A 118,172-nucleotide genomic window follows, 5' to 3' on the forward strand; every position below is an offset into this window, starting at 1 on the left:
AGAAGGGCCCCACCTGAGGATCTAAGGCTGCAACCTGGCTCATAAGGGGTCAAAAATCCTATTTTGGGGCCAGACCCATACGTGCTTTATAAGTGATCAGTAAAATCTTGAAATCACTTCTAAAACTAACAGGGATCCAATGGAGAGAAGCCAGGATTAGGATGATGTGATGTCGTCTGTTAAAACCAGTGAGAAGCCTAGCTGCTGCATTCTGAACTAGTTGGAGGCAAGAGAGGTACTTGTGGATGATGCCAAGGAGGAGGTAGTTACAGTAGTCAAGTCTTGAAAAGATAAATGCATGAATGCCTTTTTCCAGGTTAGGGTTGGAGAGGATTGGTTTGATTTTGGAGATGGTTTTAGTTTAAAGGAAAAAGAACTGGACAACTTTTGTTTAAAAAAAAAAGCTCAAATCTAAATCAAATAAAAATCCTAAATTTCTGGCAGTGGACTTTATGTTAACAGACAGGGGACCAAGGGTACTTTCAATGGAACTGAATTTGGGTTACTAAATAGTCTGATTTCTGATTTTGAGTTATTGAGTTGAAGAAAATGTTGTGCCATCCAACAGTTGATATCATTAAGACAGTCTAATATAGCAGCTAGGCTTATTTGGTCATCAGGTCTCAAGTGAAGGTATATCTGTGTGTCATCTGCGTATCAATGAAAAGAGACACTGTGACGCTGGATGATTAAAATGAATGGGAGCATGTATATGGAAAATGAAATTGGACCTAAAATAGAACCTTGTGGTACACCACAGGTAATGTGAAATGTAGAGGATGAGTAATTACCTATGGTGTTGGAGTAGGTTCTATCTGAAAGGTACAAATAAACCAAATAAGTGCAGCGTCCTTGATGCCAAACCAGCTTTTAAGACGGTTGATTCAAATGGCATGGTCTACTGTGTCAAAAGCTGCACTTAGTTTTAAAAAAATTAAAACGAGCTCTCCCCCTCTCCGCTGCTAAAAGAAAAACATTGGCTACCTTGAGTAGGGCGGTTTCTGTGCTAAAGCTCTAAAACACTGTTAGGCCTGGGCGGTCTGCAGATTTTTAAAATTTTTACCGGATCTTCAGAGTTTACCATAAAACCAAGATGTTCAAATTAAGTAAAACAGCTATGTAAAATGGGAGTGCATTTAAAAACTTTTTGGTGGATAAAAGAAACTCCCTTGCCCGACAGCCGGGGTTGATGGAGATGTGTAAAATCCTCATTATTTAGGGATCTGATATTTAAAAGGCGTGCTCTCGTGGGAATCATTGGAGTAGGGGACTAAGAAAGTAAGAACAAGAACAAGAGAAATGAATTATTTGAAAGTTGGGATTGTAGTGGGTAGTGCTTTTAATAGTTATTTGGAGGTGGGATTGAGTTGATAACCTTTTTTATGTTTTTTATGGTAAAATATATTGTGTGTAGTATAGTTTTTGTACAGTAGTACACAAACAACAGCATGTGATTTTTCTGGATACTTGTGCTGTGATGACGCCAGATTGAACACTGAAGTTTCGGCAGGATTTGGAGTACAAGAACAACTGTAGTCATTCACTTGAATAGAGAGGCTTTACATAGCATAGAATCCAGGCAGCTCCTATCACTTGATAACTTTACCAGAGGATAATGTCAGCAGAAAAATACAAGCATGCACAGCAACAATGGAAACTACAGCCAATCAGAGTCTGCCAGGAAACAGGCAACCCAGCTGTCTCCAAATGCAGTAGCGGAAACCAAAAATCAAGTCCAGCATATCTTACCTTTCATCCTTTTAATTAAAATTGAGTGGAAATACGTAATTAGAAAGTCTACACACCCATAAATCACGTAGGTGATGTCTCTCTCTGAAGCTACGATGCCTGTGTGTTTTGTACCAGGATTTCCTCACACAGACAACAGGTCCTGCTTGTTCATTCTCTTTCAGCCTAATTAAAAAAAAGTTGCTGGATGAAACACATCAAGTAAGATTACCTAAGATTTATGGGTGGAGCCTAGGTTTAAGTTAGCTAGCTAGCTAGTGTTGGTGGCGTACATTGTGTGGGACGGAAGATGTAGTTCACTGAGCGGTTTCACACATAACAAAATGTACTACGACACACTGCGACTGTATTTTGAAGTGGTCTATTGTTTAAACTGACAAACATCATATATGTTATTCATAGCCCAATTCAAAAGGATCAACAAAAACATATTATTTTTCCAAAATAAGATCCCATAGGGGACATTGGAACAGGAGGGACTTTGCCTCTCTTATGAAGTTTAGAAATATGAAATATGAATAAATATGAAATATTGTCTTTGTTTGACCCATCGATCCACTTGAAAAAAAAACAACAAAGAAAAAGCCCATATTCAATGTGGGTTGCAAAAACCTGCAATGGAAAAAAAATTCCTGCCGACTGAGCTGGGATGTGAATGGGGCGGAGGAGAGTCGCATTGATTTTTCCACTGAAATGACAACTGACACCAGCAGAGAGTGGAACAGTTTTATTGTTTGACAGCAATAATATGATTGGCTCAGATAAATAGTGGTCAAATCTGATTAGTTTAACTGAAATGGTGAACAACCGTTGTTAGCCGATTGTTAGCCAGAGAGAGATAGAATATAAATGAATGAATGATCAAGAGAATTAAGAGTCTTTCTGACTGAACTTCAGCTCTACATGTTAATTTCCCAAGAAGTCAACATTAAAGGGAAATAATCATGTGGATGTTCTGTAAGACAACAGTCATGTTGGCATTTCTTAAACGCACCCTCTAATATTGTAACAAGTTTTCTAAATATGCTTCAAAACTAATTCACCCCAAGACACTCACAACACTTGAACAAGTATATTCAACTGACAGCATGGTAAGCAACAACCACAAGAAATATGAGCTCAGCCAGGGCAATAAATGGGCTTACGATAAATACCTAAAATACTGCACATACAGTAGGCTGAATAGAGCAGCTGCTCAATAAAATAAATATAAATTTCTCTTTCTGAAATCAAAATAATTAACATTTAAAGCTTGGGGAACTGAGGGAATATTTCTGGGGTCTAAAGCAAAGGGAAAACAAATTGGTCATCTCTCTTAGACCAATAAAAACATATTAACCTGTAAAGATTAAAGAAATGCTCATGATCACTCTCAATCATTTTTTTGTATATTTCATCTAAATTTCACCTGATGATTTTGTCAATTCATCACATTGTCAGATTGCAATATCTCTTTGTGTGAGACAATTTATGCCGCTCTTATTGAAAAAAATGCAAAACAACAAATGTTTTCTTTAGTTTGTTGATGGAAGAATTACCCTTTAGCACCCTGTGGTGCAATGTCTAAAATGCTTTCTAACGTGTGACTCATCTCTCAATGAGAATTCAGAATTCATCAGCAGGTGAATGTGAGGATAAACCACTGACAGCATATTCAGGAAGCATGCTGTTAGCATTTGCTCTGCCAGTTCATTTTTTTTTTTTTTTTGTCTGTAACCAAGCTCAGTCACTAGTCTATTAATTGTTCAAAATGGCCCCTGGAGCAGTGTTGCTATTATTAAGGAAAGATAAATGACTGGTTTGTTTGTTTTTCCTTGCTTTGGATTAGTGCTCTAAGTTTTAAATACTACAATATAGAGTTTAGTTCTTTTTTGTAAAGTAGCTCATAAATGTCTACAATCCCAATGTACAGAGGTACAGTCCAATCAAAGCACATAAAGACAAAGCAAAAAGCACCACACACACCAGTTTATTCTGTGTCATTGCATCAAGTCAAGTCAATTTATTATGTGGGCTGTAGGGACAATAAATAACACATGAAAACATACAGTCGTTGACATAAACAAGCGCCAAAGGTGGTTTACACCGATGACGATAATGTCGTTTAAGCTCCTCTGGATCAGGTTTTAAGTGCTGAGCGTAAACCCTCAGGGGCTATAAACAATTTAATGAACACTGTATATAGTCGACATCACCTACCATTACCAACTTAATATACATGTCCATCAACAGAACATGACTCATCTCTATGAGATCTGGACATCTGCATCAACACAACTGATGGAGTACGAATAAACTTACTGTGCCTCAATATTAGAAAAGCATGATTGTCACTATCATGGGCTGCACTGTGGTGTGGTGGCTAGCACTGATCAGGATAAGCAGTTAAAGATAATGGATGGATGGATGGATGGATGGATGGATGGATGGATGGATGGATGGATGGATGGATGGATGGATGGATGGATGGATGTCACTATCATCATCAGCTTCATCATCCCTAAGATAATGGCACTCAACAACAACAGCAACAATGACCTCTCCTGCCATCAGGATTAAAAGAATGAAGGACTTGTATCTTATTTTGAGGTGGAGAAAATCTTGGAGACGCTGCTCTCAGACTGACAACGTTTTGGCCTCTTGGGGCAGCTGCCGGGGGTTTCCTCTGTAGCCAGGGGGTAATTTATGTCTGATTAGCTATTTGAGAAGCCAGTTTGAGATTGACAGGTGTATATACGAACTGATTGTTTCACAAGTAGCCAGCGTATGAATGCAAATCTAAGAAAATCAAACTTAAAACAAATAAAAAGAAAAATCCAAGATTGCATTTCGTACATTGCATTTCATCTCTTTTGCTCTCCACATGGACTGCTCACCTGCACACAGCCGAAGCCCACTCAAACGGGATTGATACTACTCAGACTGGATAACATGAAACCACATTGCTTGTGTCTCCCTCAGTAAGGTCAAGGTAAAGTTTATTTGTATAGCACAAACTCATGCAAAGGCATAAACACAACACAGTCGAGATTATAGGGATTATAACCCAGACGGCATGCAAATTAAATTAATTGAACAAAAAAGTATTTTGTTTGTTCATAGAAGAAGATAATGAAGGTCCTCGTCTGCAGCATTAACCCCCAACTGCTCCAGTGAAGCTGCTCAGTGGGCAACCAATCACACTGCGGTTGAAATGGACTGCTGTTAACTGTGTATTTATGTAACTGAGGGAAAGTAAGGAAGGTTAAAAAATCATATATACATAAAAAATTCGTCATGACCTCAGGTTTGTGCACCAAGCATCATGAATCTAAGCGGAGAGTCCACCTCTGTTTACATTGCAGCTTGATCTGGGATGCAACGATGGAGCCATCAATGATTATGTCATATACGATTAGTGCTCCAGTAATAAACATAAAAGAACAACAGATCAGCCAAGAAAATTAAGCAAAATGTATGAGAGCTACCAGCAGCAGGTAGTACAACTGCTTTGTTCACATTTTAGAAGTAGTAAATGATCAATGAATCCTTGAATCCTTAACCAGGAAAAGACTGCATTCACGGAAATGGATTTAGCAAAATGAACATGATTTTTTATTGTGTTAGAGCCCAAGAATACCTTCTTTTTGCATGTTTCCTAAAATACACAAGGACTTAAAAAACACACAAAGACCAATAATCAGTTAAAATGAGTCAGTTACAGAACCAGCAAACTAATTAGTGGATCTTTGCATGAAGTAAATGGTAATGGTAAATGAACTGTACTTGTAGAGCGCTTTTCTAGTCTTCCTACCACTCAAAGCGCTTTTACATTACATATCATTCACTCATTCACACACATTCATACAGTGATGACAGGGGCTAACATGAAAGGTGCCACCAGCTGATCAGGACTCTAAGTCTAACTAACATTCATACAACATCCAGTCCACACCGATGGCACAGCCTTCGGGAGCAACTTGGGGTTAAGTGTCTTGCCCAAGGACACATCTACTGTACATGGACTGCCGAAGTCATTTGTGTCAGACTTGCCCCCTCTTGTTAAAGATAGCACACATGTATTGTATATGACATAAAGAACATTGGATCATCATTTTAGTGACCATGGAATCACATCATCCTAACATTGACCATAAGCAGACGCTAGAGGCTTTAGCTCATTGCTTGGAAACAATCATGTTCCGTATAAATCAGGGAAACATAGGATTGACCCCCATGACCATCGCTCTGCATTGCGCTCATAAGACAGTGACAGCTGATGTGTTTGCCCTCCAGGTCTCCATGTCACCTGAATGAGAACTATTAATTGTCCCTATATTGGACTTTATGCCGCAAAGACACAGCCAACACAGATGCAGAAACCCAGAAAACTTGACCAATCACAGCAGACTGGGCTTTCGGAATGGGGGGGCTTAAAGAGACAGGCGCTTATACAGAGCAGTTGAACACAGGTTTATCGGGGCAAAATTATGTGTTTTTTTAACATTCCACCATGTAAACATGTTCCAGTAGAAACCAAAAATATAAGTATAAACCTGAAAATAACCATTATATATCTCCTTTAATATTTGTGTTTTGCACTGATGGCAAAACTTCTTTGTTTTCAAACATGAACTGAGACAAAGTTTACATATAATAAGTATTCATTTATTTATTACATTTAGAAATTGCAGCAGTAAAAGACATGAATAAGTACAGATAAGTAAAAAACATTAAACAATTGTATTGATGTGGACTTGTGTTAGTCTCTCCGTTTCCTGTTCTCATGGTACTCCACCATCAGATGCTTTCTGGTCCAGAAAGCAGGATTCTCAGGAGCCGCAGATTCAGCCTCTCGTGTCGTCATTGAAAACACTGCGGCATCTTTTCTTTAGCCCTGTGATGATAAAAGGTTGGAAATCATTGAAAATGAATCCAAGACAGGTTCATTTGTATAATGAAATAGTATATAACCAAATGAACAGGTGGTGTGGATTATAAAAGCCAGGGATGGAGCTGGAGCTGCTCTAAGGTGGCACGCCTCTCAGGGTCTCGGACCAGACACAACTGTAAGACGTTTTGGCAGTCTGGAAAGCAAGAGAGAGAGAGAGAGAGAGAGAGAGAGAGAGAGAGAGAGAGAGAGAGAGAGAGAGAGAGAGAGAGAGCAGGAAATAAAGGGTTTCACTGGCAGCTCAAAAAGTAGCTAAAAGTAACACAAAATACATCAATCAATTAAACACCAAATTGGTGGTGTTCACAAAAGTGTCTTGCCTTATTTTCTGTGTCTTAAATAAGATCTATCTCTAGTGGTATTAAGCTATTCAGTGAGATTTAAGAAACAATGCATAATCCACAGATTACTATTATTATTATTATTATTATTATTATTATTATTATTATTATTATTATTATTATTATCACTGATATTAGTTTACATTGGGACTATCTCTTTGGCAGAAAGTAGTTCCAAAGTCATGTGTTTGTTGGACCCACAGATTGAATTTAGTGACTATTTCACAATGCTCTGGGTTATTCACATTTTCAGAAACAGGTTTCAGTTTTGGAAAGAGATGTTGCTGTTGAGTTTTTATACAAATTTAAAAGCGCATTTTATCTGTATGGCTAGATACCACTTAAAGTACAAAAATATTGTAGTCTGCCGTAACTATTTGTCATTTTAATTAACTCACCCTTTCAAACTGTGTTCGTGTGTGTAGCTGTGTGTTCGTGTGTGTCTTACTTGTCAGATTTGAGTTGATTTCAATCCCCTGTTCAAGCAACATTTCAGTGTTAAAGGCACGCTTATGATCCAACAGGTCATACAACACTGCCCCCAGCTGCCACACTGTAGTGGGACTGGCCCTGTACTCTCGGACCAAGAACCATTCTGGAGGGGCTTTTGCGAAGGTACCTGAAATACACAACATTAGAGACTAAGAAGGAGGGAGACAGTCAGAAGTAATCAGAAATATAGCAAGAAAGACATAGAGAGAGGACGGGCAGAAGAAGACTTGTTCCAGTACTATGAGCAGAAACCAGATATCATACCAAAGTAGATATGGTAGGATCCCTTCCTCACAAGGCAACCACAGCCGAAATCGATCATTCGGGCCCGCGGGACATTAGATCGGGTTTCAATAAGGATGTTTTGGAGCTTAATGTCCCTGTGAAATACTCCATCGGTGTATATCTCGATGGCAGCATCCACCATCTGCCTCAGGATGATCTGTGATAAAGAGAGGGAGAGTGAAAATTCATCCATGTGTCATTTTGAAATAGGTGGTGCCAGAAGCATGGTGACGTAGAGATCACTGTCATGTCTGTAAGCTGAATATGCAACTACAGCCAACAATCAGTTAGCTTAGCCGGCTAAGAAATAGTGCTGTAAAGAATATATAACCAGTTTGTTATTTTTACACTGCAGTTGTTATATGGATTAAACAATCAAGATATGACGTTTTAAACTGTGACCTTTAGAGGTCCTGGTTGGTGGAACACTTTTTCCAAGCTTTACGCTAACGTAACCTAAACATTACTAATGGGGAGAGAAATATGAATAGCTGTATCAAGTCTTTGCAGGAAGCAAAGGTACTTTTTTTTTTTTAAATTGTCATATTGTTATTAAAAATAACTGCTTAAACTTTGGGTCAGATCTTTTAGATTAGATTAGATTAGATTCAACTTTATTGTCATTGCACAGAGTACAAGTACTAATACAACGAAATGCAGTTTTAGCATCTAACAACATGAGTACAATGGGATTAAATGCTGGATGCGCTAAAGAAATTCAAAACAGCTCAGAACATAAGGATTTATGGGTACAAGAGGATCAGTTAATTTTTCATTCTTGGTGAGTCTCACATAACCAAACGCAGTGTGCAGTGCTCCATCTATCTCTTCATGTGTTTAAGATGCTATGATGGCCAGACAATGTAAATTATGGCACTTCAATTTTAACAGATTAACTCTTTCAGCTGTGGGTTGAACCACATGAAACAAGCTTGAGGAGGTGTTGCAGCATAACTCTTCAGTGCCTTAGCCTCATCTTCCTGCAGGTGGCCTCCTTTGTCCTGCGGTAATTGTAGAGATCCATGGAGGGGGATGGTCTCTCCATAACCAGGATGAGGTCTTCCACCAGATCATAGCAGTCCAGTAGGGAGATGGCTGCAGATCTGCAAGCACTTACTGCTTGATAAAGGGGACAGCAGGATTATGTGACAGTGAACAGAACAATAGAAAATCATCTACAATCTGATCCAACCTTGCAATAAATAAATTATTTTAATGAAGCTCGCTATTCAGTTTCTGTTGACACATAGAGGCCTATGATACAACCGGCGCAAACTGAAGCACTGCGCAGCTAACTTTCAAAGCGATGCAGTTGTCATTTTCACCCGAGCACCCAAGTTGTTTAGGTAGCGAATGCACTTTTGCTTATCTATGTTGTCTACGTGTTGGTCTTTAAATAAGGTGCTAATTTGAACAAAAACACTAAAGTTTAGGCAACTTGGTGCTTTGCATGTGCATGTTTATTTCCAAACCCCTGTTTACTCCTAATTTAGTTCACCAAAGTAAAATAAAGAGGAAACAGGAAGAAGAAAAATAGCTTGGACAAAAAGAAGAGGACAAACTAAATCAAATATGACCTAAATACAACATAAATTAAGAAGCATAATTTCATTTTTTTAAAACTTTGTTAGACTTGATGAAACTTCCGTTTGGAATTATGAATCAATAAAAAACTGCCCAATTCAAGCATCATTTCGCTTCTATGTTCAGCAGGATACAACATGAACACCATTTTAACACAAATTTTTCATCCAAATATACACGCCCGCGTAAGTCATTCAGCTGCCACCCACCCAAACCATTTTTTTTTCAGTTTTAGCAACCCGCACCTGCATAGACATTTCACTCCCCTTCTAATAGTCCCTCTAGGCTATGTAGCTTTTTAAATTATTGATGTATGAATGTTTTGATTTACGATTAATTGATTCGAGAGGCTGCTTTCAGTAATTGTAAACGTTCCCATGGGATCAATAATGTCACTGCAGCAAATATGGAGGGACGTGTAAGTATCAGGAATAAAATATGTACTCATAAACTTGACACAGGAAACAGAACTACCGGAAGCACCGACCAATCAGAGCAGACTGGGCTTTTTCAACGGGGGGGGGCTTTAAGAGACAGTTGCAAAAACGGAGCGTTTCAACAGAAGATGAATACAAGTTTATTCAGACATCATGAGAAATTTAGCTTTAAAGCATGTAAATATGTTCGAGTAGAAACCCATAATACAATTATAAAATGATGATAATATAATATATAATAGTACTGAAAGTACCTGAAAGTAAGCATAATATGTCTCCTTTAAGGGATTCATTATCTATTCAGTGCTCATTTTTTTGATGTGTTTGGCTCACACATTTCAATGGCTTGTTTATTCCAGTAAATTACAGAAACGGTAACATCAAGAAAAAAGGTTGCATTTGTCAGACAGCGCTGTGCTGCAGTATCTACATTGATTTCAGAGCTGTGAAATCCGGCAGTCAGAAAAACAGGGGGGAAATCCCTTCTCACACAGCTCTTGTTTTCTGTGTCAACACCCGGCGATTACTTTAACTTGTGTGTGCATTCACCTCTGGTCCACCCCCTACAGATCTACGCTTCATGGAGCAAAAGAAAGAAAAGAACTACCAGGAGTGTTACATCCCGGCTGGGGCGGCTGTGGCGTAGTGGAGAGCAAGGTAGTTCTCCAATCAGAGGGTCGGTGGTTCGATACCCGGCTTTGGCAGTCGATGTGTCCTCGGGCAAGACACTTAACCCCAAGTTGCTCCCAAAGGCTTGCATCGGTGTGGACTGGATGTTGCATGAATGTTAGTCAGAGTCTGATCGTGGCACCTTGCATGGTAGCCATCAGTGTGTGAATGGGTGAATGATATGTAATATACTACTGATTGTAAGTCCATCCATCCATCCATCTCCTTCCGCTTATCCGGGGCCGGGTCGCGGGGGCAGCAAGCTAAGGAGGGTCCTCCAGACGTCCTTCTCCCCAGCAACACTTTCCAGCTCCTCCTGGGGAACCCCGAGGCGTTCCCAGGCCAGACGAGATATATAATCTCTCCAGCGTGTTCTGGGTCTACCCCGGGGCCTCTTACCAGTTGGCTTTCGGTCACTACCCAAAGCTCATGACCATAGGTGAGGGTTGGAACGTAGATGGACTGGTAAATCGAGAGCTTTGCCTTTCGGCTCAGCTCCTTCTTCACCAAAACGGTCCGGTACAACGCCCGCATCACTGCTGACGCTGCACCGAACCGCCTGTCCATCTCCCGCTCCATTTTACCCTCACTCGTGAATAAGATCCCGAGATACTTGAACTCCCTCGCTTGGGGCAGTGACTCACTCCCAACCCAGAGGGTGCAATCCACCGTTTTCCGGAAGAGAACCACGGCCTCAGACTTGGAGGTACTGACTCTCATCCCGACCGCTTCACACTCGGCTGTGAACCGCCCCAGTGCGTGCTGAAGGTCACGTTCTGAAGAAGCCAACAGAACCACATCATCTGCAAAAAGCAGGGATGCGATTCTGAGGTCCCCAAACCGGACACTCTCCTCCCCCCGGCTGCGCCTTGAAATCCTGTCCATGAAAATCACAAACAGGATTGGTGACAATGGGCAGCCCTGGCGGAGGCCAACACGCACTGGGAACAAGCTCGACTTTATGCCGAGTATCCGGACACAGCTCTCACTTTGGTCATACAAGGACCGAATGGCTCGTAGTAACGAACCAGGTACCCCATATTCCCGCAGTACCCCCCACAGGACTACCCGAGGGACACGGTCGAAGGCCTTCTCCAAGTGCACAAAACACATGTAGACGGGATGAGCAAACTCCCATGCACCCTCCAACAGACCTGCAAGGGTAAAGATTTGGTCCGCTGTTCCACGTCCAGGACGGAATCCGCATTGCTCCTCCTGAATCCGAGGTTCGACAATCGGACGGAGCCTCCTTTCCAGCACCCTGGAGTAAACTTTCCCGGGGAGGCTGAGCAGTGTGATACCCCCAGTGTGATACACACTCTCCGGTCCCCCTTTTTGAAAATGGGAACCACCACCCCGGTCTGCCACTCCACAGGCACTGTACCCGACTTCCATGCGACAGTGAAGAGACGTGTCAACCAAGACAGCCCAACAATGTCCAGAGCCTTTAGCATCTCTGGTCGAATCTCATCCACTCCTGGCGCTTTGCCGCTGAAGAGATTTTTAACTACCTCAACGACCTCCGCCAGGCATATGGACGAGTCTTCCCCTGAGTCTTCAGACTCTGCCTCTTCCACAGATGACGTGTTGGTCGGGTTCAGGAGTTCCTCAAAGTGTTCTTTCCACCGCTCGACAATATCCCCAGTCCGGGTCTGCAGTTCTCCCCCCCTGCTGAGCACAGCCTGAGAAAAGCCCTGTTTCCCCTTTCTGAGTCGTCTCACGGTTTGCCAGAACTTCCTTGAGGCCATTCGAAAGTCCTTCTCCATGGCCTCGCCGAACTCCTCCCACACCCGGGTTTTGCCTCAGCAACCGCCGCAGCTGCAGCCCTTCTGGCCAACCGGTACCTGCCTGCTGATTCAGGAGACCCTCGGCCAACCAAGCCCGAAAGGCCTCCTTCTTCAGCTTGACGGCCTCCTTCACCGCTGGTGTCCACCAGCGGGTTCTTGGATTGCCGCCACGACAGGCACCGATCGCCTTCCGACCATAACTCCTAGCAGCAGCTTCCACAATGGAGAATTTGAACATGGCCCACTCAGATTCCATGTCCCCAGCCTCCCCCGGGATGCACGAGAAATTATTCCGGAGGTGGGAGTTGAAGACCTTGCGGACAGGATCCTCAGCCAGACGTTCCCAGTTCACCCTCACTACACGTTTGGGTTTACCGGGTCTGTCCGGCAGCCTCCCCGCCACCTGATCCAACTCACCACCAGGTGGTGATCAGTTGACAGCTCTGCTCCTCTCTTCACCCGAGTGTCCAAGACATACGGCCGCAGGTCTGATGACACAACTACAAAGTCGATCATAGACCTTTGGCCTAGGGTGTTCTGGTACCAAGTACACTTATGAACCTCCCTATGCTCAAACATGGTGTTTGTTATGGACAGTCCATGACTAGCACAGAAGTCCAACAACAAAGCACCACTCGGGTTCAGATCGGGCAGGCCGTTCCTCCCAATCACACCCTCCAGGTTACCCACGCGAGCGTTGAAGTCTCCCAGAAGAACTATGGAGTCCCCAGTCGGCGCCCTTTCCAGAACACCACCCAAGGACTCCAAGAAGGCCGCGTACTCCGAACTGCCGTTTGGTGCATAGGCACAAACAACAGTCTTTCCTCCTGCGATTCCCAGTCGCAGAGAGGCGACCCTCTCGTTCTCCGGGGAGAACTCCAGAACAGCGGCGCTCAGCCGAGGGCTTGTGAGTATCCCCACACCCGCCCAGCGCCTCTCACCTTGGGCAACTCCGGAAAAGGAAAAAGTCCAGCCCCTCTCCAGGAGTTTGGTTCCAGAACCGGTGCTATGCGTGGAGGTGAGCCCAACTATATCTAGTTGGTAGCGTTCCACCTCCTGCACCAGCTCCGGTTCCTTCCCCGCCAGAGAGGTGACATTCCACGTCCCTAGAGCTAGTCTGTGATGCCGGGGGTCAGCACGCCCAGGTTTCCGCCCCAGCCTGCCGCCCAGCTCACATTGCACCCGACCCCAATGCCTATCCCTGCGGGTGGTGGGCCCACAGGGTGGCGGCACGATGTAGCTTTTTCGGGCTGGGCCCGGCCGGGCCCCATGTGCCAAGGCCCGGCCACCAGACGTCGGCGGCTCCCCTACCAGGTCTGGCTCCAGGAGGGTGCCCCGGTTTCCCTATTCCGGGCGAGGTGCCACAACCTTGTATCGTCCGATTCATTGAGGTTTTGTGAATCGCTCTTAGTCTGACCCCTCCCCCGAGACCACTTTGCCTTGGGAGACCCTACCAGGAGCTATTGCCCCCGACAACACAGCTCTCAGGATCACTGGGGCGCTTTGGATAAAAGCGTCTGCTAAATGACTGTAATGTAATGTAATGTAATCCCTCTTTCAGGCTGGCCAAAGAGGCCTTGACATAGGGATCAAACAGTCAGTTCTTATACTTTGTTCGAAAAATGATGTATCAAACTCACCTCTCAGACATTTCATGGTGTTAAATCATATAACACAAAAATGGCTTTTTAGCCCATTGTCATCCCTATGATCACACACACACATACACTCTCCCGCTCAAAGCATCGTTCCTTTTGTTGTTGCAAAAAGCACAAAAGTATTCAACAAACTACTTTTTGGCATCAGCTCTTCACATCAAAGGAATCTATTCGCAAATGCCCTCATTCATTGCATGTTTCAAATTCAGTAAAAGGAAAATAATATTGCACGTCTCAATGTGCCCATTGAGCGGTACCATTTGCCAATGTAGCAGGCTTAGCCTTCATTCCTACCCAATCCCCTCCTGTTTGTGTCTCACCTAAAGGTTTTCACTTTGACACTAACAGCTGGTGAAAGACCTGAAGCTGCCATTGAAGCCTATATCCCCAAGGTCTCCCAACACCATAGAATGCTTATGAATGCTTACATTTCGAGTCAAACTTGTTTGATGAGCTGCTGTAGCTGGCGAGCTAAAAGTTAACTTGCTAGTTGACCATGAGGCCCAATAGAGCTCCCCCCTATTTCCTCTCTAATTCCTTCTCCCTGGCCTTTTGTCCACCATTGTAATCCACTTTGTTCAATAAAAAGTTATTGAAGAGGTTCACACATCAGATATAAAATAGGAGTAGATCAGACATTCCCATTCAAATCAGCACAGCAGGAAGGTCATTGCTCCACCGAGACACTCTTGTCAATAGCGAACTAACTAGCTAACCTAGCTAGTTTGCAAGCTTGCTAATACCCCCATGATATAATGCTACACTGTTTACAGAAGATGTACAGAATAGCTGCCTGGTCACCAGTACCAGTGCTGGTCTAACGGTCCCTCCGCCTCACTCCCCGTCGCTCAAATAACAATGCAAAACTGTTCGATGTCCCTTATGTTTCCATATTTAATGGTTTACACAATTATTTAAAAGGAGGGTTATTAAAAAGTGAATGATGCAACACGGCTAATAGGCTATGCAGCGTTCTCTATTTTGGACTCATGTCTCTCTTTCCTCTTATATGGTCAGCACTGTTAAGTCAGCTTAAAAACTTTTTCAAAGGCGCAAATTTGCGTGTCAATGTTCACCAAAGTTAAGGTCAACGCAGAATATTTGCGCAGATTTATTTCATTTCCTCAAGTGGATGCACTAATTCCATTGGAATTCACTGAAATGTCGTCATTTGAAATCCTGTCGTTACCAGGCCTAAAACCAGAGGAACAGTACACATATGTAACTGTGCTTGGATTTAGCTTGTAGTCTGTTGCCTGTTTTATTGTGTTCCTTAGCTCTTTTTTCAGATCACTTCACTTTCAGCCTTGTGTGTTTTCCCTGATTACTTTCACCTGTCCCTCGTTAGTCCTGCAGGCACCAGACCTCGTGCTCACCTGTTCCCACTTCACAATTAGTCAGTCACTATTTATTCTAGCCCAGCTCCTTTGTTCATATGTCATTGCTGAATGAAGCCTTGTTTTCCTGTTGTCCGCCTTCTTTCCTGGTATTAAGCGTACCTGCCATTGCGCCTAGCCTTAAGCTTTGTTTTCAGTGATCAGTATGCCTAGTTTGTCTTGGATAAACTTCTGTCATCTGTTTTCAATAAATCATTGAAACTCTCCCTGCTGCCTCCTCACCTCTTCATCTGTGTTTGGGTCTAAAAACCTGCCATTACTGCCACATCTCCCAGGCCACACTCAATAAGTTAACTGATTAAGATCCCATCAAACAAAGTAACAACATTTCCTTGCTCTGCACTTGGACAAGAAAGCTGTGTGTGTTTTTATTACTGACTATTATAAGGAAGACAAACAAGGGTGCTCTGTTAGTTGAACCTACTATTAAACCCGCTCTTTGCATCCCATCTCTACCTCGGTAAACTAAAGCCAGTTAAAACCAATGTTCAGTGATCACGCTGCAGTGACTGCTGGATCATCACTGTCTGACACATGCTGGCTTTAGTAGACACTATCCATGATATATTGCCTCATTTTAAAAAGTCTGGACTCTGAATGTATTATCACTTTTTGATGAGCGTAAAGAAGACTGCACAGCGTCCTTGATACATTTTTTGGGCTTCAGGGTTGCTGCCTCTGCAAAGTAGCTCAAGGTGCCCGAGTGAGTGGAATAGACTGTTTTCCTCTGAGGCTGTTTTCTGTCTTCATTTTAAATTAAACATTCCCTATCCGTCTCATATATTCGCCTATGTATCCTCGCACACAGGTGCTCAGACTGTAGACTTGTGAGGAATTTGCTCAATCTTTGATTTATTCATGCCCCACTGCTCAATATGTGGAAAGTGGAATAAAAGTAACAACATGCCATTTTTGGTCTCAGCCTTTCATTCCAGTATCAGATTCATGAACTCACGTTCACTGCATGGTCTTGGATAGTTCAGTTTGTAAAAATGTCAGATTCCTTAGAGACAGACACAACCAGAACTAAAAACATGTGTTTTATGAGTTTGCCGCATACATAATACCGTCGGCCTTTTCCACAGAATACATTTTTACCTGTTACAGTAAGCAAAGCACACACAACTTTTTGAAGGATTTAATTTAGCTGTTTTAGTTTCATGGTCCTGGTGTTGTTCATGCTGACTCACTTCACACTTATATAGAATAGAACTGAGCCTTTGTTGTTGTGTTAGTAATATTAATAATGACTAAAAAAGCCCTTGGAGAGCACAGACCTCCGCAAATTTCCATAAATGAAAATTTAATGTGTGTGTCCACCCCGTGATTCAGATCTGCTCCAAAACTTTATCAGGATTTCTTAGGCACACACTTCAAATTTTTACCAAGTTTCATTAAAATTGGGTGTGTTATTTTTCTGTAATCCTGCTGACCAACAAACCAATCAACAAAGCCAACCGAAAACATTACAGATCATTGTCAGGTGTGTCTCCTTCCACCCTCCCAAACATAAGAAGAGTTGAATCTCCCTCAGTTGTCCCCCCCGGGCTCCATACAGTCAAGATGGCGGCAAAGAAAACCTGAATTTTTTCATCCTGTGTCAAGTCTTATTTTAGTGGATCATAACATATTAGGTATAGATTTATGTTAAAAATGGGACCAAACTTTTCTATTGATTGATTCTATTTTTGAGCCACCACAAAGTCCAATATGTTTTTAGCCTTTTGCTAGTTAAGCAGTTGTTGATCCCTTGCGTCCCCTACCGGCTGGTTAAGAGGAGTCAGGAATCAGTCAATGATGGTATAAAATGAAATAATAAAATAAAATAAAAATTTGAATCATTGCATCCAGGATCCTTGAGCATAAAATCATAAATGAGCACAATATCAGGTTGGTGGGCCCTTTAGTATATGCAAAATTAGCTGTGGACAGACACACACACACACACACACACACACACACACACACACACACACACACACACAAGCGAACGTATGATCCAAGAGCCTTGCAAAGATAATAAAAGTTCAAATGGATATAAAGGACCCAAAAGTATTATAAGAAATAGAAAGCAATAACCTTAAGAAAATGAATATGGGTTTTGTTCTTCTGTTCAAATGTTATCTGTTTCCAGTGCTCTTTTGTTCTTTTTCCCAGCCAGTTAGCTTAGCTTAGCATAAAGACTGGAAACAGGGGAAACAGCTAGCCTGGGGTTAGGGTTAAAGGAAACAAAATCATCTCCAAAGCTCAGACATTTTAATATTTGTGTAAAAACGTAAATTTGCTGTTTCCTGGCTTGTAGTAGCTGCCAGGCAACCCAAAATGCCAAACTATTGCTTTAAATGACCAATCAATATCAAAGAGTAACATGTTGGTATCAGAAGTGAAGTGCCAGAAAAAATATTCAATAACCTTAATTATCAAATAACCCCTTCAGGTTTTCACTTAATTTCCTCCGTTATTGAAATCCGATGAGCCTCAAGCTTCTGATTCGCTATCATGGCTGCCCAATGTCTTCTGATACTGCATCCGACCAGGCCTTTTTTTCCCCCTGTTCCTTCTGGACACAAACAATATGTTGTGAACCTGTCAGGCAAGCCACTCAGAGGAATGCAGCTGCGAAAGAAGCAGATGGGAGTAGGGTAAGGAAGCGGAGAGGCGCCATTTATCTTCATAAGACCCTCATTCCGTCGGGGTTGGAGCAGGCAGAGGAAGAGGAAACATATAGGATAGGGAAATGAAGGGTGGAGGGAACGAGGAGGGGCAGAGAGAGATGTGGGTTATCTGTAAATGTTGCAAACTGAGATCTGTGTCAGTCCGCCGCTGCCGATGGAAGGTCGCAATCGTTGTCAGCTTGCCGTGCATCTGCATCTCCATGGGTATGGGGAGAAAATAATGCTGCATAGGTGGGAAGGAAGTGATGGATGAGGGAGGGAAGTATAGGGAGGGAGGGTGTGATGCATGGGGACCAATGGAGGGGGGGGGGCTCAGGAGAAAGGGCTAGGCATGCAATGTAATTCAAAGTTATCTTCATATTTTAAATATATATGATGATGCATCTTGCAAAATATAATTAAAAGTGTACAATAAATGACCTTAAAGTAAAATTATTATAATTTAATTATTTTACAACGCAGAATAATCAAGTGTATGCTGTGAACCTACTGCATATACAGACTAGTGCAGTAAGTGTCCACAGCCATGGTGGCTTCTCTGTGAAGCTGTATCTAAGCTGAACGATAGCTCAAAGGCACGTGGTGTACATTCACATGAGGACATACACCACCATAGGATCTGCTGCTCCTGATACACCATACTCCAAACACCCAGCCTGTATGCATCACATGCTGAACATCTGAAGCAGGTACATGAATGGCTAATCATAGGTAGCTGAGGGGCTACAAGGCATTCCGGTAACAGCTCGAGCAGCATGGCTGGCAGCAGGCCGGTATGTCTCCAACCATCATGAAATCATTTGTTTTTTCGCTATGGATTTTTATGTAACTTTGTATTAAGTACCAAGGGCTACAAATCCTGACACGCACTATACATCTGCCCTTACAGCAGCTTATGTGGAACAAGCTTCAATATTTGTGCCTTTCAAACCCCAGTGCTCCCATGTGGGAGACGAAGGATCTAGCAGCCGGCCAAAGGGTAATCCCCACCTCCCAGACGAGCGGGATATGTGGCTTATGAGTCTTCAGGCAGGGCTGCTACTCTGGCTGGGGAAAGCTTTTTCCTTCCCTGTCAGCCTGCTGCTGTGAGCCCACGGTGACTGCTAAGGGGTGGGGGAGGAGGGAGGAGGAGGGGGTGGTCTAATCAGGAGACCATGGGTGATGTGAGACAAGAAGAGCGTGCTCCGAATAAAACCAGGTCCAAGGCGGCTGCGCTCTGCTGTCACAGTCTGGAGGAGGGAGGGAGAGAGAGGGAGAAAGGAGAGGTAAATAGGCAGGGAGAGGCACAAGGGACAGAGTCAGAGAGGTTTAGTGAAAAGAGATGAATTAAAAACAATAGGGAATGGGTGAGAAAGACAAGAATGGTAGCAATAGTGAAGACGAGGTGAGAGAGAGGACGAGAGTCTCCCTCAGCTCCAGCTCCACCACCTAGAGAAGAGTGTATTTGAATATCAGGGAGAGTGCACAAACCAAGGAGGAAAAGATGAAAGCAGGGATTTTTTTCATAAAACCATCTGATATGACCATGCTCATGTACACCTGCAACCCAACAATGGCTTTAGGAATAATATTCTGCCGTTTTGGCAATATATGCTAGGCTTAAAGAGGACATATATTATTTTTGGGACATGTTTACGTGCTTTAATGTTCAAAAACCACATTTTTTTTCTCATACAGTCAGTCTGAGTATACCTGTATTCACCTTCTGTCTTAAACAAGTAGTTTTAAGGCCTGTCTCTTAAAGCCCCCCCTCCTTGATAAGCCCAGTCTCCTCTGATTGGCTTGCGAGAAAAGCATGGCACACCTTTGCAAAGGTAGTGCTCGCTAGTTTTCCTATTGGGGCAGCCCCCAGAAAACTGACTGTGTGGTGCGGTAGTACTGCATAAACCCAAATGTATGTGCACAAGCTCTGAAGAATAAGCTGGTGGTGCTGAAATGTGAACATTTGCTGACTCTCAGTGGCGCATTGGTTGCCTACGGCTGGCCTAAACACCCGTCTCTGACACTAAAGCCGTGGAACAAGGCGAGCAAAGCAGTGGTGAGTTATCAACATGGAGGTTTCATGGTGCTGCTTTGGCCTTTTGTGTGTTTTTGCACTGCCAGTGTTGACTTCACAGCTCAGTACCTTTTTGTGCTAAGTGTGTTGGATCAAATCCTACCCTGGAGGCACTCGTTTCTATATTGTAGGGTTTGGCTCCATCTTGTGGAGGTTTGAGGGAAAATAAGAGTCCTCACTGTGCGGCAAGTTAATAATGAAAAAGAGCAAAGTGAAAAGAAAAAGGGTGATAACCATTGATTTTGTGACAGGGGTAAAGGAAGCAGTACCGCTTTGGGTCTTAAAAAGCAACATGGTTCAATTTCAGAATTAAAGAGCTGATCTCAAACAGGTTTTTATCTCCATCTTAAGACATGTAATCAAAGAAACCTTCTTCATAGGATACATGTATGTTGTTTCTTTTATCTTCAGAGACTTCCACCAGGGGGAGAAATTGCTCCATAGCAGTTGTGTTAGATTCAAGTTCGTCTCTTCTCTCCGGAAAGCTGAGTCTTGCTCTCTTACGTAACTTTACGATGCTCTGTGGGTTCGAGCTGCACAGTTCATTAACACAGGAACCATGTGCCAGTGCCAGATTTAGCACATATCCCATTACACATTATGATATTATATGAGGAGTGTGGCTTCTCACACTCTTCTGTCTCCGTCATGTATGCTCAAAACTCTTTTGTTCTGCTATTTTTAAGAGAATAACACAGACACACACCCGATTCCCCTTTCTGTCACCTCAAACACACTCATAAACAAGCTTCACACACGCTAGACTTTTTCCACTGTGGCACCAGAGAGACCAGTTTAATCACCCTGTCACCACCACTTGTTCTCTTTCTTCCTCCCTTTTTCTCTCAGGACACAACTTTTCTCCGCACGTCTCAATTTCATGCTCCCATTTGGATAATTGCATTAGAATTACGTTACGTAACGTGTATTTCTCCACGTCTCCCAGTGTGTATTTGTGTATTTTAAAGTATATGACCTTAGTATCATGTAATTTGGTTCGTGTGTCCTTAAAAGAAATACCAGCAGTCTGTTTTTATGTGAAATGCCATACTGCCAGACTGCCAGAGCCCCATCGGGGTGGACCAGACCAGGCAGCGGGGCACTTGCTCACTCCTCCCCTTGAAAAAACAAACTCTCTTACCATAAAACACCTGTCGCCTCCCCCTCCTATATAGACTTCTCCCCCCTCCCTCTGCCTTTGCGTCTTCCTCTATGGTCTTTCTTCTCTCTCTCATTTTCTCTCACCACCCCCTTACCTACTTTTATTCACTGTTACTTCCTCTGGACGTTTCCTACATCAGCCCTTTCTCGTAAAGCAGTGACTCCCTTGATGTTTTTGCGTATCGTGTTGCACTTCTCAGGTGACGGGCCATGTGAGAGAAAATGGCACAATATCATGCAATTCGTGCTTCTGACATCACTTAGTCTCCCAGGCTGTGTATTTTTTGCTGTCTTCATATTGTCTGTCAGTTTACTTCACTGCTGTTCCTTCAGGGACAGTCTGGGGCCAACTCACACTCCGCTCACCTAATTCAATCAGTGTTTTGAGTGTTTCCATTTTCTTCCATACAATATTTTTACTCAACAAAACATCAGAGGGAAATACTGTTCTTTTTGCTGATGTACATTTATTTGTCTGAAGAAGTTACAAGTTATTTAAATTACGATTTTACCAGCACAGTCTCATTCCAAACTGGTCAAATACCAACACTTGGTCTGTTGCCCTAAGCTTCAAAGTGTGGCACGATCCCAATCTCCACACTTACGGACTCACAGACTTTGAGGCGCGTTCCCTGCAAAGTCTGTGAGTATTTAGTTCTATACTTCTGTCAAATCATGGAGTGTTTGAGGGCTCTCTCGCAGACATTTCGAGCCCTTTATGAACACTTTCCGTAAGTCCACATTTCTGCAGACTTTGCCCAAGGGAATTACCCAGAGTTCATAGAAATGTGCCGAATAAACACGGCGTTACACGTGGAAGCGTGGAATCCGGAGACATTAAAAAAAAAAGGTAAAAAAAGAGGACGGCACATGGGTGTTCTACACTCTTTGGTTCAGCCTGGCATTATAAATTTACACAGAAACATTAAGGATTAAAGATGGTACCTAAAAACACATGAAAGCAGAGGAATGCAAGCAGAGACTATATAACACTTTATTCATTTAATTTTGTTATTGAAGCTGTTTGGACAAAAACAAGTAGATTGTTTGACAATTACCACTTATCTGGATAAATCAGGGAATGAAAAGCAGAGAAAAACGTACCAACAATTGTACATAACGTGATATGTCGTAACAAAATGCTGTCACATTTCTTATTTACACCATTTCAATCCCGTACAGCCTCTCATAGGTCAACCCTCAACCCTTTAACAGGTGACATCAGTAAAGTCCCTTAGGGTTAAGGGTTTAAGGCTTTAGGGGACACTGGGATTGGGCCTATAATGCTCCCGTACCCCTCTCACATCGGTTTTAGACGTGTCAGTGAAGGTGTATCAATGTAAGCTTGATGCATAGTGTTTTCTTTTGTAAAATTAGCTAAAATGTGTCCATTAGTGAGCTTTCGAGGTGCTTGTAGCCCAATTTTTGTTACATTTGGACAGAGCCAGGAAAGCTGTCTTTGTGCTAAGCTAAGCTAACCGAGCGCTGCGGCTGTAGCTTCATGTTAAACAGACATACTGTATGAGAGCGGTATCCCTCTTACCATCTATGATTGCTTTAAGTAAAGGTACTGAATCTATAAATCTATAAACACTGAAAACTATGATTACATGTAAGAACTTTATTGGGGCAAAACTTTGATACACTTCCTGATTGAATTAAGAGTACATTTGCCCCGACTGTGACTCAGACTCTGCTTTGAATCCCAGGATAGACTGGCCCATGTAAAATAATGTATCATTTAATACAGTGTTAAAACAATACAGACGGAATAAACATAACCAGCTTCTAACAGACCAGTGCTTACATACAGTGAATTATTTCCCCATCTGATAAACGACAGGCTTTCTTCACACAGGATTGGTTTTACATCTCTGATTTCCTCTCGTTCGGCATCAGGGAAGAAGTTGAAAGCAGAAGAAGCGGTCACAGGACTTTCAGAACTCCCCCTGTACCATGACCACCGGAGGATTAAAATAGATGGGCCATGACTTTGTCTCCTCGGTCACACCATTAGAGCGATGACTGACAGCTTCCTGAGGGGCTTTCCTTTTTTAAATTGAGTCATGACTCCTCTAATGTGTTGTTCAGTGAAACAGTAGTCGGACAGGTAGCTGCAGAACAAAGATGAATGTTGGTTGTGAAAGAGGACTACCCAGCCAGTTTGATTTGTTTAAAGCTAAAGTAGATTCAACAAAGGGAAATAATGGCTGAACCCAAGTCAGTTAGAGAGAACAATAATGTAAGTCTGACATTTTTCTGACTCTGTTATGTACATATGATTAATAGATAAGTATTTTTTTTTTTACATTATTCGCTTTCTTGATGAGAGTGAGATGAGAAGTTCAATACAACTCTTGATCTTTTCTCAACAAGAAATCAAGAAATCAGCATTCCAAAAATGTTAAAGTCTTCCTTTAAGAATGGTTGCTACCTCGGCAACGGTTTTGTATCATTTTTTTGCCTGTATGTTGGCAGGTTGAAGACGGAATCCCACTTTAAGGAATGGCATTGATCTTGGAATAATCTTTACTGATTGAAAGGCTCTTTGTTTTTGTGAGGACTGAAATCAAATCAGTGAATCATATATTTTGTGAACCTGCCATAAGGCTGGAGAGAGATTTAGTCCAGGGGAGGAACAGGAAAGATGAACAGCTGGGAATGTTTACTGTGTCTGTACCTGATATTCATCTCTATCTCTCCTGAGAGTTCATGTTGTGGCGACTGAATTAAGACTTTTGTCACATGGAAGAAGAAGCCTGTCCAAGTCATGAAAAAAAGTCTAACTTTCTTTCTTTATGCATTAAATTCAACAACAACAACAAAATTCAGATACACAATCGTACATTGTGCAGTGAAAGGCTAAACTACAATTTCTTTAATTAAACAGAGAAAACTACAAAGACATTATTGGAATAAGAAAAGTTATGAAAAGCACATGTAGGCAAAATAAAAAATACAGAACAAAACATGCATTATATTATATTCAACAGGTACGAAAACATAAATTAATAGCACCAGTCACCGCCAGTGATGTACAGGTTGACCCAAATGTAAAACTGAATCTCAATCACCTATTTTAAGCCTGAAACTGAATATACATAGAACATCACCTCCAGTATGAGGGTGAGGTTCAACTAATTCACCAGCACAAAGATTTCCCAGCAACTAGAACACCACAGCCCAGGCCCAGACACCATAGGAGATGTTTTGCTTTTCTAGTTCCTATGCCAGAGCTATGCACGAACGTTCATAGCAGGAACCTAACTTTTCAAGCCTCTGCCTATCACATTTCTCTCATCAAAGGAGGTCTCTGTGTCAGGGCAGGTGTGGCTGAAAACCTGTGGTTGAAAAGGAAGACAGCGGTGGAGGAGGAGGAGGCCAACCCTCATATGAGCTGCCCTTAAAACAATAATCCACCATTCTTTCCAAGTGATCATATCCTCATCACTCCCATGTCAGCACCATGTGGTCAGAAATAATAGTCAGAGACAGACGGGTGCACCTGGATTTAATATGAACAGCAAAACAATCAAAATGTACCTTTTTAAAAATCTATGGAAACACATTTTCTCACACTGCGATGGGTGTGTTCGCGCTCTCTGACAGCTGCTATTATCTAACTATTTGCTTAATACACTCCACTTTAATTTTCTGTTCTGGCACCTACATTGGTCTGGAAAAACAGAGGGAATTCCTCCCCCCTTCTTCTTCTTCTTCTTCTTCTTTTTTTTTTTTTTTTCCTAGAGGTGGAGGTCCTATTAATGTAACCAATGCTGTCTGGCCCAGCTGAATATATTTACTTAGTGTTAGGAGAGCGGTGGCCACAGAAGCAGGAATGTGCCTGAGTGTGACTTGAAAGCGGCTGTTACATTTTAATTTTTAACCCATAAAATAAATACAGAGCGGCCCTGCGATTTTTATGAATGGCTGCATTCATTCCAAAAAAACACGCCCACCAATCAGCGAGCTGTCCTCGCGGTGAAGCCACGCCCGTTTGGAATGTCGGTGTTGGTGCCTGCGTGCTGATTGGCTAGAGGCGTGGAGAGGGGCGGGGTCTCGTTTGGGCTCACCAGCGGAGTATAAATAAGATTTTAGACGCTCGTCCCGGTAGAAAAACAAGGACTGCGGTCCACGAGAGCCTGAAACTCAGTGTGAAACTACTTAAGACTCTCAGCCGGTTGGTGGACTGTAGCTTGAAGATATTATTCTATCATTATTTTTATTTTTATTCTATGATAATCATGGCATTTCTGATCTACCTGACCCTACTGACAACAGCCGTCATCACACAGGTAAGACGCGCGTGCAGCTGTGAGTGTTCTAAGAGGAAGTGTTTTTTAAAAGATAAAGATTAGTTTAATATGTAATCTGCTTTGGATAGACCTATACATGAGATTCAACTTTGATCTCCAGAGTATGAACAGCACAAACCTCCCCTGGTGTAAACAACTGTGTCTTGGGAGAAGCTTTAACACATGTTTCATCTTTAACACCAGATTAATAACTATATAACTATAACTATACTGTTTAGTCTGCCAGACTAAACAGTGAATGCAAAACAAGTTTAGGTGGGGTTATCATAATTATTACTGTAACTATAACAGTACAGTTCCTCAGAGGTTCGTCCTCCTGGTGATCAGCATGCCTACTCATGTCTCCTTTTTTTTTTTTGTTAAAGTACAGTGACATGTTGATTCCCACAAAATGGAACAAGTTGACTCTAGTGCTGAGCGATGACTCAAACCACGAGTCAGCAGGGGACCTGGGTACAAACCCGGAGCTGTCTAGACACCCTGGGCTTACTGGCCAGCAGTGACTTGACTTACTGTAGAGGTTTAGTGCTGGGCTTTGTCTGTTGAAGAATTTAAAAAAAATCAGTCACAAACCCTGGGGAGCCTATGATACAATGCAGAAATAAATAAAACAATGACTGTAGGAGCTCATCTTCACAATGTTATATTGGAAGTACAGCAGGGGCTAGTGCACCCTGGTTGCCATACCCTCTCCAGTAAAGTTATTAGTAGTGTTTGGCATGGAGTTTGTCTTAGTAATCTCCCTCTGTTCTTTCCCCCCGCCTCCCTCCAGGTGACTGCTAGCTGCCCAGCAGTGTGCGACTGCCCCGACGAGCCCCTGGCCTGCCCTCCAGGAGTGAGCGCCGTGCCAGACGGATGTGGGTGCTGCAAGGTGTGTGCCGCACAGCTTAACCAGGACTGCGGCCCTGTGAGGCCTTGCGACCACCACAAAGGGCTGGAGTGTAACTACGGCAACGATGTGACCGTGGCCCTGGGCATCTGTCGAGGTGAGGGAGGAGGGAAAAAATGTATTTTTGGAGAGAGAGAGAGGGAATACACTCACCACATGGAGGACATAGTATTAACATGCATAGGAAAATAATCCTGTATCTAAAATGAATAAGGTTAATGTGATCTGCTATAAAGGCCTATAAAATCCATGTGCAACAATGGTAACAAGGAACTGAATTGACCATTTCCTTGCCAAAAGCGTCATAACCCAGTGATTGAGCAACATGTAACCTCCGGGAACAAGACAGGGTGGTATTTTAATGAGTTGTAGATGTTTTATGGCAGCAACAGGGGGTTTCAAAGATAAAAATACACTCTCCATCTGCACCAAGCCGCTGCTGCCCCACAAACTATGAATAGCTGGTTCTTCCACGCTTCGGAGACAAGGAGTCTGACACTTCCTGTGTCCTTATTTCCACTGACCTTTCGGTCTCAGTGGTCCTCTGTTGCCGTGTGAAGTCATTGTGTGCAGTTGTTTGGTCAAGTCAGGAGAAACTTTTTGATCATCAGCTGTTGAAATATGAGCACATGGTAAATACCTCTTAACATACTTGCCTATTAGACTTTAAAAGATGTCCTGTTGAAACTGAGTGATGCATTTCTGTGATCCCCAACCCATGGAGGGATTGCCCTTTACTTTATGCATAGCAACAGCCAGTTTGTTGCCATTCAGTGTTTAGTTCCAGCTGAATGAAATGTCTCTTTCTAGCAAAATCAGAGGGACGCACGTGCGAGTACAACGGTAGGATCTACCAGAACGGCGAGAGCTTCCGGGCCGGCTGTAAACACCAGTGCACCTGCATCGACGGCGCCGTCGGCTGCGCCCCCCTCTGCACCAACAAGCTGCCCCCGGCCTCTCCCTCCTGCCCCTTCCCACGGCTGGTCAGGATCCCCGGGCAGTGCTGCTTCAGCGTGGACTGCCACAAGGGCACCTGGCGGCTCCCACCTAAGCATCAGGTCTGTTTTAGTCATGTAATATGGCATAGAACTCCCTTCTGGTTGAGTGACTGACACACACTTGGGAACCTATTTTTTGGAATTTATTTCAGCAATATCAAATGCTGTGGTGTTTTTTTTTATGTAGAAAACAAAAGATGATAGGGATGAAAGAGTCAGTTATACGAATATATATATTTTTTTAACTTTTTTTTTTCTTAAGCATCAATCATCAGGGAGAAGCTTATAGTACAGAATATTTGGAATTCAATAAATAAACACTTCTGCCTGTGTGCCCTGAATTAATCCCTAGATAATCAGGGCGCCATGGTGATAACACTGTGACAACATAAAAGATTATTGGACTCCTCAGCACTCATCTTATCTTATCTCTCACCGCAGGCGCCTCCACCACAACAGCACCTGCCCAGACTTCAGCACCAGCCGGAAAATGAGCTGACCAACGAGCTCGCAGAGGTCAAGTCCAGCGGCTGGGAGAGCGAACACGGCTACAAACACCTGCCTGGTGAGGGGAAAGGAGGCTGAGAGGGGAATATTAAGTGTTTATCATCACTGCTTCACTAACATTTGGGTCCTGTTGGTTTCAAATTTAGTTCCAAGTTTCAAATTGGGTGCTATAATATTCTTAAAATACTTTTACATAAAAAAAAAGGTAAAGCTAACATTCAGTGGTTCCCAAATTTCTTGTCTAGTGTTAAAACAATGCTCAGTCCATTGTGACCCCTTTCTCATAGTCTGCATGTCTAACTGAAGAGTAAATAAATAATTCAACCACGCACAAGAAGAAGAAGAAAAAAAGAGTCTGCATCCATACTAGCAGCTCTGTGAGGTTGTACTTGGTCACAGTGGTGCTGTGAGGCTAAAGGCTTAAAGAGTGTTGCAGGGTTTTTGTTGGCCAACCCTGGAAGTTACCATCACATTGGTTCCCTCGACAAAGAGCCTGTGGGTTTGGATTTTTGCAGAAAATAAGCTCAGTGGCAAACACAAGTTTATGATATTTACACGTTTTGTTCACCAAGATAATCGTCTAGATAACACTAGTTTTATGATTTTTGAAGTGTGCATGTAATCTTCCAAATAAGAAAGATACCGTTAGGCTATAAACCAACTACACAACATTTGCATTTGCGCAAGTAAACACAACGAGGCGGAGCTGATGTTGTTCTGTAGTCTCATTAGCCACTTGTTATTTTAATATAGTAGAACAAAACGTTTCAATCTCTTAAGCTTGTGTTGAACACAAAGCTTATTTTAATCATCTAATCAAAAAGCCATTAAAAAACTCAATGGAAGTGCAAATTTTGGGGCTTCTAAGACTCATTCCATTCAGCACTCTATGACATGAGCCAAATAGGTAGACTAGATAGAAAATGGAAGAATCACAAAGTCACCAGTAACCAAAGTCATTAGGATTCATCCTCTGGGCATCAAGAATGATAATACCAAAGTTCATAGGAAAGCCATTCAGTACCGTTGAGATATTTCAGTCTAGTGGACCAAAAAGGCAACATTGCCATCCATAGAGCTACACTGCCAAAGAGTAAAGATCAGAGAAGAATCTGAGAGCAAAAATAATGTTTTGTGTAGCATAAAATGCCTTTTTTGCTGCTTAGTTCTCGTATCCCTCAGATTTATCTTGTGCCCTCCTTGATGGAGTCTAAGGCCCAGGTTAAGAACCATTGACCTAATCAATATGTTTTCTTTTCCACCCTCCATCGTGTCTCAGTATGGAACCATCTGAAGGAGAAGTGTCCAGTTCAGACCACGGACTGGTCCCAGTGCTCCAGCAGCTGTGGGATGGGCGTGTCCTCTCGCATCACCAACAAGAACCCTCAGTGCAAGCTGGAGAGAGAGACGAGGATCTGCACCGTGCGGCACTGCCGCGGCCTGACGGTCCCCGCCAAGGTGAGGCAGGCTGAACTTGACTTGAACTGGAACGGAGACAGACGGAGAGCAGAGGTCGAGTGTTCACTCAATGCTGCTAAGATAGCATCTTATCACGACAACTTATCTCTCACACAGTGAAACCGAAACCACTTGTGATAACGCATCCATGAGGAATTATTTCTCCTCTTATCTATCCATGTCGAACTACGCAGGGGGAAAACCAATACATGCTCATTATTGCTCTGCTTCCTGGTTTCCATCTTTTAAACTACAGAGCAGAGGGAGAGCAGACAGAAAACGTCAAATCTGTGCCGCAAAGAATATAAAGTTTGACCCTTTGGCGCTGAGTAAATCTGCTCTTAGTGCTAAAGCCGTCTTTATCCCCAGTTTAAGAACGGAGATTATTTTAGCGCTACTTTTGGGAAAGCTCTGCATCCAGTGGGAACTGGGCAGTGCTGATTTACTCAGCGGTGTTTTGGTGGCTAGCAGGCGCCTTTTTAAATATAGTCCCCCACCCCCGGCATTCCTGCCAAGCAACTGTCCATAGCTAGGCCCCGTCTGTGTACTCTGAGTCCCGGGAAGTGGTGTGTCTATATTAATCCTCCATGTTGGACACGCACTAGGAGCTCTTTTCTCGGCTCTACTGAGCTCTGGTGCCCAAGGGCAATTATAGGTGTCAGTGTGTTTCACAGAAAAGACCACTCAAATATCAAATAACGGGTTTAATCTGAAAATGAATCGGTTAAATCTAAAAATAATCCCTTTCTCAATCCTTGTTTTGGCAAAACAAGTCGAAGTCTGGCCCTCTTAATGTGAAACTAATGAGTTTGAGTGCAAAGCTGCTTAAATCTGCTGTTACGTAAAAGGACAGGGCAGATAAAAATCAAAGTTTATTAGATTTTTTTCAAATAAATCTAATAAATCTTCATATGACTTGGGTATTTTTTTGCTACTGAAGCCAGTATAGAACAACACTTACAATTACTATCATACAGACTATGATACGCATCGTTTTGCTTTTATCATCCAACCACAGAAAGGGAAGAAGTGCACCCCGACCCAGAAGGCCCCGGAGCCCATCCGCCTGTCCTACGGAGAGTGTGTGAGCGCCCGCCTCTACCGACCCAACTACTGCGGCGTGTGTGCGGACGGACGGTGCTGCTCGCCGCGCCGCACGCGCACTGTACCCGTGACCTTCGTCTGCCCGGACGGCGAGCGCTTCCGGAGGTCGGCCATGTTCATCCAGTCGTGTAAATGCAGCGACGACTGCGGCCACCTCAACGAAGTGGCCCTCCCTCCACAGCAGTGGATGTATGGAGACACACACCAGTTCACAGACTAGTACTGAGGAGGACTTTGTTTGATTTAAATGTGATGAGGTCAACTTTCTTGATGAATGAACATGCCTTAAGACAAGGGGCCATTTTATCTCATCTGGCTCCCAATGAGTGAAGAGTACAGGCCGCCTCGGTTTTGTGATAATATTGTGTGACCGGAGTGGATTGTTCACTTGCCCGCTCCTGTTCAAAACAGACATGGGCTCTAAATCAGAGCCCTGAGGCGCCCCTGGACTTCCTCCACTATTGGACTGGATGCTGGTTCAGGTGTGATGGATTTTTCTTTTCTTTTTTTGAGACCCTCAGATCAGCCTGAGAGGAGGAAACACTACAAGAGCAACAAAGCACTTTGTTTAGCACTGAAACCCAGGAACTAGAACTATGACAGCAGTGCATAATCACCTCACCTGCAACAATAAGGCTCCCACACTGACGGTGGATGACTCCTTATCCCACAATGCACTGTGACTACTCAGCGACAAGCAAAATCTTCTTTTGCGGCTTTATAGGGAAAGAAAATGTGGACTTCTTTATTTTTTTCTTTATTAAAAAGCTGACATGCCATTTTATATTTACACACGGCAATGAATGACAGTGTTCCTCTGTAACTACCAGACTGTTGAAATGATATGGAACACCATCTGGAACTGGCATTGTTTAGCAAGGACTGGACCAACACCAATTGATTTCTTGTTTTTCCATTAAATGCAGCTCAGAGGGATGTCTTACAATAACCTGCATTTGAGAAATTGTTTTGGATCACAGTATTTTCTGTAAATATATTTTCTTAATTTGGATCCAAGTTTTTATTATTGTAACAATTATACACTTCTGTGACTTAAGACACTGCAGTGTAGCTGTCCTACGTTTTGTTGCTCCATCCATGTTTAATGCGAGGTTTCTTACTTTAGCTCAACTTGTGCATTTTCAAAGTAGTAAACTGTTTGGTAAAACAGAGGCTAGGTCTTAAAACTTTAACAATGGCGCCCTCTGCTTGTGAGGATAGTCAACTACAACACAGGGTTTGTATTTCATAATTGCTGTATGTTTAATGAAACATCTGAAAACACGTCAATGTTTAAAAAAGATCAGCACCATTAAATAAGGTATAAAAAGTTTAATTCTGCAACCAAAACAATGTATCCATGTTTGAACAAGGAAAACACTAAAACAAGCATCCTGCAAAGACATGATAAAATTAAAAGAAATTTTAAAAAAATCGTTTTATCTTTATGAACTTGCCAACATATATGGTGGGAGGCGGGGCTTTCAAATAAATGTTGAGGGGGGGTTCTCTTTACTCTACCAAAATAGAGCAACACCAAGGGTCACACACACACAATCGTCACTGGAAAGACGCTTCAGACTCATCTGGACTGTTCAACTGCAAAGAGACAAAGAAAATAGCATTAATGCATCCATCATGTCAACAGTGGAGAGATGATGTATGAATGTGAAAACACATTAGAGTGTAATACTAGTGCACACGTACACAGACTGGCCAAATGCTAGAACAGAACTTACTGTAGGAGGAGATATCGATCTCCTCTGGTAGCTCTGCTACGTTGACCTCAAAGCGGTCTTGGACGTCGTTCAGGGTCTTGGCGTCGGTCTCGTCAGACACGAAGGTGACGGCCAGGCCTTTGGTCCCAAACCTGCCAGCGCGGGCCACCTGAGGAACAGAGAAAGGAGTTAGGGCTCAAAACGGGTTCTGCTGTATGCGATCGTAAAGTACACTGGTCTGATATAGAAAAACATAAAATAATATTATAGCTGGACTTACTCTGTGAAGGTATGTGTCAGAATCCTCTGGCATGTCGTAGTTGAAGACGATGTTGACTCGCTCAATGTCCATGCCTCGGCCAAACAGGTTGGTGGCGACAAGGATTCGCCGCTGGAAGTCTTTAAACTGCTGGTACCGAGATAACCTGGGGGGGAGGGGGATGAGCAACACAGAAATAAATAAGATAATATTCCAAAGCGAGACTAAGCACAGAAAACAATATCAATTTCCCACATAAAGCCGGTTGAAAAATCAAAAGATGCCTACCTCTCCTCCTGCGCCATGCCCCTGTGGATGGCGATGGCGGGGAAATTCTGCTCCACCAGCAGCTGGGACAGAGCCACACAGCGATGCACTGACTTAACAAAGATCACCACCTATGAAAGAACAGAAAGAAAAAAGTCTTGCTTATTTCTGCTGGGAATGGCAAAGACAACAATGAAGACAGACAAGCTGAAATCAACATAAATATCTCCCTCTAGAGGACAAGAAACTCTTCACTTGAAAATGATTAGAAGAAGGACAAGGCTGCAGATGTACTTTCTTAAAATTAAGCCCTATGACAGATTAAAAATACCGAAACATAACTGATTCACATAACTTCCAGCTGTACCTGGTTGAACTCGAGGACATCCAGCAGGTCAAAAAGCTTTCGGTTCTTCTCGCTGTCCTTCAACTTGCAGTAGTACTGCTGTAATCCGTGGAGCGTCAGCTTGGTCTCGTCATCCACAAACACTTCCATGGGCTACACAGCAGGAGACAAGAGCCAAACGTTAGTCTCTCACACACACACAGAGAGAGATAAACAACCTCATTCAGTTTTCTGAACTTGAAGCAAATTTACTGCACATAGTGGCTCACTTAACCTGTTCTCCTGGACTGGAGCAAAACCAGGAAGACAGACTGTCCTGACCCAGCAAAAGCTGCACAGGAGGATCACTCTGCCCCTCGGACATGGCCACTTATGACACCGACAGCCACAAGTGGGCAAAGCACAGAGGGGCTTTGCAACAAACACTGAACTACCCAGACGATCTCATTTGTTGACTAGACATAACAGGAATATCAGAGAGAATCTTAACTGCAGCTCCATTTATATCTACTCTAAAAAAACTGGAAAAAAATAGCAGAAAGAAGTACAGTGGGTAGAATGTTAAAAGTAGTAAATCTCAAGGATAACTCACATCCTGCATGAACTTGCGACAGACAGGGCGGATGTCTTTGCTTAGCGTGGCACTGAACATCATAACCTGTTTCTCATGGGGGGTCACCCGGAAGATCTCCTGGACGTCACGCCTCATGTCTGTCGGAGAGAGAAATAATAATACTCTTAGTTACATTAACTGCATTTTGATTCTTCTTTGTAAAACAAAAACATAGAAAGGTTTTGTAAAACAAAAACATAGAAAGGTTCTAGCCATGGCTATTATTACAACCCAAAAAAAAGCTAGTGACAATGCAATGGAGAAAGACTAAAAATATATGAGCATATGAAACATGAAATTATGTTACACTACTATACGAGAGATATGAATTCTCAGAACAATACCAAAGTTAACTTGAAGTCTCCACCGTCTCACATACGGTCCACAAACCTCACCAGAGCTGCGTCTTTCTTAACATCCACCATATAACTCTTGTGGTCCTCTTACTCACCCAGCTGCTCCAGCATCCTATCGCACTCGTCAAGCACAAAGTGTTTGATGTTCTTCACGTTGAGGGTCTTGTTGCGGATGAGCGCCAGGGTGCGTCCTGGAGTTCCTACGACAATGTGAGGGCAGTTCTTCTTCAGGACTTCCTCGTCTTTCTTGATGGCCAGGCCGCCGAAGAACACCGACACCTTGACAGTGGGCATGTACTTGGAGAAGCGCTCGTACTCCTTGCTGATCTGGAAGGCCAACTCTCGCGTGTGGCACATTACAAGGACAGACACCTATCATACAAGGAAAGAGGACATTAGTCTTATTAATTGCATATTGTGCTTTTGTATTGCCAGCTGGAACTCAACCAACATCTGATCGCAACAAAATGTAATCCAGAGGACGCAGGGTTTACAAAAACAGAATTGCACTAATGTAAACACATCCTCGAACAAAACTGAAGGCATTATGACTCTTAAGCAAGAAAGGCAAGGGAACACCAATTATGACCAACTCACCTGACCATCCACAGGTTCTATCTGTTGCAAGGTGGCCAGTACAAACACTGCTGTCTTTCCCATACCAGACTTGGCCTGACACAGGATGTCCATGCCAAGGATAGCTTGTGGGATACACTCATGTTGGACTGAAAAATGAAACAAAATGGCAATTAAAGAGTGATATTTTCAAAAACATCTGGTGATTAATTGATAATTTCAGGAGGATATAAGAAATTAGTTTGTGAATAGGGGTAGGTCCTATATTATTATACAGCAATTGTATAAATATAAATGCTGTTCACCTTCTGAGGGATGCTCAAAACCACAGTCGACAATGGCCCGGAGCAGCTCTGGTTTCAGGAGAAAGTCTCTGAAGCCTGAGCTGTGGATGGAAACGTAGGACCCCTTCACTTCCTTCTTGTTTGCTGGGGTCCCACTCTCAGGGGCTCCCTGGGGCTCCTCATCCTCCTCATAGTCCAAAAGTTCATTATCAACGTCGGTTTCTGCCATCTGTGTGAACAAAGTGAAAAATCAGCAACTCTGATACTCACAACTTTACCAAAACCAAAAGGACTGTGGGAAAAGTCCTCTTTAATGTTCAAGCTAATAAATAAATAAATAAAAAATACACAGTACCAGTCAAAAGTTTGGACACACCTTCTCATTCAATGGTTTTTATTTATTTATTTGTTTCTATATTGTAGATTAATATTGAAGACATCCAAACTATGAAGGAACACATATGGAATGATGTGGTAAACAAACAAATGCTCAACAAACCAGAATATGTTTTATATTTTAGATTCTTCAAAGTAGTTGAATGAGAAGGTGTCCTGGTAAAATAAATAAATAAATAAAAGAAAGGCAGGTCGTTTATTAAATTACAATACATTTACTAGAAATAAATATGACCAGGAATCTTAAAATAATCAAGTATCTAGTAAGGCTGAATATAAGCTTGATTTAAATAAACTACATGTGGAGTTCAAGGTGTTAAATGCTGTTGATACCAGCTTGATGCGACAATAATCCAGAACCCGCTCAACTCTCGCGATATTTGGCTGTGGGGGTCGTTCGGCTAACGTTAGCAGGCCCGAGCTAACCCTACACTTCATGAACTCATTCTTGGGTGAAATGAGTTTAAGAGGTGTTTTCTTTTCCCTGTGTGCCTTTGTGAACGACACACCTGATAAATGCACCCCGTTAGCTGCTACAATGAGGCCGACTGGAGGCGATGGCCGCCGGTGATACTGCGCGTCCCTCTCTTTCATTCAAACCGGCTAGCTAGCAGGCTAGCAGCTAACAATTGAACGCGAGTCACGATTTACTATCAACCCACATTAAAGCATCGTTACTCTGCCTGCTCTTCGTACCCCACTCCTTTAACAAAGCATCACAAACAGAGCAGGCACAGCGGTGCATGGCGGACGAATGGCGAGAAAAACAAATGAAGATAAAGCTAAAGCTAACCGGCCAACTCAAAACAACGCTAATGTGGCTAGCTCGTTAGCTACCGGATCAAATCTCTAAATCCTGACTTTAGCTGCTGCTGTAAAAGTATTCAAAACATTTATCAGTTGCATGCACATACACAAAACACACACATATACAAAAAGTAGGACAATAGTGCAACGTTACCTTGTTTGCTGTGATAGTTTGAGGACCTGTCGGTGTCAGAGTGCGTGATACTACAGAGCTAGCGAGTCTTCAGCACAGTGAGCACACATGGATGGTGCGTTCAGGAACACCTCGAAAACCCCCGTTGCGTTCTCCCTACGGTCCCAACCAATGGCTATAAAAAGGAACGGGGGATGCTTTGCCTGATAACAACCATAGAAAAACTATGACATTAATCACGCAACAAAATGATCAGGATGCTGTTGTTTTTATTGTATGTGACAAACCATGATCATAAATCTCCATGCACCAGTTATTCCACTGTCCAAATAGTACGGGTCATGTATCTTATGATGCGATTACGTTATTTGCCAGAGCACCTGAAGGCATCTGTCACCAGACAGCATCGCCTGTTCAGAAAGAGCGTCGTGCACGTTTCCACGGCGTCGTGCACGTTTCCACAGCTGTGATGAGTTGAGATGACAAAGGTCAGGGGGAAGGGTCAGCTCTGTAATGTTTAGTGCACTGTTGTTATGCTTTGTTATTTCTGTAAATGACTAATGTTGCAATGCGTGTATGGTGACTGAATTGTTCCTGATGTCTTTATAATATAGCACAGCCAATATTCTATTCAGTTTGGATCCTTCTGTCTAATGATATGATATATTATATTATATTTAAGCTCTAACATTGTCAATCCATAAGTATTTGAATGATATTTCCTCTACAGCATTGAGATCTTTAAGCATTTGTTCCAAGTGCTCCAAGTGCCTCATTGGGAGCCGCAGTATCCATTTAATCCACTTGATGGCAATAAAGCAAAGACTTTTGGCCAGTGGACAGCATTAAATGTACTTCATAATATGTCCCTGTTTGTTGTATGGAGCCGCAATACAAAGGCAGAGAACATCCCTCAAGACTGGTAAAGAGATCTTATCATAATTGGATTAAAATATGCTCTCTTGGAACTCAGCCTTGAATGCATCCATGGACTCCCTTCTTTATAATTCAGTGCCTTATTCAATTTAAGTTAGTACAATGCCTCCTTCTCTAATGAAAGACTTTCTAAAATTTCCCAGATTATAAACCCACGATGTTTAAGATGTCACCATGACACAGCTATTGTAGGCCACATATTTTGGTTATGTCAATCCTGGAGGAAGTTTCCAAAGCAATTTCATAAATGATGTGCAGGAAAACAATAGCGCCCACCTCACACATTGCCACCGCTGGGATTTCTTCACCAGAGATAATGGTTTCTGTATTACAGACAAATAGACAAATGGCTTGTGCTTCATTGGCCCAAAGATTCATTCTTCTGCCATGACAATCAGATAAGCCTCCCTCTTTTAAACAATAGATTGGAGAAATGTCATCTATGCTGCTATTAGAAAAATTAAGATATAGTAGAGCTAATTGTTCTTGAACAATGTCTTGCTGTAGTTGTCTAGTACAAACATTACGTTTGACACAATCTTACAAGTATTTATAATTTTATTCAACACATTCTCTGTCACACAGAGGTTTACACAGGGGTTTCACTTATTACTGAAGACAGGTCACATTACCTGCTGTATACAGGGGCAAGCTGCTCAACCTAAAAGGGATCTTCTTTTGTACATTTACAGACAGACACATATCTTTATTGTCCAGTTCGCTATATATTGTTGATTACAAATTACTTACTTTTTCTAAAAAATACATACAAATTATTATTATTTACTACATTTAACGGAAGTATTTAGGTTTGCTTTGGTGATAACTCTCTATCAATCTAAAATGTTTGCCCACTTTCTTTCTGCCATGCTTTCTGCTATGCCAAGGGAGAAACATCGTTCTATTTACTCCACTAAATGATTTGAAAGCTAAAGTTATTTTCCAAATTAGGATTTACATCCCAACGCTATATACAATGGACTAGTTGATATGCTACTTATAGCCTTTATTAATGCATTAGAAATAATAATAAAATAAATAATACACTTTTGACTCTCTAGGTACATTTGACTGATAATACCTATAACACTGATTATAGAGTTTTACTTTAGTAACATCTTTAATGCAGGTATTTTTACTGTGTATAGCTACCTTTTCTTTAGTAAAGGATTGGCGTCAGTAGGCCTACTCCCTTCTTTCACCACTGTGCTTTGATGAGCCCATACACCTACCTGCTGCCACTCTTAGGACAAGGTCCATTTACACATTACATTACATTACATTACATTACAGGCATTTAGCAGACGCTTTTATCCAAAGCGACTTACACAGAGCAGGTAGACTACTTCTACTCGTGGCTGTTGGGAAAATCAATGACTGTATCTAAATAGAAAATGAAGTTGTTGGATGCTTTTTCAAGAAATAACACTGAAAATAGCCACACCAAATACAGGTGCTTGTAGTTATAATGTAGTACATAATTTGATATCAAAGGATGAAGGAAGATGTCCAGGTCCGTTGATGCAGTTTCAACAATTTCTTTATTGAATCAATGCATCTGAAGTCATTCTGCGTAGAATGGAGCCCATACAGAGATTCAGCATGGACTGAGGCTCTCAGCCTTCAGTCTGGACTTATATCTGTGTTGTGCATATCCCTTCAATGTGCACAAAGGCATAACACATGTTGAGCAGTACATACATCATTCAGACATCTTGAAACATACACCTTTTGAAATACGTCCCTGAGAACCTAGAATCCTCCATCTGTGTAAACATCACTATAAACAAGGTTGTCATGTCATGTGTTGTTCATGAGGTCATTGTTAGGACTCCCAACATCACACAGCATGCAACAACTTCCTGGCCTCAGTACAACAAGGTGGAGCAGAATATGATAAAATACACTACAATGACAACACCACAGTTGGTTGCTATTGTATAATCAAGCACTGAGCCAGAGATGGACTATAACTGCTACATATATGCCGTCAATATCACATATTTAATCGTTTACTTGTGCCATACACCGCTGTATGGCACCTGCGGGTCTGGCCTTCCTGCAAAAAAATAAAGCTCTGCACTGATTGGCTGTCGTCGCCGTCCATCCGAAGGGGAACCCGCCGTCCGAGCAGCCCATTGGCTCCCGACATGCCAGTCACATCTCATTCTGCCACCTGATTGGTTCGCCCCACCGTGCGCTCAGCTCAACTCACACAGGACTGCCAGCCGCTCGGTGTGATTAACGCGAAACCCGGTCATGATTGATGTGTGTGCACCGAGTCCCCCGTTAAACCGGCTGCGACGCACCACGGCTGTCACGGTTGTCGTTTCAGCGGATCTCTGCAGAAACATTGTCCGCCTCTGATTTGGCGAAGCCTCTCCGCCGCGCGCAGAGGCTCGCGACCAGCTGTGCGCTCCCCGGCTGAACGATGGCACTGCGTCGGCCGGTCTGTCTCCGCCTGTCTCCGCCTGTCCTCGGTGGTCCATTGAGGTTTTAACCAGCACAGATACCACATACGTGTGACGTTTACACCTCGGAGCGACGATGCACGGCCCCGCTCTGATTATGGAAAAGCAGCCCAGGTAGGCATGCATGCACGGATGTATGTATGTATGTATGTATGTATCTGTGCATTTGATCTGTTTATTCTGTATAATGTCATTATTAATGTGCATCAATGCATCGTCCAAACACGCACAGGCCCGCACCGGTTGAACCTCCATCACCATCATCATCATCATCATCAGCAGCAGCAGCAGCAGCAGCTTCTTCATCCGTCTGCTCCATTTATCTCCGTGAAAACAAAAATGTCCACTGTACTGTGCATGCCAGCGGAGACACGGCCCCATTCAGCAAGGCAATGCATGCGTCTTGGGAGCTTTTAATGTCGTTACACAATGGTGTTGTTGTGGAGAGCAGGGACATTTGGATGCTGCAAAGACGCGCGGCGGGGTGGGGGGTGGGGTGGGTGGGTGGGTGGGTGGGGGTGAATGATGTGTCATTTCGGACACAGATGTTGATGTCGACTGCATGTGCGCGTGTAGGCCATGTCGTTCAGGCATCCTCCATCAGCAGCAGGCCTGGATAATGAGAGCTGTCATGTCTAAATAAACCCCACAGCTAATGGGATTAAAGCTCCCTTTTTAGAGAATGCAAGCCCTGGACAGATGATTGTAGGAGTCACTGTCACCTTTTTTTTTTTTTTTTTTTTTTTTTTAAATACACAGCTTTATTTTTTATTTTACATGAGCAGTGGGGCTCACTATGTTGCATCCACCTGTGTGTTTCATCAAGATGTTACCGTCCTTGGAAAAAAACACCTGACTCTGAGCCACCACCTGCCAATTTACTTGTCGCCTTTGCTACGATTGACATTTAAGATCCACGCTTTTCGGTGTTGTTTTGAGCCTCAATCCAGCTGGTTTTTTTGATCCATCTAATCAGAGAGGGGTTTAAAGGTAAATCCATTTCAATGTCTAGCTTGTAAGAGCGAAAACCCTGCGCGCGTCTCTAGGTAATGAGAAAACCACTGCGTTATGACTATTTAAAGCTGGGCCAGACACACATCATTGTTACCTCCCAAAGTGGAATAAAAAGTAAGGGAACTGACATTGTTGTTTTGAGGTGTGATGATAAAAGAGTAAGGATACTGCTGACTAAACAAAATGGACGAGCTCTTCTCTTTCTTAGGAGTGGGTAAACTATTCAAGGAATGAATTATCTCACTCTGTTGATTGTAATAACGGCTTGAAGGCCCCATGACTAAAGCAACGTACCACTGAGTAATGGGTTCGTCATATCCTTGTGATACAGTGAGATTGTTCTCAGGTTTATCTGTTAAATCCACTCACTGTGCGAATGCGTCTCGCACGTTAAGACTGTCATGGAAACAGGTATCTGATTCTCACATCCTGGTGACCTTGTTTTTATGTGCATCAACCTCGAAACTTCTTTATCTGATTACCCTTGATCACACACACACACACACACACAAAAGATTGCCTACTACGTCTACGACAGGCGATCAGGGCCCGGCTTATCCCAGCTAACCGTTTCCTGTGCACTCACTGCTGCTGCTGCCACATTATTCATCAGTGTGAGAGGAGCGCTAAGCTAATAGGCTCTGGATATTGTCGTCGGGATCTACAGTTTCTGAGTTGTCTGTACTCTTCCGTGAGTGTATGTGCATGGATTTGAATTTGTGCGTGTGTGTGTCTGTGTGTGTGTGTGTGTGTGTGTGTGTGTGTGTGTGTGTGTGTGTGTGTGTGAGAGTAGCCTCCAGCACTAACAGGAGGAGGGATATCATCTCGCAGCCATCTCCCTGTGCTTGCTGTCGTTCAAGTTTATTGTCGTCTGCCGCCGCGTTGGCTTGTTGAAGGACTGATGGACTCACTGATTTCCCTCACGCATAAAAGCAGATTTGCCTTTTGATAAGTTGTGCAAATAAAGGTGAGGCTATGTCTTTTTTCCGAGCTTACAATGAGATCTAACAAATCACTCCCCTAGTGGCTCAACCCAGTGAGAAAACCTCTGATGAATAATCAAAAAGAAGCATTCTGACTTTTTAATAAACTAGCATTTGTAGCTGCAGTTGTTTAGGCAGTCATTATCAGATGGGGTGCTGTTATTACTTAGGATCAACGTCTCTTTCCATGCAACTTTTTTGTTTTCCAGCTTTATGAATATAGATAAAAGATGTAGTCTCATGTTGTCACTCAGCAGGCTCCATTTTGCCCCTGATAAGAACTCGGATGTTCCCTCTGTTCCAGTGCCTAATATAAGAGATACGTTTTCTCAAAATAGAAATCGTAACCCTTATTAGTTTATAAGGATCGTGATGTTTTCTCTAGCGGCTGTTTGTCTGGGGGTACAGTCTACGAAGGATGTATGGCCCTTAGTCGAAGTACAAGATTAGGAAAAATAATATACTGCTACAACTAACAATAGTTGTCAGTAGTGGGTCATAAAATGTCCCAGAGCCCAAGTTGACTTTTTAAGATGTCTTGTTTTGTGCGACCAACAGTCCAAAACCCAAAGATATTCAATTTACTATCACAGGACACAAACAAAACAAGCAAACATTCACATCTGAGAATTTAGTCATTTTAATGTAAAACAATTAATCAGTTACCAAACTTAAATACTAAAATACTAAGTGCCTGAGTTGGACAGTTGGGCCTTTTTTCTTAATCTACACCGGATTTTCTTGCATTTGCTTATTGACCCTTCTCTAAATACCGCCCCCGAACGCAGACTGGCCAATCACAGCGTAGCATCGGTCAGCTCCAACCAGATTTTCTTCATGTTCAGGCTGGTTTCTGTGGATTTTAGCTAATCATGGTTAAACATTGTGTAGGTGATGTTGGGATGAGATAAACCTGTCGAGCTAACATCAGCAAAGTACGTCGGCACCTTTATTAACTAGCATTATCACCTCTATGCTGCGCTAGCTACTAAGCGTCTGGATGAATACACATGCTGCTTTTGCTTTTCAATGCTTGTAACAGTGAATAAATAGGAGTGCAGTTAGTGACAGTGTGGGCTCCACAGTAACGTAGCTCTCACAGCTTGACTGAGTAGCAGCGGGGGGCGGGCTTAATAAAGGGTCAATAAAATAACAGCACCATCCACACAGAAGGTGGTGAAGTTTTACTCAAGGTTGATTTTTTTAATTTATTTTAAATTTTTTACAAAACATCTCTCTAAAGCCTCCAGTATTGTTTGTCGTGGCCTTTGCTTGTCTTACTGGTTGGCTTGCTGGTTGGCCTGGCCTCTGTGCACTGCACTTTGTTTCCTTTGCTGACATATGGAAACGTGGAGCAGCTTGATGACCTGGCTGCTGTGGTTCAAGCTCACTCCGACTGCAGCTCCTCCACTGCTCTCCTTTCTGCCCTGTTGTTCATGCAGGCTGCAGATTTCTAACTGGATCTGTGCAGCCATGCAGATATTACAATGAATGAATCGGGATCACATTTTCAGACTGCTGCATCTTGGATTTATAACTACATGCAAATTATGTTCAAATGAGGCAGACCTATGCATAGGGGGATTTGTAGGAATACCTAATTTGGATTATTATGACCGATATTGCAATTGCGATAAGATTTGCTATATTAGAGGGTAGGACTTTTACATCATTATTCACATTTTCATTGAAAAACATTAACATTTTTATGATGAGCTAATTTTTTGTACTTTTCTCTAATATTTTCTTTATTGTAGTTATTTAAAGGAAACTAAATGTGAGAAGAATGTCTCTTTGGTGGCAATGCTAACAACTCACAGACATCTGAAAAGTGACGAGGAGCCCCAACTAGACTCTGATTTTTTTAAACGGAGCGCAGCTAAAAGGGTTGGGGACCATTGGTTCACACTTTGCCCTGCAGAGATGTCCCGGACCACACATCATATTCTTGTATAATTAAATGTTCTCTATATGAGATACAGAGTAATAATATAGAACAACCTTTTTGCTATGTAAAGATAACGAAAGGGAGCTTTAAGCCGCCGGCCCAGTCACCGCCATGTTGAGAGCATAATAATAATTTTATTATTTTTCAATGAAAATAAGAATACCGATGTAAAAATTGCAGTCATAATAATAGCAATTAGATTTTTACAATTACACCGCTGTCGTGAGGTAAGCTAAGGGGATATGACTAAACCGTGTGGACAAATATTTCATAAGCATACGGCATTGCAAACATGCGCGTGGCCTTAGTTACCATAATATCTGTTATTCTCGGGGTAGTCGGGTACAAACATGCTGCTTCTCTGTACGAAAGGTCGGAGTATGTCATCAGCTAAGTCAAGGTGTTGTTCAAAATGAACGCCAGGGAATGATCTACCGCAGGGGCAATCTGTGGGAGTATGATTAACAACACAGACGTGTTACTGAGTGAGAGACGGAGGCATTTTGAAACCTCTGTTGTCAAACAGAGCTGCAGATGATGCTCCGTTTGCACTATCGACCTGTAACGTGATGTCTCCTGTCAGCTAATTGGTCGTCAACGAGCCTCTGCTTTGGAGTAAACAAATCGGATATCATCAGGGTGGTTTTTTTTGGAGTTTCTGACATTTGATTAGTTTTTCTCATTTCCCCAAGGAGGCTTGAGGTTGTTATGAAATACAAGAAAACAAGCTAACCATTCAAATTAATCTCGTTTTTGAGATGTAGTTTGTGAGTTGCCTGTTTCCACCTCTCGCAGCCATTTCTAATGCAAACAGCAGATGTTTGTATTCAGAACGGGTGATTACACAGCAGCTCAGCTACTGATCAGTGTTCGTGACGGCGCTGATGGGGAAAGTATGAAATTAAAAGATAATATAATGAATTCAGTGGGAAGACTAATGTCAGTCATTTAGCATCACATTAAGCAGTGGCTATGTGCCTGTAGTAGCACCCAGTTTGTAGCTGTTATCCTTCATGGCACCCTCATGTAATCCTGTTTTCAGATAAGTGCGTGATTAGTGCCTGTTTTATCATGCAAGTTATGAATATTAAATAATCTGAGCGGTATTAGTTCTTATGCACTGACCATTCAGGGTCTGAATAGGGCAAAATAGTCTGCTGCACTTGAAGGTAATTGATGGGTTGTGGGGGATGGTTATTTCTAGACTATTTCCTTTCACAGTGGCACTCAGGGGAGTCAAATGATCTGAAGAGGGATACTAACTAAATTTGGAGCAGGAAAGCATTAGTCATATAAAGAGAGCGTGGTCCGTATATTTAGGGGACCAAGTCTGGGAGGAATTCGTCCTCTGTGCCGCTTCGATTGTCCTGAATGTGTCTCCTCCTCATTCAGGTTTAATGTCACTCATAACAATGCCGGACAATTCCCAGAAAACATTTGTTGCACAGCACAAACTTTACAGATCATCACATCAGTGGGTACATGGGGGCTGTTTGGAAAACAGGCCTTCGTTACTGTAATGATGATGCTGGAAAGCTGCTGGGTTAATGGGTAGACATTTCCAGTAAACAAGAGACATTAACCCCATTAACCATCAGCGAACATCTTCTGTAAAGGAGACATATCATGCTCATTTCCAGGTTCATACGTTTATTTAGGGGTTTCTGCTAGAACATGTTTACATGCTTTAATGTTCAAAAAACTCTACTAACGTATATTAACAGAATTGTGTTGCATTTATATAGTCGAAACTTAAAGGTCTTGCTTATGTGAAGTTATAAAGTTTTTGTGGAGTAATAAAGACTATTATGTGCTTTGGCTGCATTGATTTTAATCCTTTTTGTTTCTTAATTTTAGGATTGTGAGCTCAAAAATGCTACAGGAGTTGAATGCAAAAGTACTGCCTAAAATATAAACACAAAATTATGCAACAAAGTATTCATATTTCTTAGATAATGTTTTCATTAATATGTAAGTGGCACTTAAATGTTGTATTTGGTCAAGGTGGGGTTCATTTTAAAGGTACTGTAGTCATACAGTGCTGTGTCACTTATTTTATAAACAGATCACATGTTCTGTATGTGAAATCTTATTCTAAAAAATGTAACCAATAACAATAAATGTCATCAAAATTGCAATAACACCCTCTGAAACGTTGTAAGGTAGAAGTATTAAGCATCATCAAATAGAAATACTCAAGTAAAGTACAAGTACCTCCACCATTGTAGGCTACTCCCGATAGGAACAGTATTTTTGAGTAGATGTACTTATGTCCTTTTACCCTGTCAGGCAGATCCTTTACAGTCATTTAAAAGCCTGCTTCCATCATACACATATTGATTGGTTACTACTTAACACACCATTACCCGTGTGCACTGTATGTGGATGTTTAACTTGTCAATATATCTGCATCAGTGTAGAGAGGACCTCATTCCACGCATTGGTTTTAGTTAATCCAGTCATTCTGCTTCCAGTTAGGGCTTTCACAAACACTGAGGGAGAGAGCTTTGGGGGGAAAAAACCTAAGAAAAACCACACATCCCTCATTAACAATGAGACACTTTAAGCAGCATCGAGCCCAACAGCAGTCACAAGGACAGTGGGCCCAGTAGATGAATAGCGTGGAAATGAACAGTCCACGTGTCAGTAACCAAACATGAGATCATGAGCTGGAACAACAGCGAGGTTAGCAGCCACGGATTAACAAAGAGGTCGCCCTTAATGTCAGGGCTGGAAGGCCCGAGGGCACAACACACACACACACACACACAACACACACACACACACACACACACACACACAGACAGAGGGGGAGGAAAAGAGGGAGGGGGTGACACATCAGCGAGGTTGAAAATAGCTGATTTTCTGTCTTTCAAGAAATGCTGGACCGGTTTTTCCATGAGAATTTTTTTGGGCCTCTTGGAAAATAATCGTTGACTCACAATGTCTGTGATGGTAGTATTACTGTTAATATAACTGAAGGGAAAATATGGATGGAGCTGATTTTTGGGGGTTGTTGGGTAGAGATGAAAGGTTTTTGTTTTTTTGGTTTTTTTACCCTTCTTATTTGAATTGCCCAAGGCCGGCTCAAAGTCGGCATGCCCAGATGGAGATTGTGGAAAAAAGCGCCTTTACACCGATGAAAAGTATTTTGTAAATCAGACACATCGTGCTCGAGGGTTTTGCATGCAAAGCACGGATACATGTTCAAAACATGGAGGGGCAAACATGGGTTCATGTTGGGGGGTCAAAGGAGGAAACAATAGCACTGTCTGTTTCTGTAGACGGCGCGAGCTCCGAGAGGATGCGTTCAGGCGTAGACTTCACACAATACCATTATTGTGCGTGGTGATATCAGTCAAGGACAGACTAAACATGAACACTGTATATTGCTGCAGGACTCATACACACCCATGCATGGCAACACACACACACACACACACACACACACATATACACACATACAGTGGTTGAACTTAAGCAATAAAAACACGGCCACGTCAAGCATGTAGGCCTGTCAGCGCCCATGCTAAACAGTAACAGTTCATGTAGCAAACAAACACTAAACATGCCTTACACCAAACACCAATTTAAATGGATTACAGTGAAAGCCTCCATGAGCCTCCTTTATGTCACGGTCCTCTGCAATGTCATTAGAGGGAGTCTGCTGTCATACACAGAGCAACAGCCAAGCTCAGAAAATCTGTCTTGTTTTTGCTTTGTCAGGGACCTTCACAATGTCCTTCCACTAACCTGTGTGTGTGTGTGTGTGCGTGTGCGTGTGCGTGTATAAGCGAGAGAGAATAAACCCTCCCACTTTAGTACACTCTGCTGAAGTCCTGCATGACTCACACCTTTTTACAGCGAGGTCCGACCACAGTGACACAGCTGCATAGCGCTCTGTGGAGCTAAAGCCTCTCTCTTCTTTTGTACTGTCATGACTAATTGGCTGGTGCTTAAGATGCTTTCATGGGGCTTTTTAAAGCTGGTCGCCATCAACCAGATATCAGTTTGATCTAATGATGTCCTCTTTTACAAGTCCACATTCTTGTCTCACAGAATCTCAGTTTTCCTTCTTTTTTTTTTTGTGCACCAAAAGTTTAATAGATTTTATAAAGTTGAAATACCATTTGCAGATTTCATTTTTTTTTTTTTTTCTGTTTTGAAGTATATTCTGCTAGTGTTCAAACCCTGCATTGCAGTGGGCAAATGTATTGTAGTATAGATGCAAGCGCCTGGTGGAGAGTTAGTCATTGTTCTGTTCAGGCAGCTATCCTGGAAATTTACTTTGGGAACATTCAGCCATAATTGGAAAAACTCTGGCCAAGTAGTTCCACCGTCAACAAACTCCATAAACAAAGTGACCACCAATTAAAAGAGGCTTATATGTTCTTGATTTTAAAGTTTAAAGATGTAAGGTAAAGTGAGAATGGTTTGCTGACTTTTGGCTACTTGTTGGGGAGTGATACACAGACTGGCAGTAACCGGTTTGATTTGATTTCATCTGGGCTGCATTGATGCAATTGAGTGCAATGATGAGTGAAATGAATCATGGTCGTCAGTCAACACGGTGTCAGCAGATGACCTTGATAACATGGCAAGCTCTCACGAGCAATATAGAGATTGGTAGGGTTCACATTATCACCACAAAGGATGTCATTTCAGATTTGCCTCTTGACCGAGGCCTTTTACAAACGTGATTGCTCTCATTGACTTGTTAATGGCTCTTTTGATTGGGCCGGTGTCTGTGCATGAATGTGCTCCTTGTCTCTCCCCTGTTCAGACTGTTATTATGCTCCTCTCCTCTCCTGCAGGCTATTTTTCTGCTCTCCTCCTTGCCTGCATCTGTACGTTTCTCCTCGACCTTCATGGTTGAGTTCACGGCCAAAATCAATTCTTCATTGCATTGTCTTTGACTTTTCAAAGACACCGACAGTTCAATACGTTCAATATTTGTAGATCAATGAACTGTGTTGTTGTTGTTGTTGTTGTTGTTGTTGCATATGCCAGCTATGACGTATGTGTATGCTGTATATATTTCTTTCATCATCTCCGCCATGAGAATCATGAGATCGCTCACGTGCGGGCCTCCGCAAGTGAGTGTGCACCTTTGTGTCTGTCCACGGCTAATCTCGAATTCTCCTACAGTAAACTGCATAATATTTGGGGTGGCCAGTTATACCTGCATGCTAAAGGACCTCAAGTTTATATAGGTATTTAAAAAGGGGGGGTTAGGCAATTGTTGGTTGTGTTCATTAAATCACAAACTACAGCAGTGTTTGTTGCAGACACACCTGGCGGAGATCTGCTCTCTACTGAGTGAACCTTTGTGGCTTCTAGCTGGGGTTTCTCTCCTCTTCATAAGAGCCTACACAAGTTATTATTAGCTGGTCAGCTGCACCGTGTGTGTGTGTGTGTGTGTGTGTGTGTGTGTGTGTGTGTGTGTGTGTGTGTGTGTGTGTGTGTGTGTGTGTGTGTGTGTGTGTGTGTGTGGCAAAAAGTAATTTCCACAGGGCTGCCCAATAAACGAGCTGCCATCCATAATGCAGGGGAGGGAGAGTCGGGGGAGCAAACTGTAGCTCAACATTTTGTACCATAGTACGGAGCAGCTTGGCCTTTAAGTGGATTTGCCATTTTCCTTACTGACCGAAAGCAACTCCACCTCAGCTGCATCTCTGATTGCTCGCTGCAGCGCAGACAGACAAAGAAGCAGAGGTTGTGTGCTCTGAGATTTTAGTTTACCTCTGGCATGTGTGAGATCTTCACACTGTCCCCCATTATTCAGCTCTCTATCTCATGAATGTATTCGTTAAGGTGAATACGATGGGGGAATCAAAAGTAAGGGGTCTAGATGTGCTGTCTGACATTAGCAAGTTAAATGTTGCACTCAAGATACAAATGCCTTTCTCATTGCACAATTAATTACTGTGGGCAATCAGTTTTAACTTTGAAGACAGGAACACACACACCACTGTGTTGTTTTCTGATTTATAAAACCTGCAGTCAGGAATTTATTAACATTTATACAGTTGCATATCTTTTTCACTGGCTGAAAAATCTTGTCTATTGGTGTTTATATTAGAAGGGAACAGTTAAAAGCCCCCCCAACTCTCCTGTTTGTAGTCAGCGCACTCATAGAAAGGGGTTCCAAGCGGGTTTTTCCCAAAGGGCTGAGGTTCTACCCAAAACCATTTGCTTTGAAGAAGAACCCTTTTTTGAAGAAAAGGGTTTTCAGGGTTCCCTGTAAGACCAAGGCTTTTATAATGAACCCTTTTCATCCCTTGTGTTAAAAGGGAATGCCAACAACCCAGCCAACACTCATCAAAACATTTGATTGTGAACCATAATTGTTGTGGGTTCTACATGAAACCTTTTGAATATGAAAACCCTGGGTTGGTTCAAAGCCCCCTCAGCTTTGATTGTATACTAACTCTTAGAAATGATGGTTTCAAACGGGTTCTTCCTGAAGGGCTGAGGTCCTACCCAGAACCATTTGCATCTGGAGAACAACTTTTTTGAAGAAGGGAATATAAAAGGGTTCTCGCTAGAACACCCAGTTTTGGATCTCGTTTGCTCCCAAAAATGGTTCTTCTATGAGGACAAACTGAGAATCAGATTCTAGTTAGCCCGTTTTTTTCCTGTCTCTGTGGCTTCAGCTCTTCATACGCTCTGAGAGACCGGCCTTATCTCTCTGAACTCACTCAGTTATCCGTCTGATTTATGATCTGTTAATGCACACTAATGGCTCAGTCCTTCTAAAAGCCGTTCAGTCTGTTGTTAATTTAATAATATTGTATCAAAGGTCATTATGAGTGCCATGTTTGTTCTCCCACTCTCTTTTACAAAGATGAGAGAAATGCAACACAGAAGTTATGAGTATCTCTACAGATCATAACAGTTTATTTACATGTCGTCAACAACATCAACATTGTGTCCCTGTGTTAGACAACCGTCCATCATGGTGTGAAGTAAACAGCTGAGTCTGTCTGCAGTGACGTACCATACTGTTCTTAGTCATGATGATGTCATCACAGTGACTCAGGGCCACTCCTTCAAAGCAGTTACTTTTGCCACTGTGTGGAGGGGCATTATTGGGGTTTTGTTATGTAATGTTTAATGCTTTAATCCTCTTGCCGTTTAACTAATTGATCAAGCAAAAATGTGCTATTAAAATGTGTTTTATATAAATGTAAATAAAGTATCTTTCGGTTTAGACAATTTTTATTTTTGTACAAAAATCAACTTTTTACATAAGAAGGGAACGGAACTTGGATCATTTATACAAAGACAGTTCATGACAGGGATTTAGGCACCGTGGCCCTTAAACAAAAAGAAGAAATAAAGAAAAGCATGAATCAGTGTCTGCTTCCTGAGAACAATCCCATTTCATCCAGTGTTTGTCATACAGTACATGTCATTGCGATCGCCTTGTACTGATATAATACCAGTTAATCCATGATGAAAATGTTTTTTTGGTTGCTCTTATTTTAAAAAGATACAATTTAAGAAGTCCGGACGTGTCATGCAGTGTTTTGACACGTTATTTTTGGTTCTTTAATCATCTGTGATAAAACATTTTTATTGAGCCTTTTCTGCATCCATGACAGGTTTGGAGACCTCTGATCATATTGGCTCCACGGCCAGCCAGGTGGCCCATCAGGCGACAGCCAGCCTCACTGAGGAGGGAGACCAACAGTGAGACTGGAAGACCCTCTTACCACACCCACACCGCTTCACCCATCCCACTCCATCGTCACCGCCATGTCTATACCCAGCGGCAGCCCAGAGAGAGAGGGCTCCAGTGGGGCTCCCCCTCAGCTAGAGTGCCCTTCTTCCCCTTCCGGCATGGACCCAGACCCCATGTCAACGGGCAGCCCGGTGCTCAGCCCAGACTCATCTTCCCATGATGCACTGCTGTCGGCGCCGGCAGCCTCCCCGGCCGACTCGGAGAACTTGAGTCCGGATGAACTGGAGCTGCTGGCCAAACTGGAGGAGCAGAACAGGTGAGATCAGTGCCGTCCTCATCAAGTTTACCTGCTGGAGAGAAAACAACTCAGTTATTATAGTTGTAGAGTAGCAAGTTCATCCAGTTGATACTGGAGGAGGAGTTGAGTGTTACGTTTAGACTTCCTAACAATTGACCATTGTCCATTCAGCAAACCGGTTAAACTTAGTATTTTTTCCACGTTTGGAGGGTCGTGTCTTTTTCTCTCAATTTTTTTTTTTAAACCTTTCCTAAACCAAAACACAAAATTGGAATAGCAAATTAAAATATAAGAAACCACTTTATATTTGTGTGGCTTAGAGTGATACATGAACTTGAATGGGGTTCTGACTTTTGAGTATGATGAGATTGAAAACGTGTTTTTTTGACCCTATAACTTTGCATTCAGATGGCCTTGGTCCCAGTGATTTTCTCCAGAAAAAGTGCAATACTGTATTTTTTTATAGGCAATTTCTGTAAAATGACCATAATTGGCTTGTTGACGGTTGAATCACAAGTCTGCTCGCCCCACATCCGCAACAATACACTGGATAACAAAAAATGTGGGATAGTTATTATTTTCTTTATCTCTAAAGCAGGCCTTGGCACTGTCAGTTTTTATTTTCTCATAACCTTTCTTTTAGTTACTTTTTACATAAGAAGGGAACGGAACTTGGATCATTTATACAAAGACAGTTCATGACAGGGATTTAGGCACCGTGGCCCTTAAACAAAAAGAAGAAATAAAGAAAAGCATGAATCAGTGTCTGCTTCCTGAGAACAATCCCATTTCATCCAGTGTTTGTCATACAGTACATGTCATTGCGATCGCCTTGTACTGATATAATACGTGTTCCCTGGATGCTTCTGCATGTACTTTCAGAAAGATCATTATTTAAATGTAATGTAATCACTTGGTTTCAAAGTCATGTTTCAGAAAGGGACTTTTCTATTCAAGGGTTTAATCCCAGTGTTAGATAATGTTTAATCCCCCACAACGAGGAGCACCAGACTCTCCAGGCCAAATGTGTCTGTTCACTTGTTTGTATCACTGCACAAAAATATGTATAGTTTTGATCAAAAAAGACAATAGATCACTTTCAAAAGAAAAAGGGTGACACTGTTGAAGAAGCCACATCCTGTACGATTCTTCCACCAGCCATCATACGTTTCATCTCTGCTTCCTGCTGCACCAGACCACAAGTAATACAAGGATAATTTAGAAAAAAAGAATTTAAAAGGAGTGGCATTTTGCGAAATTCGCTTATTTGCTTTCTTGCCGAGAGGTCAATGAGCGGTTGATACCACTCTCATATCTGCACGTGACATATGAAGCTACAGCCAGCAACCTAAGCATAAAGACTTAAAAACACACAAGCAGTGATTTACTGGCTAAGCTAAAATGCTGAAGCGTCATTTTTATTGTGCAGACATGTGTGAGAGCAGGATTGACCTTCTCATTTCATTCTCGGCCAAAGAACACACACAAAAGAGTTTTTTCAGACAGACTATCCTCATATCTTTTGTTTATATGTTTTAATTTTCGCTTGCTCAACATTCACCTCTAGAACTTCTATGCCCATGTTGATTTAACATTTTCAGAAAGGTTGAAAGATTGATAAAGTGGGATGAGCTAAAGGCCAACTGTCCCCCAAAAAAATAACTGTCATTAGTCTGACATTGTGCACAAAGGCTTTTTGTTGTTTATTTTTTGTCTATTTATAATTCTAATAGCCAGCTAGCTGTGTGTGAAATATCCCCATGTGTCTGCCTGTGACTCTGTAGTTTAAGGGAACAAACCCTGAGGCTTCTGTTGCCTCTGCTAGGTTGTGCATAAACGGTACAGATCCTCCCAATGTCACAACTGCCTGCCGTGTCTTAGCGTCCCCTGTCACTCTCCAGTGTGTGTGCCAGCTTGTATAAGACAAACACGCCTTGTTTGGTCATGTGCCTCCCTGTCTTCATAAACCGTGTCTTCACGCAGGCTGCTGGAGGCCGATTCCAAGTCCATGCGTTCGATGAGCGGTTCGCGGCGCAACAGCGGCTCCTCGCTGGTGTCCAGCTCCTCGGCCTCCTCCAACCTGTCTCACCTGGAGGAGGACACCTGGATCCTGTGGGGCCGCATCGTCAACGAGTGGGAAGAGTGGCGACGCAAGAAGGACAAACTCCTGAAGGTGGGGGACTGGATATGAAAAAAAAGATAAAGATTACTTGGGTTTTCTGAAGAATCGTTGAACATAATTAAAATAGAGAACATAAATAAGACGGTTATCGGCCTCCTGGTTTTATTTTAGCATCTTGGTTTCACAGGATGTTTACTAGGAAAAAAACTGAAGAAGGGCTCCGTCAATCCCTGACTCATTGCATCTATTAATGCAGAGGCTGGTGGGCAATTTATATCCGTCCATTTTTATCCATAAGGTCACAGTTTACGTCAGAAACGTGGAGCTCAGCGTTGTCTGAGAGCCCCAGGGTTTATTTAACCACATCTGAACAGAGCTTTGGAAGGAAACCTTTACCTCTCTGTCTAAATCTGTTGGCACACATTAATACAACACCATTTAAACCTGTTTCCACCAATGGCTTTAAGTTGCACCGCACCAACACGCCTCTCTCTCTCTCTCCACCCGTGTCTTTCTGCGTCCTCTGTGACGAAAAAGAGGAAACCCATGGGAGGAAAAGATGGATGAGAGGAGAGACGGCAGAATGAGTCGGGGCCGAATGGGAGAGCAGACAAACCAAGAAAAATGACACAACCTGTATTGACCTCTACAAAGATTTTGGCTGTAATGATGATGATGATGACGATGAAAAACATAAGTAAATGAAGAATTGTTGTGATACGTCATTATGCACCTGGTGGATGTAATTATGTCATGATGCTATATCATCCTTGTAAATATATCTATTCATTATCCCATCATCTCTTTGCTCTTCAAGAGATGCTTAAAACTGCATCCCTAGCCTCACAACAGAGCAACATTTCCTCTTTATCTCTCTTTGCCCTCCAGGAGTTGATCAGGAAGGGCATCCCTCACCATTTCCGGGCCATCGTCTGGCAGCTGCTGGGCAACGCCACCGACATGCCGGTGAAGAACCAGTACTCCGAGCTGCTGAAGATGTCGTCCCCCTGCGAGAAGCTCATCCGCAGAGACATCGCCCGCACCTACCCCGAGCACGAGTTCTTCAAAGGCCAGGACAGCCTGGGGCAGGAGGTCCTCTTCAACGTCATGAAGGTGAGCACTGCAGCGTCTCGCGTCACCTGAAGGTCTAGACTTCTGAGTCCTGATATTCAGCGAGGTGAGACTGGCGTCAATAAATGTATTTTGTTTGTTTGTATGTGCGTTTAGCCGTGGGTACAGTTTGTTAAATGGTAAGTTCATTTGCCGTGCATTCACACTGTGAGTGACTTGTTGGTTGCAGCTCAGATGATGTTTAGGTGCCAAATCAGGTATTGATCTGCTCCTCTGGTTCTGGTCGCAAAGAGTTCCTCCCAAAAACCTAAAATACATATTTTTTTCCTTTTACTTGTGGTTCTATTTTTCAATCTAGATCGTTCTGGTGCGAGTTGCCTAGTTTTGGAGGTATCGGCCTTACTCCAAGGTCTTTGGATTATCTTGAGTAGCCGGGTCATGATTTCCGGGAAGAGACATTGCTGTTGAGTTTGTTTTTTTTAATGGATTTTTTGGGCACTTTGACACCACAAGCTGAGTGCTGTAAAGTTCCATTATATTCGAGAGAAGGCCGAGATCTTCGACACTAGGCGACTCACACGATAACAATCTAGACTGAAACATTGCACGACAGGTCAGAGAAAATGATTTTGGGGTGAATTGGTTGTGTCACAGTGGGTAAAGCAGTTTTTCCTTAAACCGCCAGGTCCGCATGTCGAAGTGTCCTTGAGTGAGACACTGAACCCCAAGTTGCTATGTTGGCGCTTTGCATCGCTGAATGAAGAAATTCAGTTTCATGTATGTAATGTATGTGACGATTGAAATAAATAGAAATATTTTTATATATTATCATATAATAAATAAAAATATTTTTAAGAAGCTGACCGTGTACTGGTAATGTAGCCATGGACATTCTTAAATTTCCTAACAACTCGCGACAGGTTCTAATAAAGGCAAAGATACTGTCCCAACAAAATCTTTTAAAAGATTCTAACGAGACCCACTCATCATTACCTTTATTTTCATAGCAGTAAACTTAACTCCATTGGCTGTCTTTAATTATTTCTTCAATTGTTTGGAAAAGATGCCCATCACAAGTTCCCAGAACCAGAGGGGATGCTTGTTTTGTCCGACCAACAGTTTTAAACCATAAGAAGGTTCAATTTACAAAGATATAAATCAGAGAAAAGCAGCAAATCCTCACATTTGAGAGACTGGAACCAGCATATGTTGATAATTTCACTTAAAAGATTGAGTGTTTGTCAAAATTTTGTGTTTCAGCATTACAAAAGCAGCATTAATCAAATCAGTGTTCCATTTTGAGTCGTGGAAACAAGCACATTTCCTGGTGGCTCAGCTCTGCAGGAAATGATGGGACCTCTAGTGACTTTTTCATAGCTGAACGTTCGCTCTGGATTACAGATGTCATCTGTGCTGCTTTCTATAAATACATCGCATCGCAAATGTAATGTATGTGTGTGTGTTTGTTTGTTTGTTTGTTGTTTCAGGCGTACTCTCTGGTGGATCGAGAGGTGGGCTACTGCCAAGGCAGCGCATTCATCGTTGGTCTGCTGCTAATGCAGGTAATGATCAAATATTTCATCTTTAAAATGACCTGTAATGAGGATGTTTTGCCAGAAGGGTCGGTATATTTTGTCTGAGGTTCATCGTAATCAGTCCCGCTAGATTTCTCTGGTTGCAACTACAAACAGTTTATTATGTAGCAGGATTTAGGAAAAGTTTCAAGGCCATTAAGTTGTCTCTAGATGTTAAATATAAGAGTCAGTTTATAATAAACTGTTTAAAATAAGCGGTGTCTAATTCTTACCTAATGAGGGACCTTAACTCACCCGTCTCCCCTCCTCCCAGATGCCTGAGGAGGAGGCGTTTTGTGTTTTTGTGCGTCTGATGCAGGAGTACCGTCTGAGGGAGCTGTTCAAACCCAGCATGGCCGAGCTGGGCCTCTGCATCTACCAGTTTGAGTATCTGCTACAGGTACAGAGGAGGCAGGAGAGCCTAACGACAAACACAAGGCTTGCAGCGCAGCTTTCCTCCACAGAGGGGCAGCAACGCATTCGTTTTGTATCTTCAGTGCATCACTTTCTCTTTGTGTGTTATTGGAGGCTTGCAAACATTCTCTTTTCTTCATCACAGGAGCAACTTCCAGAGCTCAACGTTCATTTTCGATCCCAGAGTTTCCACACATCCATGTATGCCTCGTCCTGGTTCCTCACCCTTTTCCTCACCTTCCTCCCTCTGCCTGTCGCCACACGCATCTTCGACATCTTCATGTATGAGGTGGGAAACATTTTGAGCACGCAGATGTGTTTGACTGTGTATATTCTGTTTGCTAATCTGTACTTTTCTTTCGACTGAGCTCACATAACAAAATGCTGATGCGACCTGTCTGTAGGGCCTAGAGATTATCTTCCGCGTGGGCCTGGCCATCCTGCAGTACAACCAGACTGACCTCATTCAGCTGGACATGGAGGGCATGTCGCAGGTAAGCAGCTGCAGCTTTATGCCGTGTGCTCCAGAAATTAGTTTCACGTGCGGATTCAGCCACGAGTCAGAGGCTCCATCTCCAGCTTTCCCTTTTGCACGCAAGCTTCCTGAACTACAGATCTGCTCTGATTAAAAAAAAAAAAAAAAAAAAAAAAAAGAGGCTTCACACGGTTACACTAATTCAAAAACTGAAACTGAAACCGGGACACATTTGGTTGGTGATGGTGTAACATGCTCGTATATCAGGGTTTTATATGCGTGTTGACTTTTACAGCTTGTTGTCCCTTACCTAACTTTGTTTTTCATGATCTGGATGCACTCTGAATACAAAACAGAGTTGTTGCTCCTCAGTAAACCAACCAAACAAACAGGTGTGTTTGATCTTGATTTGTTGCTTATATTATCTGATCTCTAATAACGGACAATAATATAAGAAACAATTCAAAGGTTTTATCTGTTCGTTCCAAATTTTTTCACTCTCGATTTTGTGGTAAAAATGCAAAATAAAATGGGGCTGCTACTACCTATCATAATCATTGTCATCATTGATACATCTGTCAATTATTCCCTTGATTAATTTAACCGGTTTGTCGAAAAAATTATGAAAAATGGCTATTATATTTCCCAAAGCCCATGGAACAATATTCAGATTTCTTGTTTATGTGAACAACGGTAGACAACAATCACTTTATTGTCATACATCACAAAGAAAAACAGCAAATATTTAGAGAGTTTCATAGTTAATTAAATACAGTACGTTTTAAGTAAAAATGAATTAATCTGTAAACTCAAATTCTTCATCGTACAGATCATTTAATGTACGGACGTTCTAACAACAGCAGAGACCACAGTCTGTCAACATGCTGACCAGGCCCCCCCCCCCATGTGGATATACTGTACATTTTTATTTTTATTCTTATTTTTGCTCTATCTTTATTTTGTTGTATAGTATGTGTATTTATTGTCTGTGTCTGTGTAGTTGAGCTGCTGCAACACTCGAATTTCCCCCATGGGGATCAATAAAGGAATATAATAATAATAATAATTGTCCCTGAACTGCAGCTGATTCTTGTCACCATGCCAACACAGGGCCTCTTCTTCAACCCTCTGAAATGTGCCTGCCTGCTTCTGCATGAAATATGAATGAGCATCTCTGTCTGTTCTCTCTAATCTTGTGTGTGATTCCCTCCGGGTCTTCCAGCATTTCCAGAAGATGATCCCCCACCAGTTTGACAGCTGCCCAGACAAGCTGATCCTCAGGGCCTACCAGGTCAAGTACAACCCCAAGAGGATGAAGAAGTAAGAGCACTCATTACTCTGCTAATGAGTTGTAAGACTCAGGCTGAACAGGCTTTAACGCTGCCCAGTAGGATTTGTTTTACTTTCTAACTAATACTGAGGTTTTTGCTCAGCAATTCAAATTATAATGGACCACCAATCAACAAAGTGCAGCAGCTGAGCAATTAATAAAAAAATAAAAAATGTAAATGTTGAGGTAAAATTGCTTAATCTTGTGTTGTTTCTGTGTATTATTTTTTTTCATCAGACTTGAGAAAGAATATACCACAATCAAGAACAAGGAAATGGAGGAACAAATTGAGATCAAGGTGTGGGTCTACTCAGCTGTGTTTGTGCATGATGTGGATTTTACAATAAACGATTTTCAGTAGGATTTAATACATAAATAATATGATATATATATATATAATATATAACTGTTCTGCTCCTCGCTCTCTGTTCAGAGGTTACGCACAGAAAACCGGCTGCTGAAGCAGAGGATCGAGACCCTGGAGAAGGTAAGAGTTGGGTTTAGATTCCGGCTTATCTAAATGCTAAAATAATCAGGTTTGTGCGGCTTCGTTGACGTGAAACAGCCAGATTGCTCATCGAAATGACTCTTCAGGTTTTGATCGAATCTAGTTCATCACTGTCACGAAATAACGCTGTGGGTTTGAATGTGAGCTCATTTCTCCCCCCTCCCCCACAATGGTTTTCTTCTCCTGAGGAGCGTGTTGTAAAAGTGTGTGTGTGTGTGGGTGTGGGTGTTTGTAGTTTTTATTCTTCTCCTCTCTGAAACGCTTCCTTTTTTTTCCTGTGTGATCTCATTGCTGCCTCTGTTTTCTTCGCACCCACTTCTCTTAATCTGTTTCGAACGGTTCCTCAACCGGTAGTCCCGTTTCTTGCTTTTTCTTCTTCTTGGGCTTTGTTGTGGTTTATCCTCCCCGGTGTCCCACTGTCTTTCACTCGCTCTTCATCTCTTTATTGTTCCTCTCCGTTGCTGCGTTGTAGGAGAGTGCTGCTCTGGCAGACAGGCTGATACAGGTAGAGTACTGTGAACCACTTTCCCACTGACCTGGCTGTCCTCTGACCTCCTCCTTCCACCTCCCCCTCTTCCTCCTCCTCCTCTTCCTCTTTCTGCTCTCCTGCACTGCTTCTCTCCCTCCTCTTAACATCTAACAGACAAAAGTGCATGAAATAATATTGTTGAATATCTGTTCAGACCTGTAATCCCTGAATGCATGTAATGTTTATCCATCATAGATTCTAATAGGGTCAAACGAGGTTGTGCAATCCCTGCATGTGGCATGTAAAGGTTTATAACTATAACTACTGTTATTGTTACTCATATTCATTTTAAATACACCTTATCAAAATGTGAATGAAATATCCTACATAGTTAGACATTTTGGGAAATGCACCTATTTGCTTTCTTGCCTTGAGTTAGATAAGAAGTCTCTCATATCTGTACACTGAATATGAAGCTTCAATCGAGAGGAGGTTAGCTTAGCATAAAGACAGGAAACAGAGAGAAACGGCTAGCTTGTCTCGGTCAAAACAACACATTGTGGTTTTAAGGTGGGTTTAAACTTAAGAGATGTAACTTGTTCTTTAGTAGGCTGTTGAGTTGCTGGTAGGCAGCTTTTTAAAAACTTGGACAAAGCCAGGCTAGCTGTTTCCCCCTGTTTACAGTCTGTATGCTAAGCTATGCTAACCAGCTGCCAGCTGTAGCATTGTATTTAACGGATGGCTATGTGAGAGGTATCAATCTTCAAGCCGGCTCTCTGCAGGAACGCAAATAAGCAAATTTCCCAAAATGTTGAACTATTCCTTTGAGACTGCATCTGCTATGCACCATGAAGCACAGTTCCCCTCGAGCGTAACAAGGTTTCACTTACTAGATGCCTAGAATGACCCTTTTCCCTTACATTGTTATATAGTCTGCGTTTAAGGAGTTTTGACTCCTCAGCTGATCTTGACCCTCTGACCTGCTGTTCCAGGGTCAGGTGACGAGGGCGCAGGAAGCAGAGGAGAACTACGTGATCAAGCGGGAGCTGGCGGTGGTGAGGCAGCAGTGCAACACAGCCAGCGAGAGCCTGGAGAAAGCGCAGGACACCATCAGGGAGCTGCAGCAACAGAAGGTAAATGCCAACACACAGTCTGTGCACAAACACTGTGGGAGCAACAGAAGTGATGGTTCCAACAGAGACGATGATGTCATTTTCTGTGTCATGTTGGATTCACGTAGTAAGATTTTCTCTCTGGGCAGGAGCAGTTCATCAGCATTTCTTTATTTGATTAATTTAATGGTTCAGGAGGTAAACTGGTAGTTTAAGGGCTGCTTTTCTGTGCAAAAGTGCACTTTTGTGTGTTGTTCCTGATTCAGCTCTACAGCTCACAGAATACTTTGTTATACCGCCTTTGTTTAATCAATATAAAACATAAATCCCCTGTGCAAATAAGAGTAAACCTCCATGCGAACATTAGTTGTTCCCTTGCTTCCAGTCTTTAGGCGAAGCTAAGACAGCTGCTGTGGGTGACATGCTCCTTCCCGTTAATGATGAATGTGACATTGACAGATTATCTGCACATTTGCACAATACATTTTCTGACTTTTCTTGATAATGTAAAGTCATCTTACAGCTAGTAAAACGGCAGTTATTTCGGCAGTCTATTTTGCAAGGGCAACTTCGCTGTATCCTGTGCTTCAAGGCGCCTAAACGATTGTGATGGTTTAGTGAAATACAGACAAGCCAGAGCGTTTTTTCCTCCCGATGGGTCTTGCTATGCTAGATTATTTCACATCCATATACTGTATATAAGAAGAGGAATTAGTCACTATATCGTCACACATTGGTTCGTAGACTGCTCTTTTGAAGTCTTGAGTTCTGCATTTTGGATTTTGGCTGTGGCGATCTTGTTTCTTATGAATCCAATGACACAAGAGGGTGGAATTAGTATAACCTTAGATTCAGCGCAATCTCTAAGCAGCCTTGAATGAATTTATTGCAACAATGATTGTCATAAGTCTCTTGAATACCTATGTTGAATACACTTCCTGTAAGTCGCTTTGGATAAAAGCGTCTGCTAAATGACTGTAATGTAATGTAATGTAATAAGACTTCTGCAGAAATTTAGATTTCTAAATGTGTGCAACACCAACCTGCACAAATTAAGACTTGTTTGAGCCTGTTTATGTACTGTTTATGTCCAGCTGTTACAGTTTGACTCATTTACAAAAAAAAATTGCTTAAATGGTCGATTTAAATAAATTTGCCATTGCAAAGAAATTACAGTAAAACATGACTTTACCATACCATTAAGTTGTTTACATTGTAGTCATTTTGAAAGATTCTTTGAGTGTCTATGAATATAGTGTATTATCAGCTGTAGTTGTATTAGAAGAAGTAGTTTCAAAGTGCTTTACAGAAGGAGCTAAAAGAATGAGAAAATAAAGGAGATGATAAAAACATGGACCCAAATTGCACAAACCACAAACAAAATGTTTTCACATCAAGGAAATGTCAGAGAAAACCAGTGAGTTGTAAGATGATAGAAATGTATATTTTAGTGTCATGAAGGGGACTACAGATGGCAGCTATGATACAAAAATAGTACTTGGTGTCGGAATACTTTTCCCAACTTTCATCTGATCATCACAAGAGTTGATTGGACATTATTCAGATCACCTGTTTTCAGCGTGTGGGGGACTGACTGCTAGTTAAGAATTGAGAGCAGTTTGGTTCATTTTCCCTCTCGGCCGATCAGGGTGTGCCACCGCCTGATCTTTAGGGCTTAAGAGAGCTGGGGAGTTACCACTCAGGGCACAGGGATCGTCCCTTGATGTAACGCAGAACTCATTCTAGCATATCCAGCCACAAACCTTAGTCTATAGGTTCTTTTGCAACGTCTTTGCTCCCCTAACTTTTCTGATTAAAGGTGTTTTTGAGCTTTCTGAAACCAGTTGAAGTGAAAATTTAAAGAACTCCTTTCTACAAGGTTACATTTCATTCCATCAATGTAAAGCTGATGGTTTTATACAAAACCAAAAAAACATATTGTATTGTGCTGGTGCAGTTTATGTACTGCAGTGAGTACATGAAAGGAAAGTGAACAAAAAATATTTGAGTATAAGATAATATATTTTTGAGCACTGCTATGAAAAACCCCTTCCAAATATTCCTGTAATATTATTGTCAGAACTTGTGTGCGTGTAGTGACTTTACATTGACCCTTAACAAAGACATATTAAAAAACGTGTTCAATGAATTTCTATTATGACATGAAACATTTGCAACGCTGATTTTGCTTTCAAAAGTTTGAAACCTCTATTGTTTACAACTGTGTCTACCTGCCAGCATTCTCCTTCTGCCTCTAATTCGTATTCTTTCTCTTCCCTTCCATTTTTTTGGAGGCATTGCTCTGTTTTAATCACCACCTCTAGTTTCACAGACACAAACAAAACTGGGAAATAAAAAACATAAAAACTCAAATAAAATAATTTCACCATTGCTCATAGCACTACTCGAGGTGTTGATGTATAGATTAAGATTAATATAAATCATTTAGATTGAATTATTGCTGTAGTAACTGATGGTGTAAGATCAACTACACTCTGCTTGCATTGCCTTTTATTTTCCCATCACTGTGCTTCTTCAACATTAGACAAAAAAACCACACCGTCCGTTATTTTCAAACTCACCCAGGTTTGACAGCACAGTGCAGCCCAACACCAACGGGACATTTTGTTCACAAGAGTGTGAAAATCAGAGGAAACGCAGCTCTGGGTAATTGTTTGCCGCACAGCTGTCGAATTAGACGGCCTCTGAGTTTATCTCTACAGTTTTCTTTTATTTGATGAATTTGCGTTTCTTTTGACAACAAAGACGTGACTCACACAATCACACAAAATGTCTCCGTATGAAGCTCGGAGGAAATGAGTGATTTAATCATGAACTCACCCTGCCAACCTCAACCCCCCCGAAACTGAAGCAGTTTGTGTGATGACAGTTCGGGTTTTTTTCTGCTGAATTTTAAATGAAGCAACTATTAGGTTGTAGTGCTCACTGTCACTTAAATTGTTAAATATTTACACCCACAAAAAGGTCTATACGTTCATTCAGCACTTCAGTCTCATACAACCACTAAAACTTCAAACAATGTGAAACTTACATCTGTCTAAATACATATGGACTGCAATGGAATAAAGACCCAAAAGGTTGAAATCATACTTTATTAAATACTTGATCGCCAATTTGTTACATTTGCAATAAGTAAAGATCTGAAGTTTTAAGGTAGCAGATTTTACTTTGACTTTTTACAGTGTTGGAATGTAATGATATACATGTACTAAAGTACTGTACTTAAGTACAAGTTTTAGCTACTTAATACTTTTACTCCACTGCAGTTCAGAGGGAAATATTGCCCTTTTTACTCCACTGCATTTATGGAGTTTCTTATTGCTTTAATATGACACAAGATTTTGCATTCAGAACATAAATACATTTATAAAATATGATGCATTGTGTATGAATGCATTTCTATGCACTGAGTACTTTAATATCTGATACTTCAAGTAGAAATTAAAACTTTAACTGGTAATGTGGTATTTTTCTATTTTAGAACAGTTCTTTTTTTAAGGGTTTAAAAAAAATCTCCATTGCTGGGTTTTGAACATTTTAAATAGTAGTAATCTTCTCTGTGTATATAATGTCTGGTTCTGAAAAGAGACGCAAATGAGGAAGTGCGTTAAACCTGCATTCTTTCTAATGGCCATCAGGGGGCGTCTCTTTAGGTTTGCTCCTTCTCACTTGATTTAGTTAACGGTTAACATTGTAAACATGAATTTATGGTCCTAATCTCTAGTTTCATGTCTTTTTTAATACAGCATGATGTTCATTTAGTAAATTATGGTCCATTTAGAGTCAAATAGACCATAAAGCAGGGTATGCTTTAGGGCGGGGCTACCTTGTGATTGACAGGTCACTACCTCGGCGTGGTCCCGTCTTGGATTTGTCTGTGTTTTCATCTTACAACTTTAACCCTTACACAGTGCGTTTTCAGTTCATGAAAGTTAATTGTACCATTTTGGTCGCCTAAAAATGCCTCATTCAGAGTTATGTTGTACTTAGCTGCGGCCTCTCGTGTCATTTCTGGTTGCAAAAAAACAAGATGGCGACGGGCGAAATGCCGAACTCAAGGCTTCAAAGCGTCAGTCCACCAACCAATGGGTGACGACACAGTGACTAGGTCCACTTCTTATATACAGTCTACATTCTAACCACCACTTTGCTAACCAACAGCGGTCTTTACGAATTATTAAAAGTTAAAACTCACATTTTTCCTTTACACAGAAGGAAGAAAAATCAAATCGCAAATCAAGTACATCTTATTTTATTATAATTTATTTATTATGCAGGTTTTTTAAACATGAGATCTCGAGCACTGTTAATGATGTCATTGTGACGAGTGATTTCATTCCAGCTCAGATTGCTGGTGTTCATCACCCACCAGAGTTCCCACACCCCCACTCACAGTCCTCTTTGAAAACCAAGACTGAAAGGCACGAAATGACAAATCGAGAGTCTATTATGCACGCTATGTACTTGCCATATTTTAAGCTTTTGTAATTTGAGTGGTAGGAAAGTATATTTTTTTACTTGTTTTTCTATCTGCTGCTCATACAACCCTTAGCTTTGTAGTTTTGCTTTGATGTGGTGACTTGAAAATGTACAGTAGCTCTCTATTTGCTTACATCACTCTGAGTCAGTGGGGAAGCTTGATACCGACTTCATTTAGTTAATTTGCTATTCTGAAGTTTGGTTACCGTACAGACATTTACAAAGTGCTGGGAAACGCCTGTCGCAGAACAGATTTTTAACAGTTTGACCATTTATGACAGAAATGAGGAATATCGCAACAACCCTTGTTTGTCTTTGTGGCTGCAGCATCAAATGTTTTGCTGCAAGTTTTCAGCGGCCTTCCCCGAATGTAGAAAACATTTTCTCCAATGCAATTCCTCAGAGGAAAATGGCAGAGGGCATGCAAGGATCCAGGAGTGAATGACAGTGTGTGAATCATCGATTAGCATCAATGCAAAAGAAACAGAAAGAGATACATCAGCAGCTTGTGGCAGAATTCACAACCATTGACACACTGTGGTTAAAAGCCGAACTCCTAGTTGTGACTACTAACACCATCATCCGAAACTAGTCAATAACACGAAACAAACAAGGCCAGTCGACTCCTCCATCCAGCTAATGTTCCCGGTAGTGAGTACATATCTGCATGCCATCACAATCATGTCACACTACATAGCTTTCTAACACCAGCGATGTGTTTGTTTCAGTTCACAGAGCAGTTTGTGAGCAACCTGCAGACCCAGCTGGAGCAGACCCGGCTGCACGAGGCCGAACTCCTGGGAGCTCTGAAGGAAATGCAAGACAAGGTCCTGGACCTGGAGAAGGTGACCTAACAGATACTCATCTATGTGTGTGAGAGAGAACAGTGTGTGAAAGATGAGCGGAGACAGTGGGTGTGTGCAGCTGTGAACCTGTCAAAGATAATCTTGCCTCAAACTCGTCTGTGGCGTTCAAGTGTTGCAGTAACTCTAAACGGAGGCCTATGTGACATTTCAAGCTTTCGGTTGTACTTTACAATGTGTTGAGACACAACAGCTCTGCTTCTGTAATGTAAAACCAAAAGTCAGAGAAAGGGAATAGGCCTCTGGCATTGTTCCCTTCGACAATTTATTTTGTAATATTCCAGAAACTCTCTGTCGGGTGGTCAGTTGGTCAGTCCACCACTTTGGTCCAGGCTGATATTTGAACTACTGGTTTAAATTTAGTTGAGCTATTTACTATCCCCAAGGTATTAAATGTACTGACTTTGGTTATCTCCTCACTCTTCAACAGTGGTTTTGAGTAAAATCTTTGTTTTTGAGTAAAATGTCCCATAAACAATTAGATTGATTGCCATTAGATTTGATCCAGACATCCATGTCCCCTGTGGGGATGAATTGTAAAAACTGACCCCACAATTCATCAATCGGGTCAACATTTAAATTTTTCCAATACTTTGGTTCATGACCAAATACCTGCTACACTAACATAACATTCCCATCAGCCTCAGCTGTACTTTGTCAGTATGCTAACATACTGTCCTAAGATGATCATACATGGTAATGTTTATCAAGTGTTATACCGGCTTGACATCAGTTAGCATTTAGCGTGCCCAAGTTGGGCCTCACAGAGCCGTTGGCATGGCTGGAGACTAGTTAGTTGGTCTTTTTAAACTGTAAACATTGATTTCTCATCCAGAGAAGCACTTGTCTGCCCGATGAGAACAACATGGCGGCTCTGCAGGAGGAGCTGAAGCAGATGAAGCTGAGGGAGCTGGAGACGCTGCACTCGTTCAAAGAGATGCAGGACGCCGTCACTGAGCTCAACCAGCGCTGGCAGGTAACACACACACACACAACTGCTGTTGTTTTGTCGCTAAACTGTGTGTGTGTGTGTGTGTGTGTGTGTGTGTGTGTGTGTGTGTGTGTGTGTGTGTGTGTGTGTGTGTGTGTGCGCACAGTAGCAGGAAAGTTAAATACCTGTGCTACTCTCTGTGTTTTCTGCAGCACCACATGTCCCGTGGCAGCAGCACAGGTGGGGGGGGCGGTCATTGGAAGGAGTCCCCGAAGAAGAACGCCATGAACGAGCTGCAGGACAAACTGATGACGGTCCGACTGAGGGAGGCCCAGGCTCAGGCTGAGCTCCGCGAGGTCAAACTCAAAGCTCTGCAGCTGGAGAGCCAGGTCAGTCAGTCACAGAGGGCAACAAACCCTGTAAGTCCTTTTTTACATTCACAGATAGGTGGCGCAAAGATCAGTGGAGATTGTTTTGGTTCAAGAAACAGTGATGATCAAAATTATAAAGGTAGATCATCCCAGCAGTGTTTTGGTTTTGGACTGTTGGTACAACAACACATGTCATTCCAAGATGTCACCTTAAGCTCTGGTGGTCCTTTTTCACAATTTTCCTACATCTCACAGATTAAATGATTCATTACTGTTAATTAATCAGGAACAAAATCAACAATTTTGATGATGTAAACCATACTTTGCTGGAGCCCTCCTCACCCTCCGCCATTTGACTTTCCCGACTCTAGAACCAGATCCACAGCAAGCTGATTGGTCGCAACGATCAGGAACGCTCCGCCCTGCAGGACCGGCTCCAGATGCAGGCCAATCAGAACAAGGCTCTCCAGACCCAGCTCAGCGAGATGAAGAGGAAGCAGGCCGAGTCTGACTGCAAGGTCTGCATGGAGAGGAGAGGGAGAAAAGAAAAGGAGTTAGCAGAGAAGTAACAGGGAGAGTGGATGGGGAGAGACCAATTTTCCTGGTCCAGCATTATGAATCATGGAAGATATTTCCATACAGTAATGAGACACTGAGATAAACAACAGGAATGAAGACAAAACAGGGAAAAAGCACATGGAGAGCATTTAAAGAGAGAGGGATCGACAGAGAGGGATTGAAAGATGCACGGAGGACCAGATAGTAGAACAGAAATAGAAAATGTTTCTGGACAAATGTCAGAGAAATTACTTAAAATTCTGGGAATCATATCTAGACAAGAAAAGGAGTCGATGATTTAGGGCCTGAAGGGAAAGATGGAGGACAGAGCAGGATGTAGACGGAGGGAGTGAGACTGTGATTTGCATCACTGAAATCCAGAATGTTGTTCTCATCCACACGGCGTCTTCTCTCTCCCCTCATACATTCAGAGCAAAGAGGAGGTGATGGCGGTGCGACTGAGGGAAGCAGACAGTATGGCTGCCATGGCTGAACTCAGGCAGAAGATTGCTGATCTCGAGATACAGGTGTGTGTGTGTGTGTGTGTCTGATTATACGTACCTAAAATGTGTGCGTGTAGATGTTGACGTCCGTATGTGGATGATTGGTACAACGATACTGCATATTAATAGATACACTTTTTACTTTAACCCTCGGTGTGTGAAATGTGTTTTCCAGAAGGAGGAAGGGCTGATCCAGGGCCAGCTGAACCACTCAGACTCCAGACAGTACATCAACGAGCTGCGGGACCAGATCGCTGAGCTCAAGAACGAGGTTGGACGCACACGGCAAACAGCACCGTTAACTGGATTTCAATTCGATAAATGATATGATATGATAAATAACGGCCAAACATTTTGAAAACATGAACTTTTGTTGTCTTTCGGCTGTTGTGCAATTTAGTTTCACATTCAGTCTGACATTGTGTTCATCTTAGCTGTTTCCTGGTTGGGTATGGTGGCTGTTTTGTTTTGCCTTTAACTTGTGAAAAAAAAGTGTTGATATAGGAGATATAATGTGTGTAAGTTGACAAACAACAACAACATAAGACTGGGCACTGATCTACTGTGAGCACAAATCCCTTCTCTTCCAGTTGATCTCTTTACAAACGTCACTGTTTTCGTGGACTTTATTTTGTTTAGCATATTCTTCATGTTCTCTTCCGGCCCACATGTCAAGCAGACAAGTCAGTCCTCTCCCGCTCATGTTGTCCTGTCGTTAACCTCCATCTAGCTCAACAAATGAGATTTGCGTTTTCATTTCGCTTCCTGCAATTGGGTCTGATTATGTTCTCCCTGCAATCGAACCACACAAGGGTTCACTTGGAAACCAATTGTTTTGGTCGGCACCAGAGTACAATAAAAACTAACTAAATGACTAAAGACTAAATGTCGGCAAGCGAAGGTGCCTTTAATCCCAACTACTAGGCCCTGATTGGCCGGTTGTTTTCACCAACCTGCAGATGCAGCCGCTAAAAGTCAACACATAAAACCTGTTTGAATGTTTCAGCTCGCAGAGATTCGGAGGTCTGGAATCAGGTGTTTGTGCCAAAAACATTTGCAGATTCTGAAATCTGACACAGTGGCAGATGATTTAAAATGTAGTACAGATCCTCCAAGTGTCTTTTGTTTTACAGCCTATTGTTATTATTGATATTTTATCACCGATGTTCTTATTGTTATTTATTAGGGTTACAGTTGCATAACTGACAAACGCATAATTAACAATAATGTTGCCGATTAGATTTTTGTTGACTAGTGAGTTCTGCTTCAAAATGGCGTGCTGACATCACACCCACACACACACACACACACACACACACACACACACACACACACACACACACACACACACACACACACACACACAGTGCGTGTAGATAGATGAAGCCTTGCCAGCCACCACAGAAGAATCTTGTCATCTACATCTTCCAACCAGACACTCCCACTCAGTGGTGTCGATGTCTTTCTCGTAAAGAGGAGACCACTGCTGTATTCTCATCACTGCGTTCACAGGGAGCATTCATTCCTGACAGATGAACATGTGTGACATTTAGAAAGTTTTTTTTTTACCGCTGTCTGGCTTCTGCAGACTGTAGTTCACCCACTCCGTCGGGTTGAAACCTTATGGCAACTCCAGTTTTTTCTGAATTCCACATTTTGATTTCACTCACTTGAATTTAAATCAACCCTGTGGGTTGAGACCTATCAGGCTTATGAAGACCCCCCCCCCCTCCTGTTTTGGAGCCTCAGGGTTTGTTCATTCAGAGAGTTGTAGTGCGTGACTAGGAGGGAAGTGTTTCAACTTTAGAGTGAGGGGGTGTGATGTGACTGCCCTGCCCTTTACAGCTCCTCTCTTTTCTTCTACTCCCCCCACCTTTTATTATTTTCTATCAAAGGCAGCGGTTTTCTAAATGAGACTGAAACTAGCGTGAGTACAGCCGAGGAAGCAGTTAACCATTTAGAGAAATCTCAGTGAAGTCCTCTGAGCGATTATCTTCTGTTTGAGTCATAACAACAGTGATGATACATGATGACAAATTCTACATAATGAAGATGATTTCACACCTCATGATATGGCACATATGAAGTAACCTGCTTATATTGCAAAAGCAAACTGGCTAGAAAATGCCTTGTGTTTCTGTCTTCTGCTGTAGCTTGACGAGCAGTCAAAACATTTCCATTGGTTAACCATCGGTTTCCCCTCCCCTCGGCCCTGCAGCCAGCCCGAGTGTATGATAGGGAGGAAGAAAAAACCTCTGAGATTTGTCATGAGTCACTGTGGTACACACAAGGTTAACACGCAGACAGCATGCATCCGTAGATAAAACTGTGGCGGCAGCTCTTCTGTCAGGCAAGAACAACCACTGTAAACTAAAAGCTGGTCAGCAGCAAACGGCAACATGCAAACGCGCCCTTTCTGCTTTTTTTAACAATCTAGGTCTCCCACCTGACAGTAGAGGCAGGTGGGAGACCTCTGGTGCTCAGCTTTAGCTGTAAAGACCCCTCTGCTCTGTTCTAACCTGTTTTAACCTCAAATGTTAAAAGGGATACAGGTCAGTGGGTTTCACTGGGGAGTTTCTTTTCACACCCCACAACCTGTTGACAAAAAGTCCCAGCACCCGACAGTTAACGCTTTTGCAAAGGGCCCGTATACAAGACACAATTATAGAGAATTAAACCATAGTCTTTTGTTACCAAAGTATATACTGTTATGTATTAAAGTACTACATTCCCCTATTGATAGCTGAGAGCAGACGTTGCGTTCAAAACCTCAACACAGATCTTGGTGGAAGGAGAGTACATTTAAGATGACGAACACAAAGACCATCTCATGCTGCACACTGCATGGCTATACGGCCATACTATGGAGTTCCCATGGTAACAGGGCATCTGCAGTCATTATATCATCGTAGTCCTTACGTATGGGGCAGATATTTTACTGGGAATAAATAATAAAGCAATAAATATATTTTTACCCAGCCCTCTCCATTTTACACTTGATTTTGACTGCAATTGTTATATATCTTGAAATATTTATTACGATGGCATTGATGAAAAGCCTGTTCCAACTTATTCCCCTGTGCCATAGAGCTCCACTGTTGTCCCAAAGCTATTAAAATCAGTCAGCCACACTGTTGCATCAGACGACATGTTGATCACAGTGAACATGGGCATTGTAGTTTACTTTAAATTGATCGCAGATGCATCGTCCTGCTGTGTGTTAATCCGCTGTGTAAAATAGTCTCCCACAAAAACACGATTTATCCCTGTTCAGTAACATTGGCTACTACGGCGCCCAGATGTTTCAGGAAAAAGATGCACCTTTTTGATTTTGAAACATTAACATCTTCAGTAGGAATGAATGGGCTACGTGCCACAGATTGGTAACTAACACGTTGTTGTTGTTGTTGTTGTTGTTGTTGTTGTTGTTGTTGTTGTTGTTGTTGTTGTTTTTTTAATTTATGGGCAAGAAAAAGATGCACATTAATGCCTTTTTAAATACCACTGAAGTAAAGACAAAACCTAAAGTAAAGCCTTCGTCTTTGTGTTCAGATCAGGCAGCTGCGGGGGCAGAAGGTGGCCCCCAGGGTCAGCAGCGGAGGGGGAAGTACCAACTACCAGGATCTGTGTCTGGCCAGCCCCGCCTCCGCTGAGGGGGACTACCTGAGCTCAGACGAGGACCTCCTCCCCAGCCCGCTGCCTCCCAACGCCCTTTACCCCAGCCTGTCCGGCCCGTGTCACCCGTCTGCCCACCTCGACAGCGAGGGCAGCACGGACAGCGAGGCAGACGAGAGGGCCCTGACGCGTCCCGACCCACAGCAGCTGTACGGCGGCATGGTGTGCGCTGAGGCGCTGGACAACTGAGACCTGGAGAGTGGGGTGTGAGGGTTTCATTGGATTTCTTTGAGCTCAAGAGATGCTGGAGCTCTACAGGACGGGACTGCTACTGTAAACTGGAGCTGTATCATCCAATCCAGTTGTCCTCCTCTGCTTTTCCAGTGTTTACCTTTTAACTTGATGCACACACAGCAGCATTGATTGGACCTCTTCTGATCATCACCACTCTCCGCTCCTGTAACCGCCTAATCCACCTTTGTCCCATCCTGTATCCCCGGACCAAGAGGTAACGTAAAGCCTCGCTCCTCGTTCCCTCGTGTTACTTCGCCAGAAACCATCCAAACAAACAGGACTGACACTGGACCAGCGAGACTGTCGTTGCCTCTTGCTGCTCAAGATCTACCACTGGACCTGAACCTGTGACCGAGACGAGGAGGGAATCCTGGGTAGACAGAAAATAACTCTCCCTATAAACTGAGTGATGGACACTTGACACACTGTATGCTCTGTCTACCCTCATACGACTCTCCTTCCTGACTGGTTCAGAGTTAAATAACCTCTCTTTTCCCTTTTTAAGCTCTCGTTAGGAAGAAACGCACAAAAAAAAACGTATATCAGCCATCCATTTACCTCTCAGTAGACAAAGTATTGAAAAGACAACATGTGGTGAGTATGAGAAGAGAGAGAGGTGCAGTGTAGGAATATGAACCCATCAAACTGTAGGGAAATCACAAGATGGCTTTCATTATTGTTACTTTAACATACTAAATATTGTGTGTAAGCGAGTTAATGCAACAGTTCATGTCAAAACATATTCACCATAACCCAGAGAGGAAGGAAGGAAGAAACTCGACGTTGCCAAATCTTTTTTTTGTTGTTTTTAATTATTTATATGTTGTAATTTATTTTGATATTTTTTATTATATTTTATATATCTATATGAAACTATAGGAGTGTAGAGATACCGACAGAGGCCAAACTTTCTACACCGTCCTTTGTGCCAACTAGTCATCTGTTACAGGTTTACTGCGACACCCGAGTGTTTCAGAGACGGAAAATGTGCTGCTATGATTTCTGATTTACTTCTCCCATTTTTTTCTTTCTGTTGTTCTTGGTTTTTTTTTTGTAATCTTTTGTTGAGTGAACATGCAAACTCCTGCTAACTGAGCAGTTTGACCTGATTCCTCCCTGGAGATTCTCAACATTCAGCTATGGTGGGAACAATTTTCCTTCCAAACCGAGCAGGATCATTGTTTACATTCGAGTTAAAGGAACAGTTTGACATTTTCGGACATTTATTTGCTTTCCTTGCTGAGAATTACACGAGAAGATCGAGTCTGTTCAATATGAAGCTACACCCAGGATATAGTTAGCTTAGCGTAGCCGAACACAGTGACTTCCTGTGTCATGTCAAGAAAAAAACAGTACATAAACTTGTTTTAACACAATGTTTGGAGTACCTGCATTGTGGCCACAGGTGGTATAATGGTAAATGCTAAAGTATCATTAGCACAAGTAGAAAAGGATCATAGTCAGTGAGGTGACTAATATCAATTACATCTGCAAATACAATGCAATATCTCCCTAGGGTAAAATAATCTTAGCATTATAAGCTAATGGTCGTACTAGACCAAGTGAGGCTGAAGCAGCCAGTAAAAAAAAAAAATGTTACGCACTGTAATTTGTATATAACACATGTCATTAATTTTTATGTAGTCCAGGTAATCGGGAACCAGGACTGGCAACGTGGTAAAAACAGTGAGGAGTTCAGGGTCCATGGGTCGGTCAAAAAAGACCCAACTTTAAGCCAATTTTCCTGTCCTGTGTAAAAACCAGAAGTCAGCGTTTATTTATTATTCTGTACTTTTACGCCAATTCCGTATAGTTACTGTTACCGAAATAACAATCTTTTCTCAAATCTATGTGTTTCCTTTTGAAAACCGCATGTAACAAGCGAAAAATAATTGACACGTGTTTCTGTACATTTCGTAGGAGAATGTGGAGAAAATTGAGAAATAACTTTTCTTTGGTTGAGGATACGTACATTAATTATTGTTCAAGATTTGACCTTTGGACGTAGCAAGGCTAGCTGTTTCCCCTTGTTTCCAGTCTTTGTGCTAAGCTAAGATAACCGTCTCCTGACTGTAGCTTCGTATTTAACAGACGGACGTGACAAGTGGTGTCAGTCCTCTCTCAGTATATATTTCCCAAAATGTCAAACACTTCCTTTGAATTATCCCATACATGCCAAAAGAAACCCAGGTAACAGCGTGGATCTGGAATGACCAGTTCATGTGTTCATATCAACTTTTTGACAGCTAAAACTGCAGCATGTGGCCCAATGAAAGTGGAGGGAGCGGTTCATGTAGTAAGGATGCCAACAGAGAGAGTGTGTGGGTGGAAAATATTTTACATATCAGACATTAATATATTCTGTGTAGAAAAAAAGAGGGTGTAAAATGTATGGCGAGGTATGAAATACACATTGTAACTGGAGCAGAAAGTATATGGATAAGATTTAAAGCTGTATCACTGTCAGTCTAGTCTTGCTGAAGATGGTGAGTGTGTGTAGTTTTATCAAACAGGGTGTCATATGTAGAGCAGAGATCTGCTTTTTGCACTACAGAGAAAGTGTCTGCTCATGACATTCAGCAGTGAGAGACGGTATGGATGAATGGATTCATGGTGGGAACATTTCTTATTATATTCAGCTCTTCACTTTGACATTATCTGAGTACTTTGCTCCAAAACTATCCATCCTGACTTTGTATTGTGCCTCATTATTCTACAGACTGATGTTGTAGGACTTCCTCTAAATTCTCGAAAGGCCTACTTTGATTTCTAACATCGTTGTGCAATACAAACGAAGGAATGGTAATGGAGAGACACATTGCTGTCTTCTGAGAAAAAAGGAAATTGGATCTTCCAGTGATGGCCATCAAAGAGCTAAAGAGGATGTTGGTTTGTCCACCATACTGTTGCAAATAACAGCCTTTCAGTGGTCATCGGTGGGTGTAGCAACTATCATCTCACGGTGTTTGGATATGGTCGACCAAATGATCGTTGTGTTCAGTTGAGTTCCTTCTAATTCAAAGTTATAACCCTTAAGATCATTCCATCATATGTATCTTTTCGATGCATTTGCTTTCTGTGATCGCCTTTCTATGCTGTTGTTTTCATTGTTAACAGTGATGTCCGTCTTTCCCTTTAGGGATTAAAAGGATTTACAGGAAAAAAGTGATGTTATGCACAAGGCAGCATTGTATCATGAGTCAGAAAACATTGTTGACAGTCTTCTTTGAGGTGCTGGTGTACTCTGTCAGAATCCCCCTGTAATTCCGCGAAACCCAACCAGCCAACATTCAGGTCCTCTTCGTGTCGCGATTGACCGTCTGTGCAGAGTTGAGAATACACGCTCTCTCAGCCCCCGCTTTGTTTGGTTGCATTTCTGACAGAGTACCAATGAAAGCATGTTTGAGACTGATCTCTGGGAGCCTTACTATCAAAGTGTGTGTTCCATTACCGCCACTAACCACAGCCGTTGCCAGATGCACCGTGACTGAAATCTTAAGGATTATAACTTTTCAGTTTGGAATTCAGTCAAACAATTAAAATGCATAAAGTAATTGTAGGAAGGACTGATCATCCCAAAACAAACCGATATCTGGATTCCTTCAACAACACACCTGAACACCTCTGTTCAGTGATGGTGCTCTGTTCTCACCACTGTCTAAATACAACTCAATCTACTGTGACGAAACATTTTGATATGTTTGTAAATTACTTTTGAATATGGTACTTGCTCTCATCTTTAACATTATTTTTTATAGTTACCATCAGTACTTTGGTTCCTCCTGCTAACAGCATTACATGAGATGATAATGATCAAACGTCATAACGTGCCATAAAGGTAGGTAGTTTTACACGCCATGCTAAACGACTTCATGTGTGTCTAAGGGTTTCAAAGGCGAGTCAGCCAGCGCGGCCCATCATTAAACAGCCATGTGATATAAAGTGAATTATGTGTGGACATTAAAAGATCACACTGTGTTGCTTCGGATGTATCATCTTGAAACTGGAAAGTCCGTGCGTTTCCCCTGATCTAAAAAGCGGGAAATAAGACAATGCCGTGCAAAACAGTGTGTGTCACATGTTAGTTCTTCCTGGTTAGTCCGGTGTTTAATTTCTCAGATTCATGTGCCGTTTGTGGCGGCTGTTTGATGTCCACAGCATCACACCCAGGAACCCTGCCCACCCTCTCTCTTTCTGTCTTGCAATTCAACTGATGTTGTTATCAAATATATGAAATGACAGTAAAGAATATATAAATTCCAGTATGATGGGGGGGGGGGGAATACATTTCAGTGTTCTGTATCCTTATGAATGATACAAAATAAACTTTGACAATGCACCTTTGCAAAAGCCTGATTGCGTTGTTGTTGGTGGTTATTGCTGGGGGATTATATTCACTCAAACATTATCTTAGTGTAACTTGGCTTTGTTAAGTCTTTCACTAAGCTGAGATTTAATCATCACTACATTAAAACAGGTTGCACCACACAAACAAGTTGTTAGACCTGGTAACTGCCAGGTGTAGCTAATTGTTGCAGATTTAACACAGTATACCTCAAGTTACAAATCGCTATGCTAATAGCAATTTAGCCTAGCATAAAGGGAGGTTTGTCCACTCATTTCAAAATGCATGAATGCGACTGACTCAGACACATATTTCTCCATTCATTGACTGTATTCTTTGGCCTGAACTGGGGCCGCTCTCATTTTGTGTCCTCACTTCAGTTTTAGAAGGCAGTCTGATTACTTTTGCTACGCGTCACAAGCTTTATCACCCTTTACTTGAATAGTCTTGTTTTTCTAGGACTGTTCCTAACTGAATAAAATGAAGGTATTAAGTGGCAGCCATGACCAGAGCTGGTCAAATTCTCCTAATGCTACAGAAAAATGCTTTATTGCTTCCTTTCCTTATCTCCTTCAGCATACGGGACACTGGAACCGTCCTTTACGAAAGGAAAGGGGATATTGTCATCCCATTACATTTAAATCGACATTCGTCAATAACGTCAGCCGTCGTTATGGATATATTGAAAACATAATTCTTAAAAGGAGTGATTCTATTTTGTGAGACCAAAAAGTATAGGAAAGGAAAAGGAAATGGATGTCTCCAATGATGCAACACACGCTTGGCCGTTGTTGCTTTCATCACTCGTAGTGTGAACACAGCATTAACGTCCCAGCTCTTTTTTGTTTCCAGTGACTTCCAACTGTGATTTGCACCTTACTTCTCTATATTGAGACTCAGCCTGGGTCACTGGGTTCAGTGTCCATTGTCTAGTGGCACCAGTGGGAAACATCTCTCAGTGCCAACTGACTCACATACTCAGCCCATTTGTTTCTACTGCAGACGTTGACTTTTAAGATCAGTTCATAAAATTATAGTAGCATTTTATTTAAAGGCTCAGTAATTCCCTTAAACAGCTGGCCCCTGTAGTTAGCAGCAAACGTTACTCGAACAGGAGCAAATGGTGCATTTGCTGGGAACTATCTTAAGCAGCGGATTGATACACATTTAGATACCTGTTGAGTTTTTCTGCATCCGGACTGTGTATTTGGGCTTGACTCAAAATATGCTTCAGTGCCCATGTTCACACTGAAGGGACTTGTCGGTGCAGTGATGATGTAGCTTATTGGTGTGTTTTAAAAAATATATTTTTCCCCTTAAAACCTTTATTCACATTTCCTCTTGTGTCTCTTTCTCTTTAATGTTCAGTTAGTTTTCATCAGCCAGCTTCTTTGAAAAACTGACCTCGATGGTTATTTTGTAACACAAGTGTTTCAACGCAGTATGTCAACATTTTCTGAAGAATTTTCAGCAACGTGGTCGGCCAACCTCTTCCTCTCTCACTGGCTACATCTGTCTTCTTTAGATCAGTGTGATGCTGTGGTTAGTTTTTGCACCCCCCAAAAACATTTTTTTTGTTTTAAAAGTAGGGCTGGACAGATTTAGTGCTGCTGTGAGTGTGCAGCGCTTGGGTTTGTGTGTGAGGAAGCAGTGTGGTTGTCGGCTCCGAGGTGTTACAGCTTAAACACTTCCTCGTCTTCTTCTTTACTCTCATCATCACACCGACCAGCAGAGAACATCGTCGTTTTATAGTCCACCTCAGCGTAGACTGACCTCACATGTGAGACACTGACTTCACGTCGTCTAATGAGACTTATTGATGTGAAGTTTACGACGTTAAGAAGAACTTGTGGGATATAAAAATCTGGTGAGTATTTGCATATTTATTCCTGGAAACTAAGTTCATATTTCATGTGAAATGAAGGCCAGTTTTGGTCTGATAATGTTGATTTTTTTATTATGTTTTTTACACTTTTGGATTGTAGATTTTTCCTTGATCTTAAAACTTAGAAGTTTAATGTCCGATAAACATTATGCTAAGTATTTCTTTTTTTTTTCTTTTTTTTTTATGGATACAGACGATAATCACCTTATTATGTAATAATCTCCATGACGTGGCCATGTGATTTTTTCTCTTAGTTGTTTCAGTTTAGCAAAAAGACGCACCAACACCTTGTAACAAGGTCATTTTTTCATGTAATTCCAGTCAAGTTATCATATATTGAAAATCAGAGAACAGAAACACAATTGTTTATCAGCTTTCTCTTACATGGTTCAAGCTCAATGAGCGCTTACAACTGTATTGCAACTCGCACGTACACATTACAGAATGTTTCAATTTCTTCACATTTTAAAGTTTTACAGATTTCATTTTATTTTTAATTTTGCTACCTGTATCCACAAAAAATACAATAAATCCCACAGCAAACAAAGTCTTGTTTAAAGTGTTTTTAGATTGTGCGACAGTAAAATAAAATTCATCGATGTCTTGATCTCTTTAGTAATAAAGCATCTTGATTAGACTCAAAATTCAGTTGATTGGACACACCGAGCCAAAGAGGTCAGTGTAGAAACAAACCACTTATTAAATGAAAGAAGGTCTGAACAATTTGTAGAATTTTTGAAAAACATATATATATATATATACACATACAAACATTTTGAGGCGGTAGTAGCTAAGTCTGTAGGGGCTTGACTTTAGAACCCTAGTGCCACACTGACCAAGTTACAAAGGAAATACACAGAACGCAGAACTGCTCCCAGGGAACTGCCCATGTTGTGTGTGTGTGTGTGTGTGTGTGTGTGTGTGTGTGTGTGTGTGTGTGTGTGTGTGTGTGTGTGTGTGTGTGTGTGTGTGTGTGTGTGTGTGCTTGTGTGTGTGTGTGTGTGTGTGTGTGTGTGTGTGTGTGTGTGTGTGTGTGTGTTGTGTGTGTGTGTGTGTTGTTTGTGTGTGTGTATATTTGTATATGTGTGTGTGTATATTTCGGGCCTATGTTTGTATATTGAACATTATACATTATAATATAATATGTGTGTAAATGCAACGAAAACAAAGATCAGAAAAAAAGTCCAAAATATTGATACACATTTTTGTAGAATAGCTTTGTCTTCACAGAGCTGGCCGAGCTCTTTCCCCAAGAGTGTTCCGCATAGAGTTAAGTTATTTATTTGCAATTCTGATATGACTGTTTGCGTCATATAATCACATGCCAGGTTTGTGGTGAATTTAGGTCTAAATGCCAGTTTCAGTCAGATATGGGTCACTTCGCTCGCAGTGTGAATGTAGCTTGACAGAAACTCCACAGAAGGGAGAAACATCTCCTCAGTAAGGAGGCCTTTAGTGTCAAGTTAGTCACTGCTGACTCAAGGGCATCTGTCAGGTCAATAGCAGTTTGCCATGCAGACTTTAAAAGACAGAACAAAAAGATAAAGATCCTTTGGACGGATGTGACAACTCAATCTCAAGGGCTGATAAGGTGACTTGGCGTAGTGAACAATGATCAGGCCAAAACACACAGAGAGGTCCATGAAGAAAACCTTGTCTAGAGCGCCCCTGTGTGAAAAAAATATGTGAGATCACAGTTCAGCATCCAGTCTGAGGTCTAGAGAAGATCTGCAAAGAGAAAAACTGCCCAAATCCAGATGAGATGTTCTGCAGCGGCAGAAAGAACAATTGAAACAAGAAGGCTTACTTTAAGGTCACTAAATAAAGGTCCTGATACTCACATATTTTAGGGTATCTTTTTTAGCCTTTGTTATTGTTTAATCTTTATAATGTATTGTCTAACTATAGCAGGAAACAAACTATTGAATGTATAGTTCTGCTGCCATCAGTAAGACTTAGATAAGGGATTTAAATGTATTGATCTGGTCTGTGTGACAAAACAGGCTGTGCCAAACTGTATCAATAATAAATTAAACCTAACCTTACATTTGCATGTCAACGCTAACACTGGCATTACTTTTATTTTCGAACCCTCTAAATGACTCAGATTTCCGGGTGTTGAGCAGTTCTTCCTACCAATTGAGTGATGCCTCGTTCTTTCTTGGTGAAGCGAGGAGGTCTGCACAACCTTGGGAAAAAGTCAGGGCCCCGTGATACTTCCCTGGAGTACTCCACATCAGAAACATCAGATGATAACGCAGTGCCCATGGGAGTACTGCAGCAGGCCCTTCCTGCTGCCAGCCAGCCAGATGAAAGTGAGCACATTCAGCCATTCACTCTCAAATATTATGGTGGGTGACGAGCTATTTGGTCTGTTTTTTTATTACAAGCATGACTTTACAGACAACATATCCACCAACACTTCCTAGATTACTTCAAAAAAACTGAATGATTTATAGTAAGCACATCTTTGTTTTGTTCATTTTTGGAATGTAATTTTGTGAGCTATTAATTCTGATATGACATATGATATTCAATTATTTAAAAGTTTATCAATCCAAAGTCTCAGAGAGCCACATAACTAGCAGCCAGTCAACCTGTTTGTGTTTGTACTCTGTCTGTAGATCTGCTGAGCCTTGCAGTCCTGCCTTGCAGTCCTGCCATCACAAATACTTTTAGCCCCGTGGAGAAAGTCGAGTCTCGCCCTCCCGCACTAGGTGTATGGTCCAGACCTCATGTGATCTCAGGATATCCAGACAAACTGTCCGTCGGGCTGGGTGACTTGACTCAGCACCCTCACATCTTGAGGGAGACCAGGAGCAGTGGCTGCTCGAAGATCAGCGCTGCGAGGCAGGAGTGTCCACTCTGCAGCAAAGTACGGCATCCGTCCATAACATGTTACTTAATAGACCAAAAACAACACAGACTAACTTTAATGTATGTTTGCTCTGAGAAACATTGCTTAAGTGAAAAAGGGAAGCTAGAAGAAGCAATTTAAGATTAGGTAGGCTAAATAACCTTAATTTCAGTGGATGTGGTGGTGTCAAGTCATATAAACTCCCCATAAATGTGGACATGTTTGGTCTTAGTTTTGAGGAATGTATTCTAGGCTGTCTGAACTAAAGAGGACCAAGAGTTTTGATAACAGCTCACTATAGACATAGCTGGAAACTGAACAAATGGGCAACATAAAGTCAAAAGTGCCAAGAAAGGTCAACTTTTAAACTTACTTAACTAGTTTCCCAGAGGAAATTATCTCTTTATTTTCCTAACATGTCTTATCTTTGCAGATATTTTCATGTCTGTCGAGTTTGAAGACTCACATATGCAAGAATCATGGAGGCAGAGCTCTGGCACACATCAAGTCCAGCAGGACAAATTCTGAGCTGCCGCTATGCAGGGGGAAGGTAGGCAACACATTTCTGTTCCCATATCTCACCGTCTCACTCTGAAATAATCACTGTCACGCACACATGAGGTTCAACCCTTCTGAATCCATGACCCCGGTGCCTGTTGTTCTAGGAGAGGACGTTTGGCTGTTCCGTGTGTGGCAAAGTGTTCAAGCGCTCCTCCACCCTCTCCACTCACCTGCTCATACATTCGGACACGCGGCCCTACCCCTGCCAGTACTGTGGCAAAAGGTTCCACCAGAAGTCTGACATGAAGAAACACACCTTCATACACACCGGTGGGTTCACTGGCTGTTTTCAACATGCTGACATCATATGTAATCATTAAACTGTACCGCAGTTGCCCTTTACCTTACATCCCTTATTCTTATTGCTAACAATTATATCCACCCCGCAAACCACTAATGCTAATCACTAGTGTTGATTGTTATTGCTTCCAGCACGTACACATATTCCGTCCTTGCATGTAAACTCAAATGTACAGTTTTATCCGCGGCCCAAACACGTTTATAGTGTAAACCATCGTTTATTCTTTATTTTGTCACCATAACAGTCCCTTTATAGCACTCTTACCTCTGAAAATCATATTTATGTATTTATATATTTATTTATTTTAACACTGTTTTTAAATGTTGGTTGGACGAAACAAGCGACTGAATGAAATAAGATAATGTATGCAATCATATTAGTGCTAGGTGCTGCTGATTGTGTAAGGTGACCAACTGGAAAGACTCTCAACAAGTCACAGCAATGTTTAATCTGCTTGGTCCTGTGCCTTCTAATGACTTGTGCTGTGTCTGTGTGCCAGGCGAGAAGCCCCACGTGTGTCAGATATGTGGGAAGGCATTCAGCCAGAGCTCCAACCTCATCACCCACAGCCGTAAGCACAGGAGCGACCGGCCCTACCGCTGTCCCCGCTGCCCCTACGGCTTCCAGCAGAAAGTGGACCTCCGGCTGCACCAGGAGCAGCACTGCGCCTACCGCTGACTCGGACGCACACAGCCCAGGCAACATCTTCAGCCTTTTCTGAATTACCAGCAGAAACACATTAACAGCGTGTCAAGAGCAAAAGAATGACAGTCACTACTTAAGAGTATTCAGTTTATAGGGTTTCTCCAATATTCTCTGCAGATCTGTGATCCAGAGCTTTTCTGCAAATGATTGCAGAGAGTTCACACTGAGCACATAAATGGAGATATCATTTTTGTTTTTGTTTGAATTATGTTTATTTAGTTCCACGCAGGACTCAATGCAGAGCGTTTCCTTCATGATTTGCTGGAGATTTGTTTTTTGGGAGATTTCTGTTGTGGACAGCTTCCGTTTTCAATAGCCTTTAATTTTGTTGGACCACTGCGCTTTGGCAACAACATCATTGGAGTAGTCTCCTCCTGTTGTGTGGGCATCCACTTCACCATAGGAATGGACGTTTCCATCTCCCATATTGTAGGCCGCTATTCCTCCTACAGAGGCAAACACAAATGAGAGGGTGTGACGAGAGCTGCTGCATGTTTGATTCTACTGATTCAGTTAAACGAACCTTTAAGCTGCTGCTCGGCGCTCCAGCTTGGGAATTTGGCCTCTCCAGCCCTGGACTCTCTGGAGATGATGGCAGCTATGAGAGCTGGAGCGATTCCATATTTTTTCTCCCACTCTGTTGATTGTAGACCTGTACTTTTCCATTCTGCCCGCATCCGTCTGTGCCATTGTGTGTGATGCCCTCACATCTTTAGAGAGAAATCAAATAGAGAACAGGATTATGGCCTCAACGCAACCAACTGTATGCATCTGTCTTACTGTCAATGTATTGATGTATAGTTACACTCTAGATATTAATGGGTATGGTTACTATAGATGTAAAATATAATATAAAACATAATTTTAACCTTTTGTGTCATAACCACAAAAACTCCTCTAACTACAAAAGTACCATGCATGTAAAAAATAAAGGTTAATAAACAGACTATTAAACTTATAAACAGACAGGTTCATTACGTTTGAATATTACACAAATATAATGATAGAGGAGAGTTTGAAAATATGGCAAGAATTCACAATGATGTGATAAGAAACGTAGATATTTCCTTGTTTCCTGCTTTTTTTTCTTAGGGAAGGCCAGGAGTTTATATAGCTTGAGTAGAGCTGAAAATGAAGTTTCCTTCAGCAAAAGAGAAAAACCACACAAGCTCTTACGAGTTCCTATTTTCTCCTCGGACAGTCCACTTGAACCTGAATATGAGAGTTTATCCTTGACTGATGATCCCTCCTCTGTTTGCCCTGTGTAGTTGAGAAAGGAAAGAAAAAGATGGAATTAATTTAGTGCAGAATCAGGATTGAGTAAATGCTCTAAATACAGAAGCTGTGTCAACAACAGTTCAGTTAGGTACTCAAGACTGTGAATATTACTTTTCTCCTTTTCAGCAAATCATCACACAGGTTATCTTCAGGAGGCTTTTCAAACAGCCGCTCACAGGTTTATTATATTGCAGTAATATGACACCGTCAGTTCACCTCTTTCGCCATCTGGTGGCCATTTTCCAATGAAACAGCTTCTCTGCAAATGTATTTCTGTACAAAACATTCTATACATTTTATTAATGGTTCAAAAATTGTCCTTTTCATTTCCATTCGGGTCACATTAGAACATGAATTGTGAAATATTGGTGACTTTCTAATAATCAAATAGAATGACCCAATAACTGACATTTTTTTATTTCAGTTTAATGCATACACAAGACAGAAGTTTACTTCATTTTCAGATTAATTAGCTAACTTGACTGTTGCGTAACATACATTATACACACACACACGCTCCAACAACGCTTCCTGGGAGCAACTTGAGCAATTCGCTTGGGAAAATTCACCTAGTCTAATCTGCTTGCTCTACCATGAATGTGATCCAAGTGAACAGCAATAAAAATGGATGGATGGAGCTTATTGTTTGACTTAATCCTGAGAAATATTCACTCGAGTATTGAACCTAATTTATCATAAAACAATGATATTGTCTGAGGAGAAGTCAGTCCAATTAGCGTAAATAATTGAAGTTCCAGTATTGAGTTAGTTCGGTAAAATAAAGTAACGCTGAAAATTAATGCTACAAAAACACGCCTGTAGCTGGATAGAAATATCAGATTTTAGCACGTTATGTCTACCAGGGGGGCAGTTGATAACAATAATGATGATGAGATGTGTTAGCTGTTAGTGAGCTAATGTTTGCTAAGTGTTAGCAAGCTACTGCTGTTAGCATAAGGGGCTTGCAAACGTAATACTGCAGAGCTTTTTGATGTTTCCACATTCCACTGTTAAACAAGTTGTGTACTGTCACAACTTTAGCTTAATATACTGGAGTATAGTTAGCATAAAACTGACTTTTGGACAAAATGCTTGCTGCAAACGTAATATTGGACATTGAGTGTCAGGATGCGCGGTTCTGTTTCAACAGTTTTTGGGTTTAGAAGCGTATGAAAAGTTAGTTCTGGGTTTGTCACCCTGTTTGTAGTTCATCCCACCAAACAGCATCTTTTAGGGCCTTTTTTCTGTTGTTTGCCAGCAGACGAAAGTGATGAGGCGGCTTCACACAATACAAAGTCAATGGAGAGCGATGGATTGTTTTTCTTCTATGTGGGCGGGACTTAATTGTGCAGTGTTCATCAGCCAGGGCGCCTCAGGATTGCGGCATTTTTTTATCTTGCTTCTTTTTTAGAGCGGTAGGTGCAATTACTTTGTTTATTGTTGCCGGTTTTATCAGGATTTTTTTATTGTGAAATATCTTCAACACTGTTATCACCTCATACATCAAGGGTTGATGAGCATTAGGTTAATCTATGACACTACACTGTATAGCAGTTACGTTACTGAATATATTTCCCAATAAAAATCTGCCAAAATTATGCAAAAGCACATTTGTCCATCTAAGTGTTGCGGAGGAAAATCACTTCATAACTTTGTAGACGGTCCCCGCCCACTCCTCTCGTAGCCATGGAGACCAATGTTACTGTACTTTATCGAGCTAACTCAATACTGGACCATTTTCAAAAACTGTTGTCTCCAAGACACAGAAAAATCGGGAAATTAAGAGTTGAAAATTACCAAAGTGACCCTTTAAAGGAGCTGCAACAACTCATTTATTCAATTAAATGTAATTTCAAAAAGAATAAAAGACAGATGCAGTCTAGACTTGTCTTATAATATTAGGTGATCTTAAGAATAGAAAGCTGAAAGTTATCAACAGTAGAATAACACAAACACCCACATGTTTCCTCTTCTGACGGGTAAAGTGGGAGCTGGAACACGGTGTCCCTCTGTTCATTCCTTTGTGAAATCAGCTGGTTTATAAGCGTCCTCTGACTGTAACAGGCTAATTGTTGCTCTGCTCAGTCAACAGCTTACTGTTGCAGGCTGAAGGATTTTATGCAAATATTACAAGGAAACTCCCGTTCATTTAAGGAATGTTGAGATTTGCACACAAGTCCACATCAGTGTTGTTTTTGCACTCCAGACCAAATAAAGAGTACCGTAATCTTTCCTTTTTATGTCCTGGTGATACAAGCTCACTGAACGGGTGTTTCCTTCCTGTGCAGGACAACAATGAAACTTTAACACCCAGACTTCAGACGGCGCCTCTGAAAATGTCTTAGTTATCTATTGCTGCAGATCAGTTCAGTGATGTGCATCAAATTTGTGTAAACAAGAAGGTTATTTTCTGTAGTTGTATAGGGAATTAAACGGAATATAAAAACAGAGGGGAGACATGACAATGCAGTGAAGTGACTAAATTCAATGCTTAGGAGGTTACATAAATGCGACCACAGCAATTTGATTAAGCCAATGAAAACACAACAATTCTTAGTTTCTGGTCATTAAACATTAAAGGACACATAATTATGATTATTGTATTCCATTTATTCCCATAAATCCCCCTGAATCCTACACACTGTTCCTTTAACTCTTCATCTAGTGCCAACATCAGACCAAAACATTGATTTTTTCCGTCTCTTTGGTTTATGACCAAAGACCTGCAAAACTAACGACACTCACATCAGCCTCAGCTGTACTCTTCATTTCAGTAAGATGGGCAAGTTTTGCTTGATTGTGTTTATTTCGCTCAAGTTTGAACAGGGAGCAAACATGACAGAGAACATTTGCAGGAGATTTCAGTTGTGGACAGCTTCAGGTTTCAGAAGCCTCCTTTGTTTTTGTACCACTGCGCTCTGGCAACAACATCATTGGAGTAGTCTCTTCCTGTTGTGTGGGCATCCACTTCACCATAGGAATGGACGTTTCCATCTCCCATATTGTAGGCCGCTATCCCTCCTGCAGAGACAAACACAAATGAGAAGGTGTGACGAGAGCTGCTACATGTTTGATTCTACTGATTCAGTTAAACGAACCTTTCAGCTGCTGCTCGGCGGTCCAGCTTGGGAATTTGTTGCGGATGCGTCCGATAAAATAAACCAAGATTTCGGTGCCTTGGCAGAGGTGTTCCTCGCTGTTCCAGCCACCACGTGCAGTGTGTCCGCCTCCATTTGGATTGACATCAACCTACAGAAATGGAAATTAAATTAACATTTTTGTAATGTGGGGCTCTATTAGGAGAATGTTAGTAAAACCGTAAAATTTATCACAACCTGCATCAGTCCCCAGGCATTATACTGTCCTCTGCTGTGGTCGTAGTCTCCCCAGCCTCCTTCTAAGACATTTCCAGCTCTGGACTCTCTGGAGATGATGGCAGCTATGAGAGCTGGAGCGATTCCATACTTTGCTCCCACTCTCCTGATTGTAGACTTGTAGTTGTCCATTCTGCCCGCGTCCGTCTGTGCCAGGGTGTGTGATGCCCTCACACCTTTAGAGAGAAATCAAATAGAGAACAGGAATATGGCCTTGACGCAACACAGATATCTCTTTCTCTGTCAATCAATAGATGTAGAAATCAGTGGTGTAGCGTTATACCGGTAGGGCTGGGCAATATGTTAATATTCTATTGATATAGTGATATGAGACATTGTTAAGATATTGTTTAGATTTTGGACATTGTAGTATGAAGTGTTTCCTGGTTTAAAACGTTGCTTTACATTAAAGTGATGTCATTTTCTGAACTCACCAGACTGTTCCAGCTGTTCTTAATATTATGATTTGCCTTTACCCACATAGTCATTGTAACACATTACTGATGACTATTTATCAGAAGTCTCATAGTGTAAATATTTAGTGAGGGCACAAATGGTCAATCCTACAGTATTATCACAATATCGACACCGAGGCATTTGGTCAAAACAATATCTAATACTTGTTTTTCTCCGTATCGCCCACCTCTACATAGAGGTATTGTAGATGACCGTGATCTTTAAAAAATGAATGTTGGCGGTACAGAGCACTGTGCGGCAAAACAACCAGACACAAGAACAGTTTCTTTCCGCAGGCCGTCACTCTGATGGATATTTTAATCAGTTAAATTACAATATTTATCTTTTAATTTCTAGTTTAAATATTTTTGTAACATGTACATATCATTGTCAAATAGGCCTATTAATTGCAGCTATCGAATGTACTAAAAATGCTTATACTGATTCAATATTTATTCCAGCATATTTGCACTCCGTCACACTACTGTCCTTTTGTATACAATTTAAAGAAGCAGTAGTTCTGCATGTGTATGTCTATATTTACATTTTTTATCCTAACCCTCACCCTCATCCACATTCTTTTTGGAGCGTACATAATGGCTTAATGATTGTTTGTCCTTGTTTTTAGCTGTATTTCTATTTCTGTGTATGTACAATGAGAGTGATAACCACAGTCAAATTCCTTGCCAATAAAACATATATATATTATTATAGAAAAATTTTAAATTGTAGAAAAAATAATGTATGAATATATATATATATTATAGTATTATATATTGATAAAAGTTAATATATAGGCGCGTGTTGTGTTTTATGAAATAAAGCCGACGTTTATTTATCCACAAAAAGCCTTTCTCAGCCCTTTTGTTTCCCACACTCCTACAATATATAAAATAATAGCCTTGAGTTTGAATAGCGTGTCTCTTGACAGGAGCCATATATATATATATATACATTATTTTATTAATGTATAATCAGAAAGCATCAGAAATTGTAGAAAAAAAAATAATGTATATATATATATATATATTAATATATATTATTTTTTCTACAATTTCTGATAAAAAAAATACAGCGGCTGTGTTTCTCAGTGTTTACCTGAGTAAGTCAGTTTGTCCTGCTGAGCTGTTTGCACCGAGGCTCCAGTAGTCTGAACGCTCATGATGTCTCCAAAACCTGCAGATGTTCAGTTTATCACATTAGTTATCATCACCTCATCTTCACTTTAATATTAGAACACTTATTAGGACTTTAAGGGACTTTCCAGTTAAATAACACATCTTAAAAAAGGTCACAGTAAGGTGCGTGTGTATGGCTATAAATAGCATAACATGTATAGTAAGCAGGCCTCAAAAGTACCGAGATAAAAACAAAAAATAAAAAAAACATGCAGTCTAGGCTAGTGTTCAAATATGACACTTTAGGTGATCTAAACAATAGAAAAGCTGAAGTTATCAATAGTAGAATAACATAAGCACCCACCCATGTTTCCTCTTCTGATGCTGTCCTTATAGAGTGAGAGCTGGATCACGGTGTCGCTCTGTTCTCTCCTCTGTGTCAAGCTGACCGGACACGGCAGTATTTATGCCCCATCCTTCTACTTCCAGTTTCATTATGACATCTTCTCTGCTGTTGAAGAAAGTGAAAGAAAAAGCAAGTGAACTTGGTTTATAAGAAACAGCATCCTCTGACTGTAACAGGCTCAGTGTTTGCTCAGTCTGCAGTTTACTGTTATCAGGCTGCAAACCAGGCTATGTGGAAACTTTCATAGAGCAAGGTGCATGATTTTGTGCACATCAAATCCCTTTGAAGAGAGTTTTATTTTTGATCATCTTATAGAATTCAATAACATGCCTGATATTTTACAGGTCTTTATCTGGTGTTTGTTCTCGCATAACTTTTTCTACAATGCCATGTAATCCTAGTGGTGAATAGTCTAACTCGTTTCATTTTTGTTTTGCTTTAAGCAACATAATATCAACCTCATTAACGGGAACCTTCAGATGGTTCTGATGTCCTGATAAACTCCTCTAAAGGCGTATACCATGCCCCACTGAAAAATGGGGTAAAAATCACAGTCTATAATGTGACTGTAGGCGTTTGTGCCGGCTTGATGCCTTATTTTATGAGCAAAATTGTAATAATGGCTTCTCCGTCTCAGGGTCCTCACTGTGAAGATTTGGCTGCTTTTCTATAGTTTTCTTATTTTATTCCTGTTCTTCATCCCCCGCACCTTCCCATGGTACGATGACCTCTACAAAGTAAACAGTAAGTAGAGTGCAGCAGCAGCATCGGGTCGGGGTCATTTAGTGTCAGCGTGTGAGCAAAAGTGGGTCACGTAAAAGTAAAAAAAGTGTTGAGAAAATGTTGAGTCTGTTGTACCGATTAGGTCAATTAGTCGCTGTACTGAAAAACATTTGTCATCTTTTAATAATCAATTAATCAGCATTTGTTTCTGGCAAAAAGTAAATACTCAGTTCCGGCTTTATATTTGGGTTTTTGGATTGTTTTTTGAGACTTCACCTTATGTTTTGAGAGGTTGTTCTCAGAGATTTTCTGACATTAGACCAATTAGGCAAATTGATTTATTGGGGAAATAATCTGCAGAATAATCAATAATGAAAATGATCACTTGTAGCTCTTTCAGATGGCTGAAGAACTTTGACACTTTGCCATGTTATCTGAGCATGTGCAACTCGACTTGAGTGATCCATATGTGATTGTGTGTGTAGATTTGAAGGGTATATAATTGATTGATATGCGTATGTACTGGGTGGTCTTTTACTGAAACCTTGTTGTGTTTCCGATTACTGAGAAGTAGACACAGCAGACTCTGTAACAAACCTCTCTGCATGAACTTAAACCCACCTTGCGGGGAGTTGTTTTTATTTCACTGTATGTTTTCTTCTTCTTCACTGCAGGTCTTCAAATCATGGTGGTATGATTATATTAATACATCATTGTATGCTTAAAATGTGAAAAATGTAAACAGTCATTTAGTTTGGATATACTGAGTCAATCATCAGTCAAAATGATGACCTAATTAACAATTGAGACATTTTACCTTATGCAAGTATTGCAGACACTTTTGAGGAAAGGTCTCTTACTGGTCTGTGAATGTAAAGTTATTCATTCATTCACAAAAATGTCAGACATGTAGAATAGATCTGTGTGTGCTGGTTCTGGCTGTCTGAGATGCAACTTGCAATGACAGTGGGAGACTTGATGCAAGTGAACATGGCCAGTATGAGAGACAACCACTTTTATTACAGTTGGCCAGTCTCTTCATTCTTCTGCTTTTGGAGATTCATTTTTCTGTTAAAATCATAAGTTAGGAAATAAGGTGATTGAAAGGAGGCCGAGATTCTTAAAAGCACCTTTCTGTATAATCTCTGACTTGGGACTTGGAACAATAATCAAACATAAGTATTCAAATTCATACAAGCCTGACAATATTCATACATTAACAATGGCAATGATCAGAGTTGTATTGATAAATTGAAAGATTTGAAAAAGCCTTTTTTATTACAAGCTAAACAACTACCAGCATAACTTCATCAATATTGTTGGTTGTCATTTGATACAATAAAATTCATTGAAAAAATTGATGAAAAGCCACAGCAGTGGCAGTTATCAAACCCTGACGAGCCATTAATGATGTTAAAGAAAATCAAACTGGCAGTGGGGGTCCGGTCATTCCCTGAAGTGTTCCCAGCCTCTTATTTCTGAAAAGAGGGCGTCTCCAGGGCAGGAGGTGTAGTTCACCGCCTGTCTGTGGCCGTGGATGGTGAAGTTGGCAGCCAGCCATCCACCATCTACTGCACATTGGACTAGACGATGGCGCAGCAGGTCCATGGCGTGGCGAGACGGCAGGGTGGCAGTGTAGTTACCAATGATGGACACGCCGTACCCGATGTCATTGTGCCCTCTGGTGTGTCTGCCGAGGTACTTCCAACCTCTGCCTTCATAGACGTAGCCATCAGAGCCCACCACAAAGCTGAGGGCACAAAGATAAAAAAAAAATTGGTTGATGTTAAGACACAAATAGTGCCAGATATTTGATATTAATTTTGTGATATATGAAAAACAGACATGAAAACAGCAGCGTTCTTGGAAATACCATCAATCACATACACTGGAAGTAAATTGTCACTACTTAAAGGAATTGGTCACACATCTTGATTTTCATTCCTACTAAATCAATACTACACACATATCTGTGCATTAATTATAGAGCTGGAGACAGGGGGTGATTAGCCTAGTTTAGCATAAAGACTGGAAGCAGAGGGAATTACTAATCCCTGGCATTTAGATTGGCTGGTAGGCTGATTTATTTCAATCTTTGGACTGAAACAGGCCTTCTGTTTCCCACAGTTTACAGTCTTTAGGCTATCACCGGCTGTCTCAATCGGTATCAATCTTATCATCGAACTCTCAGCAAAAAATTTTAAAATAAGCATACTTCCAAGATGTCAAATCATGATCTTTAAAAAATGAATGTTGGTGGTACAGAGCACTGTGCGGCAAAACGACCAGACACAAGAACAGTTTCTTTCCGCAAGCCGTCACTCTGATGGACATTTTAATCAGTTAAATTACAATATTTATCTTTTAATTTCTAGTTTAAATATTTTTGTAACATGTACATATCATTGTCAAATAGGCCTATTAATTGCAGCTATCGAATGTACTAAAAATGCTTGTACTGATTCAATATTTATTCCAGCATATTTGCACTCCGTCAGACTACTGTCCTTTTGTATACAATTTAAAGAAACAACAAAAAAACATGCAGTCCAGGATAGTGTTCAAATATGACACTTTAGGTTTCAATATGACTTCCTCATCTTCTCTGCTATTCTCTTTGAGTAAAATAAGCATACTTCCAAGATGTCAAATTTAGGGTCGGTTTACCTGTATCCTATGTCGCCCCAACCACGGTCTTCCTGGTGGAAACGCTGCATGGCCCTCATGTCGTGAGAGCAGTTTGGGAAGGATAAACAGGGCAAGGATGGCTGATAGGTGTGGTGAACATAGAGAAACTGGAGGGGCAGAGACAGTGGGATAGGTGTACCCTGCTGGGCTTTTGCCCCCCACTGACAGCGAGGGATGATCTGAGGGCAGTCTGGCAAGAGACGGAGAGAGGATGAGGGTTAGGATACTAAAACCAATACAGATTTGGCCGTCAAACTTATTTATTTAACACTCAAAGCTAGAGGTCCAAGAATAGAGTCTAGAGCCTGACCCATGTTAGCTTGTCTCAGATATTTAAGTATGTAAATATGCCGGCTGCTAAGAAACAAAATGCCAGAGATATATTTGCCGTGGTTTAGAATGAATGATTCCATTAACACCAAAAAGTACTGATAAGCTTATTTTTTATTACTGTAAAACTGCTCAAAAATGTAAAAAGAAAAAAACCTGCATTGATTTTTTGGCCTTCTCTGGGTAGTAAAACAAACCGTTAACCCAACACTTACATATTATCCTCTTATAAAGTTGTTGGCAGCTGCTCATTGGAGTCGTGTTTGTATTCGTGAATGAAAGCCCAATCATTTCTCTCTTTTAGCTCTCTCTTTGTTCACCAGCTAGTTGTTCACTTTGTGTGTCTGCTGTTTGATGCTGAGCGGGTTGGGTAGAAGGTCTATCAGAGCTCTTCTGCTAATAACCGCTGCCTGCTGAAAAACCCTAAAATGTTCCTCAGCGTTGAAGGGGGTCAGCAGATATATTCATTTTTTAAATTTCAGCTCCAATTACTTATTACCAAATTTTGATTAGAGTGGGATTAAAAGCAACACAACGCCCTCTGAAAAACTTTTTTGTTAACTTCTCACCCTGCTTTTTTAAGCCTGGTGTGATGTTACTCTTTCCTTATCAAACACATTTGTTTATGTAATGTTTTTATGTCAAATAAAGATAATGAAAAAAGGAACATCGGCTGGTCTCATATTATATACTCACAAAATTCAATATTGCATCAGGCTAAAATATCCTAAATTCTTGGTTCTTAAACCATCCCAAGGGCTAGCCTTGGTGCAAGAGCTGCAACAATAAGTCAATTAGTTGATCGCCAGAAAACAGTTCAGCAGATCTAATCTTAGCAATTAACTCTGACAGTAAACCAAATTTCCTTGGGGTTTTGGACCATGGGATTTGGGAATTGACATTTGATCAACCAAAAAAACAATCGGTAGTCTAATGGATAATGAAAACAAACGTTACTTTGAACCTTGGTGCACTTTTTTGATCATTTCATAGCTCACCCCAGTACTTGTGCGCAAATGCCTGTAATCCTTCCTTCACTGCCTTCCCCACTTCCGTGTCCAGAGCAATCCATTCTGTCTTCTCCAACTTCCAGACTAACACTAGTGTCTCCATCACCTGGTTGTGGAGATCGAGGGGCTCCAGAATGGATCTAGAGATCTCCCTTCGCCTCGGGCTGACATGCCTGGTCACAGCATCAAGACCCTCCTCCTCACGCAGAATAAAACTATAGTATCCTTTCAAAACTTCACTGAGGGCCTGCGGCTCTTCAGATGCAGGCAGGTTGCTGAGCCCCGTGCCCAGTATAGCTCCATCCATGCCCCCATTAATAACAGCATCAGTGGCCAGTGTGGCAGGCCGAGACAGCTTGAACAACTTAGGGCGCTGCACGTTGTCCCAGCAACCGTTAGGCCCCAGGCGAAAAGATGGCGGGAAGTCCTTGAGGCTGAGGAAGGACAAGCCCAGCGTCCTGCCTAGAGTGAGAGGGAAGATCCCAACAGCTGGCGTCCCCTCCATTTTGGTTTTCAGTCCCGATTCGATTCCCAGCAGTAAGGGTGCGAGGGCTACCGTGGTGCCATCTGGAGCGAGAACCACCCCTCGTTCCTCTCCGTAGTCTGTCACAATGTGGTGGATGGCCTTGTCAAAGAAGCTAAAGGATGAGGCGTTGAGAATGTCTGTCTCCAAGAACTCAGCATCAATGAGATTATTCGAGGCACCTAAAAAATGGATGGTCATTACGTCATCGTGGCCGGCGGTCCTCCGCAGGGCCCGGACCAGAGCCAGGGGGGACAGACCAGGGTTGGAGTTTTCCACATGCTCAACGGCTCGGATGAAGCTATCCATGTTGCGCAGGTAGCCACCTGACAACAATGCAAACCAGGAACACAAGACGTGAAGGAAGAACATTGCAGCACAACAACAAGTCAGTGAATGAACTCTGACTTCTTGAATGAGATTACAAAAGACAACACCTTATAGAAAGAAGGGCAAAAGAGATTAAATTGGGCAAGACAGGTCACTGTTAATGATTCTGATGGGCCCACATTCAGATCAGAGCTAAATTAGGGACAGTTTAGAAATGATTTGTGTGGATTAATATTTAATTTGGACCCTCCCTTTTATTTTTGGACATCCTCCTGCCAATATCTCAAAATAAAACAGAATGAAGTTGTAAATTAGTTTCATAAATAATAACTAAAAGGGTCATCTATGCTATCTATGCCCTGATATTATAATAAAAATGTAATATTAATTGCACCATTTTTAAACTGAACCTTTGCCATTGCAACAGTTGTAGCGGGCTAACTGTAACATAAACTAAATCGATTTACAGCAAATCACGGACTCTATAGGAGGTTTTGCAGTACCGATTAAAATTAGCAGTGGAGTAGTAACGTTAAGAAGCAAAGAAAGCCAGAGTACATGAGCAAAATTTAACTTAACGCTTCATCCAAACACTATCGTCACAGCATAAGAAAGCACATTGCTATTGGCAGCTTTTCTCGGGTTATCTTCTGTTACTTGTGTTTCATTAAAGCATGTTGGAGTTAATTAGCTAGATAGCTGGCTAACTAGCGGACAACTAGTTAGCCAGCTTGCTAACTCCACCATGCTTTAATGCTACACTGGTTACAGGAAATTAGCCGAACTGCAGACTGGTGAAGAGTGCTGGGTCTAACAGCCCCCCCTTTTAATATACTATTCATTTTGATATACTATTCTTATGGAAGATGAGTACACAAACATTGATGCTTGTTGGAACAGCTTAAGAATACATCTCAACCAGAATGTTTTAAAAGATCAAGCTCCCCTTTGTTTCATTATTAATTCTCTATAAGTGTGTATAAAGTCAAAGGTATCATCTCCCTTTATGCTTATGACTTTCTGATATGATTTAGTAATTATCTATGCTGGATGTAGACATTTGTTAATATATGTGTGTGTGTTGAGTGAATCTGTAAAATGGTTGGTTGATATTTTCAGAAAATTCAGAAAAGAGGGTAAGCATTATAAAAAAAGTACTTTCTTGAATGAAAGATTACAGATTTCAGGGAACTAGTGAACCACAACATGACATGTTGTTTAGAAAGTAAATACTCCTTATCAGCATACCAAAAAGAAAAGATGTAGCCTAATGAAGATTATAACTCAAGATAACACAAATGTTGACATATTTGGAATAACTGAACTTACCTGTCGGCCTGCTATAGACAGTAAAGAAGTAAGATAAAGCCAGAAGAAACAACGACGGTCCAAATAAAGTCATGTTGCATATGCTCGTTGCAGTTTTCTGTTAAACAAAAAAATCTGATTTAGGCTTTCTCCAGACTAAATGAACAAAAAACAAACTAAACAGGTAAGTAAACTGAAAAGCACAGTAGTGCTCCCAACAACTTCTGAGAAGAGTGGTGTAGGTGTATTTGTGAAGTGTGTACACATGACTGCAGTGTTGTGTCCTAATAGGGAAAAGTACTCTTTGTACACTGATGGTTCCAAATATTGATTCGGCCTACAATAAGTCATGAAGTGTGTCATGAGCAAAACAAAGTCTTGGCCCTGCAGTTACATTTAGTTAAAAATAGTTGATTTTTCAAACTATGTTGGGTTGTGTCACTCTTCACTGTCACACAGCCTACTACAGCTTATTTTATAAACAGTATATAATTCAATAAACAGGCTGTGAAAGATAAAGCAGATTTTATAGTTAATGTTTACCATTGCATGCAATGTGATCATCTGTTGTGTGCTCACCAGGGTCAGGAAACATTTTAATCTAGGGAGACATAAACTGCCATGTTGTAGTTTATAAATAAAGGGTTGTAGATTTATTAAGGTTAGTAAAGATGAAGATGTTAAGTCATTTAAATTTGAATAATTAATTTTGCGTTAATATGAGCCCACAAAGATAAATCAATTTATTCAAAGCTGAAATGAAGACAAACACTTTTAGAGGCTTATCTCTTCAGATGTTGTTTTGGTGTTCACCTCGCAGTTTGGTTTAGTTAGCAATAGCCTGCTAGCCTGAAGTAAATTGCAGCAACTTTTATTAACAGCCGCCTGCTGTTTACTGGCTGCTGGTAAAGGTGGAACTAATTTTTTTTTAAAACTGTATGCTATATACTGCTGGCTGACTTCAGCTTTAATAATATATATGTATTAGTTGATCTGTATTTTGTATTAATATTCTGAATCTGGAAAGTAACTTTTATCTAAAGTTTACAAATAAATGTAGTAGTGGAGTAAAGAGGTGAAAAATCTGCTGTTGCGATGAGATAATAAGGATCTGTTTGACTTGATACTTAAGCAGCAGTCCCTAAGTCTTTCAAAATAATCACACATATAATTCTTAAAAGTTCTTGAGACAAGTTATATTGTATTGAAAACCGTTTCTTTTTTTTTTCTAATGTGATTTTTTTTCAACAATTTTACTTTGGTCATTTTTTTTTTTTTTTTAAAGAAAATACTTATTTATTTTTACCTCAGTCAATTTTTTACAAGTAGCCAGTTAACAAGATACATTTGAACAAATAAAAACCCAAATCAGAGATAGCTTTTTGGGTTCCCAGAATGCACTTCTGTCAATGCTTTCCACCTCTTTTGCTCTTCCCCCATACTGTTCACCTGAAATAAACCAAAGCCTGCTCAAACATGATTGGTCAACACTAGTTGGACTACAAACAGAAATGCTTCCGGTACCAAAACCTTGTCCCGTTGCCTCCAGGTTCTGTAAGGAATGCAGAATTAGTTTATAGCGATTAACCACTCCCAAAAATAAAATAATGTTCATGCATACAAGGAATTTCACTCTGGTTTCCCGAAGTTCTGAATATAAATTTACACAATGCACATGAAGATACGGCATTAGAGGTGGCATCACGTTCATCCCTATGAAAGTTGCTCAGTGGCGCATGTAGCAAAAACATTTTTTTACTTCTGAGCATAAAATTAGTGAGTAAATCACTGAAACAAAGTTACAAATTATAGTTAAGTTTGTCACGATACAGTCGACGAATAGCTGTGAAATCAGTACGCTTAAATAATGGGAATAAATGATTGAATGAAATGTAGAATGTCAAAATGACACAAGATGTATTTGTTTATCTGGAATAGATGATTAATCTTAAAAAAGAAGGTTCTTGTTTTTTTTTCCACTGATGCCAACAATTTCCGAGCCACACAGCTGATGGGAAATCTTCCACATCCCCATGTTAGCGTATTAGTCAGATAAAACCTGTGACTGCATCTGTATTGACTGACTGTAAATGCCCTCTCAGTCTGTCAACATAGGTCTGTATTGCGGAATCACCATAACACCGATGTATCACAGAGGTGGGGCAGCTTTACATTGTGCCACACTTTAAGACTAGCTGCAATAAGAGCATTATGTGTTTTTATGCAAATCTTTATACTTGTGTTTTGTTCTGACAAAATGTAAAGAAACACATGAAAGTATGTTTTGTTATTAATATTTTTTCTCAATCTCTGGGAGTAACAGTGTTTACATTTAATGTTTTTTAGAAATCAGGTGTTTTTCAATTCTGGATGCTGCAACTGGAAAGTTAAGTGTTGGGAAAGAAAGGGACAAGGGTGAGTCATTTGTCGAGAAGAAAAAGAGAAGAAAAATAGAGACTTTTCACTCTGCTTCTGTTTCTGAGTTACAACAATTTGTGATGGTAAGGTATAAGACTAATATCAAAAGTAATATCAAGGGATGGCCATTTTTTGCATTTACCCTCAAAACACTACAGTCAGTAGATAATTACACTTTTAATGGCATTTTACAGTCTCTAGACAGTGAAAATATATTTTGCTTTATCTAAGTATGTTGAGCGATAACCTTTTAAAGGTGAGACCAGACAAACAAAACCACCTGTATAATTTAGTGTAATCCAGCACATCAATGCTATAATGAATGCTATCTGCATTAAACTTGTTTTAAAGTACAGTCTGTGTGTTTAAATGATAGCATTGGAAAATATTTCTATAACGTTTCTATGAACTAATTTATATGAAATAATAGATCAACTCAAAGGTTGCTTTCTCAAGGTTTACTATATACGTTTTTAATTTGCATCTCGATCTGTATTAAATACATAAATACACATTGAGATAGACAATCATATTTGTTTAAATAATATCACCGGGTGATATAAGTGGTTTTAAAATAGATCATTGACATGTATGACGTTGAGTAGGTCCCTCGTGTACCAGACTTGATAAACATGTTGTTGATTTGTTTTAATAGTGGGTTTACATTAGGACAACGGAGGATATTTTTAAGGGAGTGCAATATCACAAAATACAAATGAAGTCGTTCTGTTAAATCACTAAACCTCTTTGAGGCTCAATATATATATATGATATTTCTATTTCTTGTCTTTGAATGCTGACATTAGTTGTTTAAATGGGCTGACCCCCTTCTTAGGAAGCAAATACATCAACCAAACACAGAAACACTAGGATTGCATCCCTGAGGTGCCAGACAAGTAGAACAAAAAGTAGAAAAGTAGAAAAAAAAAATCTCATAATAAACCATACTTGAGAACAAAAAATACACAACATCAATAAACTATTACATATTATAAAATAGATTTCATAAGGGTTGAGATGAATTTCCATAGTAAGTCATGGCCTTTGCACATTGACATAAGTTTCTGTTCTGTAACGGGGACGACAGAAATAATGTAATAAATAACAAGTGAAACAGTGCTTCTATAAGTCACGAACACTCTACAGACAAGGGCGACAACGTTTCTAATAATGGTTATGTATGTGCCCTGTGCTGTTGGAGGAGCCGCCGCATCGAGCTCTAATGACCTGCTGGCACTTGAACGCAGCGCGGCGTGGTCACGTGGTGTGGAGTCACATGACCCGACAGGAACAGAGAGAGGAAGAGAGGAAGAGAGGGTGAGTTTGGGAAGCTGTGGACTGTTGTTGTGAGCACAGTGAGCCTCGTCGATCACATTTACCTTTTGTTGTTGTGTTTTCAGACGGACGACGTCATGGCTGCGACACGGCACGAGCGCTGCTCAGGTAAAGTAGCGCGTGCGTTTCACCTGACAGTCACGACTCACGTGTGTTTACGCAGGCAGAGCGAGTTGTGTGTGTTCAGATGTAGCCCTGTTGTTTCTCTCCGGCTCATAAGATAGTTTTTGGGCTGCGTTGTTGTTGTTGTTGTTGTTGTTGTTGTTGTTGTTGTTGTTGTTGTTGTTGTTGTGACGTCATCAACCATGAAGCCACCTCAGCCGTCACTGTGTGTTTCTGCTCTGTCATCATCTGAGACACTCAAGTCATTTTCATAAAGTGTCTTCATACAGCAGTCAGAGATGTAAGTGGAATACAATGACAGCTCAAACAGCAGTAAACACACATATACATACAGTACCAACACCTTCTCATTCAATGGGTTTTCTTTATTTTTATTTTTATTTATTTCTACATTGTAGATTAATATTGAAGACATCCAAACTATGAAGGAACACAAACAAATGCTCAACAAACCAGAATATGTTTTATATTTTACATTCTTCAAAGTAGTTGAATGAGAAGGTGTGTCCAAACTTATTTATATATATAAATAAATAAATATATATATATATATTTATATATTTTTTTTTATTATTATTTGTTTATATATATATATATACAGTACCAGTCAAAAGTTTGGACACACCTTCATTCAATGGTTTTTCTTTATTTTTTATTTTTTTCTACATTGAAGATTAATATTGAAGACATCCAAACTATGAAGGAACACATATGGAGTTTCCTGTTTTTATTACTGTTTTTTTACTAGTATAATGTCACTACGCTCACACAGTTTAATTACACCAATTATTCTGTCTGTATATACAATATTTTTAGTTATTGTGGATTTTTTACTTTTACTTATTTAATATTATTTCCTGTTTTTATTACTTATTTATAATACTTTTTACTACAGTACCAGTCAAAAGTTTGGACACACCTTCTCATTCAATGGTTTTTCTTTATTTTTATTTGTTTCTACATTGTAGATTAATATTGAAGACATCCAAACTATGAAGGAACACATATGGAATTATGTGGTAAACAAACAAATGCTCAACAAACCAGAATATGTTTTATATTTTAGAATCTTCAAAGTAGTTGAATGAGAAGGTGTGTCCAAACTGTTGACTGGTACTGTGTATATACCAGTCTACTAATTGTTTGTCTAACGGGACAGAATAGAAACAGCGCTGAAACGATTTGTGGACAAATGGATTAGTCGATAGACAGAAAGTGTATCGTGATTTTGACAATCAATTATTGGTTTGATTGTTTTTTTTAAAGGCGAAAACACACTTAAATGTGAGTTTGTGCTGCTTTTATCCATTTTGCAACCCTATGAATTACTATATCTTGGTTTTAGACAGTCAAGACTCCAACAAAAGACATTTAACAACATTATATTGGATTCTTTCAACTTGTGATGGGTATTTTTTCACTACTTCCTGACATTTGTGGACAAAATGATTGGTTGTTTAATCTTGAAAACCATTCTTAGTAGCTGGTCCTAGTTGTGTGTTCGGGTGGGGTTCATACCTCCATCTACATGTACAGGTAGTAGAATGCACCTTTTTAAATTGAAGGTGCCGACTTAACATGAGTACTGACGTGGAATAGTACTATACACAGGGTGTGATGTACTTGCCTCAGTGTCAGAGGTTGTAGTGACTGATGGTATTCTTGGTTGGTATTAAGACCAGGATGCTGCACCAAAACCAACACCGCCATCTACATCCTAACAGCCTGACTCCTTCATGCATAATAATTGTTCCAACACCGTTTCATAAGCTCGTCTCACGCGTGGTTGAGTCTGCAGGTTTGTTTTTTTGGGAGAATGTTGATGCGGGTTGGGTGGAGTACGCCTCAACAGATTGTAATGTTCCTCTGTACTGTGAAGGATTTCGTTTTAATTGAGTGTGAATGTTTATTCTCGACCTTTTTTTAAAATCAAGTCAGAGGGACCATTTAAAGCCACATTATCGTGTTTTTTTTCCTGCCTCTGATAATAAATCCAACATATATTGCAGCAAAACAATGTAGTCCATAAAAAGTACAACAACTTCCTACAAAGAACACAGAGCATAGTTATCATTGCATCATCTTTTGATTTGTTTAAAATGCTTCCTTTAACTTGGGTACAAGTGGATGTTGTGTCCTCTCGGCCTGTGGGTGGCCTCCAGCTGACAGATCTAAGCTCAGATACCAAGGCGTTGACAGATTCTCAGTCACATTTAGACTGACAGACAGACTTGTTGCTACATTAGTGTTTCTGCCAGCGCTCAGCAGGCGGCCGTGAACCGGGAGATCCAGATATTTGCACAGATTTATTCAGCTTGTGTCAAATCTGGTGCCTACAGGTCCATGGACTGCACCCACCTTTGTTTGTCTGATTGCTATCTGCCGTGAAGATCGACACGCTCCTCCAGTCAAAGATATATCTGCACTCGCATCTATTGTCTGCATGATATGTGAAGTCGGATATGAGTCACATTTTGTTGAAGCCAGTGGCTCCTCTGGATGTTGCTCATCTCGCTTCAGCAGATAAAAGTTCTCACCGGTTGACAACGGGTGGGTTTGGTGAAGGAAACTACATGTGGTCATCATAAAATCTCAAGTTAGAATTTATTTCCTAAGGTGACCCATGTGCAGTTAACGTTTCAGTCAGAGTTGGCGTACAGACAACATGCTAAAAAATGAATAAAGACTTCAATTGTAAATTTAAACCATACAAAGGTGGACCAGCTAAAAAAAGAAAAAAAAAGAAAAACCCTGCCTCATAGTTTTAAAGATCTTTAAAACTATTTAACTGTAATTTAGGGCTCAAGAGGGAGCTGCGCAAAATATGATTAACTGCCTCAAGTGATGTCACTTGAGTCAGCGTCTGCTGGGTCTGAAGACTACAAGTTTGAAAATGAAAAGAGTCAGTGATCTTACCAAACCTCCGTAGCTGCTCCTCATCTCTGCATGAGGCCAGCAGCTCATGGCTACATTAGCAGCTATTAGCATAACACACATTCGAACCCCAGACCAAACTGTCGGCGTTCCAGTTGCATTGTGGGTAATGTAGGCACTTTTGACAAGAAAGGATACATTAAACAAACAAAAAAAACATCCTTTATTCACAACCGTCCATCGTGAGTCTGACAGTGTTCTCTGAGTGCAATGCTAAATTAGTGAGGCACTCTTGCAGTTTAGAGATGGAAAGTCTGCATTTTGCCTACTACTAATATTCAGAATGTAAGCCTCACTCCCAAATAGACTGACTGGACACTAATCAAGAGCTAAAACAGTAAATAATGTGTTCTAATTCCCTTTAATGTTTGTTTGCATCGGTAATTGTCCAGTCTTGTGAAGCAAAATAACTCAAACTGGCGGAATAACTGCAGAAAACAGTCCCATGTTTCAGACCCCAAACATAAAATGCTGATAAAACCTTTATTGGTATCAGGGAACATAAATGACTCAGATGTTTTATTATGTTTATTCGCCACAAACAAATGTGTGACAAGCGAGTTGTGGCGGCTCCGAAACCTTCTTAGTGTTGTGCTGTTTAACTTTCATCTTGTTCCCGGTTAGTGCTGACTGATATTGAACACCAATGGTTTATTTGTCCTGTTTCACTTCTCATTGCCGATTAGAAACCTCTGCTGCTGCTGGTTTCCTCTGCTGACTTATTGTTTCTGTTGACTTTGGATTCATCCCGACCCAGCAGTTTATCTGACCGAGCACGTGCTGAGCACATGCTGACTCCGTCTGCCCAACAAGTCATTTCCTGAATGTAAAATTGAGTGAAGCAACTAAGTGACCCCGTCGTTCTTATTTTTCTCTAGACCAGCCTGCTAAAATCATGTGACAAGTATTAGGCACGATTAGCCTACTTTGTGATCTGTGGCTTTCCTATGATGTGGTCGCTTCCTACAAAGACATGACTCAGCGACCAGCATTGTGTCCAACCACAAAAAATGTCTGCTCTGTTCAGTCAGGTCCGATATTTGTATTAATTCAACTTTATTTAATCAGGTAGTCTCATTGAGAGTGAGATCTCATTCTCAAGAAAGACCTGAGAACAAGATGCGTTTATAGTCAGACAACCAGCATTCAAAAACAACACTGATAAGGCCAGACGACCACAAATAACGAAGAGTTAATCAAAACGAACAAGACTAGAATATATATTTATATATCGCCATAGAGAAATGAATAAATATAGAGGCCAGTTGCAGGTAATTGCATTTAAAAAAGCACATAGTAGCTGAAATATGCATGAAATCTGCCTACAGATCATAAGAACATTATTTATTACCTGCTTAAATTGGCCTGTTGGTCCTGCTGTCTTTCAATCTGTCTAGCCCAATTATTTCCCTTTTAGAAATTCATTATTTTAAGTGCACACAATTTTTAGTATTTGAAAGACATAAAATACTTTATGTACAGCTGAAAATGTAACAGCCAAATCATATTTATCCTGTTTCCAACCCCCTACGCTGACGTTTTATGTACTCTTGTTGATATAAGTCACACATTTAGCATTACCCTCAAACGGATCTTGAGTTACAGTAAATTGTTTGTCAGATGTTGTAATTGTCTGAGGGGTTCATTATTTATATTATATTTGTCTCCAACCTTTTTCTGTTGGTTGGTGCAGCCTGTGGCTCTTGGATTTAGATTGTTTCATGTTACGAATCTGATGCCTGACAAAGGAAAGCATTGTATGTTCACTGTATGTTGTATGTAAGCATTGTATGTTCATGTTAAAGTTTTTAGTTGATTGTGTGCAGATATTCAACATTTTCTAAATTAGTATACATAAAATGAAACAGTCGGACTGGATTGAAGCGTTTGTGGTACGACCATGCCAGAGCATATAACAGTTTTACTACAAAGGAAGACTTAAATCAAACATCACATTTGTGTAATTTCAACTGAAAATACCATCAGATACTGTTAGACTTCAGATTTAGGCTATAAGGTTAATAGAATTTTTTATATTGTCTTCATTTTATTACTCAGCCAGTGAAAAGCAGTGTGTCAAAAGTTTTTCTTATTAATATAAAGCCCTTGTCATCTCACTCAGGAGAATATTATCAGTGAAGTGCTGGTTGGTAGTGTTTCCCTGTTTGTCCCAAAAGGATGTGGTGGTTTTATTCTGTGTAACCTCACACCTGGATTCCTGTGCACCTGTCAAACCCAGTCAGGCCAGACTTTATCAGCTTTGACACAACCGTCCCAGGAATCTGCTTCACTTCTCCTTCTACCAGTCATCCATTACACTGATGTCAGCAGTGACTAGCAGACACACTAAAGACTCCACAGGAAATTAAAGATTTCTGCCTTTCTGGTTGAAATACTTTTCTACACCCGCTGTAAGACTCAAGGTTGCACATTGACATAAGTTTCTGTTCTGGAGGACAACCCTTTGTTTCCATTAGTCCTTGTAGCTTCGGAGTTAGTGGGGTTAAATCACATGTGCCGCCTCGTTGAGCACATGCTCATAAAGCAAGAGGGGACAGACACACATAAAAACAAAGACAAGTTGTCAGACGGCGGTAGATAAAGACTGGAGACACGTGTGGCGCTGACTGGATGCTGTCAGGGAGAAGTCCGCTTCACTGAGTAAAAGTCAACTCTGGCATGAACAGAATGGGGTTTATGCCAAGTAGGTTGTTAACATACAAGGTGTTTTTTTTTTAATGGTTACAATAAATAATCATAACAATATGCAATAGACCTATTAAGGAAATAAAGATAATGCAATCAAGTACTGGCTCAATTCACATGATTGCTGCGGTTCTTATAGTCACAACTTCACAATAGGGCCTCTTGTCCTGTTGCTCGGCAACCGTTTTACCGCCATGAGCATTTGATTTAACATGGCCCTGACGCTCTTTAGTGTAACAGCCTTGTGACCTAGCTCCCTTTAGTCATGCCTCATATACTGAGTCTGTTTTACAGCAGACATAGCGCCACTTCTAAGGAAACAAAGACCAGCTCCACTCACATGAATACACAAGGCTAAAGCCATGTTAGCGACTCTTAAAAGCTTCAGCATGCCATGTAGGCCATGTTAGCGTAGCGTATTAGCATGCTTACATTTGCTAATAACCAAACAGTCCCGGTACTCCCAGTATTTTTAATGAGTTTCAGTTGTTTTGGCCGTTGTTCTTTAACTGAATTACTCTATTATGGAAACATGAATAAATCATTGTAGAAAAAAAGTCCGATACCTTGGGATGCTTGAGACAAATTTGACACATGCCAGAGGTAATGTTAGTGCTAAGATGACACCGGGATCAAAAAACACAAGGAAACAATGAAACTTATTTCTTCCAGGATTCATGTGGCCTCCATTTCTACATTTGTCTGATAAATAACCAACAGAATGACCACCCAATCGGAACAATTGACACTAAGTTTGCACAAAAATAATCTAATTTGTTCATACCTATTTATTTCAGTGTCCCAAAAATTATCGTTGTGAAAAATGCGCGTGAGACACCTTTTTGATGAAGAGCTGATTTGTTTTGTTTTGTGCTCCATACAAAGTGTTTCTAAAACCATTAGATCTTTTCACTGAACAAGAAAATCAATGACAGTGGGATACTTTTAAGTTTCTCCAACCGTTCAGCATGTACATCAAGAGTTCTGATCAATTATTAAGTGCTTTTTATCTCGCTGTCTCAGATTAAGTTCTTAGAAACCACAACAATAAATATCTCTATATACTTTTCTTTCAGAACGAGAAGGTCTGTCCAGCTCAGGGACTCACTACGGCTCCACAGAGAGCAGCGGGGAGCACGACCACCTGAGTAACAACCATGGCAACAACCACAGCCACCACCTGTTTCCCACGGCGACGGCAGGTCACTGGGTCGGGGCCGATCGGGAAGAGGAGGCCATTCGCAGGAAGCTGAAATACTTCTTCATGAGCCCTTGTGATAAATATTACGCCAAAGGTCGCAAGCCTTACAAGCTGATCCTGCAGCTGCTCAAGATCGTTATTGTCACGGCTCAGGTGCGTCACACGTTACGTCTAAATCCCGTGTTGCGCTCTTGTTACAAACAACAAGCTTGTTTTTCATTGGGCCTCTGTATTTCCAGTAAGTCTTTGTATGTTCACTTTCTGTCCTGCCCAAATTGGTCCCCAAGGCTTGTCGTGTAATTTTAGTAGCTGATTAAGGGTGTCTGATATCATAAAAGTGTTAATTATTTAACATAGACTCAGATATCTGTTTCCTGTGGCATGTTTGTTGTCCCTCTGACAGGGTAGTTTTTTTTGTTAATTTCTTGTTATGGCCTTACTCCACAACTCTGTTATAAGTCATTTTTAATAAGATAATAATAAGCTGCCAAAGCTACTAAAATATAGTGAAAATACAAATTTGCAAATCTTTAGTGATAATCACTCAAAATGTTCAAACAGAAAAGTAATGTTTTACTAATAATACATACTACTACTGCAGATCATTATAAGGAATGTAGGTATTTTAGTAAATTTACATGTAAACTAATTTAATGCCTTTTTCAGTGTAAGTCATTGTATGCTTGTACATGATTTGTCTCTGCATGATAAATATAAAGTCATGTTACTATAGATAATGATGACTTGCATTTAACACTAGGCTTTAGTGTTAAATTGTGTAAGAAGAGGCACCATGTTCTCTCCTTAACCCAATTGAATTCTGTAGAAATGTAGACATGCATTATTTTTTTTATTTGTCTGTGCAAAACTATATCGATCTATTTTTCTTGTGGTGGAGCTGTCAGTAATCTATGAGTTGCAAAAACATACAGGGTTTGTTCTTAATAAGTGATTGACAAGCCACGAATTACAGCTCTAAAACACAAAGACTGCAGCCGAGGTACACCTGGAACGTACCGCCTCAGGGTTTGTTCTGAAATACCTCACTCTCGCCGCTCTCTCTGCTGCAGTTGGTGCTGTTTGGACTCAGTAACCAGGTGGTGGTGACCTTCAAGGAGGAGAACACTGTGACCTTCAAGCACCTCTTCCTCAAAGACTACGACGAGTCGTCAGACGACTCCTTTGCCGTTTACACACAGAACGACGTCTACGACCACATCTTCTACGCCGTGGAGCAGGTAAGCCTTGAGGAAAACAGAAAAGGTTTTTTTAAATCTTTGAAATCACTTTTTAAAATAGTGCTGTCAGTTCTTATTCTCATTATCAAAGTATTGTTAGGTCTGAAGCCTGTTTTCTGTCATTACAGAAAGACTTACAGTATATTCGTTCATTAATAATAATAAAAAACACATTCAAGACTAGATAGGGCATTTGTGATTTGATTTTATTGTATTGTATTGTATTATATTATTTCCCCATCTCAATTTATATACAAAAAACCTTGCAAGCAGAATTGGAAACCATTCTTATTGAAGAAAGTAATGTAAACGATAGAGCTTGACACAGCTGTTTGTAGGGGCCAGACAGAAGCACATTTAAATGTGTACACTGCACACGGGTACGATGAGGATATTTCTACCTCTCTCACTGACAAACTGATATTGTGACATCACCTGATAATCACCTGTGATCCTGACATTATAAATATTATGGAAAAAATTGGCCTTTGAATCGAGCATGTGACCACTACTTTGGCTGCTAGTGGATATAGAGGGATTGCTTAATACAGCTTGCAGGTACATTGATGGACAGGCAAAGCAATCCAGAAATACGGCTCACTTCCTGGTTCTGGGCCTCTGGTGCCAAACAAGAGATTCTCATTTAAATCTTAAAGGTGCATAATACCAGATTGGGGACATTTCTTTTGCCTCTCAACGAGTTAGAGCGATGGTGGTGTTAGAGAGCTTTTTGTCCTTGCTCCACAAAAACAACCTGGTACCAATCGGCTTTAGTGCTTGGCCCCCTACTCAGTTCAATCTTCTCCTCTGATCCTGTCCACAGTACCTGGCCTTACCAGAGACCACGGTGGGACGCTATGCATACGTCTACCACGAGAACGGCAGCGCGCTCTCCCTCTGCCAGCAGTACTACAAGAAAGGAAGCATCGACCCAGCCAATGACACCTTCAGCATAGACCCTCACATCATCACAGGTACATGAACCTGTCTGTGCAATGGGGAGGAGACATTGTTGACCAGTGATTCCATAAGTGTTGCTTACAGTGCTAGAATGATCGACTGTCTCTGGGACTTCGATGCTGTTGGTTCTTTGAAACAGCTGTTTACATTCAATGATGGCTTTAATGGGTATGAATAGCACAATTGAGAAAATTAGAATTTAAAGGAGTGTAATTGATTCATGACAAGAAGTGAACCGTTAGCATTTGTGCTAGCTGTGTGGGAACCAGAGCAGCTGAAAAACACGTGCAGATAGTGCCACAAAAGCAGACTGCATGAAGAATGAATTGTTCCAATAAAGGGTGCTTCATGTGTATTTGGCATACTCCTGCTGGCATCAGATATACATTTTGATGTACATTTAAGTTCATAATGTTGCAGCCCGAGACTTATTTTTGCTTCTAGTAAGTTTTAACACAAGGAAAGGTCTGTAAAACAAAATATTTTTAGCATATAGGCAATGTTTGATACATAAGGGAAAAAAACGAAATAATTATGACTCACTCATGATTAGAAAAGATATTGCTATTAGAGAAGATGATGATGGGGCAACATGTGTTTATTTCCTACCACATTCAGACATATAATAATAATAATAATAATAAGATATTAATAATATTATTATTATTAGTGTGTCAACATTGCGTCCGGTTCCTATAAGGACTCCTCAGGCTGAAAGCACACGTGGTGTGTTCCTTCAGGAGCAGCAGAAAACCGTATGAGATGCTTCCTGGGTACAAAGTCATGCATCACAAATGCATCCAAGTGGGCTCTGTGGTGATAAGGCATGCAATACAGGGTGATAAGGAACATTTACAGTGGCAGTATAGCAATTTGCCACTGAACATAATCTGTTGTTGAACGCCAGATCTGTAATTATGCGGTAGTGAATCACAACAATAAGAAACGGAGGTTATTATTATGTGATAAGACGACTTTTTTTACCTTCGGTGAGTGCAATATGCTCCTGTAGATTGCACCTTTTGCAGACGTCCATGTTTTGATATTTTAGACTCATTTTAAACGTCATTTGCTAAATGACTGTTTTTTGTTAGAGTCCAGCTCACTGTATTATCATATGTTTTTGTCCTGTTTTGGTATTTGATGATAATTTACCTAATGAAAACAGAGAAGTTTCCCTATGTTTTACTTCCTCATATAAGTGTGATTTCGTGTACAGTTTGGCCATTTCAGGAGGAAGTAAGAACAGAGAAAACATCACATCTATGTGAAAGGCTCCCTTGTGGTCTGCTCTTTCTAATAATACTGATACGATTTCATACCTTTTCTCTCTCAAAATGACTGTTCACTGTCTGTTCTCCACTGTTCTCAGAATGTGTAGGTGTGGACCCGCCGGCGATCCCTCATCCTCCGCTCACCAGCAGCTACAGGAACTTCACCCTCAAGTTCCACAAGTAAGGCTTCATTCTTTCTCACGGCTTTCTCCTCGTTTGGCCTCAATTGGTGAGATTCACCTCTGTAATATTTTTGTACAAAAACCCACACAGACAGATATGTATGCTTCCCTCTGAATCACCATCTGTTTGTGTTTCCTTTCTTTAAGGCTCATAAACGTCACCATTGAGTTCCAGCTGAAGGCGATCAATATACAGACTATCATCAACAATGAGATCCCAGACTGCTACACGTTCCACATAAAGGTGAGTCGTCGGTTTGGGTTCCCTGCAGTGCTGAAGACCTCATACTGGAGATGTCCAGGGGCGATGATGCTCACATGATAATACATATGATGAGGTTTGGTTTATTAGTTAGATCTAAGCCATGATCAAGTCTTTATTTGTGATCTAGACCCCTCATCCTTAACTAGGACTTTTGTGCCTTTACAGAGAAATGGTCAAACAGCCACCAACTAAACTCTGTAAAAGAAAATGTGTTTACATTTTCTTTTCTTTTTTCTTTTATTTAGTAATTTAACCGTTCAGTTACATTTTCTGTACATACCATATCCCTACATATTAGTCTAAACATTGTTTGGCAACCTTCTCTTCACTGTCAATTATGTACCAGAATTATGGAATTCTGGTGGAGAATACTAAAACCCTCTTGTTAGGAGAAAGTAGAAATTGTGTCTTCAGTTTGTCCGTCCGTCTGTCCGTACATGGGTCCATCTGGTCCATTCTCTTGATTTGATATCTCAGAAACGCCTGAAGGGATTTTTCTTTTGCCATAACTCTAAAATTAATTTGCAAATGTTGCCAATTGCACACACATGTCTAATAGGATAAAATGATGAAGTGATGACATTTTGGGCAGACATGGATGTAAACTTTAACTTGATCGGTTGCCGGAGGCATATAACAGTGAGGTGGAGATTCTAGTTTTAATTCTGTTGTTATTATTATATTTAAAACAGTCACGCTTTAAAATAGTCAGTCTAAAGAAAAAAAGTCATCTTTTAAAAAAAAAAAAAAATCCCACATGTGTGTTATTGCACATTACTTCCTCTTCATGTCATTAAGACTCTCAAATTTCTACAAATATTACAGAAGACATGACCTCTGTGTTCTCAATGGTGGCTGCGGCCCAACGTTTGAGAGAAACAATGAATCCTCCGTCTATATTTCACAACAAAATCTGTATATTCTGAAATACTACAGTTTCAGTGGTTATAAGGTGTTTTCTGGTCGCCTCTCTCCTGCAGATGGTCCTGGACAACAAGGCTCACAGCGGCAAAGTGAAGATCTGGTTAGAAAACCAGGCGTCAATAAAGGAGTGTAAAGACCCGAGCGTCTCTGGACACGGTGAGACGACATGAGACTCACAGCACCCGTAGAAAATACTGCAGCAGTCGCTAGCAAGCCTAAGATGATAACGAACCAATAACAAGCTGGCAAATGTGTTAAAAGAACATGAAGAAATTTACATTAAAAAGCTGGTTTCAGTTACTCTTACTCAACGAGCAGGAAGTTTCAATTCCTGAAGTTATAAATACACCACCACCAGTACTCGGTAGTAGTGGTATACATCACTACATCCATCTAAAACACTGCTAACAGCTCTGCTTCCTCCCTTTCTAAAAACCCTCCAGCTGAGAACTACACGCGTTTGGCGTTCGATGTCGCCGTGGCTCTGGTGTGCATGCTGTCACTGCTGCTGTGTGGACGCTCCATACTGCGAGGCTTCATGCTGCAACTGGTACAGAAAACTTCTGTTACGGCTGACATGATAAATGAGCTTTGAATTACAGCATGTACATGAATGTCCAGTCAATTAACCCTTTACTACGCGTGAGCCTCACACTTCAAGCTGATTCCTCTCTTGCTGCTTCAGGAGTTTGTGCAGTTCTTCAGGGATAACTTGGATCGTAAAGTGTGCTGGGCGGACCGGATGGAGTTCATAAACGGATGGTACATCCTCCTCACCGTCAGCGACATCTTCACCGTCACCGGCAGCATCATCAAAATCGGCATTGAGTCCAAGGTGGGTCCCCTTGTGCAGTCAAACCCTTATGTGACAATAGATGCTATACTATATTTTTGTTATCTGATTGCCATTGAGCTCTTTGGTGAGCTTTCTTTAAGTGCCTTTCCTTTTCTCCTGGCAGACTATGTCCTCATATGACCTGTGCGGCATCCTGTTGGGGACCTCCACGCTCTTGGTGTGGGTCGGAGTGATTCGCTACCTCACATTCTTCCAGAAGTACAATGTAAGACACAGACACGGCTGGTAATGTTGTTAAGTTGCTGTTGATTTGATAACTTGAAAAAAATGCTCCACTGAATGGTTTGATGTCATGCAATAAATCCTTTGAATCGAGTCTCTGCCTTGTCTCTCACACCGTGACTGTAACTAACGTCTCTGCGTCTCCCGTAGATCCTGATCGTGACGCTTCGAGCAGCGTTCCCCAACGTGATCCGGTTCTGCTGCTGCGTGGCCGTCATCTATCTGGGCTACTGCTTCTGCGGCTGGATCGTCCTGGGACCGTACCACGTCAAGGTGAACACAACTCAAACTCTTGTGGACAGGGACGTGATCGTTCGGTTTAGGAAATAAACGTTTCTTTATATTGACATTTAAAATAAAGTTCTGAATGTAATTAACTACGCAAACAATTTGGCATACAAATGGAAAAAATGGCAATTAATCTGCACAAAACAATGTAGTAAAAAAAAAAAAAAAAACACAGTATCAGGATTTTCTACACAGGTTGAAGCTACAGATATTAGCACTGACCTTTTTTACATCACAAACAAAATGTTGCAATGTCTCTACCACACAAATGCCAGCATGCCTTTCGGGTGATACATTTTTATTTTCATATTTGCTCATGAAAGTTGTTTTAAACGTTTCAAAATGTACAAAGCGAGCAACACTTTACTATCTACAACTGCTCCGTAAATCCTCCTCTTTAACTGATTTTTTTAAATTACAGAGTGCTAACCCTTGTGTATATAGCGTGTAAAAAAAATAATATTTTTTTAATTTAATTTTATTCATAATCTTTGCCATTTTAAAAATCTACAGTCTTTGCATTTAAGAGCCTTTAAAAACAGTGTGTTTATCCGATCTTAATAAGTATTTTGGTTTACAATTCTTATGTCTGTCGTTTAAAAATACATCTGTCCTATTGGCCTGAACCACAAAACCAGCTTTCAACAGAGTGTCTCTTTGTGGACACTTCTCCACCCACAGGAAGTGACTCAGTGAACCTGAAACCACAGAAAACGGGACTCACTCATCTGTGGATTGTCCCTCTCTTCCCCTAGTGGATGCCCAGAGTCGGTGTCTTATGCACATTATTGCTGCAACCAAATTTTTCAGGAAGTTGTCTCTCACTGCCACATGTGGAGCATTAACTCGCTGACCGACTTCAGTTTTCAGAGGCCTGATTCATGTTTTCTGTCCCTCAGTTCCGTTCTCTGTCCATGGTGTCAGAGTGCCTCTTCTCCCTCATCAACGGGGACGACATGTTTGTGACGTTTGCGGAGATGCAGGAGAGCAGCACTCTGGTGTGGCTGTTCAGCCAAGTCTACCTGTACACCTTCATCTCCCTCTTCATCTACATGGTGCTGTCGCTGTTTATCGCTCTCATCACTGGAGCCTACGAGACCATCAAGGTAGGAAATGACTTTAGGACCGCCAGAATAAATAATTGCAGGAGAAAAATGTAATGAAAAATAATCATTTGTACTCGGTTCCACAGCACCAAATACAAGAACCCATCCACATCACAGACCTGCATGCCTTCATAGCAGAGTGTAGGGACACACCAAACTCAGGGAAGTTCAGAGGTCTGGAGACCTCGCCATGCTCCTTCCTCTGCTGCTGTGACAGGTGAGGAGGAGAGAGCAGACTCAATGATGATCTGTTAATATTATTCATTATTTTGGAACAATTATGTATCCAAACAACACATCAGCAGATAATAAATGCATAACAGACAGTAGTAAGTATTTTGTGAGTGAGCACAGTGAAGATCACATTAGAAAAATCTTTTGAATATTTTATCCTTTTCCATTTCAACATCATTTTAAAGGTACTAAATTCGAAATTCAGAGCTTAAATGTAACAGCAAACAACTATTTGCAATATATAAATATAGAGGAGTAATGTCTACATGAGCAGAGAATGAAGTCGCTCTCTGTGGAGGCAATTTCTCAATCATAGATTTGCTCTGAATTTGGAGTTTAGCACTTTTGGGTTTGAATCAGTAAATATTATTATTATATGACTCTATAAAAGAATATATGATTATGATGTGAGATCATAACGTCTCTCTGTGATTCCCCCCAGAACGACGACGTATGAGGATGTCCTGCTGGTGAACTGAAGTTGACCTCAGTGACCTCAGAAGCCTCACCATCCCCCCCTGCTGACCAAAGGGGTACACTGCACGCTCCTGCCGCCCATCGTCTCTGTACCAACATGCTGTATTTGGGTCAAACCTCATCGTGAGTCACCATCAGCTGGACCAGCGCTCTGTAGAAGGACTGTGTAACAACAGTCTCCTTATTGGATCTCTTGTATTTCCTTTCAATGATGAAGCAAGACAGGACTCGGCAGCCTCATGGACGACTTACGCACAAACGCTTCTCTGTTCCTCGTTGGTTTTCAATGTAAAACAGTAACTTTTCTAATTTAATGTCGCACGATGCTGAACCAGGAGCAGAAAGATGCTACCTGGGCACAGGTGCCATGATGAGGACTGGAGGAGAGCATACATGGTGCTGACTGTTTTTATTTTTGTCTGTTTTTTATTTTTATTTTATAGTATTTCAAAAAAGTTACCTGTTGAGGACAGGGCACTTATACAGCTCACAAAACAACTTTAAATTCAAACGAATCCACAACAGGACATGTCAATTCACACAGAATGAGGTGAGAATCCACCTTGTTGTAATCTGTCTTTTTTGAGACAATCAGGGAGATGGCTACCTCCAAAAATGTCAGAAAACAGGACCACAAGCAGAGGTTTCAGGTGTGGAGTTACTTTGTTTTCCTCTCCCGTGAGCTGCACCTTCAGTGTAAAGTTTCAACCTTTAGCTGCGTTGTACTGCACAAGCATTATGTTGCCTTTAAATGTGAATACTAGTGTACTGCTGTAGCAGACTGTGTGTGATATCTATTGCATTTATCTGAGTAACGATCAATATAATGCCGCTAATGAAGCACTCAACATTACCTGCTTATAGCTGTCCTCCAGACTTGTAAACATGTCTCTTTAACAGTGTTAAAGTAAGTCAATGGACTAAGAGAGGTAGAGCTCTGATGGCAGGACATAAACTGTATCTGACCTGTTCTAAGAGAAACATGACTTGAATCTGCTGACGGAGTGGAGCAGGGTTTAGTGAAGATAACAAGAAGACAACTTAATGATGCTGGCTCAAACATATTTTCATCTCCGTAATAATGTCCTTGTCATACTGAATCATGCTTTTAAGTCAGTTTGTTGTATTTGTAATGATGTCTCTGTCCCAGTGACTGGAACTTCAGTAGACGCTTGAATCTCGTTTTTTCTTTGTACCGCATAAAACGCACAATATCTAAAAGAAGTTTCACAGAAAACAGTTTCCTACATTAAGGGGAGACGATCTCTGGTCCAAGAAGTAACAAGTTAATAGATGTGAGGTGACAGTATTTTTTCAGTCATCTTAAATTTTGTCTAATAAACCAGCAGTGTCACATTCAAAATAAATAGGCTGTTTGGGATCTAGATGGCAAACATGTGCCAAACCTATCAAAGGCCTTCATTTTGAAGGACATGTCATGCACTTATATATTATCTATTATAACCTAGTACCTGTACCTTTCTACAGTTTGATGTTTTTGTTATACAAAGGATTTGCACTTGAAAAAAATACAAACTAAAGTAATCTACTTGGTGTCATATGTATCACCAATCTATTGATTTACGTTTCCCGGATCATCTTTGATATTAAAACCAAGTTTTGTTTCATTTTGTATCATGCTCTTCACACACAACTTAAAGGGAGAGTTCACCTCAAATTAAAAAAAATGGCGCTTTGAGCACCAATAGTGTCATATCGTCCCATTATATTGTAGAGAAGGCAGACGGCCAATATTACTTTACGGCCAATATCTCAAAAACAAATGGCCAACTGACTTATTCATAATGAAAATGGGAATTATTTTCGTAAATTTTGTAATGTCAATAAGGTGCCAGCGTGCATTAAAAAACAACTTCTAAATAGATTAATAGAGCTTCTTTATCAAAAATAGTCTCCGACAGATGGGCGAGCTAAGCTCTTTCAAATATAACCAAAGCATTTACAACTGGAATGCAGTTGCTTATATAAAGTGCAGTAAAATATGTGATTTATATAGGCCTACTGTCAATCTTTGTGCAAAGTAATTAATAAACCATGTTAATACGTCAGTTAATTTTAACATAAAGAATTTAACAGAACGATTAACAGATCATTTTATCTGATAAACATAATTAATGTTTGTTTAATAACTGTCATTTTGCAAACGTATCCCTGACTTAGTCCCTTGACACTTGGTGCAGTTCCTCTTGTTGTCAGAAGAGGGAGTTCATGTGTCTGGATACTGATCCATGCAACCCTGTACTCAAGAACTACTAGTCTATTGCTCTACTTTGTTGCCAAGTGAGAAAAAAAAATCACATGCAGGTTTTAAAACACACTATGATTCTTGTTTTTCACAATTAAACCCTTCCATCCGACACATAGCCAAACACAGCCGTTGTGAACGCCGGGCACGTTTTAGTTGAGACGCTGCAGCACAGACCTCTCATAGAAAGCAACTCTGAGCTTCTTTTTTTTCTTCTTCCCCAGAACAGTCCTTTATGATGACATCATTTCCTGGTTATTGAACTTGGCAGCTGATGTAGCACATCGCTGCCTTCTAACCACTTAACCCAACATCACCATACACAATGCACTGCTCTAACAGCGCCTCGGTGGATCACAAGAGGCTGTGTGAGAGGGCAAAGGAGATGTATTCATAGTTGATTGCACCTCATAAACATGTTTTATTCTTTTTCCTTGTCATTTTTCCTCTGATGCTTGTACATAAGGGACCACTTTTACTCTTTGGAGCATAATGAAAGCCCTATGGGAACGTCTCGCTGTAAGCTGCTGGTCCATCAGTAGTAGTTTCAGTGTGCTGATGGCGGGTGTGGTGCTCCGTCGATGCCAGTTTGATCTCAGCTTGAATTGAAATCCAGTCACTTGTGGCGCGCTGTTTGAAGTGCAGGGCCTTTTATATTAACAAAGCACCT

The 118,172-nt window shown here is 41.1% G+C and overlaps 8 protein-coding genes and 1 pseudogene across 9 annotated transcripts; 4 read left to right on the plus strand and 5 right to left on the minus strand.

The window, feature by feature from the left end:
• Positions 1–6,723: 6,723 nt before the first annotated feature.
• Positions 6,724–15,438, minus strand: LOC129095756 (serine/threonine-protein kinase pim-3-like; annotated as a pseudogene).
• A 9,914-nt stretch (positions 15,439–25,352) lies between these two features.
• LOC129095798 (CCN family member 1-like) lies at positions 25,353–31,098 on the plus strand. Its single transcript, XM_054604358.1, has 6 exons — positions 25,353–25,516; positions 26,310–26,523; positions 27,237–27,484; positions 27,866–27,989; positions 29,211–29,389; positions 30,408–31,098. The coding sequence occupies exons 1-6, from the start codon at positions 25,457–25,459 to the stop codon at positions 30,711–30,713; spliced, it is 1,131 nt and encodes a 376-aa protein (XP_054460333.1). The 5' UTR covers positions 25,353–25,456; the 3' UTR covers positions 30,714–31,098.
• A 712-nt stretch (positions 31,099–31,810) lies between these two features.
• Positions 31,811–36,581, minus strand: LOC129095797 (ATP-dependent RNA helicase DDX39A-like). Its single transcript, XM_054604357.1, has 10 exons — positions 36,270–36,581; positions 34,934–35,141; positions 34,650–34,777; positions 34,148–34,424; positions 33,676–33,794; positions 33,105–33,236; positions 32,759–32,868; positions 32,492–32,636; positions 32,233–32,380; positions 31,811–32,092 (listed from the first exon to the last, which is right to left on the minus strand). The coding sequence occupies exons 2-10, from the start codon at positions 35,139–35,141 to the stop codon at positions 32,076–32,078; spliced, it is 1,284 nt and encodes a 427-aa protein (XP_054460332.1). The 5' UTR covers positions 36,270–36,581; the 3' UTR covers positions 31,811–32,075.
• Positions 36,582–51,286: 14,705 nt separating this feature from the next.
• Positions 51,287–72,550, plus strand: evi5l (ecotropic viral integration site 5 like). Its single transcript, XM_054604651.1, has 19 exons — positions 51,287–51,603; positions 53,569–53,758; positions 54,596–54,820; positions 56,266–56,340; positions 56,627–56,752; positions 56,912–57,055; positions 57,171–57,260; positions 58,464–58,561; positions 58,809–58,869; positions 59,005–59,058; positions 59,552–59,584; positions 60,541–60,681; positions 65,889–66,005; positions 66,859–66,999; positions 67,167–67,343; positions 67,697–67,843; positions 68,315–68,410; positions 68,562–68,657; positions 71,939–72,550. Exons 1-19 carry the CDS (start codon positions 51,362–51,364, stop codon positions 72,248–72,250), a joined length of 2,565 nt encoding a protein of 854 aa, XP_054460626.1. The 5' UTR covers positions 51,287–51,361; the 3' UTR covers positions 72,251–72,550.
• Positions 72,551–78,182: 5,632 nt separating this feature from the next.
• Positions 78,183–82,922, plus strand: LOC129096011 (zinc finger protein Gfi-1-like). Of its 2 annotated transcripts, none has more exons than XM_054604653.1 (6): positions 78,183–78,507; positions 80,633–80,876; positions 81,150–81,400; positions 81,816–81,932; positions 82,048–82,213; positions 82,744–82,922. In XM_054604653.1, the coding sequence occupies exons 2-6, from the start codon at positions 80,672–80,674 to the stop codon at positions 82,920–82,922; spliced, it is 918 nt and encodes a 305-aa protein (XP_054460628.1). In that variant the 5' UTR covers positions 78,183–78,507; positions 80,633–80,671. The 2 variants fall into 2 exon arrangements, with proteins under 2 accessions (XP_054460628.1, XP_054460629.1); XM_054604654.1 differs by having other exon boundaries at positions 80,633–80,840.
• Positions 82,923–83,258: 336 nt separating this feature from the next.
• LOC129096014 (lysozyme g-like) lies at positions 83,259–84,225 on the minus strand (the record flags this gene model as incomplete). The annotated part of the gene is given in 4 exon segments (XM_054604656.1): positions 83,259–83,395; positions 83,473–83,578; positions 83,580–83,659; positions 84,162–84,225. Coding segments are annotated over 4 exon segments (387 nt in total), but the record flags the coding sequence as incomplete, so codon positions are not given.
• Positions 84,226–86,821: 2,596 nt separating this feature from the next.
• Positions 86,822–89,648, minus strand: LOC129096013 (lysozyme g-like). The gene is made up of 5 exons (XM_054604655.1): positions 89,540–89,648; positions 89,156–89,233; positions 87,563–87,777; positions 87,326–87,476; positions 86,822–87,248 (listed from the first exon to the last, which is right to left on the minus strand). Exons 1-5 carry the CDS (start codon positions 89,541–89,543, stop codon positions 87,112–87,114), a joined length of 585 nt encoding a protein of 194 aa, XP_054460630.1. The 5' UTR covers positions 89,544–89,648; the 3' UTR covers positions 86,822–87,111.
• Positions 89,649–90,910: 1,262 nt separating this feature from the next.
• On the minus strand, positions 90,911–96,745 carry pglyrp2 (peptidoglycan recognition protein 2). Its single transcript, XM_054604652.1, has 4 exons — positions 96,515–96,745; positions 94,321–95,181; positions 92,972–93,182; positions 90,911–92,054 (listed from the first exon to the last, which is right to left on the minus strand). Exons 1-4 carry the CDS (start codon positions 96,585–96,587, stop codon positions 91,751–91,753), a joined length of 1,449 nt encoding a protein of 482 aa, XP_054460627.1. The 5' UTR covers positions 96,588–96,745; the 3' UTR covers positions 90,911–91,750.
• Positions 96,746–100,134: 3,389 nt separating this feature from the next.
• mcoln1a (mucolipin TRP cation channel 1a) lies at positions 100,135–117,867 on the plus strand. Its single transcript, XM_054603953.1, has 15 exons — positions 100,135–100,228; positions 100,312–100,354; positions 107,086–107,363; positions 108,281–108,448; positions 109,272–109,422; positions 110,781–110,862; positions 111,012–111,108; positions 112,110–112,209; positions 112,497–112,603; positions 112,739–112,888; positions 113,013–113,114; positions 113,282–113,404; positions 114,319–114,525; positions 114,612–114,742; positions 115,202–117,867. The coding sequence occupies exons 2-15, from the start codon at positions 100,324–100,326 to the stop codon at positions 115,236–115,238; spliced, it is 1,764 nt and encodes a 587-aa protein (XP_054459928.1). The 5' UTR covers positions 100,135–100,228; positions 100,312–100,323; the 3' UTR covers positions 115,239–117,867.
• The last annotated feature ends 305 nt before the right edge of the window (positions 117,868–118,172 follow it).

Source organism: Anoplopoma fimbria, chromosome 9 (genome assembly GCF_027596085.1).
Source record: "Anoplopoma fimbria isolate UVic2021 breed Golden Eagle Sablefish chromosome 9, Afim_UVic_2022, whole genome shotgun sequence".
NCBI classification, from domain to species: domain Eukaryota; kingdom Metazoa; phylum Chordata; class Actinopteri; order Perciformes; family Anoplopomatidae; genus Anoplopoma; species Anoplopoma fimbria.

Bases quoted from the DNA above. Each gene is read 5' to 3' on its own strand.
- LOC129095798 (XM_054604358.1), top strand. From the start codon at position 25,457: ATGATAATCATGGCATTTCTGATCTACCTGACCCTACTGACAACAGCC. The intron at 27,990-29,210 runs GTGAGGGGAAAG...ATCGTGTCTCAG, and splicing joins CGGCTACAAACACCTGCCTG to TATGGAACCATCTGAAGGAG. The intron at 29,390-30,407 runs GTGAGGCAGGCT...ATCCAACCACAG, and splicing joins GCCTGACGGTCCCCGCCAAG to AAAGGGAAGAAGTGCACCCC.
- LOC129095797 (XM_054604357.1), bottom strand. From the start codon at position 35,141: ATGGCAGAAACCGACGTTGATAATGAACTTTTGGACTATGAGGAGGAT. The intron at 32,869-33,104 runs GTACAGCTGGAA...GTTCTTTCATAG, and splicing joins ATGTCCTCGAGTTCAACCAG to GTGGTGATCTTTGTTAAGTC. The intron at 32,637-32,758 runs GTAGGCATCTTT...CCTCCCCCCCAG, and splicing joins GGCATGGCGCAGGAGGAGAG to GTTATCTCGGTACCAGCAGT.
- evi5l (XM_054604651.1), top strand. From the start codon at position 51,362: ATGTCTATACCCAGCGGCAGCCCAGAGAGAGAGGGCTCCAGTGGGGCT. The intron at 58,562-58,808 runs GTAAGAGCACTC...TTTTTTCATCAG, and splicing joins AACCCCAAGAGGATGAAGAA to ACTTGAGAAAGAATATACCA. The intron at 67,844-68,314 runs GTCTGCATGGAG...TCATACATTCAG, and splicing joins AGGCCGAGTCTGACTGCAAG to AGCAAAGAGGAGGTGATGGC.
- LOC129096011 (XM_054604653.1), top strand. From the start codon at position 80,672: ATGCCTCGTTCTTTCTTGGTGAAGCGAGGAGGTCTGCACAACCTTGGG. The intron at 81,401-81,815 runs GTACGGCATCCG...TTATCTTTGCAG, and splicing joins AGTGTCCACTCTGCAGCAAA to ATATTTTCATGTCTGTCGAG. The intron at 81,933-82,047 runs GTAGGCAACACA...CTGTTGTTCTAG, and splicing joins TGCCGCTATGCAGGGGGAAG to GAGAGGACGTTTGGCTGTTC.
- LOC129096013 (XM_054604655.1), bottom strand. The intron at 87,477-87,562 runs GTTGTGATAAAT...CCATTTCTGTAG, and splicing joins ATGCCTGGGGACTGATGCAG to GTTGATGTCAATCCAAATGG. The intron at 87,249-87,325 runs GTTCGTTTAACT...TTGTCTCTGCAG, and splicing joins CGCCGAGCAGCAGCTGAAAG to GAGGGATAGCGGCCTACAAT.
- pglyrp2 (XM_054604652.1), bottom strand. From the start codon at position 96,587: ATGACTTTATTTGGACCGTCGTTGTTTCTTCTGGCTTTATCTTACTTC. The intron at 95,182-96,514 runs GTAAGTTCAGTT...CATTGTTGTCAG, and splicing joins TGTCTATAGCAGGCCGACAG to GTGGCTACCTGCGCAACATG. The intron at 92,055-92,971 runs GTAAACCGACCC...TTGTGCCCTCAG, and splicing joins TGGGGCGACATAGGATACAG to CTTTGTGGTGGGCTCTGATG.
- mcoln1a (XM_054603953.1), top strand. From the start codon at position 100,324: ATGGCTGCGACACGGCACGAGCGCTGCTCAG. The intron at 113,405-114,318 runs GTGAACACAACT...TCTGTCCCTCAG, and splicing joins TGGGACCGTACCACGTCAAG to TTCCGTTCTCTGTCCATGGT. The intron at 114,743-115,201 runs GTGAGGAGGAGA...GATTCCCCCCAG, and splicing joins TTCCTCTGCTGCTGTGACAG to AACGACGACGTATGAGGATG.